This window comes from Oncorhynchus kisutch, linkage group LG10 (genome assembly GCF_002021735.2).
Source record: "Oncorhynchus kisutch isolate 150728-3 linkage group LG10, Okis_V2, whole genome shotgun sequence".
NCBI lineage: Eukaryota > Metazoa > Chordata > Actinopteri > Salmoniformes > Salmonidae > Oncorhynchus > Oncorhynchus kisutch.
In genome coordinates, this window is record NC_034183.2 from 55,802,670 (window position 1) to 55,916,876 (window position 114,207).

General features: G+C 40.6%; 7 protein-coding genes, 2 long non-coding RNA genes and 1 pseudogene across 27 annotated transcripts; 4 read left to right on the forward strand and 6 right to left on the reverse strand.

Annotated features, from left to right (window-relative positions):
* The first annotated feature begins 9,701 nt into the window (after positions 1–9,701).
* LOC109897602 (uncharacterized) lies at positions 9,702–19,766 on the forward strand. 3 transcript variants are annotated; one of them, XR_004211281.1, is made up of 4 exons: positions 9,702–9,984; positions 15,099–15,333; positions 15,506–15,684; positions 17,273–18,443. It is a non-coding gene; the product is annotated as an uncharacterized LOC109897602 (long non-coding RNA). The 3 variants fall into 3 exon arrangements; XR_004211280.1 differs by having other exon boundaries at positions 15,506–18,443; XR_002256233.2 differs by lacking the exon at positions 9,702–9,984 and having other exon boundaries at positions 14,982–15,333; positions 17,273–19,766.
* LOC109897603 (phospholipase A2-like) lies at positions 19,436–22,559 on the reverse strand. The gene is made up of 4 exons (XM_020492120.2): positions 22,460–22,559; positions 20,930–21,098; positions 20,087–20,193; positions 19,436–19,612 (listed from the first exon to the last, which is right to left on the reverse strand). Exons 1-4 carry the CDS (start codon positions 22,494–22,496, stop codon positions 19,464–19,466), a joined length of 462 nt encoding a protein of 153 aa, XP_020347709.1. The 5' UTR covers positions 22,497–22,559; the 3' UTR covers positions 19,436–19,463.
* A 4,458-nt stretch (positions 22,560–27,017) lies between these two features.
* On the forward strand, positions 27,018–37,676 carry LOC109898454 (zinc finger CCCH domain-containing protein 7A). Of its 8 annotated transcripts, none has more exons than XM_031834094.1 (23): positions 27,018–27,201; positions 28,137–28,232; positions 28,596–28,635; positions 28,740–28,943; positions 29,048–29,206; positions 29,316–29,396; positions 29,489–29,542; positions 29,660–29,696; positions 31,506–31,876; positions 32,047–32,293; positions 32,697–32,722; positions 32,822–32,966; positions 33,286–33,444; positions 33,574–33,779; positions 34,522–34,622; positions 35,008–35,189; positions 35,477–35,550; positions 35,679–35,815; positions 35,907–36,012; positions 36,158–36,266; positions 36,394–36,527; positions 36,628–36,791; positions 36,904–37,676. In XM_031834094.1, exons 2-23 carry the CDS (start codon positions 28,165–28,167, stop codon positions 37,091–37,093), a joined length of 2,994 nt encoding a protein of 997 aa, XP_031689954.1. In that variant the 5' UTR covers positions 27,018–27,201; positions 28,137–28,164; the 3' UTR covers positions 37,094–37,676. The 8 variants fall into 8 exon arrangements, with proteins under 8 accessions (XP_031689954.1, XP_020349015.1, XP_020349016.1 ...); XM_020493426.2 differs by having other exon boundaries at positions 27,029–27,158; positions 32,047–32,326; XM_020493427.2 differs by having other exon boundaries at positions 27,029–27,158.
* Positions 37,677–47,276: 9,600 nt separating this feature from the next.
* Positions 47,277–49,627, reverse strand: LOC109898457 (stannin-like). 2 transcript variants are annotated; one of them, XR_004211282.1, is made up of 2 exons: positions 49,185–49,490; positions 47,277–48,755 (listed from the first exon to the last, which is right to left on the reverse strand). XR_004211282.1 is itself a non-coding variant. In XM_020493436.2 (2 exons), the coding sequence occupies exon 2, from the start codon at positions 48,642–48,644 to the stop codon at positions 48,381–48,383; it is 264 nt and encodes an 87-aa protein (XP_020349025.1). In that variant the 5' UTR covers positions 48,645–48,755; positions 49,593–49,627; the 3' UTR covers positions 48,268–48,380. The 2 variants fall into 2 exon arrangements, 1 of the variants encoding a protein (XP_020349025.1); XM_020493436.2 differs by lacking the exon at positions 49,185–49,490 and adding an exon at positions 49,593–49,627 and having other exon boundaries at positions 48,268–48,755.
* On the forward strand, positions 49,608–52,951 carry litaf (lipopolysaccharide-induced TNF factor). 2 transcript variants are annotated; one of them, XM_020493434.2, is made up of 4 exons: positions 49,608–49,790; positions 51,175–51,375; positions 51,692–51,848; positions 51,970–52,946. In XM_020493434.2, exons 2-4 carry the CDS (start codon positions 51,177–51,179, stop codon positions 52,076–52,078), a joined length of 465 nt encoding a protein of 154 aa, XP_020349023.1. In that variant the 5' UTR covers positions 49,608–49,790; positions 51,175–51,176; the 3' UTR covers positions 52,079–52,946. The 2 variants fall into 2 exon arrangements, with proteins under 2 accessions (XP_020349023.1, XP_020349022.1); XM_020493433.2 differs by having other exon boundaries at positions 49,620–49,790; positions 51,171–51,375; positions 51,970–52,951.
* Positions 52,952–53,340: 389 nt separating this feature from the next.
* On the reverse strand, positions 53,341–54,072 carry LOC109898458 (uncharacterized). 2 transcript variants are annotated; one of them, XR_004211283.1, is made up of 2 exons: positions 53,663–54,072; positions 53,341–53,555 (listed from the first exon to the last, which is right to left on the reverse strand). It is a non-coding gene; the product is annotated as an uncharacterized LOC109898458 (long non-coding RNA). The 2 variants fall into 2 exon arrangements; XR_002256361.2 differs by having other exon boundaries at positions 53,341–53,542; positions 53,663–54,070.
* Positions 54,073–55,525: 1,453 nt separating this feature from the next.
* mslna (mesothelin a) lies at positions 55,526–74,524 on the reverse strand. Its single transcript, XM_020493437.2, has 55 exons — positions 74,504–74,524; positions 73,537–73,625; positions 73,329–73,354; positions 73,036–73,064; positions 72,865–72,922; positions 72,620–72,751; positions 72,295–72,494; positions 72,093–72,196; positions 71,859–71,971; positions 71,507–71,722; positions 70,984–71,058; positions 70,631–70,893; positions 68,699–68,795; positions 67,756–67,890; positions 67,452–67,654; positions 67,200–67,303; positions 66,964–67,079; positions 66,658–66,825; positions 66,530–66,561; positions 66,330–66,427; positions 66,200–66,228; positions 66,028–66,052; positions 65,907–65,934; positions 65,738–65,825; positions 65,441–65,587; positions 65,010–65,221; positions 64,795–64,919; positions 64,532–64,650; positions 64,278–64,433; positions 63,977–64,185; positions 63,746–63,831; positions 63,073–63,200; positions 62,858–62,983; positions 62,529–62,719; positions 62,314–62,408; positions 61,964–62,097; positions 61,745–61,869; positions 61,419–61,536; positions 61,036–61,248; positions 60,720–60,890; positions 60,382–60,537; positions 60,200–60,249; positions 59,888–60,020; positions 59,557–59,639; positions 59,264–59,393; positions 58,988–59,178; positions 58,763–58,853; positions 57,804–57,927; positions 57,503–57,696; positions 57,235–57,390; positions 56,977–57,110; positions 56,602–56,753; positions 56,346–56,440; positions 56,024–56,237; positions 55,526–55,771 (listed from the first exon to the last, which is right to left on the reverse strand). The coding sequence occupies exons 2-55, from the start codon at positions 73,604–73,606 to the stop codon at positions 55,698–55,700; spliced, it is 6,741 nt and encodes a 2,246-aa protein (XP_020349026.1). The 5' UTR covers positions 73,607–73,625; positions 74,504–74,524; the 3' UTR covers positions 55,526–55,697.
* Positions 74,525–81,071: 6,547 nt separating this feature from the next.
* Positions 81,072–87,191, reverse strand: LOC109898465 (ubiquitin domain-containing protein UBFD1-like). 6 transcript variants are annotated; one of them, XM_031834104.1, is made up of 7 exons: positions 87,008–87,191; positions 85,420–85,707; positions 82,790–82,998; positions 82,595–82,660; positions 81,765–81,870; positions 81,594–81,676; positions 81,072–81,440 (listed from the first exon to the last, which is right to left on the reverse strand). In XM_031834104.1, exons 2-7 carry the CDS (start codon positions 85,688–85,690, stop codon positions 81,330–81,332), a joined length of 846 nt encoding a protein of 281 aa, XP_031689964.1. In that variant the 5' UTR covers positions 85,691–85,707; positions 87,008–87,191; the 3' UTR covers positions 81,072–81,329. The 6 variants fall into 6 exon arrangements, 5 of the variants coding, with proteins under 5 accessions (XP_031689964.1, XP_031689960.1, XP_031689962.1 ...); XM_031834100.1 differs by lacking the exon at positions 87,008–87,191 and adding an exon at positions 86,489–86,604; XM_031834102.1 differs by lacking the exon at positions 87,008–87,191 and adding an exon at positions 86,489–86,604 and having other exon boundaries at positions 81,545–81,676.
* LOC109898463 (UNC93-like protein MFSD11) lies at positions 86,567–96,940 on the forward strand. Of its 2 annotated transcripts, XM_020493438.2 has the most exons (13): positions 86,567–87,166; positions 87,985–88,040; positions 88,202–88,309; positions 88,450–88,529; positions 90,488–90,584; positions 90,696–90,754; positions 90,948–91,095; positions 91,289–91,338; positions 93,126–93,191; positions 93,275–93,400; positions 93,503–93,677; positions 93,811–93,946; positions 95,970–96,940. In XM_020493438.2, exons 1-13 carry the CDS (start codon positions 87,077–87,079, stop codon positions 96,123–96,125), a joined length of 1,347 nt encoding a protein of 448 aa, XP_020349027.1. In that variant the 5' UTR covers positions 86,567–87,076; the 3' UTR covers positions 96,126–96,940. The 2 variants fall into 2 exon arrangements, with proteins under 2 accessions (XP_020349027.1, XP_031689958.1); XM_031834098.1 differs by lacking the exon at positions 88,202–88,309 and having other exon boundaries at positions 86,674–87,166.
* Positions 96,941–101,294: 4,354 nt separating this feature from the next.
* On the reverse strand, positions 101,295–106,296 carry LOC109898460 (uncharacterized; annotated as a pseudogene).
* Positions 106,297–114,207: the final 7,911 nt, after the last annotated feature.

The following is a 114,207-nucleotide window of genomic DNA, read 5'->3' on the forward strand; positions in this document are numbered from 1 at the left end:
CCCCCTGGACACTGATCTCTTGGCTACATAGCTGATGCACGCTGGACTGTCCATTAATCACGGTACTCCATTCTGCTTGTTTGTTTTATCTGTTGGCCCCGTTGCCTAGTCTACGCCATTTTACCTGCTGTTGTTGTGCTAGCTGATTAGCTGTTGTCTCACCTACTGTTTTAGCTAGCTTTCCCAATTCAACACCTGTGATTACTGTATGCCTCGCTGTATGTCTCTCTCAAATGTCAATATGCCTTGTATACTGTTGTTCAGGTTAGTTATCATTGTTTTAGTTCACAATGGAGCCCCTAGTTCCACTCTTCATACCCCTGATAACTCCTTTGTCCCACCTCCCACACATGCGGTGACCTCACCCATTACTACCAGCATGTCCAGAGATACAACCTCTCTCATCATCACCCAGTGCCTGGGCTTACCTCCGCTGTACCCGCACCCCACCATACCCCTGTCTGCGCATTATGCCCTGAATATATTCTACCATGCCCAGAAACCTGCTCCTCTTATTCTCTGTCCCCAACGCTCTAGGCGACCAGTTTTGATAGCCTTTAGCCGCACCCTCATACTACTCCTTCTCTGTTCCGCGGGTGATGTGGAGGTAAACCCAGGCCCTGCATGTCCCCAGGCACCCTCATTTGTTGACTTCTGTGATCGAAAAAGCCTTGGTTTCATGCATGTCAACATCAGAAGCCTCCTCCCTAAGTTTGACTTACTCACTGCTTTAGCACACTCTGCTAACCCTGATGTCCTTGCTGTGTCTGAATCCTGGCTCAGGAAGGCCACCAAAAATTCTGAGATTTCCATACCCAACTATAACATCTTCCGTCAAGATAGAACTGCCAAAGGGGGAGGAGTTGCAGTTTACTGCAGCCTGCAAAGTAATGTCATACTTTCCAGGTCCATACCCAAACAGTTCGAACTACTAATTTTGAAAATTACTCTCTCCAGAAATAAGTCTCTCACGGTTGCCGCCTGCTACCGACCCCCCTCAGCTCCCAGCTGTGCCCTGGACACCATTTGTGAATTGATCGCCCCCCATCTAGCTTCAGAGTTTGTTCTGTTAGGTGACCTAAACTGGGATATGCTTAACACCCCGCCAGTCCTACAATCTAAGCTAGATGCCCTCAATCTCACACAAATCAAGGAACCCACCAGGTACAACCCTAACTCTGTAAACAAGGGCACCCTCATAGACGTCATCCTGACCAACTGGCCCTCCAAATACACCTCCGCTGTCTTCAACCAGGATCTCAGCGATCACTGCCTCATTGCCTGTATCCGCTACGGAGCCGCAGTCAAACGACCACCCCTCATCACTGTCAAACGCTCCCTAAAACACTTCTGTGAGCAGGCCTTTCTAATCGACCTGGCCCGGGTATCCTGGAAGGACATTGACCTCATCCCGTCAGTTGAGGATGCCTGGTCATTCTTTAAAAGTAACTTCCTCACCATTTTAGATAAGCATGCTCCGTTCAAAAAATGCAGAACTAAGAACAGATACAGCCCTTGGTTCACCCCAGACCTGACTGCCCTCGACCAGCACAAAAACATCCTGTGGCGGACTGCAATAGCATCGAATAGTCCCCGTGATATGCAACTGTTCAGGGAAGTCCGGAACCAATACACGCAGTCAGTCAGGAAAGCTAAGGCCAGCTTCTTCAGGCAGAAGTTTGCATCCTGTAGCTCCAACTCCAAAAAGTTCTGGGACACTGTGAAGTCCATGGAGAACAAGAGCACCTCCTCCCAGCTGCCCACTGCACTGAGGCTAGGTAACACGGTCACCACTGATAAATCCATGATTATCGAAAACTTCAATAAGCATTTCTCAACGGCTGGCCATGCCTTCCGCCTGGCTACTTCAACCTCGGCCAACAGCTCCGCCCCCCCCGCAGCTCCTCGCCCAAGCCTCTCCAGGTTCTCCTTTACCCAAATCCAGATAGCAGATGTTCTGAAAGAGCTGCAAAACCTGGACCCGTACAAATCAGCTGGGCTTGACAATCTGGACCCTCTATTTCTGAAACTATCTGCCACCATTGTCGCAACCCCTATTACCAGCCTGTTCAACCTCTCTTTCATCTCGTCTGAGATCCCCAAGGATTGGAAAGCTGCCGCAGTCATCCCCCTCTTCAAAGGGGGAGACACCCTGGACCCAAACTGTTACAGACCTATATCCATCCTGCCCTGCCTATCTAAGGTCTTCGAAAGCCAAGTCAAAAAACAGGTCACTGACCATCTCGAATCCCACCGTACCTTCTCCGCTGTGCAATCTGGTTTCCGAGCCGGTCATGGGTGCACCTCAGCCACACTCAAGGTACTAAACGATATCATAACCGCCATCGATAAAAGACAGTACTGTGCAGCTGTCTTCATCGACCTTGCCAAGGCTTTCGACTCTGTCAATCACCATATTCTTATCGGCAGACTCAGTAGCCTCGGTTTTTCGGATGACTGCCTTGCCTGGCTCACCAATTACTTTGCAGACAGAGTTCAGTGTGTCAAATCGGAGGGCATGCTGTCCGGTCCTCTGGCAGTCTCTATGGGGGTGCCACAGGGTTCAATTCTCGGGCCGACTCTTTTCTCTGTGTATATCAATGATGTTGCTCTTGCTGCAGGCGATTCCCTGATCCACCTCTACGCAGACGACACCATTCTATATACTTTCGGCCCGTCTTTGGACACTGTGCTATCTAACCTCCAAACAAGCTTCAATGCCATACAACACTCCTTCCGTGGCCTCCAACTGCTCTTAAACGCTAGTAAAACCAAATGCATGCTTTTCAACCGGTCGCTGCCTGCACCTGCATGCCCGACTAGCATCACCACCCTGGATGGTTCCGACCTAGAATATGTGGACGTCTATAAGTACCTAGGTGTCTGGCTAGACTGCAAACTCTCCTTCCAGACTCATATCAAACATCTCCAATCGAAAATCAAATCAAGAGTCGGCTTTCTATTCCGCAACAAAGCCTCCTTCACTCAAGCCGCCAAGCTTACCCTAGTAAAACTGACTATCCTACCGATCCTCGACTTCGGCGATGTCATCTACAAAATGGCTTCCAACACTCTACTCAGCAAACTGGATGCAGTCTATCACAGTGCCATCCGTTTTGTCACTAAAGCACCTTATACCACCCACCACTGCGACTTGTATGCTCTATTCGGCTGGCCCTCGCTACATATTCGTCGCCAGACCCACTAGCTCCAGGTCATCTACAAGTCTATGCTAGGTAAAGCTCCGCCTTATCTCAGCTCACTGGTCACGATGGCAACACCCATCCGTAGCACGCGCTCCAGCAGGTGTATCTCACTGATCATCCCTAAAGCCAACACCTCATTTGGCCGCCTTTCTTTCCAGTACTCTGCTGCCTGTGACTGGAACGAATTGCAAAAATCGCTGAAGTTGGAGACTTTTATCTCCCTCACCAACTTCAAACATCAGCTATCTGAGCAGCTAACCGATCGCTGCAGCTGTACATAGTCTATTGGTAAATAGCCCACCCTTTTCACCTACCTCATCCCCATAATGTTTTTATTTATTTACCTTTCTGCACACCTATATCTCTACCTGTACATGACCATCTGATCATTTATCACTCCAGTGTTAATCTGCAAAATTGTAATTATTTGCCTACCTCCTCATGCCTTTTGCACACATTGTATATAGACCCCCCCTTTGTTTTCTACTGTGTTATTGACTTGTTAATTGTTTACTCCATGTGTAACTCTTTGTTGTATGCTCACACTGCTATGCTTTATCTTGGCCAGGTCGCAGTTGCAAATGAGAACTTGTTCTCAACTAGCCTACCTGGTTAAATAAAGGTGAAATGAAAAAAAAAAAAAGAGGAACGCTGTATATGGCCCAGGAGGCCTGTAAACAGTAGCTATAAAAAGTGATTGAGTAGGCTGCATAGATTTAATGACTAGAAGCTCAAAAGACGTTAATTGGTAAATTGAAATTTGCTATCGTAAATGTTACCAACACCTCCGCCTTTGCGGGATGCACAGGGGATATGGTCACTAGTGTAACCAGGAGGTGAGGCCTCATTTAACACAGTAAATTCAGGCTTAAGCAGTGTTTCAGTCAGGCCAATCACATCAAGATTATGATCAGTGATTAGTTCATTGACTAACTGCCTTTGAAGTAAGGGATCCAACATTAAGTAGCCCTATTTTGAGATGTGAGGTATCACAATCTCTTTCAATAATGGCAGGAATTGAGGTGGTCTTTATCCTAGTGAGATTACTAAGGCGAACACCGCCATGTTTAGTTTTGCCCAACCTAGGTCGAGGCACAGACACGGTCTCAATGGGGATAGCTGAGCTGCCTACACTGACTGTGCTAGTGGCAGACTCCACTAAGCTGGCAGGCTGGCTAACAGCCTGCTGCCTGGCCTGCACCCTATTTCATTGTGGCGCTAGAGTTAGAGCCCCGTCTACGTTGGTAAATAATATGAGAGCACCCCTCCAGCTAGGATGGAGTCCGTCACTCCTCAGCAGGCCAATTCCTCTGTGTACACATCACCGACGATCTGAAATCGTCCAGCCACACAGACAGTGTGGTGAAGAAGGCGCAACAGCGTCTCTTCAACCTCAGGAGGCTGAAGAAATCCAGCTTGGCTCCCAAGACCCTCAAACTTTTACAGATGCACAATTGAGAGCATCCGGTTGGGCTGTATCACCGCTGCACTGCCCACAACTGCAGGGCTCGCCAGAGGGGGTGTGGTCTGCCCAACACATCACAGGGGGTACACTGCCTGCCCTCCAAGACACCTTCAGCATCCACTGTCACAGGAAGGCCAAACATATCAAATCTAATGTTATTGGTCACATACACATGGTTAGCAGATGTTAATGCGAGTGTAGCGAAATGCTTGTGCTTCTAGTTCTGACAATGCAGTAATATCTAACAATTCCCCAACAACTACCTTATACACACGTCTAAAGGGGAGAATGAGAATATGTACATACAAATATATGGATGAGCAGCACAGGCAAAGTGCAATAGATGTTATAAAATACAGTATATACATATGAGTAATGTAAGATGTAAAAACTTTTAAAGGTGCATTGTCGAAAATGACTGGCGAGCACTTTATTAAAGTGGCCAGTGATTGGTCTCAATGTAGGCAGCAGCCTCTGAGTTAGTGATGGCCTTGAGATTGAAAACAGCTTCTGTCTCTCCCAGTTCTGACGCACCTCTACTGACCTCGCCATCTGGATGGTAGAAGCGTGAACCGGCAGTGGCTCGGGTGGTTGTTGTCCTTTGAATGTCTTTTTGGCCTTCCTGTGACATCGAGGGCTGTAGGTGTCATTCACATGCAAACCGCACCACCCTCTGGAGAGCCTTGTGGTTGAGGGCGGTGCAGTTCCCGTACCAGGCTGTGATACAGCCCGACAGGATACACTCGATTGTGTATCTGTAAAATTTGTCAGGGTTATAGGTGACAAGCTAAGTTTCTTCAGCCTCCTGGAGGTTGAAGAGGCGCTGTTGCGCCTTCTTCACGACACTGTATGTGTGGGTGGACCATTTCAGTAAGTCAGTGATATGTACACCGAGAAACTTAACTTTCCACCTTCCCCACTGCTGTCACTTGGATGTGGATAGGGGGGTGCTCCCTCTGCTGTTTTCTGAAGTCCACGATCATCTCCTTTGTTTTGTTGAGGGAGAGGTTGTTTTCCTGACACCACACTCCGAGTGCCCTCACCTCCTCCCTGTAGGCTGTCTCGTCGTTGTTGGTAATCAAGCCCACTACTGTTGTGTCATCTGCAAACTTGATGATTGAGTTGGAGGTGTGCATGGCCACGGAGTCATGGGTGAACAGGAGGAGGCTGAGCATGGACACCCGAGCCACGGCCTGTTCACCCCACTACCATCCAGAAGGCAAGGTCAGTACAAGCTGGGACTGAGAGACTGAAAAACAACTTCTCTCAAGGCCATCAGACTGTTAAATATCCATCACTAGCCAGATACCACCCAATTATGCAGCCCTGCATCTTAGAGGCTGCTTCCCTAAATACATAGACATGGTCACTTTAATAATGGAATACTAGTCACTTTAACCAAAAACAATACTCACAGGTGAGGACAAAGTGATATGGAGGTGCTCAAACAAAAGAGAGCTCTATACATAAATAGAGATAGAGAGACATAGTAGGAGAGCGTAAACCAGCAAGATCTACAGACATATGGCATTTACAGAGAGATTGAGCTCTAGAGCAAACAACTGACAGGGTTTTAAACCAAGGGAAAGGAACTGTGATTGGGTAGGAAACAGGAGGAGGTGTGTCTTCTGATTGATGATTGATTGGTGACTGATTGGGGAGTGATGATTTTCACCTGTGAGGGGAGAAGGAGAGAAAAGAACACAGGATACATATATACACACACACACACCCACAGGATACCTGTATCCGTAACACATTGCTCATCCTAATATTTATACATTTCTTAACTCCATTCTTTTAATTTAGATTTGTGTGTATTGTTGTGAATTGTTAGATATTACTGCACTGTTGGTTCTAGAAACACATGAATTTCATTACACCCGCAATAACATCTGCTAAATATGTGTATGTGACAAATACAATTTGATTTGAATTGATATCTGTGCCCAGTGGGACATTTCATGAACCAGAGCCAAGTGTTTTTTTCTCTCGCTCCCTCTTTTTCTGTTATAGGATAATTGCGTGGCGACTTAGTCGTCTGCATTCTTTGTTTTAGTATTGCCTGACTGAGAGAAGATCATTGCTAGTCCACACAGAACCATGCTCCTAATTTTCACGAGTCATGGGGTCAAGGAAGAGGAATGGGGAGATAGGTCGGGCTGAGCTCAACCACGCCTCCTCTGCTGATTAATGCAGTGCAGCACAGCCTCTAACCAGAAGCACATGCAGGCCTTTTGCAGCCAAACCAAATGAATGAATGTCTATTATGAGACAAGTAGAGGACAGGGACAGAACAGATAAAATGTTTTTGACAAACAACTTTGTTGCATGGCCTCTCGTTTGGCAGAATCTGTTTGGGCCGTCTATGTTTGCGTCTATAGTGTCTCTAATTAAAAGTGCAATAAAATAGAGCCGAAATGCATTCTCATGGTGTACACATGATAAAAAAAAGGATGCTATATCCACTTAGAGGTGTCATGGCCATAGGTGCCACAAGGGGACCTCATATTTTTCCTGTTTTTGTTCAAATAATTACTAAACATTTTATTATTATGCGTGAATTATTTCTAAAAAGACCTGTCAGCGGTATTTTGCAGAGCGGGCACACTGATTGGACCAGGCAAAGAGTACTCCTACATCCTCCCAAGTAAGTGATTCCTTCCAAGGTGCATCATGAGCAAAGATATGCTAGGCAGGACGTTAGATACTCTAGTGTGTGCAGACAGTATCGCCAGTGAAGGAGGAGAGAGAGTGTTGATTGACACACAGCATTTGATTCGATTTTAGCTGCTGGTGATGAGCAGAACTTGCAGGAGGTATGTTTGTAAATTAATTTGAACAAGCTTTGTAGCCTATTGATTTCTTCTTGATGAATACATAAGACAAAAATGTTTGTTTCTCTGTAATACTAAACTCAGCAAAAAAAGAAATGTCCTCTCACTGTCAACTGCATTTATTTACAGCAAACATTTTACAGTATGTAAATATTTCTATGAACATAAGATTCAACAACTGAGACAAACTGAGCAAGTTCCACAGACATGTGACTAACAGAAATGGAATACTGTGTCCCTGTCAAAATGAAAAGTAACAATCAGCATCTGGTGTGGCCACCAGCTGCATTAAGTACTGCAGTGCATCTCCTCCTCATGGACTGCACCATATTAGCCAGTTCTTGCTGTGAGATGCTACCCCACTCTTCCACCAAGGCACTTGCAAGTTCCCGAACATTTCTGGGGGAATGGCCCTAGCCCTCACCTTCCGATCCAACAGGTCCAAGACGTGCTCAATGGGATTGAGATCTGGGCTGATGACAACAAGCCAAGTCCAATGATGCTGTGACACACCACCCCAGACCATGACGGACCCTCCACCTCCAAATTGATCCCGCTACAGAGTACAGGCCTCGGTGTAACGCTCATTCCTTCGAAGATAAATGTGAATCTGACCATCACCCCTGGTGAGACGAAACCGCGACTCGTCAGTGAAGAGCACTTTTTGCCAGCCCTGTCTGGTCCGGCGACGGTGGGTTTGTGCAGATAGGCGACGTTGCTGCCAGTGATGTCTGGTGAGGACCTGCCTTACAACAGGCCTACAAGCCCTCAGTCCAGCCTCTCTCAGCCTATTGCGGACAGTCTGAGCACTGATGGAGTGATTGTGCATTCCTGGTGTAACTCGGGCAGTTGTTGTTGCTATCCTGTACCTGTCCCGCAGGTGTGATGTTCGGATGTACCAATCCTGTGCAGGTGTTGTTACGCGTGGTCTGCCACTGCGAGAATGATCAGCTGTCCGTCCTGTCTCCCTGTAGCGCTGTCTTAGACGCCCTGGCCACTTCTGCAGTCCTCATGTCTCCTTGCAGAATGCCTAAGGCACTTTTACGCAGATGAACAGGGACCCTGGGCATCTTTCTTTTGGTGTTTTTCAGAGTCAGTAGAAAGGCCTCTTTAGTGTCCTAAGTTTTCATAACTGTGACCTTAATTGCCTACCGTCTGTAAGCTGTCTTAACGACAGTTCCACAGCTGCATGTTCATTAATTGTTTATGGTTCATTGCTTCTACACCTGCATTGCTTGCTGTTTGGGGTTTTAGGCTGGGTTTCTGTACAGCACTTTGAGATATCAGCTGATGTACGAAGGGCTATATAAATACATTTGATTTGATTTGATTCATTGAACAAGCATGGGAAACAGTGTTTAAACCCTTTACAATGAAGATCTGTGAAGTTATTTGGATTTTTACGAATTATCTTTGAAAGACAGGGTTCTGAAAAAGCGATGTTTCTGTTTTTGCTGAGTTTAGCTATAGCTCTGCTTTAACTAGCCAACTAGATAGGGTCCCAATGCCCTCCCCCTCCATCATCACGTACTTTGTGAACCCTCTAAAATAATGGGTGCACGACGCCCATCCTGTATCCACATACAGGTTATACTGAGCTGAATTGCATGGCTCCATCCCTCTGTATTTTAATGAGAAATACTCTTCTAACCCAACCTTAATTAATCAAAAGAACTTACATTTCGCTCCTATTTAGCTAAAGTCATATCCCACAAGACAGGTTAATACATGTTTCACTGCACATAGCAAAACCCTCAGTTGCTGCAAAGCGTTTTCACCTTCTTCTGCTGCAAGTCAGGACATTTCCTTGTGAATCATCACACATTCCCCTTTGTCTTTTCTCAGAAAAGAAGTGAAGATAAAAGTCCTTCATATCCCTCATTCGGTTTAACCCGCTGGTGATTAGAAATACAGTTTACTGAATGATTTTCATAATCATTGTATAGGTATCTACAAGAGAGCTACTTCCTCTCCAAGTCATGACAGAGAGGAGACGGATCCCTCTAATTTCATTATCAGATTACACACACTCCAGTCATCGGTTGATTACAGGTGTAAGTTGCCATGTGACTGATGGTCAACATGGTGACTCAGCAGGCTGAGTGGACCTGAGTGGTAGGTTTGTTGGGTGATGGTAGCATTAATGATCACAGCTGCTCCTCATCATGTCTACATCAGTGGAGTCTCCTCAAAGGAGGAAGGGGAGGACCATCCTGAAAAATAAAAATAGTTAAACATTAAAAAAAGTTTTTGTTTTTAGATAAACCTACACTAAATATATTCATGTCACCAAATAATTGATTAAAACACACTGTTTTGAAATGAAGGTCTACAGTAGCCTCAACAGCACTCTGTAGAGCAGCACCATGGTGTAGCCTGAGGATATCGAGTTTCCGTCTTCCTCTGGGTACATTGACAGAGAGGAATGCTATGTTAGCTAGCTGGCTATCCAACACTGGAACTCTTCCAAATCAAGGTAAGCGTTCGTTTGAAAAAATGTCAGATGTAAAGAGCTTTTCAAGACAGTGAAACATTGTGTTCACTTTTATGAGAAACAGCAGAGCCTGCCAAACAGCTACAGTAATATTCAAAACATTGAAGCACATGAGAAATGTTTTCCAGTTCAGCCTGTCTTTGGTCATGTGACAATAGGTGTTGTGATGCAACACCACATTTCCCACAAAGGGCTGCTCCGCTCCAAGAAATGAACTCCTTGGCAGTCAGAGGCTCTTTTCTTGGCTTGGCCTGTGAGGTGGGAAATGGTAGAACAGGAGGCCCACAAGGCAGCAGCCGACTCTTAGAAAATCTAGTAGATTTTAACTACTGTGGTTCCTCATACTTGCTCTTGTCTTGTTAAAATATCTTACGAACCAGTGCCACCTTGAATTACAGGTTTTATAGCTAAAGAGAGATTTTATAGCTAATAATGTTATTTGACATATTGTATGTAATTGTCACGCCCTGACCTTAGATCCTTTTTATGTCTCTATTTGGTTTAGTCAGGGTGTGATTTGGTGTGGGTATTCTATGTTCTATTATTTGTTTTTCTATGTTTTGGCCGGGTAGGGTTCTCAATCAGGTACAGCTGTCTATCGTTGTCTCTGATTGAGAACCATACTTAGGTATCCCTTTTTCCCACCTGTCTTTGTGGGAAGGTGACTTTGTTTATGGTACATAGCCTTTAGCTTCACGGTTTGTTCGGTAGTGTTTATTGTTTTGTTTGGTGTCTTTTTCCTAGTAAAAAGAATGTACACTAACCACGCTGCGCCTTGGTCCTCTTTCAACGGTCGTGACAGTAATATGAATATACATATTGTATAATGTAATGAAGAAATTGTAGCAGTAAACTCAACATTTGGGTTGCAAAGCAAAAGGATAGAGTTAAATGATGCACCAAATTATGTCCTCTTAGTCAAATTAAAGTGAGAAGTTAACAGGCCCCTGTACCTGGACTTTGAATTACTCCCCTCTGGGCACAGGTATAGGGCACCCCTCAGCAGGAAAAAACAGAACGAGACAATCATTTGTGCCAGGTGTGATATCCCTCCTGAATAGCTTGGGTGGCTGTTCCCATTGACTCCGTAAGGCCAGCAGGCTAGTCTTTTCTTCTTTTTTTTATTTAATATTTTATTTCTTATTTCTTTACTATTATTATTTTTATTGGTGTGTAACTTATGAAAGTTGTATTGTCAATTTTGTTTTGTATTTAAATGCCACTTTAAATGTGTACATGACACTGCAACAGAATTTCCCCATGGGGACCATAAAGTCAGTAAGTAAGTAAGGCCAACATGAAAATTAGGAATTAAAAGCACCCTCTCTCCTCCTGCCTTGCCATGTGACGACCACAGCATATGACTTCCATAACTTCATCGCTCATTACCCAGTAAAGGGCTGGACACAATTGAGTGAGTGTTGTTTGGGTCATGCCCTAGATACTTGTTTCTCCTAGTCCTCAGCTCTATCTGGCCACTGTGCAGAAGCATCCACTACCATTTCAGGCCAATTTGCCACTGGTCACACTGTCTGCAGGCTGCAAGGGGCTTTACATGATGACAAATACATTTTAATATATTTAATGTCATGCGAAATGCACATATTTCAAATACATATAGATACATTTGCATCTTTGCTCAAATGCATGTAATGCCTGACAATATTCCAGAAATGCATGGCTATGACATCTAGTCTTAAGGATGGCCAAAGTGGTTCCTAATTTTTTGGGCCACCAAGCCAAAACTTTGGCAGTGATATCATTTAAATTGTGATGGTGAGTAAAAAAAATGTAGGATTTCACTGAATTAAAATTATTTAATACAAAGCACAATGTTCAACTTCATAAAACACATATTTTCCGATCTCTCCCCCCAAAAATATATAGTAAGTTCCTCTCTTCAGCGTAATTAAATAATTACAAAAATTGAGTTGTTTTAGTTAATGATTTAAACAAAACAAAAATACATTGTACAACGCTCCACAATATGTCAAAATGTAGATCTATGTGTTGTGCTTCCAATGAGTTATATTATACAGCTCTACAGTGGATGGTTAGCGGTATTTTGGTGCGTTCGTAGCCAAGTGGGAATTTAACACATCTGGGAAAAATCCACCTGTACAGCCCTTCAACTGGTAATTACCAATGATGTACACAAACTCTGGATTGTTGATGCCATGTATTGGCCATTGGGAGGCTTCGAAGCCACCAGTCGTCCATATTGGCTCGTCGGAGCATTCCTCCATATTAATGAATGTAATTCTACAGTATTTCGATTAAATGTTTTAAGGACAATAACATGTATTTTTGTCGTGGGGACAGTAACATCTATAATTTATACTTAGGGAAAATGTTATGTATTTTTATGTTTAGCTCGCATAGTACAATGTAAAACTATGCATCACGTTGTCTATAATATAATACAGTCGGCAAACCCGAATGTAGACATTTAATAAATGCATTTCTATAGTTTCTAAAATATTTTCTACAGTGGGGGAGTTGCAAGATTGAGACACAGTGGCTTCAACACAGCTCCCCCTATCAGTCACCTAGTGTATACAGTGCCTTCAGAAAGTATTCACACCCCTCGACTTTCTCCACATTTTGTTGTGTAACAGAGTGGGATAAATGTTTTTAATTGGCATTTTGTGTCACTGATCGACACAAAATACTCTAACATTACATTTTTTTCATGAAAAATAAAATACTAATATCTTGATTAGATAAGTATTCAACCCCCTGAGTCAACACATGTTATCACCTTTGGCAGTGAATGCAGCTGTGAGTCTTTCTGGGTAAGTCTCTAAGAGCTTTCCACACCAGAATTGTGCAACATTTGCCCGTTATTGTTGTCAAAATACTTCACAATCTGTCAAATTGGTTGTTGAGCATTGCTAAACAACCATTTGCAGGTCTTGCCATAGATTTTTAAGCAGATTTAAGTCAATCCTGTAACTCAGAACATTCACTGTCTTGGTAAGCAACTCCAGTGTATATTTGGCCTTGTATTTTAGTTTATTGTCCTGCTGAAAGGTGAAGCAGGTTTTCCTCTAGGATTTTGCCAGTGCTTAGCTTCAGCTAATTTTTTGTTATCCTGAAAACCTCCTCAGTCCTTAACAATTACAAGCGGGTATGGTCAGCCTACCTATGTGAGACACAGACTCGGTCTCAACCCATACCATGGAATGGTCTGCCTACCTATGTGAGAGACGCAGACTCTGTCTCAACCTTAAGTCTTTACTGAAGACTCATCTCTTCAGTGGGTCATGTGATTGAGTGTAGTCTGGCACAGGAGTGTGAAGGTGAAAGGAAAGGCTCTGGAGCGACGAACCGCCCTTGCTGTCTCTGCCTGGCCGGTTCCCCTCTCTCCACTGGGATTCTCTGCCTCTGACCCTATTACAGTGGCTGAGTCATTGGCTTACTGGTGCTCTTCCATGCTGTCCCTAGGAGGGGTGCGTCACTTGAGTGGGTTGAGTCACTGACGTGATCTTCCTGTCTGGGTTGGCGCCCCCCCCCCAGAGATACTCTTAATGATCGGGCTATGAAAAGCCAACTGACATTTACTCCTGAGGTGCTGACTTGCTGCACCCTCGACAACTACTGTGACTACTATTATTTGACCATGGTGGTCATTTATGAACATTTGAACATCTTGGCCATGTTCTGTTATAATTTCCTCCCGGCACAGCCAGAAGAGGACTGGCCACCCAGTCACCGTGCTTCTACACCTGCATTGCTTGCTGTTTTGGGGTTTTAGGCTGGGTTTCTGTACAGCACTTTGAGATATAAGCTGATGTAAGAAGGGATGTATAAATAAGAATGTATAAATACATTTGATTTGAACATTATGCAGTCACCACTATGCTTGAAAATATGGAGAGTGGTCCTCAGTAATGTGTTGTATTGGATTTGACCAAACCATAACACTGTATTTGGGACACAAATTTAGTTTTGCAGTACTACTTTAGTGCCTTGTTGCAAACAGGATGCATGTTTTGGGGTATTTTTTGTTTGTTGTACAGGCTTCCTTCTTTTCACTCTATCAATTAGCTTAGTATTGTGGAGTAACTACAATGCTGTTGATCCATCCTCAGTTTTCTTCTATCACAGCCATTAAACTTGAACTCTTTTAAAGTCACCATTGTCCTCATGGTGAAATCCCTGAGTGGTTTAGTTAGGAAGGACGCCTGCACCTTTGTATAGTGACGCCTGTACCTTTGTATAGTGACTGGGTGTACTGATACACCCACCAAAGTGTAATTAATAACTTCACCATGCTCAAAAGGGATAGTCAATGTATTTTAGTTTTACCAATAGGTGCCCTTTGCGAGGCATTTGAAAATGTCACTGGTCTTTGTGGTTGAATCTGTGCTGGAAATTCACTGCTCGACTGAGGGATCTTATAGATTGTTGTATGTGTGGGGTACAGGGATGAGGTAGTCATTAAAAATTCATATTAAAGACTCTTATTGTACACAGAGTGAGTCCATGCAACTTAGTACATGACTTGTTGAGCACATTTTCACTCCTGAACTTATTTAGGCTTGCCATAACAAAGGCATTGAATAGACAGTTCTTTTCAGCTTTAATTAATTTGTAAACGTTTCGAAAAACATAATTCCACATTATGGAGTACTATGTGTTGGCCAATGACAAAAAAAAAACTACATTTAATTGATTTTAAATTAAGGCTGTAACACAACAAAATGTGGAAAAAGTCAAGGGGTGTGAATACTTTCTGAAGGCACTGAATATAAATGATTGGTAATTACTAGTTAAATCAGCCATGACAGGGGGAATGGAAGCTTGTTTTGTGCAACAGGGAGGGTCAATTGAATGCAAAAGCTACCCAGTACACATTAAGTTGGACGTTGGTTGCAATGCTCTCGTTAAGTTTTTGTCACACACTGTCACTACATGACCGATAATGTATCGTATGTAGTCATTTAAATGCTTCTTAGTGCTTTTGGTATGTGTCAAGTAAAATAATTGGCGGCAGCCTATTAGAAGACTTGGAGGCGTGGCTTGTTGGGAGTGTAGTCTCCCATGAGACGGTTTGTCATGCCAGTTAATGTGTTAAATTGTGTTCTGTACAGGTTAAACTGGTGGGGAGTCGCAAGATGAAGGGGTACACCTGAACGGTTGTCGGACTTGGGAACCCATTGAAGTGGGTAGGAAAAAAAGGAATAAAGTGGAACGTATTAAGAGTAAATAGAGTGCTGGACAATGAAATTGAACATGACGAGATTGAGGATTAATTGACTGCGGTGGCAGGTGTCGGGAAGACCGCCGAGTTTGAGCCTCGTCCGATGAGGATAATTTGTTTTTTTGGTAAGTGTGAGAGTTGGAGAGAATGTGTCATTGACTTCTGGCTGATCCACATATGGTTTCGGGTTGAGTGGAGAAGAGGTTGGAGAATGTTGGGTCGGTGAAAGTGACTTTGTTTTGCGTTTCTGCCATCCAGAAGGACAAGAACTGAGACTTGCTTTCCTCTCCATTGCAGGGCGCCGTTGAAAGGAGTGATAACTGGAGTTGAAGATTCCTGGTGTCTGTGACACCTGCCGTTTGGTGCGATGCACACCCGGTGGAGAGCGTGGTGAAACAGAGAAGACACTCTCTGTAATACTGAGTTTTGATGCAGAGTTTTTCCAGATAAAGTCAAGTTATGGTCATGTGGCAGCTGTAAGTATGAGGGAGATTCCTAGACGTGAGAAGTGTGCAGGAGGAAGGCTTAGTGTCGTCGGGAAAAGTTGTGTGTGTAAACTGTAAGGGTACCCATGGTAGGGCTACACATTGCTTTGTCTCAGATGTGTCAGGTGAGAGAAAGGCAGGTTTAGGTTGCCAGGATCAGAGTAGAGCAGAAGGTGTCATATGCTGAAGCAGTGACGAGAGTAGTCGATGAAGATGGGTCCAGGGTGAGGGATCCTAAGAGGATCCCTGTGAATATGGCAGAGATCAATAACGAGTGATAGGAATAACATGCTTCAGTAAGGTTTTCTTGGCGTTCATGGCCAAGGTTGTCATCTGTACCTTAGGAATGAAACGAAAATCACAGAAGATAGATGTTGTGGTTGCAGCTGTAGAGAAATACTTTGGTGTACAAGATTTTACATCAGAAAGCTGAATGATGGTGCCATGACCTCATAGGCTGTTGGCCTGGTGTAGGATCAGATGGGGCCAAAGTAGTGGAATATATACATACATTAATGGTTGTAGGGTTAGTTGGTAGGGCAATTTCTTTACCATGTGTAAAGAATTTGTACTACAGAATATTAGGCTTATTTAGAGCCAATACAGTTGGTGGCGGCATGCACCTGGAACATTTGTTTGCTGACCGCCATAATACCAAAGAAGAAGAATGGTTAAGCTTGTACAGTGCTAGTTCTACAGTCTTAATGACACTGACAAAAGTGCATGTGATACTAAAGAGCCTACTAAAGTTTAATTGTTAAGACACTCACCATTTCATTACTATATGATATGGCCATTTAAAAAAATAATATTTGCCATACATTTTAATTTAAGAATGTATACATATAAATACATGTTGGAATATATTTTACAAAACATTTCCCCCCCCAAAAAAATATATATTTACCAAGTACATCAATAAATACTCTTTAATGTGTTTCAGAATGTATTTTGAAATACATTAAACATTGATGCAAATGTTTACATACATTACAACATATATTACGGAATGTATTTAAAAGTTATAAAATATTTGGGGGCCAATTTCAAATATTTCACGTATATACCCCAAAATGTAGCTAAACAAATATATTTTAAATTTTCTTTTTTTTCTCGTATGGGGAGTGTCCCGTGTGAGCTCGAAAATGGGACACAGGCTTAGCTACTTCACTGTGCTCTGTGAAAAGTGGATGCACTTACTGAAGTAATCAGATTACACTAATATGGTTGTTTACATTAGTTCTCATGATGAAGACCGTTGTACTTCTGAGTTTACTGGTCAGTAGTGTAATACAGTATATAGCAACAGAGATCATCGGGTCATATAAGTGGGAATGAATTTATGTGCAATATAGTTGGGGTTCAAAATAGGAGTCAGACATTATCTCTTGACCCTACTGCTCACACTTATTGGAAAACTATTTTAATTCATTTTGGGTCCTTGTGCATTACACAAGGTACAACAGTAGACAAAATGTTCAGCCAAACTAAAGTACAACTATTTATTTCTTATCAATTGAATTGAAATATGATTCAGACACAATAAACATCTGTGTTGTCTTGTTTCTTCTCCCTTCAGGTCTAGTTAACTATGTGTATGACACCACCTACTGGTGCTAAGTACTCGCTGACACTACCTACAGCAGATTATCAAACAAGGAAACCATTCAGCTGGGGGAAGATCTTCCACCACCACACCACTAACACACAAACAGATTTACTTCCTAACCTTATGTCCTCAAACTCAGGTCTGGAAACTGAGGCCATCTCTGTAAGGAACTCACTGTTGGTCCATGTGAGAGTGAGGTGGGAAAAAGCATCATACCAATGACTGTATTGAAGGAGGAGGGCCTTCTTCTAGCAGCCTGTGTTTCCTGTGCCCATAGGGGGAGCCAGATTCCTTTCATGAGCATCTGTAGAGCTGCATCTGCACTGCTGAAGGAGAATGCCCAACATTCCCAGAATACGAACACATACCGCTGTAGATCAGACTAAAGCAGGACTTCTATACAGACTACTTATAGTCATGGCATCTGTATGATATATCCAGCTTATTACAGGAGTTTGGGTTTCTAATGAAATGTCTCTCTTTAAGGCTATTGTTGTCATTAATCATTTCAAAGAGCCATGCCCCAAAAAACAGAAACACCAAAACATTCTAAACAGCTTCATCTTTTGAAGTTAGGAATGTAATTTCTAATGCAGCGGTGCAGGACAAACATGCCCAAATAAAGTATAAGACAGACTTCAGTTGCCTCAAATTTGACCTTCCCTATGCTGGTCATATGTCACAAATGTAGACAAGAAATGTATCTACCTCAGAGCAGACCTGGGTTCAATACATGCATATCTGTGTATTTTCAAATGATCTCACCAAAACAACTCCTTTAATTTGAAGTATTCTTTAATAATTATATTAATAGCCATTCTCAGTTACTTCAAATACCCCTAGGACCAAATGGACAAATGCAAAGAGTATTTTAATATTTGTATTCGAAAATACACTTCTGTGTATTTAAGCATTTAAGTACATGCCAGTACTTTTAAAGTGTATTTCCAAGTACATTGCAATATTCAACTACTTGTATTTTCAAATAAAAAATATAAAAATACTCACTTCAAGTGTTTTTGTAAGTAATTGTGTCACGTTTGTCATAAGGAGACCAAGGCGCAGCGTGATATGAATACATACTCTTTAATTAAACGAAGAAACACTAAACAAACTTACAAAACGAACGTGACGCTATATAAACCGATTGCTGACACAGGCAACTACACATAGACAATAACCCAAGGAATATGGCTACCTAAATATGGTCCCCAATCAGAGACAGCGATAAACATTGTTGGTTTGAGAACCAATCTAGGCAACCATAGATATAAAAACACCTAGACTAGAAACATCCCCATAAACATACAAAAACCCTAGACAGGGGCAACACATATCACCCTCGTCACACGCTGACCTAACCAAAATAATAAAGAAAACAAAGAATACTAAGGTCAGGGTGTGACAAATTGAAATACCCTAAATAGTATTTGCACCCAGGTCTGCCTTAGAATTCATTAGGCTAGATGTAAGTATACAGTATGCTACTAATAGTGTTTGCATCTTTACTGTAAACTGTAACATGAACATGCATCTTAGCTTTGCAGTAAACATTCAACATTGCCATCTGTTGGTCACGTGCTGTCTATTATAATTTACGGCTACTGAGCTCCAGCAAAGTAAACATTAAGTTGAAAACGTAAATCCGGTGAAAACCTCAGGATGCTTTTAGAATCCTTTTTAAGAGGTGAAATATCATGCTGGGTTAGTTAGAGAGGATTAGAGCAGTGGAAAAGAGACCTCGGCAGAGCCTCAGGGAGTATGAGGTAAGGCACAACACACCCGGGTATAAGTACACTATTGTAAGTACTTAGGCTACCTGATCTCACCTTGGCTGCAACATTTCACACCCTAAGAATAAACCCTGGGATGTTATGTAACCACTACTGAGCTCTCTCTGTTTTGTACACTAGTTTGTTACCTGTGCTTGTAATTTCTGGTCACTATGCTCAATTTGGAGAGCCTCATCACACAGTTTGTTTATCTAATGACATAGTCACACTGTGATAGTGTTTCTCCCTTTCATATAAATGGAAAAAAGGAGATATCCATACAAAATGACCTGAACTATTACTGCTGTTACATGTCATTATAAAGTTGTGAAGGAGAAATAAATGGACACACAGCAAATGTAAAAATCAACAAGTGTACATTTATTGAATCAGTAGATATTACATGTTGGCAGTGTACACCCACAGAGAAAGTCTGGCCACATAGCATATTTCCGTATGAAAGGTGCCTTTCTCAAGCATTTGGCTGCCTCCCTGTCACATTTGCAGAGAATCTTCTCACATTTGTCCTTGAGATCATCTGGAATGAAAAGAGGGGAAAGTGGGTGAGTAGTTTCCTTAAATGACAGCTGATGTGAAAGGAGTGGTCTGTGGAGGATGTGAAGGAAACACTCTGAGGTTTAGAAATGTTAGAAAATGTCTGATGCTCAAATAAACACTGTAAACATCCTGAACTGTGTTGCTTGTCCTATGTGCTTTTGCGATTAGCAATTATGGTGAGAGCTTAAAATACCTGAAAATGTGGGTGAGAAATTATTCCTTTCGTGCCCATTCCCTAATAGCCCTCCTGTCCCCTATAACACATCTGTTATTTTCCATGCACTGAAAAGACCCATTAATTTTCAACAGCAAAACTATACAAAAATGACAAAGTCCTAGCATGTAGTATTTTCCTTCTCTAAACGACCACACCTCTGTAAGGGGAGGGATAGGCTTACTCAGCTTGATTTAATCATTATGTCTCATTCATGTGCATAAAACTGAGATGGCATACCACATTCTGCAGTCCTGTCTTCACATGTCCATTGATACTTTCTTGTCTTGGTTCGGCAACCAGCAATTTCTGCATCTCCGTAGCAGCAGTCATGTTTGTGACAGCACCTTAATGAAGGAAAAAAAACACTACCGTAACACTTAAAACAGCATTATAAGAACTATTTGCTGTCTCAGTGATGCACTACATAAGTAATACAGTCCCTTTTTTTAGTTTAAAAAAGACCCAATTAAAACTATTATTGTATAAATAATGTTTGAGAAACTATTAACTGAAAAGGCAGAGACTGGGCATTTTTCCATATTATTGTAGCTTGGACCAACATCAGCTCTATTTAACACAAAGGGAAATGAAAGAGGATGGGCTCAACTATTGTTAGTAGGCAGGCATATGAGAGATCTGGAGGCTGGAGGTTCTGTAGTTTAATGGTGTTGTGGGCATTCATGTCTGTGATTAGTGGACAGAAGGAAGTTATGGTTAGGATTTTGAGTGTGGGAGTGCTGGTTGTGCATGTCTATTTCCAAATATCCAATTGACAAGAGGGCAAAACCTCAAAAGAAAACCCAAAATGATACACTTTGCAGTTTGAACTGCATCGCATAATGCAGGTTGTTATTGTGGCCTACCAGACTGAACAGTTGATTGAGGGGTTTTTCATTCAGTGGTACTCTAAATGATCTGAGTTTGTTATGACATGACACTCCCCCTCCAAAAATATATATGTTTATAACATGTTTATAACACATCAACTATATAGCTCAGTAATACATCATCAGCTTCACAGAACATGCCAGACTTTTACATGCTAGAACATCTCATTGCGCCTCTGTCCTACTGCCTCACCAGTCTGCTTTATCCCTGGGCCAGCCCTGACCCCCCAGTCCACAGTAGCAGCCATACATCATATAAGCCAGGGCTGATCTGCCTGTGCTGCACTTGATGACTCCTGCCAGCTCCAGTAGCCCTCTCTTAGTTCGTGGAGGCCTCTGCAGTGCCATAGAGGCTATTACCACTGCAACAACAACAACAACAGAAGAAGAAAATGAATCTCAGCGCAACACAGATACACCAATGACGTGTGCACACATCTTGTTCAAAATGTGCACTTGCTTATACTTGTATGGATGTAGCAGCCTTGCTTAGTATGTGCCATTTGCTTCATACTATCTCTTTAGTCATATGTCCTGTCATCAAGTGAATATTGAGAAGTGTAGCTCTGTGATTAGTCTCTCATATGAAAATGATTCTGAATGTCTAAGTGTTCAAAGTGTATGGATGGACATGCTGTATTATTACAAGTCTATTTATGAAGTGACAACCTAATAATGCAATTGTAAGTCCCTCACATTTTCCAAGAAAGATGCTCTTTGTAATGGGGGAATATTTAAGACGAATGAAGTTCATATTCAGTTAAGAGTAATTAAAACAATGCTGAGCAAATGTTTATGTTTTCCCTTTCTGTCAGACACATGATTTCTAGTGTTCTATTTGTGACACTCATTTGTGTACGGGTTGATGGTCACTAGACTTGTCACTGAATGTTATGGATTGTTCTCATATCGTTTGATAGTGATTGACGCCAGAGCTACTGAAGGTACAAGGACTGAGGTCACAATGACATTTGGAGCACCGTGATTCTGTAGCAGCTGGCAAAGTCACTGTCTTTTGTTTGACTTCGTACAAGCCTCTCAGGCTGATGTTTAGAGAACATTTGATACTGTCTGATTAATATATAAGTATCTTCGCAGAGAAGGCCCGTTCAAAGTTTTCTATGCTTCTATGCTGGGGTGTCTCCTTTTTGCAACTTGTATTAAACCAAATATGTGTATGATTGACTATAATTTCTCTGACACTGATATTTTTAGACAACCATAGCTTATGAAATTAATACAATACAAAACAACTTCACACGTTTTATAGCACTGCTCTCCTTTTTGTTCAGCTGGAAATTCCCTTTACACTCTTATACTCTGGTCTAGTTCTTTAACATCTTTTCCCAGATCAGATTAACATTAATTTGTAACGTGCATATTGGTTGTCAACATACAAGACATGGGAATTGACATTGGTAGTGATTTGTTAAATCATTAAACATGCATTAAAGTACAAATTTAACCATAAAATGTGCTATATATAAAGATCACAAGATTATTGAAATAAAAGATTAAACCATTTCAAGATAATACAGTTGTATTGTGTGAAATGAAGGAGTTGAATCATCAGACTATAACAGATCTAAGTTCCTTTCATGTTAGATCTCTGAAGGCAATCATAACATTGTCCTATAACATGACTTCACTCCCTCTCAATCCCTCTTAATCATTCCCTGCAAAATGTGTTAAAAAAGGTAAAGAAATTCAAGCAGCAATTTACCAGAGAACAGTAGAAGTATCCGATAAGGCGCAGGCATGGTGTGCAAGAGGGAGTCTGCATGCACTGCTGCTTATTTACACTGGTGGACATAGGCTTTCAGTGCAGTGGAGAGTTTTTTTTAGAGTCTGGTTTGAATAATCTCCTGAGCATCATTCCCTCCTCCTCTCGAAATAATCTGCTGTAAACTAATCCTTGAACACTTATCTGAACATGGTTAGAGTTCCCTCTCTGTTAGAATCACCCCAGAGTCCATAATTTAGTATAACTTAAAGCCAATTGCTAAATTTTTATTTATTTATTTACCTTTATTTAACCAGGTAGGCAAGTTGAGAACAAGTTCTCATTTACAATTGCGACCTGGCCAAGATAAAGCAAAGCAGTTCGACAGATAAAACGACACAGAGTTACACATGAAGTAAAAACAAACATACAGTCAATAATGCAGTATAAACAAGTCTATATACAATGTGAGCAAATGAGGTGAGAAGGGAGGTAAAGGCAAAAAAGGCCATGATGGCAAAGTAAATACAATATAGCAAGTAAAATACTGGAATGGTAGTTTTGCAATGGAAGAATGTGCAAAGTAGAAATAAAAATAATGGGGTGCAAAGGAGCAAAATAAATAAATAAAGTAAAATTAAATACAGTTGGGAAAGAGGTAGTTGTTTGGGCTAAATTATAGGTGGGCTATGTACAGGTGCAGTAATCTGTGAGCTGCTCTGACAGTTGGTGCTTAAAGCTAGTGAGGGAGATAAGTGTTTCCAGTTTCAGAGATTTTTGTAGTTCGTTCCAGTCATTGGCAGCAGAGAACTGGAAGGAGAGGCGGCCAAAGAAAGAATTGGTTTTGGGGGTGACTAGAGAGATATACCTGCTGGAGCGTGTGCTACAGGTGGGAGATGCTATGGTGACCAGCGAGCTGAGATAAGGGGGGACTTTACCTAGCAGGGTCTTGTAGATGACATGGAGCCAGTGGGTTTGGCGACGAGTATGAAGCGAGGGCCAGCCAACGAGAGCGTACAGGTCGCAATGGTGGGTAGTATATGGGGCTTTGGTGATAAAACGGATTGCACTGTGATAGACTGCATCCAATTTGTTGAGTAGGGTATTGGAGGCTATTTTGTAAATGACATCGCCAAAGTCGAGGATTGGTAGGATGGTCAGTTTTACAAGGGTATGTTTGGCAGCATGAGTGAAGGATGCTTTGTTGCGAAATAGGAAGCCAATTCTAGATTTAACTTTGGATTGGAGATGTTTGATATGGGTCTGGAAGGAGAGTTTACAGTCTAACCAGACACCTAAGTATTTGTAGTTGTCCACGTATTCTAAGTCAGAGCCGTCCAGAGTAGTGATGTTGGACAGGCGGGTAGGTGCAGGTAGCGATCGGTTGAAGAGCATGCATTTAGTTTTACTTGTATTTAAGAGCAATTGGAGGCCACGGAAGGAGAGTTGTATGGCATTGAAGCTTGCCTGGAGGGTTGTTAACACAGTGTCCAAAGAAGGGCCGGAAGTATACAGAATGGTGTCGTCTGCGTAGAGGTGGATCAGGGACTCACCAGCAGCAAGAGCGACCTCATTGATGTATACAGAGAAGAGAGTCGGTCCAAGAATTGAACCCTGTGGCACCCCCATAGAGACTGCCAGAGGTCCGGACAGCAGACCCTCCGATTTGACACACTGAACTCTATCAGAGAAGTAGTTGGTGAACCAGGCGAGGCAATAATTTGAGAAACCAAGGCTGTCGAGTCTGCCGATGAGGATATGGTGATTGACAGAGTCGAAAGCCTTGGCCAGATCAATGAATACGGCTGCACAGTAATGTTTCTTATCGATGGCGGTTAAGATATCGTTTAGGACCTTGAGCGTGGCTGAGGTGCACCCATGACCAGCTCTGAAACCGGATTGCATAGCAGAGAAGGTATGGTGAGATTCGAAATGGTCGGTAATCTGTTTGTTGACTTGGCTTTCGAAGACCTTAGAAAGGCACGGTAGGATAGATATAGGTCTGTAGCAGTTTGGGTCAAGAGTGTCCCCCCCTTTGAAGAGGGGGATGACCGCAGCTGCTTTCCAATCTTTGGGAATCTCAGACGACACGAAAGAGAGGTTGAACAGGCTAGTAATAGGGGTGGCAACAATTTCGGCAGATAATTTTAGAAAGAAAGGGTCCAGATTGTCTAGCCCGGCTGATTTGTAGGGGTCCAGATTTTGCAGCTCTTTCAGAACATCAGCTGAATGGATTTGGGAGAAGGAGAAATGGGGAAGGCTTGGGCGAGTTGCTGTTGGGGGTGCAGTGCTGTTGTCCGGGGTAGGAGTAGCCAGGTGGAAAGCATGGCCAGCCGTAGAAAAATGCTTATTGAAATTCTCAATTATGGTGGATTTATCAGTGGTGACAGTGTTTCCTATCTTCAGTGCAGTGGGCAGCTGGGAGGAGGTGTTCTTATTCTCCATGGACTTTACAGTGTCCCAGAACTTTTTTGAGTTAGTGTTGCAGGAAGCAAATTTCTGCTTGAAAAAGCTAGCCTTGGCTTTTCTAACTGCCTGTGTATAATGATTTCTAGCTTCCCTGAACAGCTGCATATCACGGGGGCTGTTCGATGCTAATGCAGAACGCCATAGGATGTTTTTGTGTTGGTTAAGGGCAGTCAGGTCTGGGGAGAACCAAGGGCTATATCTGTTCCTGGTTCTAAATTTCTTAAATGGGGCATGTTTATTTAAGATGGTTAGGAAGGCATTTAAAAAAAATATCCAGGCATCCTCTACTGACGGGATGAGATCAATATCCTTCCAGGATACCCCGGCCAGGTCGATTAGAAAGGCCTGCTCGCAGAAGTGTTTCAGGGAGCGTTTTACAGTGATGAGTGGAGGTCGTTTGACCGCTGACCCATTACGGATGCAGGCAATGAGGCAGTGATCGCTGAGATCTTGGTTGTAGACAGCAGAGGTGTATTTAGAGGGGAAGTTGGTTAGGATGATATCTATGAGGGTGCCCGTGTTTAAGGTTTTGGGGAGGTACCTGGTAGGTTCATTGATTATTTGTGTGAGATTGAGGGCATCAAGTTTAGATTGTAGGATGGCTGGGGTGTTAAGCATGTTCCAGTTTAGGTCGCCTAGCAGCACGAACTCTGAAGATAGATGGGGGGCAATCAGTTCACATATGGTGTCCAGAGCACAGCTGGGGGCAGAGGGTGGTCTATAGCAGGCGGCAACGGTGAGAGACTTGTTTTTAGAGAGGTGGATTTTTAAAAGTAGAAGTTCAAATTGTTTGGGTACAGACCTGGATAGTAGGACAGAACTCTGCAGGCTATCTTTGCAGTAGATTGCAACACCGCCCCCTTTGGCAGTTCTATCTTGTCTGAAAATGTTGTAGTTTGGAATTAAAATGTCTGAGTTTTTGGTGGTCTTCCTAAGCCAGGATTCAGACACAGCTAGAACATCCGGGTTGGCAGAGTGTGCTAAAGCAGTGAATAGAACAAACTTAGGGAGGAGGCTTCTAATGTTAACATGCATGAAACCAAGGCTATTACGGTTACAGAAGTCGTCAAAAGAGAGCGCCTGGGGAATAGGAGTGGAGCTAGGCACTGCAGGGCCTGGATTCACCTCTACATCGCCAGAGGAACATAGGAGGACTAGAATAAGGGTACGGCTAAAAGCTATGAGAATTGGTCGTCTAGAACGTCTGGAACATAGAGTAAAAGGAGGTTTCTGGGGGCGATAAAATAGCATCAAGGTATAATGTACAGACAAATGTATGGTAGGATGTGAATACAGTGGAGGTAAACCTAGGTATTGAGTGATGAAGAGAGAGATATTGTCTCTAGAAACATCGTTGAAACCAGGAGATGTCATTGCATGTGTGTGTGGTGGAACTAATAGGTTGGATAAGGTATAGTGAGCAGGACTAGAGGCTCTACAGTGAAATAAGCCAATAAACACTAACCAGAACAGAAATGGACAAGACATATTGACATTAAGGAGAGGCATGCTTAGTCGAGTGATCAAAAGGGTCCGGTGAGTGGAGAGGTTGGTTGGTGATTTAGACAGCTAGCCAGGGCATCGGTAGCAAGCTAGCATAGGATGGAGGTCTGTTGTTAGCCACCTCCTGCGCTCCGTCAGTAGATTAGTGGGGTTCCGTGTGGTAGAGGGGATCAATCCAAATCACACAACAACAAAAATAAAAACAATAGATATAGTTATAGAGGCCCAAGTGACTTTTGTTCAGATTCTGGAAGACCAAGGACTTCAGTTCAGGACTAATGCCACGTAGAATACTAGAAGTAGGTCTAATTGATCAATACATGAATGTCTGTGGTCATTGTTTTATCATGTCAACAGCCTTATTGCATGCAATTCCTCACAGAAAACATGATCATAAAGACCCAGCAAGTCAACTGTGTCAAAATGTTGTATATAATGCTATATTTCCGTTAATAATGAATATGAATTATATTTATTTGTTGACATTTCAAGATCTCATCATGTACATAGATAGCACTGTAATTTCATAGTTTACTAAAGTAAAAAGTCAGAACACAGTTTGTGGTCAACAGGGGGCCCTGTTTCCTCGAATAAGTATGGAATCTAGCAAACATGAAAAACGTCAGGCCAGAGATCAGGCCACATCATGATTCGTGTCCCCAACACTCAAGAAATCACTGATGCTGGCCAGGGAACAAGTCATACATCTTAAGCTGTACTCATTTAGGTGTGGACTTTTTTATTTTTTTACATATACACATTTCTTAAGGGTGAGCATATTTTAAATGTCATTATTTGTAAGATGGCTAACTAGCTAGTTTGCTATCTAGCTGCTAGCTACACCGCTAACAGTCGTGTACTGTAGCTAGCTCTCTTGCATCTCCCGCCCGACATATTGATAACTAGCTTGCTAGGAAGCTAGCTAACGTTACTGTAGAAAAATGTACAGGTACTCTACTAGTGAACGTTATCTTTGACAAGCATGTAACTGTAAACTCTATAGCTATGGCTATCTAGCAATCACATTGCATACTGTTTGTGTTTAGAATATCAATATCTTTCTCGTGCCAGATCGGTTAGTCTAATTTAGTTAAGCTAGCCTACCTAGGTTGAGGTATTTGTTCGACCTAGACGCTAACTAGCTAGCTACATATGTCAGTGGGTATCGAACATTTCCTCTGACGTTATGGGGCTAATTTGTGATAATGTACACTTTATAACGTTCGTCCAGGATCAACTCTCCCAACTACTGTACTGTAGATTTGTATAGCCAGACTCGTTGTCAGTCGTAAGCAGACTCACTTCAGCTAGTTAGATTTGTATCTTCTCGAAATATTGACCGATTACTTTGAACTAACTAGCTCGTGAAGACGACATACAGGAAGTTCAAGGCATGACGAATTTTAAAGCCATGGGGGTTTTCGAGGCTTTCGCATGCTTTGTTGAGTCAGGAGCACATGAAGCCTGAAAAGTAATTTTCACCTGTTTAACGTTATACAAATTCACGATGTGAATTGTCTCGTCTTTATTTGAGTAGTTAATGAGTGAGTAACTTAATGAACATGTATGTTTGGACGTATTCTTACTGTATGCAAGGCCTACGACAAAAAACGGTTTTGACAATGATACAATTATACCCCGAGAAGGCCTAAACATGTTAAGTAGCAAGCTAACTAACTTTTAAAATGACATATTGTGTTGACAGAGACCAGGACCTAAAGAAACAGGTGAACATGTCAACCCTGTGTCAGGACCGAAGCAGTCGCTGGCAGGATATTGAGAATGGGCTGCAGTTCATCCAGTGAGTATAATCAGGACTCCCCAGTCCAAGTCAGTGTACCTAGGGAATGTTGATTGGTTGAGCGCATTGGGAAATCAGGCTACAGAGCTGTTGTCAGCCACCAAGGGCTGGTCTTAGGGGAAGAGAATAACAATTAATTTTTGCAGGAGACAGCCTAAGTGTTTGCATAGTGGTAACTGCCTCGAACTGTACAACAAGTCAGATGTTGTTGAGCTATTTCTGGATCTTGTGCCTCAATGTGAGTAATATTGAAATTGTATTATTTTGGAAAAGATTACTCTATGATGTCCTTGAATGGTGTAACACTTGAATGTTTTCAGTGTCAACGGAAGGAGCTCTAAGTTTGAACTTGTTTGTTTCTAGGTCAACTCTGCCCTATCCTGGAACTCAGGAACGATATGAGGTGATTATGCAATCAACCCAAATGGCAGCACCTACATTAATGACATATGAAGCTCAGAATGCACCTCTTATTTGGGTATTTAGAAGTTGAATTTGTTTTTTCAGGTGTTCATTCAGGACCTTGTGAGGAATCTGTTTGGTGAAGGAAATGACGTGTTCAATGAAGGGGAATGGATGCGGTCTATAGAAATGTACACTGAGGCCTTGAGCATAGCAGAATATGCAGATTCGGAAGACATCAGTGTACCTACTGGAACGTTGGAAAAGCTGTATGCCAATCGAGCTGCTGCTTACTTGAACATAGTACCGGTAAGTCAGGTTTAAGAAAGTGGTGTGTTTTGTCTTACATTTATGAATGAAGTATTATTTATTCTCTGTTCAAAAAGTGGTATAATTTGGGAATTTTATTTCAGGGTCTGCATGATGAAGCATTAGTAGACTGTGAGAAAGCTCTTCAATTGAATGAGGGAAACCATAGAGCTCTTTATAGGAAAGCCAGAGCCTTGAAAGAGCTGGGCAGGCATAAAGAGGCCTATGAGGCTGTAGCGAAGTGCTCCCTTGCAGTGCCTCAGGTGAGACCGCAGAGAAAATACACCACGTAATTTTTTGTTGTTGTAGATTGTTCCCTTTATTGTCCTAAGTTCATAATCCTTATTGTCAATATGTGATTGTTTTTTTCAGGATCCCAATGTCATACGATTGACTCAGGACCTGGCCAAAATGTTGGGATTGAAAATCCGTAAAGCCTATGTCAGGAGTAAGGTGAGGGTGTACTGTGTGGAGTATGAATTATGGCACATGGGCTACTTCAGTATGTGGCTTAGTATCTAACCTTGAGATATTTCTTTCAACAGCCTGCCTTAAATGTTTTACCTGGATCGAGCTATTCAGGTGCATCCAATGACAAGGTAAAGGGAGTTCCATGTCTTTGTGGGAATTCCCACACAAGACAGATTACTTGCACCAAGTGAACGTGGTGTACCAGCAAGTAAAGGTGTTAAGATAATTCTTTTGATTTGTTTCAGTCTCATGGATCTACATCTGTGGAAGATATAGAAATTGGTAAGACATTCTGTGATTTAGTTTGAGTAATTTACTTGTGTTTTGTATACACTGAGTGGAATGGTAGAAACCATGTTTGATATGTGTTTGATCCCATTCCATTAGCGCCGTTATGAGCCGTCCTCCCCTCAGCAGCCGCCACTGTTTTTAAGCCTTGAGATGATTGCGACATGGATTGTGAATGTGTGCATTCAGAGGGTGAATGGAAAAGACAAAATATTTAAGTCCCTTTGAACAGGGTATGGTAGTAGGTGCCAGGCTCACCGGTTTGTGTGAAGAACTGCAGCGCTGCTGGATATTTCACGCTCAATAGTTTCCCGTGTGTATCAAGAATGGTCCACCACCCAAAGGACATTCAGCCAACTTGACACAACTGTGGGACGCCTTGGAGTCAACATGGGCCAGCATCCCTGTGGAATGCTTTCGACACCTTTTAGAGTCCATGGCCTGACGATTTGAGGCTGTTCTAAAAACAAAAGGGGAGGTGCGCAACTCTATATTAGGAAGGTTTTTCCAAATGTTTGGTTTACTCTGTGTATATTTCTACCATGAGGTTGGAATAATACTGTAAAATTATTTGTGAAAATTATAATGCCCTTTTAGTGTAAGAGCTGTTTGAAAAGTCTGCCTGAAATTTCAGGCTGTTTTGGTGGGATGGATTTTTGGACTGCCTTGCTAAATTAGTTAATAGACCAATAGATGGGTTGGCTGACATCACGTAAATGATGCACGTGCATTGACATGGCTGGAAGGGGTGCGTTGTTATGATTCTGAACGGTCTGATGGCTAGTAACAATGACAAGAAGCTGCCATGTGTGGAATTGTAGTAAGCTCGCTTCAACTCACTGTATGTTGTTATTGATACCATGTCTTGTTTTGACTGTCATATCTATGCTGATATGGCGCAAATTTCCTAGCTAGCTAACCAACAACTGTAACAATGTATACTGAGCAAAAATATAAACGCATCGTACAACAATTTCAAAGATTTTACCGAGTTACAGTTCATATAAAGGAAATCAGTCAATTGAAATAAATAATTTGGGCCCTAATCTATGGATTTCACATGACTGGTCAGGGGTGCGGTCAGCATGCCAATTGCACACTCCCTCAAAACTTGAGACATATGTGTTGTGTGACACAACATGGCCTGTTATTGTCCCCAGCAACAAGGTGCACCTGTGAAATGATCATGCTGTGTAATCAGCTTCTTGATATGCCACCTGTCAGGTGGATGGGTTATCTTGGCAAAGAAGGAATGCTCACTAACAAGGATGTAAACAAATTTGTGAGAGAAGCTTTTTGTGCATATGGAACATTTCTGGGATTTTTTTTAGTTCAGCTCATGAAACATGGGACCAACACTTTACATGTTGCATTTTATATATTTGGTCAGTGTATTTGAGACAATTGCTCCTTGTGCAAATGTATTTGTTTTCAATTAACATTTTGTGTCAAAATAAGCCAACCCTGTCTGTTTTGCCCCATAGTTGCACACGCATCAGTTTTGTTGATTAACAACCAACCCATCCATAAGAGAGATTTCCAAACCTCTGCCAATAACAGCAATTTTTTCTTTCACATTTCCACTCCCCACTCAGACCACTCCCAGACATTCCTAGCGAAATTCTTAGTTGAGAAATTGCTGTTTGCGAAGAAGTTATTTTAATTGAAAACAATCACAGTAAGTTACTTAGTTGTTACCCAGAAATTATTTGATGAGAGAAAAACGGCTGCATTGGACCTTTTAAAGGGGGAAGGTCTTGTTGCAAAAAATAATATTTTTGCACTTTCCCATCTGTGTTGTAGAAGTGAATCAGCCCCCTCAGGAAACTGATGGTCCAGACCCAGCCCCCCCGAACCTAGACCCATTGGCCGCCATGAAGGTGCACCCCCCTCTGAATGAGAGAATAGAAGCTGAGTCCCCCCCTGTCAGCATCATCCCTTCGGTCTCGCCTGTTGAGGTTCACACCCCAGAGCCCATTCATGTTCTGGTGCCCCTGCCTATGCCCATTTCCATGCCTATGCCTACGTTGGTCAATGGTGCCAGAGCCAGCCCTACGCAGTCTTACCATTTGCCAATGCAAAAGTCTCGCCCGGACTTCGATGCGGAAATTATTGGAGATGACCTGGATGATCTGCTGGACCAAGCTGGCCCCGGGCCCACAGAATCTCCCTTGGTAGGTTCATGGGAGATTGCTGCTAATGTAGGAAAAATGTTTTTATTTATAAAATAAAAAAAATGCACATTCAATTATAGTTCTTTATCTGTTTTTGTTTTAAATGTGGCCTTTTCACTATCATGTTAAAGCATTATCTAATGTAGAGTGTATTGTTCTCTCTCCTCTAGATCATCCCCACCATGAAGGGCCCTATCCCTTTTCCAACCAGTGCCCCTTCAAATTCCATGTCTAGTCCTTTCCTTATGCCATCTCACATGAACCCCTTTATGCATGTGACATCACAGTGCACAGTGACTCTGCCTCCTCCCTACCACAAGCCACAAGCCAGCGGGTACTCTTTAGGTCTGGACACCTTCGGGGTCTCCTCTCCATTGGATTCACTGGATAGTCTCTCCATGTCAGAACCTCAGACAGGTATGCAAGGAGTTGCATACAGCCAGTTTAACGGTAATACCTCTCGAATGTGTTGAATATTTGTTACTGTCCTTATATCTTATATTTGGGGCGGCACGTAGCCTAGCTCTTGAGAGCCAGTAACCAGTAAGCTGGTTCGAATCCCGAGATGACTAGGTGAAAAATCTGTCCATATGCCCTTGAGCAAGGCACTTAACCATAATTGCTCCTGTAAGTCGCTCTGGATAAGAGTGTGCTAAAAGACTAAAATGTAAATAACTTCATATTGGATAGTGGAATCTCAATGGTTAACAAATTTGGATTTTGACAAACCAATCAACTGAAATTTGATTTTTTGTTATTTACTTTTCATAAACTTTTTGTCAATGTTGTCTCTGATTTGTATTTTTACCCCCCCCCCTAGGATATAGTCAGCATCCATTCATGCAGGTGAGTCTAGCTTGTCTAGTCTTCATGTCCCACTGATATTTTCACAACAGTACCTTGCGTTCATATGTTTGTTGATATTGACATTTGTTTCCCCTCCAGTTGACTGACCATGATAAGCCAATGGGAATGGCCCTGGGGATGCCAGATGTAACCCCCCTCCCTGCAATTGTGGATCTGGCCAAAAATCCCCTGGCTGATACTCATGAATTCAAACAGGCATGCTCAAACTGCTATGTCAAAACTGGTAAGAACATGCTTTATGTAATATAAACGTAACATGCAACAATTTCAAAGATTTACAGTTCATTCAAGGAAATCAGTCAATGGAAATAAATGATTTAGGCCCTAATCTATGGATTTCACATGACTGGGCAGGGGTTTATTTCAGCTCATGAAACATGGGACCAACACTTTACATGTTGCGTTTTATATTTTTGTTCACTGTATATGAATACATCTATTTTGCTTATTGTGCGACATCATCTAAGAGTATGAAACTGGGTTGATGTATGGCACATGATAATTATTGTATGTGAAAGCTCATGTTGATATCCTATCACTAGGACTTGGAGTGTTGGATTTCACACTCTATACCGAAGAGCACAAATGCAAGAAGGACATATTACTTGGAAGGGTAAAAAATCAACAAGACAAGTCATGGAAGCTGATCAGACCCAGACCGACAAAATCCCAGTATGTTGGACCATACTACATCTGCAAAGGTAAGCCTTGAAAATACTATTACAATAATACTACTACTACTCCAATACTACTACAATGTGCTTCACGGTCCGTCTGTGCCAGTGTTCAGCTGCCTATAGGGATTATTAACTAAAACGATGACCTTGTAGATGTTGCCATTGGAGAGGGGTGCAGGTACCCTGGTCACTGCACATTTGCCTACTGCCAAGAGGAGATTGACGTTTGGTCCCTGGAGCGCAAAGGCTTCATCTGCAGAGACTTTCTCTTTGATCCATTTGGGCCCACCAGTAAGATCAATCTGACTGTCCCGAAGATCCTACAGGAGCATCACGGGATATTCATGTTCCTCTGCGGGGTAAGTTGGGCGTTTTAATGGGAGGGGGGGAAAAAGTGATATGTTCCTTCTGTAATGGGGTGTCTTCATTGATACGTCTGTCTTATTGCATTGCCATTGTTGTGCTAGAGCATCAAGGGTGCACAACTCTGGTTCTTGAGTGATGTAGTGGATGCTAGGTTTTGCCTTTTAATCAGCCCAGAATAATAGTGTGTGGACTCTAGACAATCAAAATGATATTAAGTGTCAGCGAGAAATGAAAACCAGCAGGACTGAGGACATCTGAGTGGAGCACCACTGTGTTATAGAGAGAAGGCTTGACTTGAAGTTCCGCTGACCTGACTTTAACCACATCTTGTATCCTCATTCTTCTCACGAGCAATAGAATTCCACGGTAACAATGATGCTGAGACTACGATTCTTTTCTGTTTTAAACGTATGCCAGACAAAAAAACAATTATTGCCAAGTTAAACCATACAAATCTATGCACTAGAACAACGTTTTACCAATTTCCACTTACTTGAAGAGCAGTGCAGATACAAAGTTTGGTAACAGAATTACGGTTTGTTGTTTTTGCGGTCATTCTGTTACCGTGGAATAACCCTAATACAACACTAACGTTGACTGTCACATTACTGCCTCTGGTATAACCTTCAGCGTCAGTTTTATGAGTGGGAGCTGTGCCCTTTATTAAAACCTGTACTGTGTGTAGTGTCCTGTAAGAGTTGTTCATCCCTCTAATGTATCTGGTCTGATCTCCAGGTGTGTTTTGATCACAAACCCAGAATAATCAGCAAAACCAATAAGGACAACCCATCTCTTTGCTCTCACCCTGTAACAAAACATGCCTTTGAAGATCAGAAGTAAGCCATTTCACTTGTTTACACATGCTGAGAGATGCAGAGGTTTTTAAGTGAATTAAGCAGCGGTCTACCTTGTAACTGATGGTTTGTGGCTGACCGCTCTGGTTCCTTTAGTAATTAAAAACTTTCTTATATTGTAAGAATGTTCATTTTGGAAACACATTCGACTAAACATTGTGTATAGTTTTGTGGCATAACTGCATGTGAATTCAAACAGACTTTTTTTCTCTGAATCTTAATTTTGTGAAGAATGTAGGTGTGTTTTTTGAGTTTTGGCAACTGCATTTTTTGTTGTTGTGTTAAGCCCACTAGTGTATATTGTAACATGATTCTATGCTCTGCACAGTGGGGTTGTGAGCTTGATATGAGTTGTTGTGCTTTTCAGGTGCCTGGTCCACATTCTGAGGGAGAACACTGTGCGCTACTCCAAAATCCGTCCGTACAGTCCGCAGAACCAGATGGACATCTGTCGGCATGAGGTGCGCTACGGCTGCGTGCGGGAAGACGAGTGCTTCTATGCCCACAGCCTGATCGAGCTGAAGGTGTGGATGATGCAGCACCAGCTAGGTAAGATGACTTTTCCCAGTTTTAAGATGGTGCCGTAGCTCACAGCCGTAGCTCATGGACATGGCAGCTCTGCTTCTAGCTCCTAAGCAACTTTTCAGTATTTTGTTTTTGTGCGTGTTATTTCTTACATTATTAGCCCAGAACATTTTTATTATTTAACATTTTTGTTATTACATACAGCCGGAAAGAGTTTCTTATTTTTTTTAAGGACCTTCTTGTAACTTTTGTGGGTTTTCTAAGTGAACATCCCTCTTAAAACTCTTTGCAATCTGTTTATGATCATATAGGCATCACTCCTGAAAATATAGTCCATGAGGCCGGTAGGTTTTGGAACATGGAGGCAGGCTCCCAAGGCTCCCTGGTAAACAGTCATTGTACACAACACTATATTCAGAACATGCTTTATTTCCTAAATGTATTTCTAATGTTCATTTGACTGCAGATTTTCCACATGACCTGACACAAACCATTTATTTTGTGTCTTTCCAGCAATTCAACACACCACTGAAGAGGTTTGGACCCCCAAATCTGAAGATGCAGTTTGTGTGTGGGCAGTGTTGGCGAAATGGCCAAGTTAGTGAGGCAGACAAGAACAAGAAGTACTGCGCTGCCAAAGCCAGGCATTCGTGAGTAGTTCTCTCCCCTGAAACCATTTCAGGATAATTTGAATAATGAAGCCTGGTCAGCATAGTGAATTTCATCTGACCTGTGTTGCAGGTGGTCAAAAGACAAACGAGTGGTGCTGGTGAGTTCCATCGAACGCAAGAAGTGGACAACGATCCGCCCTCTCCCAACAAAGAAGCCCATCCCGTCTCAGTTTGAGGTAGGACTAGGAGGGTTGCAAATGCTCCTAGAGCAACTGGTCTGACCACATACTCAGCTGACTCGTATGGGAGTCTCCCAGAGAGGATCATGTTTTGTCCTCGTGTAAAGTGCTTATGTTTTGTGTGTGTGTGTTTTACTTACAGATTTGTATGCACGTGTCTACTGGCAAAAAGTGCCAGTACATCGGAAACTGCACATTTGCACACAGCACAGAGGAAAGGGACCTGTGGACATACATGAAAGAGAACAACAGTGAGTTCATGTTACAGATGGACTGTAAGCATTTGTACAGCAGTTCATGCCTGTGTGATGTACAATTAATGTATTATGGTGAGTAATACAAACTTAATCAGATACTAAACTGTGTGTGTCCTTTTAGTTCCTGACATGGAGCAGCTGTATGAGCACTGGCTGCAGTCTCAGAAGCCTGGCTGGAGCGAGGAGGCCTCCAACAGCGCCATCAAGGAGAACGGGAAGCAGATCCACATGCCCACAGACTATGCTGAGGAGGTGGTAAGCAATCTCTGTTTTAACCACGCCCAGGTGGTTATATGACCGTCAACATGCTGTAAGTGTCATGCTAATATCATCTTGATGATATCTGTTATGCTAGGCTGGCAACCACTGTTGGCTTTGTGGTAAGAACTGCAACAGTGACCGGCAGTGGCAGCAGCACATCACCTCAGAAAAACACAGAGAGAAAGTGTTTAACTCTGAAGACGATCAGAACTGCTGGCAGTATCGCTTCCCCACTGGCACCTTCAGAGTTTGCGAGAGGTAAGGTTTCTATGCTTATTCAACGTTTATTTAGGTCACTGGTGCCTAATTTGGTTACTGGAAATGGTGTTATTGGTGACTGACATTTCTGATACTGCATCCATTTCCACAGATACCTTAAAGGCACTTGCACAGAGGAGGAGTTGTGTAAACTGGCTCATGGAAACGAGGAACTAAAGGAATGGACGGAGCGCAGGGAGTTCCTTTTGATGAAACTGGCCAAAGCAAGAAAAGACCATCTTATAGCCCCAAATGACAATGACTTTGGCAAATATAGTTTTCTGCTTAAAGACATAAAGTAATGATTTGATGACCATGATTATGTTGGGATGCAATATATTTTGCAGTGTTAAGTAAAAGAGGTACAGGTTCAGGTTAGCCTTTGGGAGGCTCTAGTCTACCATTAAGAGGAGAGATGCAGATCACAGCTTGATTTTAATGGAAAGTACAAAGTTGGCCATGTGTTCCAAATGATCAGAGCTGTGTTCCTTTTATCACAGATAAAGAGATGCACCATTGCCTTTTACGTAAACGTAGCAATCATTGACGCGTCACAAAGATTGCTTGTCATGAAATGGATTGATGACCTGTTCAGAGAAGCCAAAGCATGGGTAGACACTATCAGACTAGCTCTTATGTCAAAAGGTGACTTAAAAGGCTTGTTTTGTAGGAGTTTTTAAGAAAGGTTCTTATGACGTCTCCTTTTTGTTTTATACGATTCATACGTCTGAAGATTGGAATGTTTGAAATGGAATTCTGCGTCCATTCACAAATTATGTTCATGTAGGTCTTTTTCATTATTTCCATAATTTGTTGCATTTATGCCTGTTGGTTTTGGAAGATGCTGACCGACCAAAATAAAATCTTGATTTCTTGTTGCAAGAATTGATTTTGTACTTGTTCATCAATGTAGCCGCCTAAAAAATGTAGGTTGACATTCTATGCAATGTGCTTAGTTGTCATGAAGTCTAAAATGGAAGAACTTTAACAAAGTTTCATCAGTGGTTGCATGTGGTATGAAGAATACCATGGTTTGTGGGATGACGAATAGTTGAGTTCCTGCCTGACTACATTGCAGATGCATGCCAGATCTTACAATTCCTGGATAGGTATTTTACGTATCAGCTAACCACACACTATATATACACAACAGTTTGGACACGCCTTCAAATTGGTGTATTTGACTATTTCAGCCACACCCGTTGCTGACAGGTGTGTAAAATTGAGCACACAGCCATGTAATCTACATAGGTAAACATTGGCAGTAGAATGGCCTTACTGAAGAGCTCAGTGACTGTCAACGTGGCACGGTTATAGGCTGCCACCTTTCCAGCAAGTCAGTTAGTCAAATTTCTGCCCTGCTAGAGCTGCCCCGGTCAACTGTAAGTTGGAAACTTCTAGGAGCAACAACAGCTCAGCCCCAAAGTGGCAGGCCACACAAGCTCACAAAATGGGATCAACGAGTGCTGAAGCACATAGCTTGTAAAAAATGATCTATCCTGGCCTGCAACGCTCACTACCAAGTTCCAAACTGCCTCTGGAAGCAACGTCAGCACAAGAACTGTTCGCCGGGAGCTTCATGAAATGGGTTTCCATGGCCGAGCAGCCGCACACAAGCCTAATATCACTATGCACGATGCCAAGCGTCGGTTGGAGTGGTGTAAAGCTCGCCGCCATTGGACTCTGGAGCAGTGGAAACTCGTTCTCTGGAGTGATGAATCACTCTTCACCACCTAAGAGTCCGACTGACAAATCTGGGCTTGGTGGATCCCAGGAGAACACTAAATCTTGGCTGATTTCTTTTGATTTTCCCATTATGTCAAGCAAAGAGGCACTGAGTTTGAAGGTAGGCTTTGAAATACATCCACAAATACACCTCCAATTGACTCAAATGATGTGAATTAGCCTATCAGCAGCTTCTAAAGCCATGACATTTTCTGGAATTTTCAAAGCTGTTTAAAAGGCACAGTCATCTTAGTGTTTGATAACTTCTGACCCACTGGAAATGTGATACAGTGAGTGAAATAATCTGTCTGTAAACAATTGTTACTTGTGTCATGCACAAAGTAGATGTCCTAACCGACTTGCCAAAACTATAGTTTGTTAACAAGAAATTTGTGGAGTGGTTGAAAAACAAGGTTTAATGACTCCAAACTAAGTGCATGTAAACTTCTGACTTCAGCTGTAGGTGTTCCTTTTGTCCAGGTGGGAAAGGGCAGAGCAGTGTGGAGTGTAATAGAGATTGCATCACCTGTGGATCTGTTGGTGCGGTATGCAAATTGAAGTGAGTCTAGGGTTTCTTGGATAGTGGTGTTGATGTGAGCCATGACCAGCCTTTCAAAGCATTTCATGGCTACAGAGTGCTATGGGTCGGTAGTCATTTAGGCAGGTTACCTTAGTGTTCTTGGACACAGGGACGATGGTGGTCTGCTTGAAATATGTTGGTATTACAGACTCAGAGGTTGAAAATGTCAGTGAAGACACTTGCCAGTTGGTCAGCGCATGCTCGGAGTACACGTCCTGGTAATCCATCAGGCCCCTGTGAATGTTGACCTGTTTAAAGGTCTTACTCACATCGGCTGCGGAGAGCATGATCAAACAGTCATCCGGACCAGGACCAGATGATGCTCTCATGCATGTTTCAGTGTTACTTGCCTCGAAGTGAGCATAGAAGTTATTTAGCTCATCTGGTAGGATATACACTCAGCAAAAAAAGAAACATCCTCTCACTGTTAACTGCGTTTATTTTCAGCAACTTATCATGTGAAAATATTTGTTTGAACATAACAAGATTCAACAACTGATTTATAATTGAACACTTTTATGAAGGTTTTACACTATTGTGGAGAGATGTACTGCTGGGATTCTTTACCTACGATAGGAATAAGATGAAATATTTTTATGTAATTAATGTCATTATTCTTTTGGCCAAATGTCATATTCACAAATGTAAATTTACAAACAAAAAACACATTTTGTTACCCTACAAAAAGAAATTGAACTGTATTTTAAGACAATTAAATACTCTACTAACAAAAAAGCTGTTAGTACAGCATACATACACTGTTAATTATAAGTGTATGTATGTCCCTTAAGGTCTTTGTGTAATGTGATATTGTACCCCCTAGCTCAATTGTCCATTGTATATAATCTATATATACTTGTGTTCCCTCAACAACAACAAAAACTATGATAAAAGCTAGCTGGCTGCAAATAAATCGCAATGAAAATGCACTGAAACCTCTGGGAAAAATAGACTTTGATGATTGTAATTTAGCACTTACCTAGAAAAGATGGAAAGAGGAATTCAATTTGTACATGCTCTTACAATGAGAGAAAAACCTGAGGATTACAAAGTGAAGCTACTGTATTATCTCATTGGGGAAAAAGGCAGAGAGATTTGTGAGACCCTATGTGTGGGCAGTACAACAATCTCTCTGTTGAGGAAGTAATTGCAGCACTAGATGCATTTTCTTGATCCCAAGAAATGAAACAATTGAGAGATATTTTTTTCATGCGAAGTCAGGGCCAAGATGAGAGTTTAGACAAATATCTCGCTGAATTGAGGACTCTAGTGGCCATCTGCAACTTTGGAGTAATCACAGACTCTCTTATCAGGGACAGGATTCTGTGTGGCACGTGTGACCCACACTTAAGAGAGCGCTTACTCAGAGAGACTAATCTAAGTTTAGAGAAATGCATACATATTGGAAGAGCTGCAGAACTGTCCAGAGAGAGAGAGCTAAAGTCATAAATGTGCAGTGCCCTGTAGCAGTGCATGCAGTAACACAAAAAGAAAGACCGAGAGGGAGAGGAGACCCTACAGAGGGACAGAGCATTATACAATGCAGATACTGTGGACGGACACATAAGAGAAAAAAGGAAATATGCCCTGAATATGGACAAAAATGTAAATCCTGTGGAAAAAACAATCACTTCTCTATAGTTTGCAAAGGGACAGGGACCAGCAAGAGAAACAGAGACCTGGCAATGGAAAATGTGTCAGCTGACTCAGAGAGCGGTGAGGATATTCTCTGCATCACACTAGGGACAAAGTCAGAGAGCATCAATGTGGTGCAAGAGAAAAAAACACAGACCCCAATGCAGCTCTCTGTAATGTTATCCCTGCAAACCTCACAAAAGCCAGTCACCTAGAGTCCTGCAGTCAGGTATTGGTGATGTATAACAAGAGTACTCTGACGCCACTGGGGAAGTGCACACTTAAAATGATCAATCCACACAATAAGAAAACCTACCGAGTTGAGTTCATCGTAGTCAACAAGAATGTGCACAGGCCCATTCTAGGCAGTAAGGCTATCCAGGCAATGGAGTTGATTACTGTGCAGCATCACAACATCCTGACCATTGAGAAAACAACAGGATCCTGGACTCAATAGCAAATTAAACAGGAGTTCTCTGATGTATTCCAGGGAGATGGATGCTTACCCGGCAAAATGAAGCTGGAAGTGGATGAGCGAGTGGAGCCCATCCAGCTGCCAAAGAGAAGAGTGCCAGTAGCACTATATAAACCACTCAAAGAGGAGCTCAGTGGTCTAGAGAAAAGAAGGATGATAAAAGCAGTTGAAAAAAAGCACAGATTGGATTAGCAGCCTGATTGTAGTGAAGAAACCATCTGGAAAACGAAGAGTGTGTATTGATCCGAAACCTCTCAACAAGGCGCTAATGAGAAGCCATTACCCACTTCCCAGTAATTGAAGACGTGCTGCCAGATCTGAACAGAGCACGCGTGTTCTCTGTTTGCGATGTAAAAAAAATATTTTTGCATGTGGAACTGGAGGAGGAGTCCAGCTATCTCACCACGTTCTCTACTCCCATGAGACGCTACAGATGGCTGCTCCTGCCAATGGGAATCAGTCCAGCCCCAGAGATCTTTCAGAGGAAGTTGAACCAGGCAATGGAAGGTCTTCCATGAGTCAAAATCATTGCAGATGACATCCTGATTGTGGGAGAAGGAGACAACGATGAAGCGGAGACTCTGGACCATGACGAAAACCTGAGAATGCTCCTGGACAGATGCAGGAAGCTCAATATCAAGCTGAATCCGGAGAAGCTGCAGCTCAGGCTGAAGGAAGTGCCCTACATTGGCCACCTGCTGACATCAGAGGAGTTGAAAGTGGGCCCAGGAAAAGTGACAGCCATCAAACAGATGCCTAGGCCTACAGATGTGCAGGGGGTGCAGTGCTTCCTGGGCATGGTAAATTACCTAGCCAAGTTCTGCAGCCACGCCACGGAGCTCTGCGAGCCACTGCGTCAGCAAGCACACAAGGACTCACTGTGGGAGTGGTCAGAGAGACATGAACAGGCTTTCAATAAAATCAGGGATACCATTGCACAGACCCCTGTGCTGAAATACTACAACCCCACAGAGCAGCTCGTAGTACAGTGTGATGCTTCAAAAAGTGGATTAGGAGCAGCCCTGATGCAGGTAGGACAACCAATAGCATATGCCAGCAGAGCCCCGACAGAGACTGAAATAGGTTATGCACAGATAGAGAAGGAGCTGCTTGCAGTGGTGTTTGGCACGGAGAGGTTCCACTAATTCACATATGGACAAATTGTGGAAGTGCAGTCCGATCACATGCCTCTAGAGAGCATCATGACAAAGCCTCTCCTCAGCGCAACAAAAAGACTACAGCGCATGCTCATGAGACTCCAAAACTACGAGGTCACTCTTCTTGGAAAACATGTGGTGAAGGCCGACACCCTGAGCAAGGCATACCTCACAGAACAAGACAACAGAGGCCCTGTGGATGTCGAAGTGGAATCAATCAATATGAAACACTACGTCCCTGTGTCAAGCGAGAGACTAAATTACATCCAGAGAGCCACTGAGCTGGAACGGGAGCTCCAGACACTGAAAAATGTGATCCTGCAGGAGTGGCCTGAAGAGAAAGGACATGCACCCTTGGAAGTAGCCATGTATTTTCACAACAGAGATGAGCTGAGTGTGCAAAATTGAGTTATCTTCAGAGGTGAGCGAGTCGTTGTGCCTACTGCCCTCAGGTCTGAGATAATGCAGAGAATCCATTCCTCACGCATAGGAACTGAGGGATGTCTGAGAAGAGCTTGCGGGTGTGTCTACTGGCCAGACATGAATGCACAGCTGAGAGCATACATGGCACAGTGTAGCACCTGAACTGCATGGGGTACGAAGCAGCAGAAAGAAACGTTGAGGCCACACGAAGCACCAAAGCATCCCTGGGAAAAAAATTGGTACTGACCTGTTCCAGTTCAACGACAGAGACTACATGGTCAGAGTTGATTATCTCTCCAACTTCTGGGAAGTGGACCATTTGGAGAACACAGTCGAAAACGGTCATTCGAAAACTGAAGACACACTTTGTGGAATCAATCAACGCTATGGGATACCTGACATCCTTTACACATACAATAGTCCCCAGTACTCTTCAGACGAGTTCTGAAGTTTCAGCAAGGCTTGGGACTTTACACACAAAACATTGTCTCCAGGATACCCGCAAAGTAATGGGAAGGTGGAATCGGCAGTGAAAACAGCCAAAAGACCTGGCCCTGCTGGATCACAGAAATACCCTTCACAAGGAACAGACAGCAGCCCTGAAATGGTGCTCATAGGAAGATGTACAAAGACACTACTTATAATGAGTGAAAATCTTCTGAGACCGGGGATGGAAAACTGTCAGCTGGAGAAGTTCAAAGAAAGACAGCAGAAACAGGCAAAGTACTACGACACCTCTGCTAAGGATCTCACAGAGCTGCAACGAGATGACAGGGTGAGAGTTCAGCCACTCACAGGACAGAAACAGTGGTGGCAGAGGGCCACAGTAGTCAGACCTGTGGAGCAAAGGTGAAGACAGAACAGGGACAAGTCTTCAGGAGGAACAGGCGACACCCGAGGAAGAGCAGAGAAATAGAGGAGGATGTCCCCACTGTTGAGGAGCCTGGCACAGAGCCGGTAAACAGAGCACCATCTGACGCCCAGCAGGGTGCTGAACACAACCTAGAGGTGGATGCTGGACCTCAACAAGAAGATCCAAAACATCTCAGGTCATGCACCTCCTGATGTAATCAACACTCCCCACACAAGGTCTGGTAGGGCCATCCGAAGACCTATACACCTGAAAGACTTTATAAAAAATAATAATAATTAATGGACAGTCAGAGACAGTAAACAAACATTCAGTTCACCTTTCAGAGTCTGCCTTTTGTAAAAAAAAATCATTATAAAAAAAAGAGAACATGTAGCAATTTTGATGTTACTCATATTGATGTTACACAGGAAACGGAAATCAGATGTTACTTACTTTATTCATGTGCGGGTTGACAACATGCCTAGTAAAGTTTGCTTAACTATATATCTTTGTCTGTCGTGACTACAACACAAAGCATATTGAAACAAGGACAATTACATTAAAGTGTCTAGTTTGAGAAACAGATGCCTCACAAGACCTCAACTGGCAGCTTCATTAAATAGTACCTGCAAAACACCAGTCTCAACGTCAACAGTGAAGAGGAGACTCCGGGATGCTGGCCTTCTAGGCAGAGTTCCTCTGTCCAGTGTCTTTGTTCTTTTGCCCATCTAAATATTTAATTTTTATTGGCCAGTCTGAGATATGGCTTTTTCTTTGCACACTCTGCCTAGAAGGCCAGCATCCCAGAGTCGCCTCTTCACTGTCACTTTAATAGCTCTACCTACATATTACCTCAATTACCTCAACACCGGTGCCCCCCGCACATTGACTCTGTACCGGTACCACCTATATATAGCACTGCTATTGTTATTTACTGCTGCTCTATAATCATTTGTTATTCTTATCTCTTACTTTTTGGGGGGGTATTTTCAAAAAATTGTATTGTTGGTTAAGGGCTTGTAAGTAAAGCATTTCACTGTAAGTTGTATTCGGTGCATGTGACAAATAACATTCGATTTGATTTAACTCACTACTTTGAGAAAATAAAAAAGAGCCCTACTAACTTCTAATAGACCCTCCCCTATCCCCAAAATTCCTTCCAACCCCGTTCAACCTCAATGACCCTACACTTCAATCTTTCCCTCTCTTCATCATACTTACGACAATATAACAACACATGCGCCACTGTTTCATCGACCATACACTCCAGACACAAACCATTCATATGCTTGCCAACCAGATGTAATGACGAGTTCAATGTCCTAAGTGCAATCGAGCAAACGCCACCTTCCGTCCTAATCTGACCTTTGAACCTTGGTCCACCGACCTTTTTTTGGAGGGCATATACATGCTGGCCCTTGTGCTCAGAGTCCCATCTCTTCTGACACACATCTATCAAAATGGCTCTGATCTTACATTTTGCCTCACCTCTACCCAGTGGCACATTAATATCAATTATTTCTCATTTCTAAGCTCTTTTAGCTAACTGGTCTACAATTCCATCCCCTTCCACACTTGAATGGGAATGTGCTGGGACCCAGCAGAATCTTACTAATACACCCATTCTCTCAATTCTCCATAATAACATTAATACCTCCAATAGTAGGTCACTCCTGTTAGATTTACCAGATGATAAACTATTCAATACAGACAGAAAATCTCTGACATGCACTTTCAACTGTGGGACGTTATATAGACAGGTGTGTGCCTTTCCAAATCATGTCCAATCAATTGAATTTAGCACAGGTAGACTCCAATCAATTTGTAGAAAGATCTCAAGGATGATCAATAGAAACAGGATGCACCTGAGCTCAATTTCAAGTCTGATAGCAAAGTGTCTGAATACTTATGTAAATAAGGTTTTATTCAATTTTAGAATAAGGCTGTAACGTAACAAAATGTGGTAAAAGTCAAGGGGTCTGAATACTTTCAAATGCACTGTAAATATTCACCACCCTTAGTCAATACATTTTATAAACACCTCTTAGCTAGATGGCTAACATTAGCTAGGATTTAGGGTTAAGGTTAGGTTAAAGGGTTAAGGTTAGGGGAAGGGTTAGATAACATGCTAAGTAATTGCAAAGTAGCTCAAAAGTAGTAAGTAGTTGCAAAGATTCAAATTAGTTAAAATTGTCCGTGATGAGATTCGGACACGCAACCTTTTCGTTGCTAGACGTTTGTGGTACACAACCACACTCCTTTCGTGTTCGCCTTAAAGTAACCTATATTATGTAACTATGCCAAACATAACATATTATACTAATTTGAGTGTCCCAGATTTACATTTACTATGTTACGTCTAGTCTGAGACCAGTTTGCTGTAGTTGTTTTAAAATCACTAATGGCCTCATGGTGACATCCTTCCTGTCCTGCAGCTCAGTTCAGAAGGACAACTGCATCTTTGATGTGTCTGGGTGGTTTAGTACATCATCCACAGTATAATTATTAACTTGACCGTGCTTAAATATATATATTCAATGTCTGATTTGTTATTGTTATCCATCTACCAATCACTGGCCTTCTTTATGTGTCTTTTGAAAGGCTCCCTGGTCTTTGTCGTTGAATCTGTGCTTGAAATTCAATACTTGCCTGAGGGACATTACAGATGTTTGTATCGGGGACAGAGGAAGGGTTAGTCATTCAAAAATCATGTCAAACCCTGTAATGTGGGTCAATATATGTTATGTGATTTGTTAAGCCACATTTTACTTTGAACTAATTTAGGCTTGCCTAAACAAAGGGGGTGAATACTTATGCAATTACTATATTTCAGTTATTTAATTTTGTAAAAATGTGTAGAATTTTATTTTCACTGACATTAGTTAGGGATTATTTTATGTAGATTAATGACCAATTACAATTAAATCAACCTTTGAAAAAAGTTCAATGGGGTGTAAACTTTCTATAGGCACTGTAGCAGGTTGCGTTCTCCTGCTCAGACGTTGCATGCATCAACCAATGGTTTCGTGCCACTTCATCGACTGTGTCATCGACTGGCAGATTGCTATAACATATGATGTCGTTAGCTGAAATGTAAAATACCTATTCTGGAGTTGTAAGATCTGGCATGTCAACAATGCCTGGCCTGAGGAATGCGCCCTGTTTTGGGTAGGTCCTAACTCTAACTATCTTCAGGCTATGTGGGAGATGGTGAATCATCTCTCTGCACCGGTATGACACTGTAGGCATTGAGCCTTCCAATTAAGTCTATGCATAATGCATATTACTTATACAGGTGGTCATACTTTTAGTAGTACATTTAAATGTATACTGTATTTCACAAGCTGCTGAACTCACAAGACAGAAGTACAGTATGGTAACAGTCATCTCAAGTTTGAAAGCAAACTTATTGGAACCAATACTACTACCATTTGTGTAATCATATAAAAATCTCCAAATTGTCACATTAGTTTGATATTTTGCCATCTTATAAAAAGCCATAAGAATAACTATCAACTATACATACACCTGTTAGGATTTAATCTAAAAGTAATCATAAGGCCTATGGACCGATATAAAATTTAAAGTTGATTTGGAAATGATACAATGGTACATCAAATGACAAAGAGAACAATAGTCTTCATGTTATTTACATTTTTATAATACTTTATAACATTGTTTCATCAAATATCAACCTGCTCAGCTACCATAGAATCTTTCCATCAGGATTTCCTATGTTGCAACTGAATATAGAAAATATGTAATTGGCTCTTGGTAGCTTCTTGGTAGGACTTCTCAACCCATGTCAGTTGCAGCAGCTACTGTGTTGTAGCTACATATGAGGACACCGAGGTACGGACCTTGCCAACATTATAAAAATATATAATAATCTATCATTTTTTTTAGGAACAGTAGGGGTCTCAACTTACTGTTGAGAGTTGGAATAGTAGAATACACAAGGTGCAATTTCGAACTTGGTTGTGCATCAGCAGTTTCCCTCTTCTTATATGTCCCTCACTGACTGTCACTCAAGTAGCCCATATCAATTACATTTTTTTAGATTGTTAAATTAGTCTAGCCAGCTATCTAAAGGTGTAGCAATCATGGCCAACTTTTTGCTGTTCTCCAAATAGTATTTTAGAGTGCGGACCTCACTAAAACTCAGACCCTGTTGTGCTTGTGAAATATGATGGTTTATCAAAGGAGAATTGCCCTTTCAATGACTGGTTTTAGTTGAGTGGTTACCTGTGCAACCACAGGAGAAAACAAAACCAAGTTCAACTATGCAAAATAAACAAACAAATTAAGCTAATTTCAAATAATTTGAGCAACTTGATATTAAGTCAATTGTTTTGTCATCAATTTGCCATACATTCTTCCAACAAGCTCTGAAGAAGGTTTGGCCCACTCATTTCATCAGAGCGCTGTCTTGTGTCTATCGTCAAAATTCAGTAGTGGATTGCTGAGTTAACAAAAACTATCAATATCAATTAGATGTACATTTTTGTGTTCAAAATATGTACACTTAAGAAACATAACAATGAACTGTTCACAACCTCACATCCTGACTGAGATCCATACAGTGGAATGAGAAACAAAAATATCACATTTCCTAAGACATTGACATTGAGCTGCAGTCCGTTTATCATTCTTCAATGGCTTGATGAAAGATGATGAAATGTGAATGAGGAGATCCTCTTGGTTAATATTAGGTGATGACCACGGTTTCTTAATGACTCAGTTAAGTGTGATTCTCAGTGCCGTTGTGGGTGAGCTTGTTTTTGTGCTCGATGTGTGGGCCCCTGGTGGAGTACGGTACCATCAGGAAGGGCTCCTTGGTCTCGCCCTCTCCTACAATACTCTCCTCATCTTCAGACTGGCCAATCCGCTGCAGGAGCAGGTAGCACCAACATCCGCAGATGAGAACACCGAGGGCAGCAACAGCAATGAGGATCACTATGATTGTCACCACCCCAGTAGTGGGGCTGTGGTCTGTGATGTACATGTTGCAACAGGAAGGTGACTCAGAGCATTGTCACAGAACAGGGGACTTGACAAGGACTGCGTGGTATGATCCCTTGCTGATTTTGGTGTCTTACGGTTCTGCTTGGGAGACCTGGGGGTCACAAAAAGCAAATAATGTTGAATATTTAACTAACAAAAAATAACAAAATAAACCCTGTTGTCAGTGCTTGTAATCTGCACATCTGAATCTGTTTATAATGAATTTTGGGCAGACATCTGCTGATTCAACCATAGGCCTATAGGCCTCCAAATCCCCCAAATAAGCAAAAGGCTTGAAATAATGTATTGATAAAAAATTAAGTTGATAGCCTACCACCCTGTGGTAGGTAATCATATATTATCTATACGCTATATTCTGCATAATAGCGTATGCAATAATGAACGGAAGGCCTTCAAAGCTAACGCATATGTTTTAACTGTGCACGCCGAATCATTGCACATTAATACGCATTTATGTATGTCCATGCATGATACATCGGGTCCTAACGAGAATCAAGACGCACTAGATGAGACACCTTACCATTCCATTGAAACAGACGACGCGATCGCGTATCTTCATCAATGTGCTATGCAGCAACAGCCCTGCCTGTATCAATACATAAGATCCATGGCTCTTCCTAATTGAACCGATTTCATTCGTAAAATTTGCTCATGCAGTGCATTAAATACACTAGTAGCCACCCACGCAAAAACCGAACTTCAAGGCCCCTGTATCAGTGCAGGAAATGAGACCATGTGATGCACAATATATCGCAACAAATGTTATTTGTGCTGTCAATCTCTATTTTAAAGCAACAGTAGTAGCTAGATTATCTTCACTGACAACATGTACATTTAAAATATATATATATCACTTCATGTTTGTCTATGGACATAATTTTGAACGGTTAAATAGTTATAGGAGCTCATATATTTGCTAATGTGTTACCATCTCGGTCTCATATCAGTCATAGTTCAATGCTATGTGGTGGTGTCATGCAAATACTGGTAGACCCCTCCAGACTCCAAAATATCACGTGATACATACAGGCTGCTTGTTCCTGGAAATTGTCTCGAGCTACTGTAAAGTAGCATTTTGTTTGGACGTCAAAGAAGCAGGTTAATCAACCAACTTTACTGTCGCTAGGTAAGGAAAAGCTAGTTAGTTGAAGTGTTTGTCTTCTAAAAAGTATGTAACTACAGTACACTGAAGCCTTGAGCTCCCGTAAATATGAGGATTAACGTTAGCTAGCAAGACGTTAGGTTTTTAGACAGCCATCGACGACGCCTCTGTCTCGTCTTGACTAATGGTCATTTAGTTAGATAACCGAGTTGTAGCTACTGTTATTTGCCTAGCTAGCAAGCCAGTTGATTATTTGCAGTAACATGGGCCCGTGGGCCTAACGTAATAGTGTTTCACAGGTGCCACTGACTAGCTTTCGAAGTTCAGTCTTGTCCTGACAAGTTTGTTTAGTATTGTAGCTAAATTAGCTAGCTAAATGAGTTTCCTACCGTACTAGCTAGATTAGCTAGCTATAATCTAGACTAGCCTGACTGGAGTCTTGAGTTAACATTACATGACTAACTTTAACTGTACCCTTAATCCAACTAACGTTACCTGACTAACATAGTAGTTCATTTCATTAACCCTCCTATTATGTTGCGGTTCAATTTGACACCCATTTCCACTTTTGAGTTCTCTAAAATACTAGTTAACCTCTTTTTCTCCATTAAATTACTTGTCCTCATTTAGGGTCATGAACCTAACTTAAAAATGTGGACACTGGTGTGTTGTGGAATGTCTTGAGTAGATTTTGTATACAAACATGATGTTGTGGGTCATTTTGACCCGGAGGCTTTCATGTGTATAGATATTTGCACAGGTCCAAAATAAACAAGTGTCTTCTGTGTATTTTGTTTTGACTGGTTCCGGTGGCACTTCTATAATTATTTTGGGGTGAAAATGAGCTTTCCCAAGCTTATTCTCAGCGCGAGTGCAGCAGATCTCTGACACAGACACTCAAAAATGAGCTCCAAACAGAAAATGCTTGTTTTAGAGAAAGGAAATAGGTTTAACAAAATAGCTCTAAATATATAGAAGTTTTGAAATCAAATGTTATTGTTTTTCTTCTTTCTGAAAGGTCTGACAAGACAAAATAAAGTTTGAGCTGTTTTTACTTGATTCTTTGACCGTCTAGAGTGTGTTTAAACTGTGCGGGTCAATCTGACCCATACCACAATGGATGCACTTTTTTTCCCAACAGAGCACAAGGGTTAGAGATGTTATCATGTTCCATGACTCTTGTATACCTGTTGTATAACGTTGGTTTTAAAAGAGCCATGTAATACGATTAAGGTATTATTAGCTAACCTTACAGCCTGTTACAGCTGTGACTGAAGCCATGTAGACCTGGCTATCTGATTTTATTTAAAAAATATGCTAAGAAATTATTAATCTATAGACCTCCAGTCATTGCAATATAAATGTAAATTATGATTTTTTTGTTGTTGTTGATGATTTAATAAGAAAGACATGGCAAGTGCACCACCAATGGAGACAGGTGGATTTGTGGGGCTCCCTCAGCCACCTTCCTATGAAGAATCAGTGGGTCCTCAGTACCAGGGGACGGTGCTTCCTCCTGCCTACACCAAATCTGCACAGTATCCATACCCAACACAGCCGTATAATCAAATATATCAACCAACGGCTCACAGTACTACCAGTCCAATAGGTAATTAAAATCTTCATCACATTGTTTTCACTTTTCACTATGCTGTTCCCTCATAGGTCGAACTCTCTTGACACACTTGGCTTGAGACAGCTCAAACTGGTCCATCCAGAATGCATTCTTTTGGTTTCAAACCATCTCAAGTAGCCTATTCCCTATTTTAGACTATTGGTTTGCTTTGCACTCTTAACATAATAGTTTTGGAATCTGATGGATTAACATTGTCCTGTGCAAGGGACCTAGCTAATCCCTAAAAGGCTACGTAATGAACGTTAGCTTTTAATTTCCTGTTTGGTGTTTAACATTCTTTGTTCTTCAGTGTCAGTTCAGACCATTTACGTCCAGCCAGGTGTGGTGTTTGGGGATCTTCCAGTGCAGACTCATTGCCCTGCATGTGCCCAGATGGTGATCACTCGGCTGGAGCACACCTCTGGAACAATGGCCTGGTTAACATGTGCTGGCCTGTTCATTTTCGGGTAAGATTAATTTATCAAGAGTCCCCCTGCAGTGCTTGCAGTGTATTGTTGTTCATAGTCCTGAAAAGTCCCATTTTGTATGGGCTGCATAATGCATTATCTGATCTTTTGTTTTTTGTAGTTGCATCTATGGCTGTTGCCTGCTTCCTTTTTGTGTGGATGGTTTGAAGGATGTGACACATCGATGTCCGAACTGCAACAACGTCCTTGGAGAACACAAACGGCTTTGATTATGTCTTTTGAAAAGAGTAGTCTCTATTGAGCATGCAACCTTGCAGCCTGTCTCTATCTTGAATTGTCTAATTACAAATACTGTCAGAGGCTAAACAATCATGTTAAACATGCATATTTTGATGATGGTCATCATGTAGTCTATATCAGGGGTACTCAACTCTTTACTCTATGAGGTCTGAGCCTGCTGGTTCTGTTCTACCTGATAATGAATTGCACACCTGGTGTCCCAGGTCTAAATCAGTCCCTGATTAGAGGGGAACCATTTCAAGAAAATGCAATGGAACCGTCTTTGAAGAGAAGAGTGATCTATATAAATGTATTACCTTTATTAAGAGCTTTGTCCACTAGATAACTTGTCAATATTGCACTTTCAAATGGATTTTATTATATAATTGTATATATGTCAGTTTGAATAGTCATGTGCACACAATGTTGGTGGGGTTAGAGGTAAGACTGGTCGATATTGTGATTGTATATTTTCATAGGATCTATATGTAATCAAACTGCAATATGACTACCTGTTAAGACTACCTTTTAATACAGTCCTATTGTGATGATTACTGGTAAGTAAGCAAGTTTATCGTACAAACTGCCCTAAGTAGATCCACTTGTTGTCTTAGGCCTAAATGCCTTTAGTTTGAATGAAGGAGTGGTTTTGCTGTAAATTATGCTGTGGAATTCAGGCACCTTTGAGCATTCCCAAGTCCATGGATTCACAAGGTTGTCATTGATTGTATAGGCCCTATTTGTTTATTTTCATTCCTCACATACAATTGTGTGCGTCTGTAGAATTCACTTAATGGCACTTTTTCAATGTGTATGCATGACATAAGCACAAATAAATTAGATCATTTTACCACCAAATGTGATCATTGTTCATTCTTTAAAGTAAATTATTTGTATTTTGTTTGAGTTTGTGCTTTCTTGCCCGGACTAGCTCCCCCCTCCCCATCATAACCCCTCTTCAAGCACTTCTGACATGTTCAGTGTATTATATGTATATAGTATAAACTGGGTTGTTCGAGCCCTGAATGCTGATTGGCTGACAGTATACCACCGGAATGACAGAACAGCCCGTAGCCATGGTATATTAGCCATATACCACACCCCCTCATGCCTTATTGCTTAATTATAGCCTATCATAAACCTTAGGCTATAATATATGCATATAATGTACTTTCTATCATAAACTGTGTTGGGCACGTACTTCTATGCTATGATCCATTACCTTTGGCAATGAAATATCAGGCAGGCCAGAAACTGCTCAAAACCAGTAGCTGTATTTACATTTAGCTAAAAATAATGAATGAAAACAAACAGGCATTGATAGCAACATACTGCTTATGCTTCTTTCTATGTGAGCGTTTGCTGAAGGCCTTCCACCTCCAACTTCCACATTCTTCTGTGAACCGCAGCGCGTTCAGAGAGGTCTGCCATCTTTACCGCGCGCAGGACAGGTTCTGGAGAGAGGGCCTGGATCATCACCATTACATGTGTAAAATCGTGGTAACAAATCAAGGGTTTTGTTAAATGTTGTACATATTTTAGCTGCAGCTAGAAGGAAAATTAAAGTGAATCACCCTGAAGTAGGCATAGGTTGCCCTTAGGAATGTTGTTGACGCCATTGACAACGAATATCCCTGTCTCGTCCAAAAGAAGCACCGTGTTGTGATCCAACCGAACTTCCATTATTGTCCCTTGCATCCAAACCACAGAGACTACAAGTGCAGGGTTTTTCCATTGTCCCAGTATTTTTATATTAAATTCGAGCTTGCCATTCAATTGTTTATCTTTCCCTCTCGGAGTTGGCTGGAAGGAACTTTGATCGGAGGACTTTTCTTATTTTTTACTGTAATTTGTCCGGGGTCCATGCCATCTGCGAGTGAACACTTTCAAACGAATTCGTTATAAATTGTCTTTATTTCGTGTGACCTTTGACGTAATTGTGACCAATATCCGGGTTGTTGATTTCAACGTTTGTCTTTTGTTTATTTTTTATATATAGACTTGTGTTCCGACATGTACTTTTTATATCGATTTGTCGTTAGTAATAAAAATACAATAAAATATGTTAACATTTCAAAATAAAAGCACACGTCGTGCTAACAGTGGGTATTATCAAAGATTATAAACTGGGTGGTTTGAGCCCTGAATTATGATTGGCTGAAAGCCATGGTATATCAGACTGTATACCACTGGTATGACAAAACATGTAGTTGTACTGCTCTAATTACGTTGGTAACCAGTTTATAATAACAATAAGGCTCCTCAGGGGTTTGTGATATATGGCCAATATAGCCTTGGTATATATAGCCTTAGCCTTGGTATATTGGCCGTATGCCACACCTCCTCGTGCATTATTGCTTAATTATACATGACAATGGGAGTCATTTTTCACAAAGCGGCACCGAGGCTGTCTAGCTCCCGCCTATCCTTTCTTTGGATTGGTGGATACATTTCCATGAGGATTGTTGATGTAAACCGCCTGTATTCATTGGAGAGACTGCTACTAGCCTAATACAATCAATATGCATAGCCATCTCAAGATAACTCCTATATAAAGTGTCTTTTCCCAAAGTTGCCGGGATGTCACGTGTCCTACTTATATCAGTACACTTGTAACAATTTTAGAAAGTTATATTCAACCAAATAAACCTCACATAGAAAATAAGCCATTATTTTTTGTTGATGAACCAATTCGATCATCTCATCATTTATTTATTTTTATAGATTTTCCACCGAGTTGGGTCTCTTTTTCTCTGGTATTTTCACTTGCTGATGATGGGCATAGGGAATACACGTTTTGTCAAATGCATTGGAATTCTTTGATCCTGATTGACCCATTCAGTTTCTTAGGCCTATCACTATTGTGAACTATTGTAAAACCATGGTCCGTAAATAATAATGACATTGACGAGCAAATATAAAACTAGAAAATCAAATTGGACACCTTTTCATTTGAATTGAAAAGTCACATCTTTCTCCCTTTCTTTGAGAACATTTCTGGCAGGTTAAAGTGGCCCTTAGTAAAACACACTTCGCTACTGTGGCCTATTTATTGCCTTACCTCCTTACGCCATTTGCACACACTGTATATAGACTTTTTCTACTGTGTTATTGACTGTATGTTTGTTTATTCCATGTGTAACACTGTGTTGTTGTTTGTGTCGCACTGCTTTGCTTTATCTTGGCCAGGTCGCAGTTGTAAATGAGAACTTGTTTTCAACTGGCCTACCTGGTTAAATAAAGGTGAAATAAAATTTTAAAAACAGAACACCCTCATATTAATGTGTATTTCTTTCCCATTCCCAACATACAAAATGAAATAAACAAAAATCATATATATATATAAAAATTTTAAAAATTAAGTAGTTGATAAAAAAGCCTACAGTAGATATATTAATATTAATGATTAACCAATACAAAATACAATTGGAGCAATGTAGTTGATAAAACACTATATTTATTGCATACTGCACTCATTTGGCTGTCAAATATAATGTCAGCTTTAATGTCTTCTTTAAAAATAGATGACAAAAATAGATGTAATATTATAACGTGATATGATTTTGTAACCTGGCCTAAATTATAATGCTTCTATTGCAATGTTAGAATCTACATTTGCACTACAATGAACAAGAGACCAAACAGGAAAAGCAGAGGAACTGGATATGTGCCTCTGCTCTGGCCTAAAAGATAAGGAGAGAGAGAACAGAAAAACAAGGTGAAGATCTGCATGTCTTCTGTCATTACTGTTACTGTCTGTTCCCAAACACATTCCTATACATTATAAGTACAATTATTTTTACGGTACATTACAGATAACTAATATCCCTCCTTGCAACCAAATTATTTGTACACATTCTAATGGAATCACATTTTTAAATGGATTTAGCACTGGCGAAGCATGCTAACCATTAATGCAACATTTGACACCTTACCGGAAGTTGTATTGGGGATGGTGGTGGCAGTATTTGTTGTCATGGGGGTGGTGTTTGAATCCACCCTTCCTCCGGTCAGACTGATACCCAGCTTGTCAAGCTCAGACTGTAACTGCTTTGACACCCAGTTCTGCACTACAGTGTTATTCTCAAAGGTTTTCAGGTCATTTAGGTTGGAGCCGAGGAGTCCAGACACTTCACTCACACTAAGAGCCTATTTAGAGGCAGAGAATTACAGAAAAAATGATAGATGACAATGAATATGAGTCACTGCCATCACAGGTCATTGATGAATGGTATGGTTACGGGAATGAGCACATACCTGGACGACAGCTGAATCCAAACCAATAAAAGTGTTGATGTCCATGCTAATATTCACCCTAGACAGACTCCGTATGTAGGTGATATTGGCACCTCCTAAAAAAGGGCAACAAACATAGTGAGAATGAGGACTGGGGTGGCACAAGTGTTCTCTAATGTCACAGCCCGAGTGAACTAAATCTTTTAAATCATATTTATTACAGGATATCCAAGAAACCATCGTTTTTCTGTATGTATGCAGAAAATGGAACCCTTACCCAGGTATGTCTGAATGAGCTGGTAGGATGTTAGCTGATCTGCAGTGGCGCGGGTTTGGGCGAAGTTGATAGGAAAGGCGGTCTCAGCTACTGCAAAGAAGGCCTTCTTATGCGCTGAGGAACAGCTAGTGATTTCCAGAGCATCTGCATCTCTGTTGTGTTCAGAAGGCACAAGAAAAACACTAACTATGAACACGCGAACAAAAAAAGCATATGAAAATGTTCAAACATCAATTACGGAGCGTTTAGGCCTGGATACTCTGTTGAAGTCAACCACTGCAAGAGCACAACAAAGATACATGTGAAGTGGAGTGACTTGCATGATTCGACCACAAGGTAACTCTCTCACACAGCAAGATCTGTAGATGATCTTACCGGAGACTGTCATTTCTGATGCCTTGCAACACACTGAGGTCCAGTGCGCACAGGTTAGGCCCTCCAATTGAATTCAGTGCAGAGGCACCAAGCGAATTGCCAGCACTTAAGAACTTGGTGAAAATAACTTTGGCCTGAAATGGAAAAAGGAAGATGAAAGATGCATTTAAATGCACACCTTTTAGAAGCAAAATGTTTATCATGTTTAAAAAAAACACAATTTAAAGACATTGTTGATGTAAAGTTAAACATCCCTACTTTGGCGGAGTCCCATTCTCCATTGCCATTGTCCATCAGCGCTGCTAGTGTGTCCACTGTAGTGATGTTCCACTTGTTAATCTGCTCCATGGAAGCCACGCGAGACACCGACCCAAGCACCTGAACCTGCTGGTCTGAGAGACCTTTGGGGTACGCCTAGTGGACAAGACCACACCATAAAGAGCTGTTACAGAATGACCACCTCTTGGCAACCTGTGAGTTTGAAATCTGTTGTAATTTCCTGTTTTGTGTCAGTAAAGTTTTATACCTGGTGTAGCTTCTCCAAAATGACCTTTTGCATGTCATCATCATCTACCTTCTCAGTCAGGCTGGCCAGATTGTCCATTACTACTTGGGCACTCAGACAGTGGTTGAACGTGGTGTTGTCATACCCAAAGGGGAATGCGTCATTACTTATGGTCACTTGAGTAATGTTGCCAAGGGAGTCTGGACATGCATTTACTAAATAGAGAAGTATTGAAAAGAAATGTGATCATTCATGTCATAAAGGAGCCTCCACTATTAAAACCATAGGACAGCTATATTGACCTGGTATTATTTAAACCTACCAGTGCTTCGTTTGGATCTCAAAGACATGGTGCATTCTTTGAACAGCTTCTTCAGTTTCCTCTTCATTGTCTTGTTTGTACGCAGTCTTTTCATGAATTTCTTCAGGAACGTGCTTTTATTCCGCTGTTTCAGTCAAAAGAGAACACATTAAGAAATAAGAGACTCATGTAAGGTAAATGAGAGCTTTTCAAATTTGGATGGGTAACAATCTCAAATTATGTCACTCAAATTATGTCATTTAAAAGATCGGGGAGCTTCCTGCCATCCAGGGCCTATATACTAGGCGGTGTCAGACGAAGGCCCAAAAAACTGTCAAAGACTCCAGTCACCCAAGTTATAGACTGTTCTCTCTGCTACCGCACGGCAAGCGGTACCGAAGAGCCAAGTCTAGGTCCAAAAGGCTCCTTATCAGCTTCTACCCCCAAGCCATAAGACAGCTGAACAATTAATCAAATGGCCACCCTGACTACACTGCTGCTACTCGCTGTTTATTATCTATTTATAGTCACTTTACCCTACATCTACATATATCTACATGTACAAATTACCTCGACTAATCTGTACCCCCGCACATTGACTCGGTACTGGTACCCCATGTATATTCATTATTGTTCTTTTGTGTTACTTTTCTTTTCTTTTTTTCTTTAGTTATTTAATAAACATTTTCTTAACTCTATTTTCTTAAAACTGCATTATTGGTTCAGGGCTTGTAAGTAAGCATTTCACGGTAAGGTCTACACCTATTGTATTCTAGGGAGTTTTTCCTAGCCACCGTGCTTCTACACCAGCATTGCTTGCTGTTTGGGGTTTTACGCTGGGTTTCTGTACAGCACTTTGTGACATCAACTGATGTAAGAAGGGCTTTATAAATAAATGTGATTGATTTTTTACAAATACAATTTGATTTGAATACAACATATTGTCAAAGTGCTACGCAATTGTCACGTATAGTATATACCGTGCTGATGTGTTTCCAGAAGTTCTCTGTCAAGTACAGTGGAAGAATGTCAAGCTGCTCTAGAGTTTTTTCAGTCCATGTGCTTGGGTTTCTGAACAGATAAGAATACATACAGACTGATTGAGAAAAAAATCAATAGACAAAAATGCATTGATTTTTCTTTTTTTTTGTGTATTCTACACGAATACAAATCAGCACAGCTCCAATGTCAGCAATGTGACATACCCATATGTGGTGTTGCCACTGCAGATAACCGTCTCCATAGCTGTAATCTGCTGATCGGAGAAGTCATTGCAGTTCTTCAGTTTCTCCAGGATGTAAGAGTCAGAGCTCTGAATGTAGTTCTCATCCAGAGTACATGCCATGTTGCCCAGGACCTCGAGATTATCTCGACTGAGCTGTGTCCCTTTGATGTTCTGGAATAAATCAAAACTCGTCATAATCACTGCTTTTAAACACTCAGTCGGAAACGTGTGTCTTTGTCTTGAATACATAACTCACCAGGCACTTTTTGGCATTGTTCAGTAGATCAACCTTTCTTCCATCCAACGTGCTGGAGAGGACGGAGAAGTCTGCTCGTCCTGTTTCAATGAAGTAGGATCTGCAGTTGGTCTGTTGTATGTTAGTGTAGCTGGAGAAAGATACACACAGTTTACATTGTATTTATGGTTAATTTATATGGCATTTTCATTTGGTTATGTCAGCGTAAAAAAACAAACAGTAAATAGTTCATCTAACATTAGTTACTGTCATTTACAATTTATTTTACAATGTCAGTGACATGACCAACTTACCTGTAATACAGCAACATATCTGATGGATAGTTGACAAAATCTTGAGGACTTTCACCTTTGATGTTGTTCCACATGCAAGTTAGCTGTAAAACAAAATGTTACTTCCTCATATGTCTGTAAAATAAGCTCCTTGAAAACAGAGAAACATATTCAATCAAAACAGGTTACTAGGTTTCCAGTAACTATTGTCATTCTTGTGCTGAGAGAATACATGCTTGGAGTCATAATTCACACAGGCACATTAACAATGTAATCTGGAGGCCTGGCTACCGGTTTTGATTGAGTAGGGCCCTTAAGTTTATGTAGAAAAAGTTGTATTTTTAATATTCACCTGTGTCTCCTTGAGAACCACCTTTCTTCGACCGTCCCTACGTCTGCAAGCTCTGATGAGACGTTGAGTTTTTGTTTTTTTGAAAGTCTGGACACGAGAGCAAGTGAATCCTTGAAGCACATACTCAGAAAGGCTACAAAGAAATCAATGCAGTAAATTCATTAGAGTTAATACAGGAACTATAAATGTCATCATAACCAATTTTTGTTCAAGTGCATAATAAAAATGTATCCCCATGTGAAAATAATACATGTATGATTTCTGCTCAGCTATTGGTCAGGACCAACATTCTCTAAACACTGTTACACTTACTCATCAGGCTCATCCAATCCATTTGCTACTGTATCAAAGAACAGCACAGCCTATAAATGAAACAGAGAGAAACAGAGGTGCAGAAACATTTATAGACGTATAATACACATGTTCACCACCTTATAATCGTGTAAATATTGAAGGTCTACACAGCTTTTGAATACTACAAACCCCTCAGTTACCTGCTGAGGTTTCCATTTTTTCTTGTTGATGTTCAGAGCAGTGAGTGTTTGATTTCCAGTTGTTGGGAAATTCAGTAGATTCCTGGGAATTTCGGTTGCCATTTCATCTGGGACATTGACTATCAGCTCTGTTGGTTTCATGTCAACTGTGATGATCTGAATAAGTAATACAAAAACATGTCAACATTTCAAAATGAATACTGTTATTAATAATAACAATATTGTTATTATTGATTACCCTTGATTTAAATGAGGCATGTAGGAATATTGGGAGGGAAATTCATAACACCTACTTCACATCAGTTAGTCTAGCTGCTGTTAGCTAGCCAAGTACAAACCTTATTAACATAGATCTGTTGCACAATTGTTGGAGCAGTCAGCATGTTGGTAACAAATTTTGGGTTGGTGGATGTTGTTAGAACCTGCTGCGCAGGTATTGCGATGAGTGTTTGGGTAGGAAGACCTCCCACTAAAGAGCCCAGGTTTATTAAACTGTCGCTATTGTTTATCTGAAGAAAGAGAACATTAAATTATGAAATATCCTCTACATTGGAAGTAGAGAGGATGGAATGGTTTAAAGCATGAATCATGGTTGTGAATGATGCTCACAACCAATAGGCCACCAGCAATAAACCTATTTAAGAAGTAAATCACCTGGAAGTTTTGGGTGATGAGAATCTGTATGATGAACAAGGACTGTCCCAAGTTCCATCCAGAAACACTGCTCAGATTACTCAGGGATTGTAAAATCACACTGGGCGGGGCTTTAGTGATCTGTCCAGTGGTCAGACTTGTGACCTGCGGGCCCAAGGCCGTGATTGATCCCAGATCGACAATTTGGATATTCGATGCCAGTGCGGAAGAAATCTGGAAGGAAATGACATCAGCGAAGATTAGGTAACAGTATCATTTAACCAATCAATGGATTGTGATCACATGGAAATAATGGCTCATACTGTAACATTTCATTTCCATGTGTTCAAAACACAGGTCTAAGGTTAAGGTGTAACAAAAATGGAGATCCTGATGGTGCTCACCTCTGAGTCCACGTTAGTACAGGATTGGTTCAGGTTGCCCAGGACAACCACACTCTCTGACTCATTGAGTTTAGAGTAAGCTGAGGCTGGGACAAAACATTGTAAGTGTGGTGGAAGCCTAAAGATATGGGAACAAAACAAAAATATGAATTAAAACACTTAGTAACACTATCTTGGATTAGAATGTCATGCCCAATTTCCCCATAGCGTCATTCAGATTCAATGTAGACTGTTGTCTATTATCATACCCTTGACATAAATGCAAGAAATAAAGTAAGTTAGTAACATAAAACCAATGATTTTAGTGGCTACTGTTCAAAACTCACTGTAGTGGGAGGAAGTTGGAGTTCTGCAGGAAGATAAGCTCAGTAAAGCGTTTAGTCAGATTTTGAGGAGCTCCAGCGAAATTGAACAACTTAATGTTGACAGGGTTCACGGCAAATAGTTGTAGCTGTAAAAAACAAACAATAAGATAATCCTTTGGTTATGTATTTTTGGTAATATATGATGCCCCTTCATCAAAACAGACAGGTGCATGGGCTTACCGTCGACTCTGAGCCAAACGTGTCGAAGTCTTCAACGGTCACAAAAGTGATGAACACACCAATGTAGTTAAGGAACCAGGCAGTGGAGTTGAGATTTGGGTCAGTGGGACTATAACACTTGGGTGCTGCTGAACCTACAAGTCAGAAATCAATAAATATGTGTTTAATGTACTTGATGTGAGAAATCATTTATGCTGCTTTAATAAAAGGCATACATCCTTGAGGAATATCTGCCATGAAGCAGAATTTATGCATATTCTTTGGTAACAGACCTTATGTTGAAAATGTGCATTCATGCAAAGTGTAAACTGATTACTGGAGTAATCAGTAGTAAGTACTAAAACACTCACTTCCCGTGTTGAGGTAGGTCTTTATGGTGCTGTACGCATCATCTTGAGTTATGGCTGAGCCATTGAAAGTGAGATTGGATCCCAGTAGAGATACACTGTGAAAACCACAGCAGACAGTCAGCAAACTTTTCTTCCTTTTATTCACGTTCAATGATGTACATATTTTTGTGTAATAGTATCAGTAAATGTAAGGTATTTCCAGTGTGGTAGCTTACAGTCTCCTGAAGGGTAAGCAGGAGGCGTTGAGTGTGTCAGAGGACTGGAGCAGGGCTCTGTTGAGGAACTTCAGGTAGTTACTCAGTCTGTTGTCAAACCAGCGGTCAACCTCAGCCTTGTCATCAGTGGCCAGAGCCAAAGGCCAGACGCAGGGCAGGACTGGACGCTTCACATCATCTGGAAGATTCTCCTACAGACAGATAATGATCAAAGTCAAAGGACTGAGAGAACGCACCATTTAAGAATTTTTTTCTTTCAGTAAATCCTAAGAAAGGGATACTCAGTGAGTGCTTGAAAATGGTGACCACAATCAGCAGTGTGTCCTTACGGTTTCCAAGAACTCAGGAGTTTTTTTGTAGTTTCGGAAGATTGTGCAGAGCTTAGTCTTGTTGTCCACCACCTCTGGCTTCCTGAGGAAGGTGCCGAGCTCTGAGGGATGTATGGTGTTGAGCAGCTGGAAACACAGATAGCATAGGATACACAGTGCCAGTACACACTTTCCAAAAGTTGAAGTGCAGCTGAAACAAGTTCAATGTACTGTACCTCAGATTCCCGCTGTGGTGGAATAAGGGAGAGGAAGTTGGTCAACTTTGGGAATGTAAAGTTGAGGAAGGATTGTCTCAGGAACATGAAGAAGCTGTTGTTCCTATAGCAACGTAGTGGAGTTGATTCTGCAAACAATGAGATACTGTAAATTAACTAGTTCCTCATTTGGTCCAGCACTAAGCCCAAAACTGCAGCCCTCAGACCATAGTATATAAAACCCATTATTCTATATGATCATGTATTTAGAATTATAGAGAAGGATCATGAGAAGTAAAGTGAGATACTAGTACTGTTACTGGTAACTCGCACTTTGTTGAGGAAAGATGTATTTGCTACGATTGTAATATGTTGTTGTATCACCCAGCTGTCTGGAAAGATTCACCCATTTTAAATGTTATATCATTTTTGTGCATCTCTTGAACTTTGTTTATTGATTCCTGGGGTCATTTCATGTTTTCGTGTGCATCTGAGCTATTGCCGTTCAAGCAGGCAAACATGATGAGTTTTGCATGATATGATGACATAAAAAAAGTACACAAAAAAAAGTTTTTTAGAAATATAATGAAGTAAAAGTAAAGTACAGTTATCCCCAAAAACGACCTAAGTAGTACTTTCAAGTATTTTTCCTTAATGTACTTTACACCACTGGAGATGATGACTAGGTGAATACCTCTGAGAGACATGATTATTTGATGCTGGACAGCAGCCTGTGTGCCATTGGACAGTGATGGTAGGATAGAGTTCAGCAACGCCACTCTGTAGGTGACAGAAACCACCCATTGATATGCATTGTCAAGCACAACTAAGAGCAGTAATGTACTGTACACGAAGGTCAGTTGCAAACATGCATCACATTATTGGAAATTATTAGTGTTTCTATAATACACTGTGCTGATCTTACGTTTCTTGGCTGATGTTGCAGCCTCTGTGTCTGACGATGTTGAAGAGAGGGGCCACATGCTCCTCTGTCAAGTTGGGTAAAAGTGGGCGGAGTCTCTGGCCCAACCACACCAGCACTTCAGGGTCTTTGATGGAGGGATCTGGTAGGTTGGCATTGTCAAACACCTGCTGGAGGAGCACCTGACGCACATCCACCGGAAGGTGAAGACCCTGAAGACAGAAGCAAATGAGGGGATTGTACTAAGCAAAGGTATATAGGGAATAAGACAGTGGTATAAGAATTGACCATCACTCATCCATACCTCAACAGCTGGAGAAACAATGTCAAAGAACTCGCCCAGATCTCTGGGAAGCACATGAATCAGTATCATGTGGACATCTCCAGGGTTTCTGAGCTGACCAGGGGTGGAGGCCACCTCCCCCAGCTGCACGGGGCTCAGCATAGGCAGGACATCCACCTACACAGTGAAATAAAAACATGGATTCAAACTGGTTACAAATGACTCTTGGATGAATCCGTAAGTTCAAAAGGTCAAGATCATGAACTAGTACCAACCACTGAGAAGTTTCCATGCAGTCGTTTGAGTTCTTCTAGGGGTGCAAAACCAACAAATGGCCCAAAGTACTTTTTAAGCCAGTCAGTGCTGTTGTTTGAGTTGTTGAAACAGTTGGGGTCTGAAACAATAAAAAATATTTTCAAAGGTTGGAGAAAAATATCTGTCTTTCTATCCTAACTGATTACAATTCCTTTGTCTTCACAGTGCTTAGTAAAATTACATTTTCAGGGATCATTGACGTTACAGAATTATTTAAATGTACCTTCAGTGTCGTTGCGCCTCAAGAAGGGCTCAATAAAATTAGTGTAGATCAAAAGCTGTCTTTGTCTGTCCATAGCTGAGTTAGCTGGGTTAGGGTTAGCTGGTTGACGACCTAGAGCTTCCACTCTGCGAAGACAAAGACACCACATTGAAGTACTAGATCAAGAGAGGGCAAATAGTCAACCACACTGAAATAAAATGTATGTTTTCACATACAAAATCTGGTAGGTCCCACAAGTGAAGTTCTTGGTGCTAAGACAGGACAGGAACTCTCTGGAGGCTTGCGGGAGGAAGGGTCGAAGATTCGTCAGAAACCACTTGCGGGTGTGGTTTGGGCTTCTCAGGTCATGTTGACTAAACTGGTCAATAACTACCTCCCCAAATACATCTAGCACCAGAGAGATGGATGGGCCGCTGGGCTGGTAAGACTGAACACAAAGACAATCAGAAGATGTTTTCTTGGATAAAGACATTTACCTACAATCTTCTGACATTATATATTTTTTTAAAGAGTACACATTCAAGAAACTCTTTAAAAATATGTTTCAAAAGGAGCTGTTCAAAAGTATTATCATATCTTTGAACTCCCTGACAAAGGCCATGCAGCCGAAACACATCAGAGTTTTTAAACTTAGTTTTTTTTATACCATGTTTGAAAACCTGTGAAGAGCCTCATCAAGAATTGCAGAATATTTGGTGAAGAACAATTTCCAAATTTTTTGGGGATAGGTCAGGTTGCCTGACAGTTTGCATTGCAGGATCTCAGAGAGTTGCTCTGGTTTTAGCTGGGTACGCTGAGAGGGCACAAAGAAACACATACAATAGGACATTCATTTTTGGAAATCAATTCAATCACCACCTCAAAAATGTAATCAATCAAATCAAGCATGTTGCATGTAGAATGTGGGTTTCATAAATACACACAACGTAGACGAGTGTCAAACCTGAGGTAGGCAAGCATAATGTTGGATGGTAAAGTTGCAGAGCATAAGGGTCATATTCGTGCCAGCAATGTAGTTTTCCAGATTAGTTCTGTGAGAAGGGAAACAAGACTTGCATGAATAAACTGTGTCTTTAAAATTGTTATGGCTATTCTACAGGGTAAGCACTCACGTATTCACTCCAGCACAGATGTGGCTCTCTGCAATAGGAGATTAATATGAATTACTATCAACGTTCTGAGTTACAAGTTAATCAAACAGAATCTGATATGGTGTTCAAAACACTGCCTCACCATTGACTTGGGGGGTCGTAGAGCACTGGTGGAAAGAACAGGAATAATGTCAATCTCATACAATTCAATGATGTATATTTCATTTGGACCATAGTACATTTATTGTTGAAGAATACAAAATGATTTCATTGAAACATAATGATAATATAATGACATTGTTGACATTTCTCACCCCAAACTTAAAGGGAACGACGTTGCAACCTGATGTAAAGACAACACCAACAATAGATGTCAGGACATGGAAAAATACTCCATTGAGTCACAGCTCATGGTCACATGATCATATCTAAATTCTGACTCACCCGGAGGAGCAGCATCCATTACGGAGTCCTGTGTGTCTCTGATGACTGGTCCCAAATCAGATGGGGCCGATGTAGCAGCCCTGTCCAGCCTGTTGAATCTTTGGATGAGCAATAAAATCAGATGTAATTAACTCTGATAACATACAAACTTGGACATTGTGGGTGTTATTTTTTCCCCCACAAACATTCCTGATACTTACATTCTTGTGAAAGACTCACACTCAAGGCTAGTCTGTGAGAAGAAAATAAATCAGAAGGAGTTTAGTAAAAACGTAAATATGCCCAAACAAATATATCATATAAAGTGTGCTTAATGTAGCGACAGTACCCCTCTTATTAGCATCTGCAGCTCATGGAGGAAGTCTCGGAGTCGGGTGTCGTTGTGGAGGTGGTCAAAGACTCTGTTGATGATGTCATCTCTCTGTGGAGTTGGAGTGTGGGGCATCAGCACCAGTTCTGCTAACTGCTTTGGAGAGAGAGCTGGCAGGGCCTCCAGCTGATAGAGAGAGGAGACACACACATCATTGTAATACTGATGAATAAAAGACCTGATCACGTAGCATGTTCCTGATCCCTTAAAGACGTCCAGTTCTAGAAATGTTCTGATTTGGCAGAATGTCATGTAAATGCTTACTGCAGAAAAGTTTCTTTGCACATCAAAGAAGTGCTGTAGCGGTGCGAAAATGGAAAATCTCCCAAAATGTCTCTTAATTGAATCCAAACTCCCATTGGAAGGACATCCCATCATATCTGAAAGAAAAGTATGCAATGTGTCGTATTAGCTTGTCCACTCAGTTCAATGCACTATTTGAAAAAAAGACATACAAAATCAGTCCTAAGTTAAACAAATCGCCAAATCAAAATAAATACCTGAATATCGGTGTTGTGTGAGGAATGGGTGAATGAAGCGTGTGTAGACCAGTTTCTGTCTCATCTCATCCATCGATGAGATGTGATCACTCAGCCCCATGACACTGTAAGTAATGAGAAAATCAGGATCTCAGAATTCACACTTTTGGTATTATCAATAGGATATGTGACATTGATACTGAAGAAAATGATGAAACAAATATGTCTATGAACTGAAAAATGTATTTGTGGTTGTCTTTGTGTTGTTCGTACAGTGCTTGGTAGGCTTGACAGCTGAAGTCTCTAGTGCTGAGGCAGGATAGGTACTCCTCTGACACTGAAGGTAGGAGGGGCCGCAGTCTGATCAGGAACCAGAAGGTGATGAAGTTCTCATCACCAAGGTTCTCAGCACTGAAGCCATCTGTCGGAAGCTGGCCAAACAAGTCTGTGAGGTTGGGCCAACCCGAACTGTCATTCTAAAAGGGAAGGATTTCACAATGGGTCAAATGTCACAGTAACATGACATTTGTCTTGACTTTAATTGAATCTCTGATGATTGAAAATAAAGTATTCTTACCATCATTGTGTGTGGTCCTGTCAGTATCTTGGATAGCTCTGTGACCAATAGTTTCAGATTTTCTCCAGTGAGGCTCAAGTTAGAATGGGGCACACATCTCAGGACCACAGCCAGGTTTTCTGCTGCATGGGACACCTGTGACAGAAGAAGACATGTCATCATAAAGTCAATACAATTTAAAAGGATTTTGGAATTGGAAGTCCCCTGTGCAAGAACATTTTTTAAGTTAAAGGTAGACTCAGCAAAATGATGTTGCCACGAGCAGCTCTGCAGATGATGGGAGAGATGCAAGACTTCGCTCCCACACAGTCACACACAGTGTCATACTGTTAGAGCCCCATAGGTACGGGACCAAAACATGTGGGGAGTTTAGCTTTGCTCTTCAACACCCTTAGGTGTTGAGCAAATGGACCTACTACACTCTTAGAAAAAAGGGTTCCAAATGGGTTCTTTGGCTCTCCCCATAGGATAGCTCTTTTTGGTTCCAGGTAGAAGTATTTTGGGTTCTGTAGAAAGGGTTCTACATTGAACCCAAAAGGGTTCTACATGGAACTAAAAGCTTTCTACCTGGAACCAAAAATGGTTCTTCAAAGGGTTCTCCTATGGGGACCACAGCAGAACCCTATTAGGTTCTGGATAGCACCTTTTTGTGAAGAGTCTATGCTGTTTAATTTGTTCACCTACGTCATATCGCTGAGTCTACCTTTAAGATAACAAGCAACAATGAAAGAACAAACACCCATAATAGTAGCATTAGGAAAAATGATGCTTATCAACTAGGAGTGGCCTACTTGACGTCAGTGTATTTGGTTGAAATGATTTTGTCAGAACAATCTAGATTGTTGAAATACTTTGGCTATGAACCACAAAGATAGTGATCCCATACTGAATAAGAGATCATGAGGACTTAACCAAGGTGAACATAGTGGCAAATAAAACTCACCGAGCACATATCATCATTGTTGCCAATGTGACAGACATCCATGGGACCAACCATTGAATACATGGAAGAGTTAGAACCCATTGGAGGATTTAATGAGCTGAAAAATAATATAGAGGCATAACATTTAGTTCAAAATATTACAAATGATCATATTCAAATGATCGGAATCAACTAGACCAGTGGTTCCCAAACATTTTATAGTCCCGTACCCCTTCAAACATTCAACCTCTAGCCGCGTACCCCCTCTAACACCAGGGTCAGTGCACTCTCAAATGTTGTTTTTTGCCATCATTGTAAGCCTGCTCCACACAAACTATACGATACATTTATTAAACATAAGAATGAGTTTGAGTTTTTGTCACAACCCGGCTCATGGGAAGTGACAAATAGCTCTTATAGGACCAGGGCACAAATAATAATATAATTATAATCAATCATTTTGCTCTTTATGTAACCATCTTACATATAAAACCTTATTAGTTTATCGACAATTGTGAATAACTCACCACAGGTTAATGAGAAGGGTATGTTTGAAAAGATGCACATACTGTAACTCTGAAATGTTGGGTTGTATTGGAGAGAGTCTCAGTCTTTCCACACACAGTCTGTGCCTGTATTTAGTTTTCATGCTAGTGAGGGCCGAGAATCCACTCTCACGTAGGTACATGGTTGCAAAGGGCATCAGTGTCTTAACAGCGCGATTTGCCAAGGCAGGATACTCTGAGCGCAGCCCTATCCAGTAATCTGGTATTGCCTTCTGATTAAAATACATTTTCACAGAACCACTTGTTGCAATTTCAATGAGGCTCTCTTGTTCAGATGTCGGTAAGTGGACTGGAGGCAGGGCATGAAAGGGATAACGAATATAGTTGTTTGTGTCATCTGTTTCGGGAAAGTGCCTGCGTAATTGCGCACCCAACTCACTCGGGTGCTTCACTATATCACATTTAACATTGTCCGTAAGCTTGAGTTCATTTGCACAATAAAAATCATACAATGATGGAAAGACCTGTGTGTTGTCCTTGTTAATGCAGACAACTTCTTAATCATAGCTTCAATTCTGTCCCACACATTGAAAATAATTGAGGAGAGAGAGTCCCTGTAATCCTAGATTCAGATCATTCAGACGAGAAAAAACATCATCCAGATAGGCCAGTCGCGTGAGAAACTCGTCATCATGCAAGCGGTCAGACAAATGGAAATGGTGGTCAGTAAAGAAAACTTTAAGCTCGTCTCTCAATTCAAAAAAACGTGTCAATACTTTGCCCCTTGATAACCAGCGCACTTCTGTATGTTGTAAAAGTCATACATGGTCGCTGCCCATAACATTGCATAGTGCAGAAAATACACGAGAGTTCACGGGCCTTGCTTTAACGAAGTTAACCATTTTCACTGTAGTGTCCAAAACGTCTTTCAAGTTGTCAGGCGGTCCCTTGGCAGCGAGAGCCTCTCGGTGGATGCTGCAGTGTACCCAAGTAGTGTAGGGAGCAACTGCTTGCACACGCGTTACCACTCCTCTATGTCTCCCTGTCATGGCTTTTGCGCTATCAGTACAGATACCAGCATGAACATCAGCTACGTTTGGCTACATATGGACCGTTAATGGAATTCCCGCAAGAGAGTAACGGTTAATGTGATTGGATGTTAATTATTTGACTAGGCTACCTGTATTAATCATTGTGTTGCTATTTCGCTGAACACTAATTTAATAAAAAAATGTATTTTATTTTCGGCAGTGAAACAAGGCTACTCAGGCGAGAGAAATATATATATATATATTTTTTAAAGGTGAATCACATTTTTATTTGGCTTACCCCCGACGGCATTGTGCGTACCCCTGGGGGTATGTGTACCCCAGGTTGGGAATATGTGAACTAGACAAAGTCTACGAAGTCCACAAGGCTAATAACGTAAAATATTTATTCAACTCACAAGACTTGGTTGAAGACAGCAGTAAGGTCGTGTGGGATCTGAGTCTGGTTGTTGAGCTGGAAGCGGTTCAGGGCAGGGAGGACCACATGCTGGAACCAGTCCTTAAGGCTGGTGATGTTGAAGTTGCTGAGAGAGGGAGTCTGGCTGGGGATGGTCTCATTTGTCAGTGTGAAGTTGGGGGAGATGTGTCCAGCCAGCTCTGCCAGGATCCAGTTCACTACTGCCTGGGCCAGAACATGCTGTCTCTCGGAGCTCACATTCCTCTGTTGGGAGACAGCACATAGTACATAGTTTCAGATTGGAAAAGGAAATCATTTGTTCATACTTGTGAGATTGTAAAAGACAACACATACCACTTGAATGCTGCCCACCAAAGTCTTGATGAAACTACCCAAGGGCCTCAGGAATGACAGGAAGTCATTTAGAGTCTGCAACCACAGATTTGTAATCATTAGTTGGCTCATACTGTACATGGAGTTGATGACAGCAAAAGAAATAGCCTTGTTTGACATTAACATTTAGCAGACGCTCTTATCCAGAGCAATTAGGGTTAAGTGCCTTGCTCAAAGGCACATCGACAGATTGTTTAATTAGTCCCACTTAACCGCTAGGCTACCTGCCACCCCAGAAAAGAGACCGATAAACACACGCATGCACACAGACTCACTAACACACATATTAAATATATATATATTTTTTTGTTGTATTGTTTCTATATCCTTGTATTTGAAATTTGTGTGACTGTCCTTGTCTATCAGTGTATTGTTACTTGTTTTGTGTTTTTTTGTGGACCCCAGGGAGGGTAGCTGATGCTTCTGCTAAAGCTAATGGGGATCCAAGTAAAAAAAATTATAAAAATTAAAACACATAACGCACTCTGTCAAGTTCATGTGGACCTGTGGCATTGCCAGCAGCCATGTTGGACATCATTGTTGCATTGTACATCGACTGATTCAGGTGAGCATTGTTTATTAGAGGCCCAAGCAGACTCTGGAAGACCAGGCTGATAGTGCCATTGTCCAGGTCTCCATTTCCGGGGTGAAGAACCAACTCTGCCTTCTGTTCCGGGCTCAGCAGTGCCAGGACTGATAGCTGTGGGAGAGAGAACATTGGTCTTGATTGGTCATGAACTTCCCGTGGCATCCTATAACATCTTAATGGCATCTTGTGTCTTCCCGACATTAGACTCCCTGCTTTATTAAGAGCCTGCATAGAGTTAAACACTTACACCACTGAAATTAACGTTCAGTGCAAAGAAGTCTTCATAGTCAACCAAGGTAGAGAAGGATCCAAAGTTCCGCATCAGCCACTGCTCACTGCTGTTCTCATGGGCGAGGCATCCTTTTTCAGAACACAAACAGAACTCTCAATCACATCCTACAGATTACCACATTCATCAAAATGTCAACAATTCCAATATATTGAGTGACAATATCCATTCATAATTAAATAAATAGCCTACCTGCTGTATCATTTCTCTCGAGAAACCTGCGCATGAAGGACGTGTAGACTATCCTTTGGCGTTGAGGGTCCATACTCAGGATATTCATATCCAATTCATTCACACTAAAAATAATCAAAACAACAACAAATCACTGTCCTCCATATTGGTGGTTAGGATCGGAAACACAACAGAAAAATCACTGGGAAAATGGGAAGCTCACAGAGCCTGGTAGGTCTGGCAGGTGAGGTCGCTGGTGCTGAGACAGGCGAGGAGGCTTTCGGTGACAGAGGCCAGGCGTGGCCTGAGCTTGAGCTGGAACCACACTCTGGTGAAGTTGACGTCGTGGAACCTGGGCTTTGAGGCATTGAAGCTGAGCCCCTTAATCAGCTCCAGGATGGGCTGCAGATCCCTGCTCAAACTCTGTATGGAAAATAATAGTGATGTCAGCATAAAGTCCACTTCATGCTTTCATAACGCATTCAAGGTATTTTGTCAATTTCCCCCTGAAACTGTTGATCAAATGTCACTCTCTTGTTGTACTGTACCATGAAGGAGTCTGAGTAGAATTGAAAGGCCACGTCCATCATTTCTTTGAGCCCGTTAATGTGCTCCTGGGTGTTGTTAATCCTCCTCAGCCCAGCACAGCTTAGGAAGCTGTCAAATGTAGCATTTGAAAACTAAAAAATATATAGATACAGAGATGCAAATATGAATCTCTTGTTTAGCAATTTTCATTGAGGTATTTGGGGATTTATATTGAAGTGTAACATTTATTAGGGGGGAAACTCACGGGAGCACACGAACCCTCAGTCCTGTTACACATTCCACCGGGGGAGTTTCCATGGGTGCTAGTGATTACATAGATAGCAAGTTAAATCAATCTCTTAGCCCCTGTCTAATCAGTGTTACATGACCACAGTGGCAATGAAACAAGAAACATACCCAATTTGATTTAACTTACCTATTTCCCCCATCGCACAATGTAATACACTTGAGTAAAAAAAAAGGCATTGTGATATTAGCATGGCTTGAAACATATTGACATTATCACATGGATTTAATCAAAATGTCACAATCAAACTGGTTTTCGATGACTAAGTACACCACAATAAGCATATTCTCGACAACCGATCCCACCATTCATCAATTGAGAGGCTCTTAGCAAAACCTGTTTTATTTTTTAGGAACAAGAGCTAGTGTATTTTTAAGATCTTGAAGATCCTGTTACTGTGTCTCGAAAGTAATGTATGTTACCTGGGCTGACCCAACGGCGAAGAAACCTAAAATAAACAGAACATTCAAATGAAAGCATGAAACAGTAGGCAACATGGCTCTGTTTTAAGTGTAATATTGAGTGCCAGCCATTTATTTGGACGTTAAGGGTGTCAGAAAAGGTCTCCTATGCATGTTTTAGATCAATTAAGAACAAATTTAACAATGGAGGAGAAGGACGTTTACCCACCTGATCCCAGGACAGCTAAGGTGAGGGCAAGACAATACCCACGATGTCTCATTTTGCCACCACAAGTCATTGGTTCATCCAAGAACTACCTTGATGTCAAACGACAGTCACGATGAAATCACAACAGATTCACACCTAATCCACCGTGTTTCTTCCAATACTATATACCACAACCAATGACAGAGGGGCAGAGAGACTCAAAAAAAGCCGTAACAAAACGGACACCTGACAGAGATCATATTCATGTTAAATTGTTGTACCGATGCTGAATATTGACATAGATTTTTACATGAGAATCTCTTGATTTGTGCAAGTCACTGAAAATATGGTTTGTTAGCTATTTCTATTCTCATTGTCTTTTTGTCCTTTTCCACCCACTTTAGCGATAGTTTGGTCACCTGTTGTGATAACGGTACAATGCCACCCATGCAGCCTCTAAAACAGTCATCTGTTTTCAAGGGCATCTAGTGTGTATAGTGTGTATATATTTGTGTATATATATGTGTATATATATATATATATATATATATATATATATATGTGTGTGTACATATTTGTGTTACAAATAAGTAACCAAAACTTTGTCTAAAAGTTATTTAATAATTCAAAGACAATTTCCTGAGACCAAAAATGATTGTAAGTATTCCTATATAAAGATGACAGTAATAAGAGTTCACTGTAAAAACAGGGTAACTCCATCTATCCCCAGGCATGTATTCTAATTAATCATATCGAGAGGAAAAGCCTTTGACTATCAGGTACAGCTAATATGAAACACTATCATAGGTATGGAAAATCTGTCAAAATAAATGACATACAATAATTTGGCAAAACAAATCTCTTTCAAGAATAAATCCCTATGTTCATCCATCTATTCATCATTTGCAAAGTGAAAACTGAATCCTTTAAGTTTTTAATTAACATTTGATCATATTCACAATAGTAAAAGGACAATTGAAGGGCTCACCTGACCTAACTGGCTGACGATGTGAGGTACCACTGAGCGAGAATGGACAAGTGGTGACATATGAGACACCCACAGGGAACATTTCTCAAAAAGGGTGGGGAAGGGTGTGAACAACAAGCAACCAAACATAAAACACAGATTAAGATGAGATTTCACTTGGATTTAAGGACAACCAAAGTTGACAAACAAGCTATACCAACATAAAGTTATAAAAATCTGATAAATAAACTGACAAAAGGATTCAAAAAGTAATTATTCCAGTACATGTTTTTGCATACATGTACACTGAGTGTACACAACATTAGGAACACCTGCTTTTTCCATGACATAGACTGACCAGGTGAATCCAGGTGAAAGCTATGATCCCTTATTGATGTCACTTCGATCAGTGTAGATGAAGGGGAAGAGAAATGTTACGGAAGTATTTTTAAGCCTTGAGACAATTGAGATTGTGTATGTGTGCCATTCAGAGGGTGAATGGGCAAGACAAAATATTTAAGTGTCTTTGAATGGGGTATGGTAGTAGGTGCCAGGCACTGGTTTGAGTGTGTCAAGAACTGCAACACTGCTAGGTTTTTCATGCTCAACAGTTTCTGGTGTGTTTCAAGAATGGTCCACCACCAAAAGGACATCCAGCTAACTTGACACAACTGTGGGAAGCATTGGAGTCAAAATGGGCCAGCATCCCTGTGGAATACTTTCAACACCTTGTAGAGTCCATGCCCTGACAAATTGAGGCTATTCTGAGGGCAAAAGGAAGAAGGAGGTGTTCCTAATGTTTTGTACACTATACTACATTAAAATGATAATGAATGTGTAATATGTAAATACAATTATGTAAATATTGATCCAACAACACAGCATCTCTTTTCTCTCTAGGCTAGGGTATATTTATATGAAACAAACACAAGCGCAAAAATAAAGAAATGTGGACTCTATGAAGCCTAGTATTTATTTAATTGTATGACTGAACCTTTATGACACTGCCGAAGCCACTCTGTGCCAAAACAGTGGCTCAGTTATGTAATAGACAGAACATCTAGGAATATTGTAGATTGTGTTACTTCTTAACATTTTTCTAAGTTGATCATCTGTTAATATGTACCTCATTAACATTTGTTGAGTGTTCGTCTTAAGCTTCTACTCTACATAATAAATACAGAGACAACATCACTTTGAATTGACACTGCTTTCCTGCTCATTATTGACATGTCATTTTCCCGCTAATCTTCTTTGCCTTCTTTTGCCGAAGGTGGTTTAGTAGGTTAACTTGGGCGGTTTCAAGGGGCATTCTGTGACAAATATACTGGGAACTTATAAGTAAATAGAAAACTATGTCAATCCAAAGTAATGTGTAGGTAATGTGTACAGTACACTAAGTTCCAGTAGGTACTTGAAATGAAAACAATGTGATTGTGAATGACAATTATAGGTATAAACTTGAACAAATTGGATCAGGAAACACAATCAAACAATGCATTCTCCTTGGTGAGAGAAAACAATGCATTGCAAGACCCTATTTGTATGAGGGTTGTTAAGTAAGTGATTACAGATGACCAAGTTCTTGTACTTTATAAAACTATGAACAACACCATGCAGGTTGTGAACGTCACACAAGAATGTGACACTAAAACTCAAGTTACAGTACTAGAGAACATGATTTAGGACCCATGGAGCATGAATAGGACATATGCACTAAGACCCTTATTGGGATGAAAGATGACACTATTTTACAGTAATATGTTTATCGCAAAACGATTTAGGCTAGATAGTCATTAATGTCACCACTTTGGTTACATAATATCGTGCTTCAAACATCTTCCAATGTTTTTAACTGTTGGAATTTCAAGTTATGCGCAACACATCAGTTTAGGGACCTAGACATTGGTAAAAGTGTATTCTGTCAAGGTGGCAGTTCCAAAACAACATTCACAAACATTCACAAAATACAATTGGCTGCTGTTGTATGTTTGTGGGTTCAGAAGGATTACGTCCTTAGACAAAAAGTTGGTTAGGTTAGGTAACTTGTCTCTGATGAAGCGATCAGAAAATGTGCATCTAGGAGGAGACGTCATGCTACTTGGTGTAGGTCTAGGACAATCTGATAATCTCATAACAATCTTCAAGAGAAATGCAAGACTGTCTCACTGATAGTAAAGGTTATGCAAAAAAAATAGTTGTTATGCATTACTGTCTCCTTAGAAACGATAATTAAACACACAAAAAAAACATTTACTAATTGTAATGAGACTAGTGAATGTGATGATTAAGTAAAAATCTGAATGAACCACAACCATGCAAGCGTGTTTAAAAAAACAACACATTTTCAATCATTTCAAGGTTGAGTGGTTCAGTGGGAAATGTACATCATTGAAATGCATTGAAAGCCCAGGCTGTAAGCCACTGAACATGTGACAACTGTGCAAGAAGGGTGGATACTTTCTATGATACTGTAACTATCATTGAGTATGTGCAGTCTCCATAACAAAATGTGCCATGGTAAAAAAAAAACACCTTATGCTGAAACATAGTTATATACAAAACAGACATTGGGCTGGCTGGTTTCCATTTATCATGTGAGAAGTATGTGGTCTGATAAGAGGGATGTAAAATAAACACTTGAGCATTCCATTTGGGATACAATAGTGTCTTTCAATCTGGTCAAGCCAGATGTAGGCCTAACAGTAGTCGATCATATCATCAAACCAAATCTTCATTATTTTTGGTTAAGAAAATGAAACAAGGGTGTGTCCTGTCAGGTAACGAGATTGAAAGGTTTCATGAGGTCACTTCCTGACCCGACCTCATCCTGTAACAACATTCTTCTTTAGGGTGGAAACCAGTGACAAACAAAAACACCTGTTATAAAAGACGTTGCATCTAATGTTAAACTTTTTAATATTTTATGTCTGGATGTTACCTGTTAACAGTCCACTGCTCTACTGTCTCAAATGAACCTGAACAAGCGTATCTTTGTGGTGAAAGTCTTACAATAAACTTTTTGAACTACTGATTAGATCACCTTTCAGTGTGCATGATCTCTAGAGGACATGGCATAAGAAATGTCCCTACCCTATGGCATCCCACTTAGACCATTTTTATACTAAGAATTACAAAACATCATTATAAATGTAAACAATTATTGTTTTTATTCCTTTACATTTCAATCAGTGAAGCTCAATCAACATACTTTAAGTAGTAACCATAAATGAATCACATGATCAGAAGTACATTTCCTTTGTAAAAAAAAAAACATTGGTTTACCTGAGGAAAATCAACATGCTCAAAATTGTTTTAGCTTTTTCCTCATAACACATTTACAAAAACCTGGTACAGTCTCTCACTTAGGCAACATATGAGGTTTGTACGTGGCATATTGGATGGTACTCTTTCGCCTGTAAAAAGAACGATGTCCAACACTCATATCTACCTTTTGTTTGAGCTCTGGAACTTTATATGTGGGAGACTGTTGATAATGGATTATGGGACACACTAGTTAGGTGACCATTGACTGTCGTATAAGTTCTGCTAACACTGCTGCCTGTAGTGGTTTGGGGCCATTTTCTTTTACTACACTGAACAAAAATATAAGCGCAACATGTAAAGTGTTGGTCCCATGTTTCATGGGCTGAAATAAAAGATCTCTCCGAAATGTTCCATACACACAAAAAGCTTATTTCTCTCAAATGCTGTGCACTTATTTGTTTACATCCCTGTTAGTAAGCATTTCTCTGTTGACAAGATAATCAATCCACCTGACAGGTGTGGCATATCAAGAAGCTGTTTAAACAGCAGGATCATTACATAAGTGCACCTTGTGCTGGGGCCATTAAAAACCCACTGTAAAATGTGCAGTTTTGTCACACAGCACAATGTCACACGTCTTGAGGGAGGGTGCAATTGGCATGCTGACTGCAGAAATGTCCAACAGAGCTGTTGCCAGAGAATTGTATGTTCATTTCTCTACCATAAGACGCCTCCAACATTGTTTTAGAGAATTTTGCAATACATCCAACCGGCCTCAGAACCACAGACAACGTGTATGGTGTCATGTTGATGAGCGGTTTGCGGATGTAAACGTTGGGAACAGAGTGCCCCATGGTGATGGTGAGGTTATGCTATGGCCAGGCATAAGCTACAGACAACAAACAAAATTGCATTCTATTGATGGCAATTTGAATGCACAGAGATACTGTGATGAGATCCTGAGGCCCATAGTCATGCCTTTAAGGTATCCAACAGATGCATATCTGTATTCCCCAGTCATGTGAAATCTATGAATTTATTTCAATATATGACCTGTAACTCAGTAAAATCTTTGAAATTGTTGCGTTTATATATTTTTTCAGTATAATTTATTCACTACTGTATAGCTAATATAACAAAACATCATTGACCATGTTTCAGAGATTCTACATTACAATGTTCGGTAGTTTGAAAGAGCCATTAAACCAGGGTGTACGATGTCACAAATATACTGACAAGAGAGGGCTGTTTGCACAATCAGATTGAACCATTATTATGAAAATGTGTAAGACTACTGGACTGCATTTGTTGACCACTTAGGTGCATTTTTTATATTAATAAGGTCTGAGGAGATACCAGCAAGGATGAATAATAACCAATTGAGAGGCCAGCAAAATGTCACTAAAATTACAGAGTATACCAAAGGGTGATGATCTTTACTGGAAACTTGGAGCCACCTGGGTTAAAGGGTCAGTTCTTTCTCTAGCCATGTTGATAAAAATTACTTTATATTCATAGACTGGAAACGAATGTATTATTATAACAACTGTAACCATTATAATATTAATAAGCATCATAATTGTAAGCATGTCAAGGTCAATGTTTAAATTGACGGTTCTCTGACAACTCCAAGAGATGGTTGCAATATATATATTTTTTAATGCCAGACAACACTTGATATGTTCTTATAAGCTGGATGTTTAATTGACATTTAGTTCAATATCTGCTCAGTTGATAACCGTATTACTGGCAAAGGTATAACCAGTTAATATCACTACAATGCCAGTCCCAAACAACTTTATTTCGGTTATTTGCTTTTAAAGTGTTTGTACATGTTTTGCAGATAAAAAAACAAAAACATTTTTAGGCTTTGGAAATTTGTATGGACATTGGCAAATGCAAAGCAAACTTGGACTTTGTATGCCTTTCAGTGTTTGAATACTTATTAACTGCTTCAAATGAAATAAAGCAATGTATATGAACGTTGCAGTTACTAGTTCATATCTGTATATAAATACATTAAGGCCTTTGCATTTCTGAGAAATTATACCCACGGCAGATGATATTACTATGAACAAGAAATGTAAAAGTGTGACATTGTGGCCCTCTCCTGTAGGAACAGCATAGTGCATCTAAACCAGGTATGGGCCCTCGGATCAAATGTATTTTTTATTCAGTGGGTGTCTCAGTTACTGTTGCAAGCTAGAATAGTAGAATACACAAAGTGCAATTTCAAAATTTGGTTGAGCATTAGCAGTTTTTCTCTTGTTATGTCAGTCACTGATAGTCACTCGCATAGTCCATTTCAGTTAAACATTTTTAGATTGGTAAATTAGTCTAGCGGCCAGCTACAGTTATCTAAACTTAGTAATCATGGTTGATTTACCGTCCGGGAGGCCCCGATTGATTTTGTTAGTCAGTCTTACTCAGATATAATTTTAAAAACATTTACCTCTGTCCATCCTATGGCAAAATGTGTCGAATTACAGGAAATTAGCAAGTTTTCCTCTTTGCCCCAGGGCAAAATGTGTAGAATTATATACAAATGTGTTATATAATGGCAAGATCTTCTCTCTGAAACATGACAAAATGTGTAGAATTGCAGCAAACTTGCTTTTAAACAGCAAAACTTTCTCTATACCCTATTGCAAAATGTGTAGAATTGTACTAAATAAACTCTAAAGCAAAATCACATATCCGCTGTCAAGAGGGAGGCTGCTAATGTGGTGATGGGGGGGACTCACGAGCAACTGCGGCCCCTCATGAGTTCAGATTTTTTGTGGCCCCCATCAGTTGCCCATCCCTGATCTAAACCATGTGATTACACTTGTTCCCTTTGCATGTGACAGAGGTCTCATGATAGCATGACACTGGATTGCAGTAATGCTCAATGTCTGATCTGATGCTGAATAGAAACATGTTCTAAATCATCTGTGAGACTATTCCACACCATACCACAGCGCCCACCCTTCTTAAATAATAAACAGAAATCCCCCTCATCTATAAATGATGATTGTAAATAGCAAAACTTACATGAGTAAGTTGCTTACTACTTTAAGTTATATAGTGATATATTTATTCTGGGAGAATCTTCATAAATTCCATTAGATGTTTCAATCATTTCTATTAACATGAACATTTATCATGACTACAGGTAAACCAATATATTGAGACCATTAGCAACCGTATTCAACTTTGGCATGTTTGCTTGTGTTGATCCATAGAATAAATAAACATAGGCTACCATACTAGTGGAGCTTTTTTTTTTTTTTTCTTAAATATATTTTATTACTTTAAGAATAACTGAGAAATGCATCAGCAATCTCTGTACATTTAGTTTTATTGTTTTCCCTTGGGTTTGCGCAAAAAAATGAATGGTGAACTGGGCTGAGGAATATGATGCTGCCTCATAGTGCACTTGAACCCCAAATAATATGGTTAGTCCTTAGGCATCCTTCAGTTTGCTTCTCTAATATGCTTCAATGTTAAGTTCCTTAGGACTCCTTGTTGTCTCCAGATCCCCATTTTCATATGTTCCTGTTCTAGATCACAGTTCTTCAATGTCAATAATAGAGGCACATTAGAAATACTGCCACTTTCCAAGGACTGTGTCTTTGATTGCATCAACAAACTGAATTGGCACCCAGTAGACCCAATACTGAGAGGCTTCTGTTGGACCCAACTGAAACGCCTAGGAAAGTGAATGACAGAAAATTAATTGCACAATAAATTACAGTAAGATATCTACTTTTGACAAAATAATGTATGTGTTTATGGAAAAAAAACATACATTACATCAACTGTCATTCTGGCTTGTGCAGTTTGTAGTAAGGAAACGTGTTACCATCATGTGATAATCCTCATGGCCTTCAATGGGTTCAGTCACCACATGTTTGATGGAGCCCATTGGGATTTTCTCTGTTCTCTCTGTAGGAGAGAATATACACAGATAAGGGTGAGTGCCATAACACTTTTTCCTTATACACAATCCAAGCAAACCAGGGGGTCATCTCACCTTTAGTTCCAATCCACAGTTGATCTTGTTCCAGTTTGAAGGTGAGACGAACTTTTCCACCAGATTTGTTGTACATTCCGGCTAAAGGCACTGTTGGTAAGCGTTCCTATGTAACAAATGAGAGATCACTTGCTGGTCATTAGTGGAAGAACAAGGAAGTAATTCACAACGAACCATCTCCAAGCTCCTGAACGTGATACAGTGTTCCAGTGGAAATATCTGTGAGAAAAATACATAAACAGGGCAATATACACTGAGTATACAAAACATTAGGAACACCTGCTTTTTCCATGACAGAATGACCAGGTGAATCCAGGTGAAAGCTAAGATCCCTTAATTATGTCACTTGTTAAATCCACTTAAATTCAGTGTAGATGAAAGGGAGGACAGGTTAAAGAAGGATTGTTATGCCTTGAAACAATTGAGAAATGGATTGTGTATGTGTGCCATTCAGGGGGTGAACAGGCAAGACAAAAGATTGAAGTGCCTTTGAATGGGGTATGGTAGTAGGTGCCAGGAGCACCGGTTTGTGTAAAGAACTGCAACGCTGCTGGCTTTTTCACACTCAGTTTCCCGTGTGTATCAAGAATATTCCACTACCCAACTTGACACAACTGTGGGAATCATTGGAGTCAACATGGGCCAGCATCCCTGTGGACACCTTGAGAGTCCATTCCCCAAGGAATTGAGGCTGTTCTGGGGGCAAAGAAATGGGGGCTACAAAAATATTAGGAAGGTGTTCCTAATGCTTGGTATACTCAGTGTAAAACAACCATTAAAAGCATACTTTCCCAACCATCATTCATTCGGGTTTTGTTGAAAATACTCACCTTTGTTCCTTTAACAGATGGCATTATGTCCTCTGGTTTGCCTTTGTCCAACACCTTTCTGTGTTGCTGAAATTCAATACATTATTATTTTAAGTTCACAGTTGAATACAAAATATCATAACCTGTGACTATACCTTGGGCAAAAAAGTTGTTAATTTACAAATATGGAACTCAAAAGACGTTGAAAAGTCCTACTTTTTGCCGACACAAAGGTTCCTTTTTGTTTTCTTCAGCTTTAACTTCCTGCTGAATAACCTCTTTTGGAGTATTTACAGCTAGTACATCATTTATTGTAGATCCAACCACCATTATTTTTGCACCATTTGTAACTTTAATTTCACGTAGCGTCTTATCTTCTGGTAGCAGGCCTTTGTACATCACTTTCTGCATAGCAGGTGGAAGACCTATTAACATAGAGAGAGAGAGAAAAAGAAAGGGTGGTTGAGAGACATTAATCAACACTGAGGGTCTAGAGGAGTAAAACAAGGTTGTCCACTATCAGCATATCTATTAATTCTTGCCATCGAAATGTTAGATTAGATCAAACAATAATATTAAGGGATTAGAAATCCGTGGCCTAAAAACTAAGGTGTCATTGTACGCTGATGATTCATGTTTTCTTTTAAAACCACAATTAGAGTCTCTCCACGGCCTCATAGAGGATCTGGATACTTTTGCTATTCTCTCTGGATTAAAACCAAATTATGATAATTATAATATTACGTATTGGATCACTAAAAAATTGCAAATTTTACATTACCATGTAGTTTACCAATAAAATGGTCTGATGGAGACGTGGACATACTCTGTATGCAAATCCCAAAAGAAAGAAATGATCTCACTCCAATACATTTTTATAGAAAGTTAGCAAAAATAGATAAGATCTTGCTACCATGGAATGGAAAATACCTGTCTATTTGTGGAAAAATCCCCCCGATTAACTCTTTAGTTATATCACAGTTTACCTATTTGCTTATGGTTTTGCCTACACCTAGTGACCTGCTTTTTAAATTATAAGAACATAAAATATTCAATTTTATTTGGAACGGCAAGCCAGATACAATTAAAAGGGCCTATTTATATAACGAATATGAATTCGGAGGGCAGAGATTATTAAATATTAAAGCATTAGACCTCTCACTAAAGGCATCAGTCATACAAAAGTTACACTTAAATCCAAACTGGTTCTCTATAAATTGGTACGAATGTCTCATCCTATGTTCAAGAAGGGTCTTTTTCCCTTTATTCAGATTACACCGGCCCACTTTCGATTGTTTGAAAAGGAAATCATCTCCAAAATATCTTTATTTTTTAAACAAGCCTTAGAAAGTTGGTTGCAATTTCAGTTTAATCCACCTGAAAAGACAGAACAAATAATACAACAAATATTGTGGTTAAATTCAAATATACTTATTGATAAAAAAAAAGTATTTTTCGAAGAAATGTAAAAAAAAAAAAAAAAAGTATCATTTTTGTGGATGATATCATAAATAGGACTGGTGGAGTTATTTCACACATGCAGCTAACACAGACATATGGAAATATCTGCTCTACCCAAAATTACAACCAATTAATTGCAGCATTACCACAAAAATGGAAGAAGCAAGTAGAAGGGGAAAAAAGTAAGGAACTTGTATGTCGGCCCTGTATTAAAGAACATAAATTGTTAAAGAAAAGTGTGATAAATAAAAACAAACACCAATTTAATTTAAGGACCAAAAAACTGACAGCTGTGCCATATAAATTGCAAAATAGTTGGGAAGAGATTTTCGATGTACCCATTCCATGGCACATGGTTTATGAATTGATATGCAAAACAACGCCGGATGCAAAACTTCAAATGTTTCAATTTACATTACTATACAAAATCCTTGCAACTAATAGAATGTAATATATATGGGGGATACAATCTTCCCAGCTCTGCAGATTCTGCTGTGAGGAGGCAGAGTCATTAGATCATTTATTTTGGTATTGTCCATATGTAGCTCGTTTTTGGTCACAGGTCCAGGAATGGCCGAAGAATTGCAACATTTGCCTAGAACTAACGCTGCAGACAGCAATACTGGGTGATTTGAAAAGCCATAGTCAATCAATCAATAATATAATTATTATTTTAGCAAAAATGTTTATTTTTAATTTACAATCTGTAGAAGCTATGAGAATAGAAAGGTTCAAGTCGTTTGTGAAGCATCACAAAACAGTTGAAAAATATATGGCAAATAGAAATCCAAAATGGATGATGTTGAGAGATAGATGGGAGAGGTTGAATGGAGCTGAAGGGTGGGACTAATAGCAATATAATACGTGAAGAACATACGGGGTCTGTAAAATATATATATGTTCAGAACGTTTGTGAAATAGCACAGTTACACATAGAAATCAAACTGGATGGACATCAAAAATAGAGGAAGGACTAAAAACAAACAAAAAATAACTATTGTAAAATAGACTGAATGTAAAATGTGTATTAAGATGTATAAATTGAAGGTAAAAGCTGAAGTGTTTATTAGTTTACTCCAATTGGGGGATCGGTGGTAGGGTTTGCAGGGAATAATAATAAAGGTATATTCTTTTAAAAAGTATGTATGTCTATATAGGTATGTGTATGTATATATGTGTATATGTATGCATGTGTGTATGGATATATATATATTTACTCAAAAAATATATGGGGGATTGGAAATGATGCAGACAATTACATTGATGGAACCAATATTCTTTCCTCAATATTTAGCTGTTCCACCCCTTTAAAAAAAACACCAAAAAACTCTGTGACTGTTATACATATCCAAGTAGTTAGTACGCAAGCCTAAACAACTACTTACCAGTGAGTGAATGGATTCGCTCTTTCAGTTTGGCTCCAGTGCCATCTAAAGGAATTTTGAGATCATACTTATTCTTGTTCCAAATAATCTTTAGATCCACCATCTCCTTTCCTTCATCACTGTCATCTCCATTGCTGACAGTAGGGTCCTGAGTTGAAGAGCTTTCCCCGGCATTATCTGTCCGAGACACAGTTTCCAATACTTCAGCATTCCCTTTGCCAACAATTTCAACAAGTGGTTGTGGCTCTTTCAACGTGGCTTCAGTTTCCATTACGACTTCTTCACTTCCTATGAAAGGATTATGAAAGGCATAGCTTAGCTGAGAATTCTCAGCTCCATAGAGTATGTCAAAGCCATAGAGTACGTCAAAACTCAATGTCTGGGAATAGTTTGTCACATTAAGTATCCTCAGCCAAATAATAACTACCAAGTATGGCTTCATGCAGTTAGTTTGTTATGACAAAGCAGCTGCAAGCAACTGGCTGGTTGACCTATTTGGTATTCTGTGGGTCGTTTAGCCACGTTAGTTACGTCTGACATCTCACGTGGCTGTTAGCGAGCTACTGTAGCTTATTTGCAAATAGCGCTAACTTGCTAGCTACCTAGTCATGCTAGCTAAGTTAGCTGACACATCCAAGCTACATTTGCAGTCAGATAAGAGTTTTCTAGCTATTTAATATAACTTGCTAGCTTATAAATGCCTAATATAGCTAATGTTGATAGCTACAAAATAACATAGTGTTGGCTACAAGTATTACATTTACCCTAGGTTTCTAGAATCAAATTACAACTTATGTAACAGTAGCTCTAGTTATTTGGCTATGTAACAAAATCGAAAGAGCTAACGTTAGCTAGCTAAATATGGTTGGCTAGCAGCTAGCCAGTGACCAGGATAACAGGGCGAACATTGGATTATGAAGAAAACATGCTTTTAAATCCCATTGACATGTTGAATTTGCACCAACGCCAGAAATACAATTAAATGCCTAAATTAATGAATTGAAAATTGCTAAATTGCACCGCATAGATATGTGGGAAAGCATAACATTATATATTTTTCAATACCTACCATCCTGGGTCGCCATGATGATTGTGTACAATATGAAGTGAGACTGCTGGGAAACGGACGCGCTGACGTGTATTGGTCCTACGGGGCTTCCATTGACTGTAAAGCGTTTGATAAATCTCAACTGTATGCTTGGTCCCCCCCCAAACTGTATGCTTGGGGGGGACTTTCTAATGAAAGCCCCCCCCACACACAACAACGACATGAAGCTTGGTCGTATTGTATGCGATCACGAGAAACTTCGCTAGCTAGCTATTAGATACATAGCCCACCAACTACAACAACCTACCAAAGGTGCTAATGGTAGGGTTATGCTGAATTGGCTCGCGCTGATAATTTATTAACAGAGAGAGCGTGCGGAAGAAAAGTTACCATATGGACTTTTGAAGAAGAGTAGCCGAAAAGTGCTTGTTCATCAAAGGCGTGGGGGTCTCTAGCTATATCCTATGCTTTTTGTATTTGCTTAGCTATCTTAGAAATGTCTGGTCGACGCAAGAAGTGTAACTGTTGGAATAATCTTACCTCATTGCACTGAGTGCTGTGTAGCGACCTGGGACATCTACCAAGAGGTGGTGCAAGAATAATATAATCATGGCAGACCTCAGGATTTACAACGTTGTCATTCTGGGACTAGGATTTCTGTTCATTTTCACTGCTTTCACCACCTGTGGAAACATTGAAGTAAGTCAAAGAACACACTTTCACTTGTGTGACCTTAGCTGAAGTCGTTACCCAGGCAAACTATATTGACTGGCAATTTGTTTTGTTTGCTAGAGTCAATATCACTGGAGAAAATTCACGCCTACTCAATAATATTTCAGATACTAGCAATGTAGCTAGCTAATGTATCTGAAATTGACAGCTGTTTGACCTCTCCGTTGTTTTGTTTGCTAAATAGTCCATTTAACTTGAGACAATGGGAAGTTACCCATTGATAACTGCTATCTAAAGTTGGTAGCTGTTTGATATCTTAAAACGGGTTACATTAGACATGTCATAATTGTTTATCATTCATGGTACATCAATATTGATATATTTCTTAATTCCATTCTTTTACTTTTAGATCTGTGTGTATTGTTGTGAATTGTTAGATATTACTGCACTGCTGGAGCTAGGAAAGCAAGCATTTCGCTACACCCGCAATAACATCTGCTAAATATGGGAATGCGACCAATAAAATTAGATTGGAATTGTTGTCATTTTGCAGTTATGCTTTGCTTTTTTCAAGTCTATTTTCAAGTTTATTTTCTGTGCATCTTCCAGCTCACATGATGTCCTTAGCAGCCTTGTCAGTGGTGCATTGTTGGAGGAGTCCTGGGTCAGGCGCATCTTGTGTTTCCAATTTCTTCATCAGTCAATAGATTGTCATGCCAAAGGAATTACTCAAATGAATACATGTAAAAGTCAATATCCACAGGGCACATTGGTAGTAGTGGCAGCAATATTTGAGAACATATTTTCTGTGTTCATATGCTCACATTAATATCTCTCTTTTGTAGCAAACCATAGTTAAAAGCCTGGACAATGATACCTTCACTGGAAGTGGTTATCACAGGTGAGTTGGATGGTGTTACCATAGGCTAAATATTTGAAAACCACATTATCCCAGCGAAAAGAGTGGGGGAGATAAGGTGCATCTTTCAGAATCATTGACCCTTATACCAGACACTAAACTTTTTCCTACTATACTGTTTTCTTTCTGTCCTTGTACAACAGCCTTGGAATCATCTATGGAATTTTTTCGTTTTCAAATTTGTTAGCTCCAACTGTTGTTGCAATAATTGGACCACAGTTTACAATGTTTTTCAGTGGAATTCTTTACAGGTGAGTATCAAGAATTCTAAAGGAATTACCCCCCCATTCATTTTCTATTTGCAGATCAGTAGTTGATTGATATTTCTGTCTGAAGTAGTTATAACAAGGTCATGTGCTGTTGTTTGTTATGGTTCCATTCTTTTCCATAGTGGTTACGTAGCTGTATTCATCACCCCATCAACATGGTCCTTTTACTTCACCTCAGTACTAATCGGCATAGGAGCAGCCAGTAAGTCCGGTTTCATGGGATCTCTCCTTTGTTCCCTCTGGTATCTGGTTAACATTCCCCGAATACAGAATCATTCACATTATTACATATTGGTACAAATATGTTTTTACATTGAACTCTCATGATTTACATGACAGTTTGGTATAAAGTCATAGACACTATATATACAAAGGACTTGTATGTGGAAACCCCTTCAAATGAGTAGATCTGTCTATTTCAGCCACAACCGTTGCTGAAAAGTGTATAAAATCGAGCACACAGCCATGCAGTCTCCATAGACAAACATTGTCAAAAGAATCACATTACTAAAGAGCTCAGTGACTTTCAACGTGGCACCGTCAAAGGATGCCACCTTTCCAACAAGTTAGTTCTTCAAATTTCTGCCCTGTATTTGCTGTTATTGTGAAGTGAAAACGTCTAGGAGAAACAATGGCTCAGGCGCGAAGTGGGAGGGCACACAAGTTCACAGAATGGGACTGCCGAGTGCAGAAGCATGTAGTGCGTAAAAATCATCCTTGCTTGCAACACTCACTACAGAGTTCCAAACTCTGGTAGCAACATCAGCACAAGAACTGTTCTTTCAGGAGCTTCATGAAATGGGTTTCCATGGCCAAGCAGCTGCACACAAGCCTAAGATCACCATGTGCATTGCCAAGTGTTGACTGGAGTGGTGTAAAGCTTGCTGCCATTGGACTCTGGAGCAGTGGAAAATAGTTCTCTGGAGTGATTAATCACGCATCACCATTTGACAGTCTTACGGACGAATCTGGGTTTGGCAGATGCCGGGAGAACTACCTGCCCGAATGCATAGTGCAAAGTTTGGTGGAGGAGTAATAATGGTCAGGGGCTGTTTTTCATGGTTCTGGCTAGACCATTTACTTGAAGAGAAATCGTAACGCTACATCATACAATGACATTCTAGACAATTCTGTGCTTCCAACTTTGTGGCAACAGTTTGGGGAAGGTACTTTCCTAATTCAGCATGACAATGCCCCTGTGCACAAAGCGATGTCCATACAGAAATGGTTTGTTGAGATCGGTGTGGAAGAACTTGACTGGCCTGCACAGAGCCCTGACCTCAACTGCAACGAACACCTTTGGAAGGAATTGGAATGCTGACTGTTAGTCAGGCCTAATCGCGCCCAACCTCACTAATGCTCTTGTGGCTGAATGGAAGTAAGTCCCTGCAGCAATGTCTCAACATCTAGTGGAAAGCCTTCCCAGATGAGTGGAGGCTGTTATAGTAGCAAAGGAAGGACCAACTCTGTATTAATGCCCATGATTTTGGAATGAAATGTTCAACGAGAAGGTTTCCACATACCTTTGGTCACGTAGTGTATGTTTCACCTCTGTGCATATGCCTAATCCAATCCAAAATTCTCTACATGCCTCTGGAGTCTGCTATTCTCTTACGCATGCTATTCATTCCTAACAAATTTGTAAACTGAGTTAACCCATTTTTTGCTGTTGGAATAATGATTTGTAAGTAGATCAAATGCCATAGTAATTACACAGTATTATAAACAGTTATCAATATGGGTACGGAAGATCAAATCAAGAAGGAGCATATGTCCTGTATGCATGGTAAAGAGTATCGAGTCTGTCTTGTCAGTTGTTGAGCATTGGACAAAGGTTACCATGGTTATGAAGTCTGAAATGGAGCTTGTTAATGATTTACATAAAAGGGAAATGCTTGGGTTATGTTCATTATCTCTGATTGCAAGCAAATCAAATATTTTACAAATGGGAGAGCTAAATGAGAATTCTTAGGGCAGATGAAACAAATAGTTTGATAATGTTAGTTTGTTCTAAATAAAATGGACACATTTTCCCTGAATTGTTCCCCGATAATGCATTTTGATCTATTCAAATGTCATTAAATAGCAACCATCTCTATTCATTACATCTGCAGTTCCTAATCAGCCTCTCTCACTCACTCTTTGTATCCCTTTCATCAGTGCTTTGGACAGCCCAAGGACACTTCCTTGTGGAGAACTCTGATGCTTCCACCATCAATAGGAACACAGGGATGTTTTGGGCCCTTTTACAGTGCAGGTATATTAATGGCATATATTAATGGTAGGCTATATACTAATGGCAGTTATTTCCATTATTTGGTGGCCTAGAGTAGAATGTGTAATTGTAACACATTGTTTTCTTTTTCAGCATGTTATTTGGCAATCTTTACATTTATTTTGATTGGAATGGAAGGATAGAAATATCAGGTATGTGCATGTGAAGCTCATCCAATGGGAAAATATAGAGAAAATAGAGCTAACATTAAAGAAAACTTGCAATTGCATTTTTGTTTTCATTTAGGATATGACTCATATGTCCTTCCAATATTGTTGCCCTACTTAGTAATGGTGTGTGTTCTCTGTTTGACACTGTTTCCTTTGTTCTTGATGTCCCTCTCAGATAGGAGCAGAAAGACTATCTTTATAGGTCTTCTGGTTACCTCAGTGCTGGGAACACTCAGCTTCCTGGCTCTGAGAAAGACTCTTCCAACTGAGGAGGAGATGCTCAATGAGGAGGAAGGCCAGCCTTTGCTCTCATCTCGCACGATGTTAGTTTCCTAATTAATTGACAGTACTCTCTCACTGTACCCTTATTCAAATGGGAATCCATGGCACTGCGTTGGTGTCTCTGTTTTAAATGGTGGTTATTCATTCTGCTATGAATTTGAATATCACAGTATTGAAAATAAATAATGTATTTGTCTTGCTAATTTTATCATTTTCCATCTTAATGTTTGGCAGGTATAAGCAAAGAGCCAACTCTGCAGTACAAGATGCAAAGTCAGAATTCAGTAAGTTAATGTAGCATCACAGACACATTTGTTATTACAGTGCCTTGCGAAACTATTCGGCCCCCTTGAACTTTGCGACCTTTTGCCACATTTCAGGCTTCAAACATAAAGATATAAAACTGTATTTTTTTGTGAAGAATCAACAACAAGTGGGACACAATCATGAAGTGGAACGACATTTATTGGATATTTCAAACTTTTTTAACAAATCAAAAACTGAAAAATTGGGCGTGCAAAATTATTCAGCCCCCTTAAGTTAATACTTTGTAGCGCCACCTTTTGCTGCGATTACAGCTGTAAGTCGCTTGGGGTATGTCTCTATCAGTTTTGCACATTGAGAGACTGACATTTTTTCCCATTCCTCTTTGCAAAACAGCTCGAGCTCAGTGAGGTTGGATGGAGAGCATTTGTGAACAGCAGTTTTCAGTTCTTTCCACAGATTCTCGATTGGATTCAGGTCTGGACTTTGACTTGGCCATTCTAACACCTGGAAATGTTTATTTTTGAACCATTCCATTGTAGATTTTGCTTTATGTTTTGGATCATTGTCTTGTTGGAAGACAAATCTCCGTCCCAGTCTCAGGTCTTTTGCAGACTCCATCAGGTTTTCTTCCAGAATGGTCCTGTATTTGGCTCCATCCATCTTCCCATCAATTTTAACCATCTTCCCTGTCCCTGCTGAAGAAAAGCAGGCCCAAACCATGATGCTGCCACCACCATGTTTGACAGTGGGGATGGTGTGTTCAGGGTGATGAGCTGTGTTGCTTTTACGCCAAACATAACGTTTTGCATTGTTGCCAAAAAGTTCAATTTTGGTTTCATCTGACCAGAGCACCTTCTTCCACATGTTTGGTGTGTCTCCCAGGTGGCTTGTGGCAAACTTTTAAACAACACATATCTTTAAGAAATGGCTTTCTTCTTGCCACTCTTCCATAAAGGCCAGATTTGTGCAATATACGACTGATTGTTGTCCTATGGACAGAGTCTCCCACCTCAGCTGTAGATCTCTGCGGTTCATCCAGAGTGATCATGGGCCTCTTGGCTGCATCTCTGATCAGTCTTCTCCTTGTATGAGCTGAAAGTTTAGAGGGACGGCCAGGTCTTGGTAGATTTGCAGTGGTCTGATACTCCTTCCATTTTAATATTATCGCTTGCACAGTGCTCCTTGGGATGTTTAAAGCTTGGGAAATCTTTTTGTATCCAAATCCGGCTTTAAACTTCTTCACAACAGTATCTCGGACCTGCCTGGTGTGTTCCTTGTTCTTCATGATGCTCTCTGCGCTTTTAACGGACCTCTGAGACTATCACAGTGCAAGTGCATTTATACGGAGACTTGATTACACACAGGTGGATTGTATTTATCATCATTAGTCATTTAGGTCAACATTGGATCATTCAGAGATCCTCACTGAACTTCTGGAGAGAGTTTGCTGCACTGAAAGTAAAGGGGCTGAATAATTTTGCACGCCCAATTTTTCAGTTTTTGATTTGTTAAAAAAGTTTGAAATATCCAATAAATGTCGTTCCACTTCATGATTGTGTCCCACTTGTTGTTGATTCTTCACAAAAAAATACAGTTTTATACCTTTATGTTTGAAGCCTGAAATGTGGCAAAAGTTCGCAAAGTTCAAGGGGGCCGAATACTTTCGCAAGGCACTGTATACAATCAATCACTAAACAATTTATTTGGGTTAAAGGACACCTCTGTTACCTGGTTTATGTTGTTTCACCGTTTACTATCCTGTTAGTCATCCAACGTAATTCCTTGTGTGTCTCCTTCTCTTCAGAGACAATCCTGCAACTGCTCAAAACCAAAACCATATTGCTCCTGAGCTGTTGCATGGCATACAGTGGTAAGTAGATTGTACTGCACAACCAAAAGTCCAGACATTTCTCTCAGAGGAATAGTGTTTTTACCAGTGTGTTGTCATCGTAGGTCTGGAGCTATCTTTCTACAGTGGTGTGTATGGGACATGTATCGGGGCAACAACAGAGTTTGGAGTGGCAGCTAAAGGCTTGATTGGGATCTCCGGAATCGTGGTGGGGATTGGAGAGATAGTTGGTAGGTTTGTGTTGCCCAGTGTAACGTTTACCCATCACTCTTATGTTGGTGTTACAATCTAACAAGGAACTAGTTTGACAGTAATCTGATGTGATTTGTCAGGTGGAGGCGTCTTTGGACTAGTATGTAAGAACAACCGATTCAGACGGACATCTGTGGTCTTCCTGGGGATGGTCGTCCATTTTGTCGCTTTCTACTTGATCTACCTCAACATCCCAGATGATGCCCCTGTGGTTTTAAAAACTAGCACACTGAACAAGCCATATCTGACACCAAGGTATTGTTTTAATATAAAAAAACACAATAAAAGCAGGGCTGTATATTGTTTTAATATTAATCAGAAATCATGTCAGTTGAAAACGACCTGTTGTCACCCCCTCACAGTTGAGCGTCTCCTATCTGTTTCCTAGTATCTCCATCGCATTGCTGTGTAGTTTCCTGCTTGGACTCGGTGACAGCTGTTTCAATACTCAACTGTACAGCATCTTGGGGCGTGTTTATGCTGAGCAAAGCGCACCTGCTTTTGCCATCTTCAAATTCATCCAGGTAACCCCCGAGAGAGTTTGATACAGCTGATCGTTTACTAAAACATATGTACCAGCAACTGATTCTGTGGTGAGCTGGGTGTAGTTCGTTGCAGTATAGTTAATTAATAACTTATGGATGTTTAGGTATACGTAGGCTGATGTACACTACCGGTCAAAAGTTTTAGAACAACTACTCATTCAAGGGTTTTTCTTTATTTTTTACTATTTTCCACATTGTAGAATAATAGTGAAGACATCAAAACTATGAAATAACACAAATGGAATCATGTAGTAACCAAAAAAGGGTGAAACATATATATATATTTCATATTTGAGATTCTTCAAATAGCCACCCTTTGCAATGACAGTTTTGCACACACTTGGCATTCTCTCAACCAGCTTCATGAGGTAGTCACCTGGAATGCATTTCAATTAACAGGTTTGCCTTCTTAAAAGTTATTTGTGGAATTTCTTTCCTTAATGTGTTTGAGCCAATCAATTGTGTTGTGACAAGGTAAGGGGGTATACAGAAGATAGCCCTATTTGGTAAAAGAGAACTTGTTCTGAGAACTTGTTCTCAACCTGGTTAAATAAAGGTGAAATAAAAATTAAATAAATCAAATGTAAAAAAGACCAAGTCCATATTATGGCAAGAACAGCTCAAAAGAGAAACGACTGTCCATCATTATTTTAAGACATGAAGTTCAGTCAATATGGAACATTTCAAGTACTTTGAAAGTTGCTTAAACTGCAGTTGCAAAAACCATCAAGTGCTATGATGAAACTGGCTCTCATGAGGACCGCCACAGGAACGGAAGACCCAGAGTTACCTCTTTTGCAGAGGATAATTTCATAGAGTTACCAGCCTCAGAAATGGCAGCCCAAATCAATTCTTCACAGAGTTCAAGTAACAGACACCTCAACATCAACAGTTCAGAGGAGACTGTGTGAATCAGGCCTTCATGGTCGAATTGCTGCAAAGAAACCACTACTAATGGACACCAATAAGAAGAAGAGACTTGATTGGGCCAAGAAACATGAGCAATGGACATTAGACCAGTGGGAATGTGTCCTTTGGTCTGGAGTCCAAATTGGAGATTGTTGGTTCTAACAGGCATGTTTTTGTGAGACGCGGAGTGGGTGAACGGATGATCTCCGCATGTGTATTTCCCATCATAAAGTATGGATGAGGAAGTGTTATGGTGTGGGAGTGCTTTGCTGGTGACACTGTCTGTGATTTATTTAGAATTCAAGGTACACTTAACCAGCATGTCTACCACAGCATTCTGCAGCGGTACGCCATCCCATCTGGTTTGGGCTTAGTGGGACTGTCATTGGTTTTTCAACAGGACAATGACCCAACACATCTCCAGGCTGTGTAAGTGCTAGTCTACCAAAAAGGAGAGTGATGGAGTGCTACATCAGATGACCTGACCTCCACAGTCCCCTGACCTCAATCCAATTGAGATGGTTTGGGATGAGTCAACCCGCAGAGTGAAGGAAAAGCAGCCAACAAGCTCTCAGCATATGTGGGAACTCCTTCAAGACTGTTGGAAAACTATTCCATGTGAGCTGGTTGAGAGAATGCTAAGAGTGTGCAAAGCTGTCATCAAGGCAAAGGGTGGCTATTTGAAGAATCTCATATATAAAATATATTTAGATTTGTTTCAATTTTTTTTGGTTACTACAAGATTCCATATGTGTTCTTTCATAGTTTTGATGTCTTCACTATTATTCTACAATATATAAAACAGTAAAAATAAAGATAAACCCTTGAATGAGTAGGGTTTCTAAAACTTTTGACCCGTAGTGTATCCCTTGTGTGGTTATACTGTAAGAATAACTAGAGGGAAGGACAATTGAAGGCCTTCTTGTGTCGGTCTATTTAGCCACACAAACATGCATTAGTTTATTACATTAGAATTCTGTAAGAACTCACAATCTAAGATACAATTCATACATTACTGTGACAGAGTAGTAACACAAAGTCAACTCTTTGTATTACTTTCAAGAAGTTTTTGTTTTCTTCTTTCCTTTGCCAGTCCATTTTTGCAGCAGTTGCCTTCTTCTACAGTGGCTACTTGCTGTTGACATGGCAACTGCTCATTATGGTCATCCTGGGCTTCACTGGAACACTCTGCTTCTTCATGGTGGAAAGAATACAGAACTTCTCTGTAGACCTACAACAAGAGTATTAGGATCCGTCATTTCAACACTGGCACAGTCATGTATGTCAGACTTACATTTCTAGGTTTTTTAACAGGAAAGATACTTTGCACCTTCAATGTCTTAGCTATAACTCATCTTGCACAACACACTAATTATATCATGATTAACTGTCATTTTTGAACTTTTCCAATCGAATTGTGTATGTGTAATATAAGTCATAATCACTCACCTGATGTATTAGCTGTCTTTATGCATTGCTCTCAGGGTTGTTATTTAAGATAGTGTCATTGTTTAAAATTCAATTCTGTGGTAGTGTTATAATACGTCATCCATTTCGTAACTTGATGGAATTGTTTTTAGATGTTTGTTAGAATTTAAGATGCATACGAAACAGAAGAAATGTTCATATTGAGGCTTATCAAATATTCTTACAGTTTGAGAAAATATGTTATTAGTGACAATGCTAGCTATGTATGGGAAAAGATATTGATGTATACCTGCAAATTTAATGCTGTGTTGAAATGTGTATAGACAGACAAAATTGTTCAAACCTAATCTATGACAATTCTCCACATCTACCATGCCAAAGCTTACAAGAGCTATCCAGTGATTTAAAAAAACAAATATTGCCTTATAATAATACAATTACTGTACAACTTATTTTCAGTGCCCATAGCATGTAGTAGAGTAGTTAAAAAATACATCCATATGCATTAACATTTATGGTATCCTTTTACTTCCATTTTTTATATTTTACATATCAATATGTTGTCAGTCATGCATATGCATGTTAATGTTTTGGTGATTTGTATTTGTTATAAATAAAGCAAATGTCTATTGCAAACTTTTTTTTTTTAAATATACTGCTCAAAAAAATAAAGGGAACACTAAAATAACACATCCTAGATCTGAATGAATGAAATATTCTTATTAAATACTTTTTTCTTTACATAGTTGAATGTGCTGACAACAAAATCACACAAAAATGATCAATGGAAATCAAATGTATCAAGCCATGGAGGTCTGGATTTGGAGTCACTCAAAATTAAAGTGGAAAACCACACTACAGGCTGATTCAACTTTGATGTAATGTCCTTAAAACAAGTCAAAATGAGGCTCAGTAGTGTGTGTGGCCTCCACATGCCCGTATGACCTCCCTACAACGCCTGGGCATGCTCCTGATGAGGTGGCGGATGGTCTCCTGAGGGATCTCCTCCCAAACCTGGACTAAAGCATCCGCCAACTCCTGGATAGTCTGTGGTGCAACGTGGCGTTGGTGGATGGAGCGAGACATGATGTCCCAGATGTGCTCAATTGGATTCAGGTCTGGGGAACGGGCGGGCCAGTCCATAGCATCAATGCCTTCCTCTTGCAGGAACTGCTGACACACTCCAGCCACATGAGGTCTAGCATTGTCTTCCATTAGGAGGAACCCAGGGCCAACCGCACCAGCATATGGTCTCACAAGGGGTCTGAGGATCTCATCTCGGTACCTAATGGCAGTCAGGCTACCTCTGGCGAGCACATGGAGGGCTGTGCGGCCCCCCAAAGAAACGCCACCCCACACCATGACTGACCCACCGCCAAACCGGTCATGCTGGAGGATGTTGCAGGCAGCAGAACGTAATCCACGGCGTCTCCAGACTGTCACGTCTGTCACATGTGCTCAGTGTGAACCTGCTTTAATCTGTGAAGAGCACAGGGCGCCAGTGGCGAATTTGCCCGTGTTCTCTGGCAAATGCCAAAAGTCCTGCACGGTGTGGACGTCGGGCCCTCATACCACCCTCATGGAGTCTGTTTCTGAGCGTTTGAGCAGACACATGCACATTTGTGGCCTGCTGGAGGTCATTTTGCAGGGCTCTGGCAGTGCTCCTCCTGCTCCTCCTTGCACAAAGGCGGAGGTAGCGGTCCTGCTGCTGGGTTGTTGCCCTGCTAAGGCCTCCTCCACGTTTCCTGATGTACTGGCCTGTCTCCTGGTAGCGCCTCCATGCTCTGGACACTACGCTGACAGACACAGCAAACCTTCTTGCCACAGCTCGCATTGATGTGCCATCCTGGATGAGCTGCACTACCTGAGCCACTTGTGGGGGTTGTAGACATTCAAAAGTGACCAAAACATCAGCCAGGAAGCATAGGAACTGAGAAGTGGTCTGTGGTCACCACCTGCAGAACCACTCCTTTATTGGGGGTGTCTTGCTAATTGCCTATAATTTCCACCTGTTGTCTATTCCATTTGCACAACAGCATGTGAAATTTATTGTCAATCAGTGTTGCTTCCTAAGTGGAGAGTTTGATTTCACAGAAGTGTGATTGACTTGGAGTTACATTGTGTTGTTTAAGTTTTCCCTTTATTTTTTTGAGCAGTGTATATTAGGTATAAGTAACCTATTTGCAATGAGTTCCTGTCCTCTGTGGTAACGAGAAGGTACAAACACAATCAGATTTTTTCAATTTAAACCAGCTAGTGCGCTTACTTGTACCTCTTCTTCAGTTTGTGTCTTCCAAAGTGTTGGTATATGTCACTGGGCAAGTGCAACATTAGATTTTTTTACTGGGAATTGAAGTTCTAGATTGCATATTCAATATCAGAGGTTATTGTGTGGGACAACGACATGCAATACACATTATGCTCAGGAGATGGTGCTAAAATACCACTGTAGGCCCCAGTTTAGATTAGAATGAAGGAAACCGTAATGTTGATCCTACAATAAAAAGTACTCTAATTCAACTCCTATTTCAACTATTCCTTTCTAAAGACTGTCAGGTAGCACCTATACTGTTGCGGTTATTCTTTTCTTAGATGCAGGAAACGGATATGTTAACTTAGTCCAAGCAGAGACATTTGCATCCTCATGATAATGCACTTCTCGTTTTTTTCCTACCATGGCAATAGGTTGCGTGTGCTGTTTTCTATTGCAAGTCCTTTCTGGTCCTGTACGTCATAGTAAAGGTGTGGTACATACAGTGGTGGAAAAAGTACCTAATTGTTATACTTGAGTAAAAGTAAAGATTCCTTCATATAAAATAACTCAAGTGAAAGTCACCAGAAGTAAATGTATCAAAGTAAATGTAATTGCTAAAATATATTTAGGTATCAAAAGTAAAAGTATAAACCATTTCAAATTCCTTATATGAAGCAAATCAGACGGCACGATTTTCTTGCTTTTTAAATTTACAGTTAACCAGGGGCACACTCCAACACTCAGATATAATTTACAAACAAAGCATTTGTGTTTATTGAGTCCGCCAGATCAGATGCAGCAGGGATGACCAGGGGTTTTCTCTTTATATGTGTGAATTAGACCATTTTCCTGTCCTGCTAAGCATTCAAAATGTATTGAGTACTTTTGGGTGTCAGGGAAAATGTATGGAGTAGAAAGTACATGATTTTCTTTAGGATTGTAGTGGAGTAAAAGTAAAAGTTGACAAAAATATAAATAGTAAATTAAACTACAGATACCTCAAAAAACAACTTAAGAAGTACTTTAAAGTATTTTTACTTAAGTACTTTACACCACTGGGTACATATTGCTAAAGGTGATGCAGACTTTCAGCCTAAAATATTTTCATTACAAATGCTCACCTTAAAATGCATCTATGTCAAACATTGTATTACACTTGCAACAATTTAGCTAGAAAGCTAAAAAGAACCAGATAAAAGTGATTTAATTGTTAGTACTCCATAAAAGTGATATATATTTTCTCCCTCTAAAAAGGACATTTTAATGTTGATCACTGGCAGGAAGATGTGACATCACTACAGTTCATTTGTTTTCCAAGCAAGGTTCAAGAGCAGGGCCCATAAATCATAGAGGTGGATGACGACCTTAGAGAAGCGCGGGACCAGTGAGGGCACCAGAGGTCCCACAGTACTTCACAGGTAATTGAGTATTGATTGCATTATAATCAGAATCCTAAAGTGTTCTTCCTTTGTGCTATTTTCTAGTCAATTGTGCAACTTGATCCTTTGCATACAAACATAAAGAAGAATGTGTGGTATAAGTCCTGAAATGTACATTACCTATTGGAATCTACAAGTGCTCACCTGGTATTTCTAAAACTACCTGGACCGAAGCTTAACATACCTGCAACACAGAGAAGTACATAGGTATTTGAGCTATTGACAGAAAGTGGTGCCCATGACACATTTTCAAGAAAACCTTTGAGCTGCCTTTTTATCCTCAACAAAATTCAATTTTGCAATGAAGCCTGTGAAAAGTAATTTCCATCACTTGCATTGCCTGTCCACAGTATTCGAAGTATGACATAGCTGTGAATGCCACCATGCATTCCTGTATGCTTGCACAATATATGACAAGTTGGCATAGCAGACCTGTGGCACTGTGAAAATGGCCTTACACAATCCTCTCCGGTGTCTCCACACTTCTATCTTGGCCTTTGTTCAAAAACATCCTGTCACAAAACCGCCACAATACTGTGAAAGAAATGATGCTGAATGCCTCAGTCATTGCAACCGTATAATATTATTGATGGTTAAACTGGCAAACGCCTCACAATTTTCTGCATGATAAACCATCGCTATGTGTGTCACTAGTCAGGTAGTCTTTATTCAAGCTTCACCAGTTAAGCAAAGAGCTTTGAAGGGAAAAAAGTGTTTATGTTTTCTACAATAAACACTACAAAACATGAACTTCATCCTCAGAAAATAACCCTAAACAAAACATGAACTTCATCTTCAGAAAATAACCCTAAACAAAACATGAACTTCATCCTCAGAAAATAACCCTAAACAAAACATGAACTTCATCCTCAGAAAATAACCCTAAACAAAGCCATTTTTTTTGTTTAACCTGATTCGCAACACATCTATGACATCAGAGGCTGGCTCTACTTTGTGGGCGTGTATTTCCATGGAAGCTGTAATGTACTTGTTTCAAGAAACAACGCAATAAGGAACTAGGCCTACCACTTTTTTCTTCAGAAATTCAACCTCATGCTTGAGGGTTGTACTGTTAACACTATTTTGTCTATCAAGCATCAGATGCAATGAAACTGTCTGACTTTTTGACTATTTTGGGAAGCCATTAGAAGAGAAGTAACTTTTAGAGGCTGGAGACTAGTTTGACAACCTTGATGTGTAATCTAGATGTTATTGCTCAGTATTTCAACTGAAGTACACATCCTTATTTTTTTGATGAACAACATGTTTCAGACAGATGAGGCAAAGACAAGTCATGTTGTATCTCTTCAACAATTAACTGTTGCAGTTTCCCACAGACAATTGTTTATTTACAGAAGCAGTACATCCAAAATGGAACATTTCTGAACTTGAGACTACAGCATTTTCATGGCAGAATGGTATTCAAACTGTTTGTATAATATAGAAAAAACATATATATATATATGAGCTCAAGTCCCCAAAATAAAAGAAATTGTGAAGTGCAAAAGTGTCTACCGTATAATCACACACAATGATAAGAGCTGTCATTGTCTATTTGCATGGCTTGGTCTGAACAGAAAGCAGTAAGAAAGGGACTTCCAGGTATCTGACATTGTCCTCCCTGTGAGTTGGGTATGACATTTAGAGGCATGTTCCCCATGGAGCTTTGAGGGATCTCAGTCTCCAGACACTTGTTCAGCAGTTTGTCTGAAACCCACTGATCTGGGCAATTTTGTCCCAGGCTCTGTAAAGCCTGATAATTGCCATCACTCGGGGGGGCGGCTGCATCCAGGGTCAGGCAGGCTGTGGTAACATGGATCCACATCGTAAATCAGAGGCTCTCTGTCCACATCCTGGAAACCCTTAAGTGGCAGTGGCACATCTATGAAGGCATCAGTTCCCCTCTCACTGTCCTTACCAACCACCTCACTGAAGCTCTGATATCCAGCAACGACACTGATAACATCGGACACGTTAGAACCGTAGATCAGACTGGTGTCCTCTGATGACGTGGTAGTCTCTGAATCATCACTGGCGCCATCACACGGGTGAAATGAATTGTCGGTTTGCAAGAGGGGTTCACAGTTAGTGGACAAGTTAAGGTCTTGTTGACCAGTACCAAGAAACAGCTGTGGATGGCCATTTCTCAACACTTCAGCCTCACCAGAATAGTAGGAGGAGTTACAAAAGAGCAGAGGCCGCGTAGGAAATGAGGACGTCTTGCTTGGTGTTAACTCTTGAAGGGAGTTGATGGGCACTGAGGGGGAGTAGGTAATATTGTTGTAACAAGAGCCTCCAGACTCACTCATGAAATGAAGAGGATTGTAGTCAGATGAACACACACCAATATCTCTATTTGACTCAGGGCAGTTCATTTGTGTACCATCATCTGTCATAGGAGGGGCTAAAAGCAATGACTGAGGTTTCCCATCAAAATTCCAGGGAAAGACTTTGCTCAGGGCCTCTTGAAGATGGCTAATGATCTGCACATTACTAGGCTCTGGGCTCATGGAACATGTGTGGGCATGACCCAGGGAAGACGATGAGTCAAGCTCTGAGCCACGGCCTCTTCCACTGCTCCCATCTACTGTAGCGGGGTTTGTCCTGTAGGGAAAAGACCAGCGGGAAAGTTAAAGAGTATTTTCATTGCAAGGACTTGACTGTCCACGCGAATAAGACTGAAACCGAAGACACCTTTTAATTTTGCTATGTTTATATTGCATCAATATGCTCACCATGTTTTTTCTTCAGTGTCCATTTTTGAAGAATCAACATAGATGGAGGATAAAAGTATTTTGGGAGGAGACAATACCTGTGGTGGAGAACAAACATCACTAAATGCAAATACACAAATGGAAGCAATTACAGTAGGAAAGTAATGAAGGTTTACAGTTTATTTAAACAGAATATTTCAGCAGGAAGGCCTGAGGAGGTGTGGTAAATGGCCAATATACCATGGCAAAGGGCTGTTCTTAAGCACGACGCAACGCGGAGTGCTTGGACACAGCCCTTAGCCGTGGTATATTGGCCATACAGCACAAACTGCTGGTGCCTTATTTCTATTCTAAACTGGTTACAAATGTAATTAGAATAGTAAAAAAAAAAAATGTCATACCCATGGTATATGGTCTGGGCTCAAACCACCCAGTTTATAATTAGAGATAGAGCCTCACCTTAGGTACTGCTGGAACCATATACAATAGGTCTGGGTTTGAACATTTAGGAATATTATCCCACAACTTGGTTTTGAGTCTGCAGAGGGGGAAAATAGGAGGATTTGAAAGCCTATAGGGCCAATATGAAGCTGTATGATAACATATCATAATAATAATGGGTCAGCGGTCAAACGACCTCGACGCATCACTGTCAAACGCTCCCTGAAACACTTCAGTGAGCAGGCCTTTCTATTCGACCTGGCCCGGGTATCCTGGAAGGATATTGACCTCATCCCGTCAGTAGAGGATGCCTGGTTATTTTTTTTAAATGCCTTCTTCACCATCTTAAATAAGCATGCCCCATTCAAGAAATTTAGAACCAGGAACAGATATAACCCTTGGTTCTCTCCAGACCTGACTGCCCTTAACCAACACAAAAACATCCTATGACATACTCTGACCATCCTACCGATCCTCGACTTTAGGCAATGTCATTTACAAAATAGCCTCCAATGCCCTACTCAATAAGTTGGATGCAGTCTATCACAGTGCCATCCGTTTTGTCACCAAAGCCCCTTATACTACCCACCACTGCGACCTGTACGCTCTCGTTGGCTGGCCCTCGCTTCATACTCGTCGCCAAACCCACTGGCTCCAGGTCATCTACAAGACCCTGCTAGGTAAAGTCCCCCCTTATCTCAGCTCGCTGGTCACCATAGCATCTCCCACCTGTAGCACATGCTCCAGGAGGTATATCTCTCTGGTCACCCCCCAAACCAATTCCTCCTTTGGCCGCCTCTCCTTCCAGTTCTCTGCTGCCAATGACTGGAACGAACTACAGAAATCTCTGAAACTGGAAACACTTATCTCCCTCACTAGCTTTAAGCACCAGCCGTCAGAGCAGCTCACAGATTTCTGCACCTGTACATAGCCCATCTATAATTTAGCCCAAACAACTACCTCTTCCCCTACTGTATTTATTTATTTTGCTCCTTTGCACCCCATTATTTCTATTTCTACTTTGTACATTCTTCCACCGCAAATCTACCATTCCAGTGTTTTACTTGCTATATTGTATTTATTTCGCCACCATGGCCTTTTTTTGTCTTTACCTCCCTTATCTCACCTCATTTGCTCACATTGTATATAGACTTATTTTTCTACTGTATTATTGACTGTATGTTTGGTTTACTTAATGTGTAACTCTGTGTTGTTGTATGTGTCGAACTGCTTTGCTTTATCTTGGCCAGGTCGCAATTGTAAATGAGAACTTGTTCTCAACTTTCCTACCTGGTTAAATAAAGGTGAGATAAAAATAAATAAATAAAATATGTTTGTGGAAACAGACATACTGTCACCTACAGACATGTCAGGACAACTTACCTAACACTGCACCAAAACAAAGCACTTGTGATGATGATAACAGCAATGCAGCTGAAAACAATGACAATCTGGAGCACTTTCCGAGATGATGCAGCTGTGGAGCAGAGAAGAATATACAATGAGCTACAAGGTGAAAGTGGAATTAAGGTTTGAAAACCCATGGATGATAAATCTCATTTAATCACTTACGGTTAGTGAATTCAAACTCTTCACTCCAGTCACTGAAACGGCCGCTCCGGTCAGTATAGGTTCTGACCTTCAGAGCATAAATGGTGTTTGGCTCCAAGTCTCTGCCAAGTAATTCATAGGAAGTTGTTGATTCATTTTTGGACACCTGTAGGAACAAAGGAAAGGGCCAGAGGGAAAGTTGTCTTGCTGATGTGATAGCAAACAGGGGAATGATGTAATATGAGGGATTTATTATATCCCCCTCCTTTACCTCATCTGTTTCTCCTTTCTTTCTGTAGCTCAATTCGGCAATCAAGTTCTTAGAAAACTCTTCATTATCAGGGTAGTTTGTCTTCCATTTGACCAGGAAATTCCCATTTTCTGTTGGTTTCACATCTTGGATGGTGGGGGTTTTGGGTTTTACTGTACAGGGCAATGATAGGGATGGTTTGACATATCAATCAATTAAAGCATGGTTTAATTTCATGCAATATTCATTATAACAGTAATTCATTTTCAAATAGCAATCTGCATATGTAGATGCAACTCACTGGTGTAATTGATACTGAGGACTTCGGAATTTAAGCGCTTCCCAGAATTCCAAAGTGTTACATTAAACTCCTCCCCAATAATAAGGTGCATTGGATCAATAGAGCATCCACATTTGGAAACATCATTGGACCTCTCCTTTTCCTTGAATGTACAATCATTCTTGCCTCTGGGAAATAAGTTGAATAATTATGCAGTTTTGAAATGAAATATGACTTCTTGGTGAGATTAACATCGACAATAGAAAAACTTAAACAATAATAAACGTACATATTTTGTGCGTCCAATTTGTTCAATGTCATGCTGTATTCAGCACACTTGTCAGTTGTCACAGACTTGTCAGTTGTAAAATGACAAACCATAGTTTCGTCATAGTCGTTGAAGCATTGAAGATTTCCATCACTCATTGCTACAAGTAATTAACAAACAAAAAGCTTGTCAAATATTAATCATGATCAGGCAAAAATACCGTGGTTAAATCTACTTACATATTTATAGGCTGTGTTAAAAAGACTGCTTACCATCATCAGCTATCAAAGTCCCAAGGTTTGTGACTATAATAAGTAATAGAAACATTGCTGCTGAATACTTGAGAGTAAACCACACAGTATAATTCAATCTGAAATCAGAAAGAGAAAATGTTTCCTGTTAAATTCCTGCACATTAAAATAGGCTACATGTCAGCCTAAATGTGAAGAAGTGATTATGTTTTTTTGTATATATATTTTTTTTTACCGTAATACGTTATTTTTTATAGTAATACGGTTTTTGTGGGTCAAAAGTTGTTGCTTTTGTTAATAGACTTAACTTTCCCACTGGATTCCCTTGATTACACAGAGATATAGCAAATAGAAAGTCACTCACCCACACAATGATATATTATAGTTTTGAGGACGTACTCATTCCTTTAAAAGAACAAACAAAAAACAATGAATCTATAATACAGTATATAGTCTTCATACGCTATATAGTGATAACAATCATTTGTCACTTTACACAAATAGAAATAGCTGCGGTTTTGACAACTACGAATTGCTTACTGGAAATTACAGTTCCAACAGGACACACCTTTCATGGGAAGGTCTTTTGTTCGTCCCCCCTCCTCCTATGACCATATCGCACGCACGCTTTGTTTTTGTTTTATGGTTGATTACAACCTTCGAATTACAACAATGACATCTTAATAATATTGTAATATTTTTGCAACTTGATCTATTGCCGGGAAGTCCGGTTGCAGATAAAGACATGGAACACTGAGCCACTGAGTTTCCAATCTTAACCAGAGCTAATGTACTAAATTTGGTCTACCAGTCCGCTTGGGGGCGGTAGCACCTTGGCTTCAAGGTGGTTTTCCAGAAACACCGTTAACGTAACTACAAGGGAAGAGGTAGGCCCTTTCAAGTCTCACGTTCAACGCGCGTAAACAAAGCTAGCTAGCTAGCTAACTTTTGACAGAAGGAGAAGGAACCAGTATGAACAAAACATAGCAACGAATGATTTGCCAGGTGAGTGAGGTTGCGGTTGTTTGAAGTTTAAAAATATATATATATATTTGTTTTTGCTATACGCTGGTCTATTTTGTCCGGAACATTTGCTGTTGTCACTGCTGGTTAGGTTTCGTTGGCTAAGGTTAGTTTAATGGTTTAAATTGTTTATTTGTCGCGTTGCCTTACACAGAAGCATATTTTATATATTTTTTCTGTTTGCAAATATTTTTTATTTTATTTTTTAACAACAAATCAATATAGGAAGTACATGTGGGAACACAAGTATATATAACTAATATACAAAGTACAATATCACACTACACAAGGACCATAATACCCTGACTACACCGCTCGCGTCGTAAAATAAAATGAGGAATCTATGTTATTCAATTATTGCACCCACACTGCTCGTGCGGGTCTGCAATGCTAAAAATAGAACTCCTTTCTATTTCAGATGCAGATCAAGCTGCAAGTCCTGCCTCTCCCATCTCCTCATTGGTTTATAGAAGCAGATACCCACGTGCCATCTCCGCATTGGTTATACCCACGTGGGTGATTGAAAGACGAACTGTGTTGCAGGTTGTCGTGGTAATACTGTGAAAGTTTAAATGCCCTTCACCATATAAGTTCAAAGATGAAAAAGCCTGGAAGAAGGAGAGATGACTAGAAACGATTCGGTTGACCATTTTATGTGTGGATTAATTGTCGGAGTAGAGGACCTTGTGCATTTCAGGTAAAATAACAACCTAATGTTTATGTCCCAGGACAAATTAGCTAGCAACAGCAAGCTAGCTAAATAGGACAAATTAACTAGCAAGCTAACTAGCTAAATTGCTATAAATGCTTTTTGACCTGTCCTCAAATTAATGTCATTGGTTCAGAGCTTGTTTTGATATTTTAACCTGCGTGTCGTGATTGCATTTGGTGTAGGGAGACAAAATAAATGTATGCACAATGTTGACGCGCGCAGCGGGTTTGGGTTCTGTGTAAGGGACATACATACACTTTTTTTTAATTGTCTTAAAATACAATTTATTTTTGTAGGGTAAGACAATGTGGTGTTTCATTTGTGAATATGGAATTTGGCCAAAATAATAATGAAATGAATTACATAAAATTGTTACGCTTATTTCTATCGTAGGTTAAGAATCCAAGCAGTACATCTCTCCACAATAGTGTAAGATCTTCATATGTCTTGCCACAGTTTTCTTACATGAATACAATGCCAAAAAAGATGCAACACTGTTTCTGGGTGGTCATTACAAAAGGAACAATTTGAGTTGATGTTTTCTTTAAACTTCTTGATATAGTGGTTGGCAGGATAATATTCATAAATATTATAAAGGAAACTTCCTTAATTTTTTTTAACAAGTAGGTATGTGTGTGGCAACATCAAAACTTTTTTCCAACAGATATTATCAATAAATTCGTTCCAATAAGGCATTACATAAGGTATAGATTAGAGGTCGACCGATTAATCGGAATGGCCGATTAATTAGGGCCGATTTCAAGTTTTCATAACAATCGGAAATCAGTATTTTTGGGCGCCGATTTGCCAATTCTTTATATTTATTATTATTATTATTTTTATACCTTTTATTTAACCAGGCAAGTCAGTTAAGAACACATTCTTATATTCAATGACGGCCTAGGAACGGTGGGTTAACTGCATGTTCAGGGGCAGAACGGCAGATTTTCATCTTGTCAGCTCGGGGGATCCAATCTTGCAACCGTACAGTTAACTAGTCCAACGCAATAACCACCTGCCTCTCTCTTGTTGTACTCCACAAGGAGACTGCCTGTTACCCGAATGCAGTAAGCCAAGGTAAGTTGCTAGCTAGCATTGATCTCATCCCGTCAGTAGAGGATGCCTGGATATTTTTTTTTAAATAAACATGCCCCATTCAAGAAATTTAGAACCAGGAACAGATATAGCCCTTGGTTCTCCCCAGACCTGACTGCCCTTAACCAACACAAAAACATCCTATGGCGTTCTGCATTAGCATCGAACAGCCCCCGTGATATGCAGCTGTTCAGGGAAGCCAGAAACCATTATACACAGGCAGTTAGAAAAGCCAAGGCTAGCTTTTTCAAGCAGAAATTTGCTTCCTGCAACACTAACTCAAAAAAGTTCTGGGACACTGTAAAGGCCATGGAGAATAAGAACACCTCCTCCCAGCTGCCCACTGCACTGAAGATAGGAAACACTGTCACCACTGATAAATCCACCAATTGAGAATTTCAATAAGCATTTTTCTACGGCTGGCCATGCTTTCCACCTGGCTACTCCTACCCCGGTCAACAGCACTGCACCCCCAACAGCAACTGTTGCTGTCCGGACCTCTAGCAGTCTCTATGGGGGTGCCACAGGGTTCAATTCTTGGACCGACTCTCTTCTCTGTATACATCAATGAGGTCGCTCTTGCTGCTGGTGAGTCTCTGATCCACCTCTACGCAGACGACACCATTCTGTATACTTCCGGCCCTTCTTTGGACACTGTGTTAACAACCCTCCAGGCAAGCTTCAATGCCATACAACTCTCCTTCCGTGGCCTCCAATTGCTCTTAAATACAAGTAAAACTAAATGCATGCTCTTCAACCGATTGGTACCTGCACCTACCCGCCTGTCCAACATCACTACTCTGGACGGCTCTGACTTAGAATACGTGGACAACTACAAATACTTAGGTGTCTGGTTAGACTGTAAACTCTCCTTCCAGACCCATATCAAACATCTCCAATCCAAAGTTAAATCTAGAATTGGCTTCCTATTTCGCAACAAAGCATCCTTCACTCATGCTGCCAAATATACCCGTGTAAAACTGACCATCCTACCAATCCAAGACTTTGGCGATGTCATTTACAAAATAGCCTCCAATACCCTACTCAACAAATTGGATGCAGTCTATCACAGTGCAATCTGTTTTGTCACCAAAGCCCCATATACTACCCACCATTGCGACCTGTATGCTCTCGTTGGCTGGCCCTCGCTTCATACTCGTCGCCAAACCCACTGGCTCCATGTCATCTACAAGACCCTGCTAGGTAAAGTCCCCCCTTATCTCAGCTCGCTGGTCACCATAGCATCTCCCACCTGTAGCACACGCTCCAGCAGGTATACAGTGCCTTGCGAAAGTATTCGGCCCCCTTGAACTTTGCGAACTTTTGCCACATTTCAGGCTTCAAACATAAAGATATAAAACTGTATTTTTTTGTGAAGAATCAACAACAAGTGGGACACAATCATGAAGTGGAACGAGATTTATTGGATATTTCAAACTTTTTTTAACAAATCTAAAACTGAAAAATTGGGCGTGCAAAATTATTCAGCCCCTTTACTTTCAGTGCAGCAAACTCTCTCCAGAAGTTCAGTGAGGATCTCAGAAAGATCCAATGTTGACCTAAATGACTAATGATGATAAATACAATCCACCTGTGTGTAATCAAGTCTCCATATAAATGCACTTGCACTGTGATAGTCTCAGAGGTCTGTTAAAAGCGCAGAGAGCATCATGAAGAACAAGGAACACACCAGGCAGGTCCGAGATACTGTTGTGAAGAAGTTTAAAGCCGGATTTGGATACAAAAAGATTTCCCAAGCTTTAAACATCCCAAGGAGCACTGTGCAAGCAATAATATTGAAATGGAAGGAGTATCAGACCACTGCAAATCTACCAAGACCTGGCCGTCCCTCTAAACTTTCAGCTCATACAAGGAGAAGACTGATCAGAGATGCAGCCAAGAGGCACATGATCACTCTGGATGAACTGCAGAGATCTACAGCTGAGGTGGGACACTCTGTCCATAGGACAACAATCAGTCGTATATTGCACAAATCTGGCCTTTATGGAAGAGTGGCAAGAAGCAAGCCATTTCTTAAAGATATCCATAAAAAGTGTTTAAAGTTTGCCACAAGCCACCTGGGAGACACACCAAACATGTGGAAGAAGGTGCTCTGGTCAGATGAAACCAAAACAATGCAAAACGTTATGCTTGGCGTAAAAGCAACACAGCGCATCACCCTGAACACACCATCCCCACTGTCAAACATGGTGGTGGCAGCATCATGGTTTGGGCCTGCTTTTCTTCAGCAGGGACAGGGAAGATGGTTAAAATTGATGGGAAGATGGATGGAGCCAAATACAGGACCATTCTGGAAGAGAACCTGATGGAGTCTGCAAAAGACTTGAGACTGGGACGGAGATTTGTCTTCCAACAAGACAATGATCCAAAACATAAAGCAAAATCTACAATGGAATGGTTCAAAAATCAACATATCCAGGTGTTAAAATGGCCAAGTCAATGTCCAGACCTGAATCCAATCGAGAATCTGTGGAAAGAACTGAAAACTGCTGTTCACAAATGCTCTCCATCCAACCTCACTGAGCTCGAGCTGTTTTGCAAGGAGGAATGGGAAAAAAATTCAGTCTCTCGATGTGCAAAACGGATAGAGACATACCCCAAGCAACTTACAGCTGTAATCGCAGCAAAAGGTGGCGCTACAAAGTATTAACTTGAGGGGGCTGAATAATTTTGCACGCCCAATTTTTCCGTTTTTGATTTGTTAAAAAAGTTTGAAATATCCAATAAATGTCGTTCCACTTCATGATTGTGTCCCACTTGTTGTTGATTCTTCACAAAAAAATACAGTTTTATATCTTTGTTTGAAGCCTGAAATGTGGCAAAAGGTCGCAAAGTTCAAGGGGGCCGAATACTTTCGCAAGGCACTGTATCTCTCTAGTCACCCCCAAAACCAATTCTTTCTTTGGCCGCCTCTCCTTCCAGTTCTCTGCTGCCAATGACTGAAACGAACTACAAAAATCTCTGAAACTGGAAACACTTATCTCCCTCACTAGCTTTAAGCACCAACTGTCAGGTCAGCTCACAGATTACTGCACCTGTACATAGCCCACCTATAATTTAGCCCAAACAACTACCTCTTTCCCAACTGTATTTAATTAATTTATTTATTTTGCTCCTTTGCACCCCATTATTTTTACTTCTACTTTGCACATTCTTCCATTGCAAAACTACCATTCCAGTGTTTTACTTGCTATATTGTATTTACTTTGCCACCATGGCCTTTTTTGCCTTTACCTCCCTTCTCACCTCATTTGCTCACATTGTATATAGTCAATAATACAGTATAAACAAGTCTATGTTTGTTTTACTCCATGTGTAACTCTGTGTCGTTGTATGTGTCGAACTGCTTTGCTATATCTTGGCCAGGTCGCAATTGTAAATGAGAACTTGTTCTCAACTTGCCTACCTGGTTAAATAAAGGTTTAAAAAAATTAAACTTATCTTATAAAAAACAATCATAATCACTAGTTAACTACACATGGTGGATGATATTACTAGATATTATCTAGCGTGTCCTGCGTTGCATATAATCTGACTGAGCATACAAGTATCTGACTGAGCGGTGGTAGGCTGAAGCGGGCGCGTAAACATTCATTCAAACAGCACTTCCGTGCGTTTTGCCAGCAGCGCTTCGTTGTGGAGCCAAGCACTGCGCTGTTTATGACTTCAAGCCTATCAACTCCTGAGATGAGGCTGGTGTTTTTGCACAGCTTTGACAGTGCTACTGTGCCTTTTTTGACATGCAAAGACCCAAACGGCGTTCCATAGTATGTATGTATGTTGTGAAGCTAATAGCAGTGACGCCATTACTGTGTAACTCCGGTAGGGCAAAATCTGAAAAATAGTGCACTTGGTAGTGTGTACTGGTGCTCGACCAGTTGGCGAAAGCCAACATCACCCACGTCAGAGAATGGATTTCGCCTTTGAGTTGTCTTGCGGAAATGTTCTTACTCTTTCAAATGACTGCTCGACTTGTTGACTTCTCGATCCACACAGGAGGCATTGTGGGCTAGGTTAGGAATGCTGTGTAGCGCAAAATTTTACATGGCGTCATTACGTCATGTACCTACGTTTATATAGGTATGCACGTCAGCTTTGACATAGTTTTTTTGACATCAGCGTTGAGCTAGACATCGGGCCGATACCGAAGTTGGCATTTTTAGCTAATATCGGCCGATTCCTATATGTTCACCGATATATCATGCATGCCTACTAACAACCCCTATATAACCACCTTTATCCGTATTCCGGATAGCAGCTCATATCCCAGTATTATTCTGGACAAGCTCTTTACAAGCACCTTTGATATCCTGCTTAAGAGTATCCATGTAACCATGAATATTCCTACTTTAAATTCTTAAGGATTAAATGGAATAGTAACTGATATAAACACTGATTGTAGGCCTTTAACCTCTAACATGTACTATATAGCTTAATATAATATAACTTGGGCAGAATTATGCATTTCTTAATGGTACAACAAATGTTCATTTTGTCTCTGGAACAGGAGTGGAAAAATTATTTCTTTCTTGAAGCATCTCTTGAGAAAATAGCAATGCATGTGTAATGTGATATCTTTGACACTGTTATGCAAGCAGACAGTATTTCAATGTGTCAGCTAAATTAATTATTATGGAATTATGGTGCATCGAACTGTGCGGGTAGTGTACTTTTTGAAGTGATTTGTTTGACAATCAGATGAAAACATCACACAACTATGGGGTCAATTTTACACCATATGTATTGAATTCAAAAGGAAATAAATCATGAACATGAAAAATAAAGTAGAGAATGCTTTAAAGCGAGAGCACAACTCTATGATAAATGATTAAAAAACATATTTGAATACGAATGTGAAAATCATTTCCGGTTAAACCTTCCCAGAAACCAATCCTATTGAATACATTTTGCCTACACTCTTGCCTGCATTTACTACCTTTTGGTTACGCTACTCGTATCTTTGCTTTCGATGTCTGTTTCTTTGCTTTCACTGCCAGTCTTTTCAATTCGAGTTTTGGCATAATTTTATCCGCGAAGGGCGGGGTTTAGAGGGAGGCGTAGACAATGAGTCCGCTAGTTTTGGAGTGACGGTTCGTCTTAACCCAATCAATGATTTGATGTGTCACTGGCTCTACAATTCTATATGTTGTCAGTCATGCATACTTAAGTGCCTGTTAATGATTTGGTGGTTTGTATCTGTTATAAATAAAGCGAATGTCTATTGTAAATTTAAAAATAATCTGATTGTGTTTGTACCTTCTCGTTGCCACAGAGGACAGGAACTCATATTGCAAATAGGTTACTTATACCTAATATTTATTTATTTATTTTAATTTAAACCAACTAGTACCAACTTGTTTGTGTCTTCCAAAGTGTTGGTAGACGTCACTGGGCAAGTGCAACACTAGATTTTTTACTGGGAATTGAAGTTCTAGATTGCACATTCAATATCAGAGGGGCGGCAGGGTAGCCTAGTGGTTAGAGCGTTGGACTAGTAACCGGAAGGTTGCAAATTCAAACCCCCGAGCTGACAAGGTACAAATCTGTCGTTCTGCCCCTGAACAGGCAGTTAACCCACTGTTCCTAGGCCGTCATTGAAAATAA

What these genes read in the sequence shown, in the direction of transcription:
- LOC109898463 (XM_020493438.2), top strand. Translation starts at nt 87,077, where the DNA reads ATGGCAGACCTCAGGATTTACAACGTTGTCATTCTGGGACTAGGATTT. An exon ending in TGGGCCCTTTTACAGTGCAG is followed by an intron (nt 90,585 to 90,695) that starts GTATATTAATGG and finishes TTTCTTTTTCAG; the next exon opens with CATGTTATTTGGCAATCTTT. An exon ending in AAGCCATATCTGACACCAAG is followed by an intron (nt 93,678 to 93,810) that starts GTATTGTTTTAA and finishes TCTGTTTCCTAG; the next exon opens with TATCTCCATCGCATTGCTGT.
- LOC109898457 (XM_020493436.2), bottom strand. Translation starts at nt 48,644, where the DNA reads ATGTACATCACAGACCACAGCCCCACTACTGGGGTGGTGACAATCATA.
- LOC109897603 (XM_020492120.2), bottom strand. Translation starts at nt 22,496, where the DNA reads ATGCCTGCGCCTTATCGGATACTTCTACTGTTCTCTG. An exon ending in GATACTTCTACTGTTCTCTG is followed by an intron (nt 21,099 to 22,459) that starts GTAAATTGCTGC and finishes TTGTTGTTGCAG; the next exon opens with TGGTAATAGCCTCTATGGCA. An exon ending in AGACAGGACTGCAGAATGTG is followed by an intron (nt 19,613 to 20,086) that starts GTATGCCATCTC and finishes TTTTCATTCCAG; the next exon opens with ATGATCTCAAGGACAAATGT.
- LOC109898465 (XM_031834100.1), bottom strand. An exon ending in GCGAATCCATTCACTCACTG is followed by an intron (nt 82,999 to 85,419) that starts GTAAGTAGTTGT and finishes CTATGTTAATAG; the next exon opens with GTCTTCCACCTGCTATGCAG. An exon ending in ATGAGGATTATCACATGATG is followed by an intron (nt 81,441 to 81,593) that starts GTAACACGTTTC and finishes TCACTTTCCTAG; the next exon opens with GCGTTTCAGTTGGGTCCAAC.
- litaf (XM_020493434.2), top strand. Translation starts at nt 51,177, where the DNA reads ATGGCAAGTGCACCACCAATGGAGACAGGTGGATTTGTGGGGCTCCCT. An exon ending in CAGTACTACCAGTCCAATAG is followed by an intron (nt 51,376 to 51,691) that starts GTAATTAAAATC and finishes TTTGTTCTTCAG; the next exon opens with TGTCAGTTCAGACCATTTAC. An exon ending in GCTGGCCTGTTCATTTTCGG is followed by an intron (nt 51,849 to 51,969) that starts GTAAGATTAATT and finishes TGTTTTTTGTAG; the next exon opens with TTGCATCTATGGCTGTTGCC.
- LOC109898454 (XM_020493426.2), top strand. Translation starts at nt 27,112, where the DNA reads ATGCTGGCCAGGGAACAAGTCATACATCTTAAGCTGTACTCATTTAG. An exon ending in ACCATACTACATCTGCAAAG is followed by an intron (nt 33,445 to 33,573) that starts GTAAGCCTTGAA and finishes ATGACCTTGTAG; the next exon opens with ATGTTGCCATTGGAGAGGGG. An exon ending in CATGCCTTTGAAGATCAGAA is followed by an intron (nt 34,623 to 35,007) that starts GTAAGCCATTTC and finishes TGTGCTTTTCAG; the next exon opens with GTGCCTGGTCCACATTCTGA.
- mslna (XM_020493437.2), bottom strand. Translation starts at nt 73,606, where the DNA reads ATGACTTGTGGTGGCAAAATGAGACATCGTGGGTATTGTCTTGCCCTC. An exon ending in TTGTGCGATGGGGGAAATAG is followed by an intron (nt 72,923 to 73,035) that starts GTAAGTTAAATC and finishes TGTAATCACTAG; the next exon opens with CACCCATGGAAACTCCCCCG. An exon ending in ACAATGATGATATGTGCTCG is followed by an intron (nt 67,891 to 68,698) that starts GTGAGTTTTATT and finishes CTTCTGTCACAG; the next exon opens with GTGTCCCATGCAGCAGAAAA.